The sequence below is a fragment of the Tamandua tetradactyla genome, chromosome 22 (assembly GCF_023851605.1).
Source record: "Tamandua tetradactyla isolate mTamTet1 chromosome 22, mTamTet1.pri, whole genome shotgun sequence".
NCBI classification, from domain to species: domain Eukaryota; kingdom Metazoa; phylum Chordata; class Mammalia; order Pilosa; family Myrmecophagidae; genus Tamandua; species Tamandua tetradactyla.
Genome location: NC_135348.1, coordinates 34,664,761 through 34,808,939, shown reverse-complemented (window position 1 = coordinate 34,808,939; position 144,179 = coordinate 34,664,761). Strand labels below are relative to the sequence as shown.

Here is a 144,179-nt window from a genome sequence, read left to right as displayed (position 1 = left end):
ACCTTCTTTAAACTAGTCAATGTTCTAGCCACTGCTGTAGATACATTACAAATTTTAAATTTCATACGCTTTTCTACTTTATGTAAACCTATATTTGTACAATATTTCTTTATTCCAGGGCTTCATAGTCATTGACAGAACAATTGCATACAGCATGATTCAGTTGCAAGACCCAAAGTATAATATAAAAACACACACATGCAGAAAAAAAAGTGTCCATATTAAGAACTATTTTAATAAATGATTTTCTTTATTTATAATAGTCTAAAAAATAGGTTGTTGAAGGACTGCTTCATATCTTTCCATAATTGTAAATAATTTCATAAAAAATTGAGGATGTGGTATATACAGTGAAGGAAAATTGCTAACGTAAGAAATTTGGCAGAAATCTAAAACTGAAATAAATGTCAGAATAAATAAAAGAAAAGGAAAGCCCTGTTGATTGTGCATAAAAGAGAAAAATGAGAAGTTAATGAAAATTGATTGTCAATTGCTCTGGTTCCTATGTGTTGCCTTCTGTAATGCATCTGCATGCCTTTTTATGCTTTTATGACTTTAATTTCATTTCTATGTGGTATTACTGAAGCAGAGGATATATCACTATCAATGAACTATTAGTACTCCTCTTTTGAAATATATTTTCTCATCAAACATTTTCTGAACAAGAACAAGCTCAGTGTTTTGAATATTCCAAAAGAAATCTTATAGTTACTAGGAAGCTGTACTTGTGCAGACTGTTAAAATAAAGAACGAAGTATATTTAATTTAAGAAAATGAATATCTGTTCAGTTAGGATAATTTATAAGATAAGGAACTAGCAAGGATAAATGCAACTGAAAAACATTCAGAAACCAGGCCATAAGGTTTCTGAATACATAAGAATTTTATGTATTTGGAAGAGAAGAAAATAAATTGCCTGCTAATTTATGGCAATTTATAAATATTAGAAACAAAATAAACAATAAAACTGTAAACATATCCAATTTGGATCTAATACAATATTGAAAAATAAGATCAAATCAATATTACTATAAGAGGCAATAAATAACAAATTGACAACAAATAAGAATGAAGCATATATTATCTCTTTCCCAATAGAATTTTAGCTTTAATTTCTCCTTTTAAATAACTCAGACTAAGGGCTCCACTTATTGATATAAGCATGTGCATCTTACACTTTTATTTTCTGTGTTTATATATTTAATCCACTAGAGATATTAAAAACATCATGTAACTGCATATAATAGAATATGTCATATTCATGTTTGGATTTTGGAAGACATAGAAGTGAACTGATCTGGGTTATATGTGTGCCATACATTCACCACTTTGGTGGATTCAAACTTCATGGGCTAATTTTCTTTTTACCACTCATGCACCTTGATCCTTTGTCCTAGGTTGAAGACTACTGGTTTATATTGGAAATATGATGGAGCAAAAATGGTCAACGTAGAAGTACAAATTTATTTGATCATAGGAAAGTTTTCACAAAAGATTCTATTAATGATAATTGAGATTATGTCTAAACTTTAACAAAGGTAGTATTATAAGGCACTCAAGCCGACGCACCTTGGACAGAATATTCTCTTCAATAAATGGTGCTTGGAGAACTGGATATCCACATGCAAAAGGATGAAAGAGAATCCATATCTCACATCCTATACAAAAATTCACTCAAAATGGATCAAAGATCTTAGCATAAGATCTAAGACCATAACACTTTTAGAAGAAAATGTAGGCAAATATCTTATAAAACTTGCAATAGGAGGCAGTTTCCTAGATCTTACATGCAAAACCTGATCATTGAAGAAAGAAGTAAGTAAATGGGAACTCCTCAAAATTAAACACTTTGTGCACCAAAGAACTTTGTCAAGAAAGTGAAAAGACAGCCTACAATGGGAGACAATATTCGGAAATGATATATCAGATAAGGGCATAGTGTCCAGAATACATAAAGAGATTGTTCAACTCAACAACAAAAAAGACAAACAACCTAATTATAAAATGTGCAAAAGACATGAACAGACACTTTCTGAAGAGGAAATACAAATAGCTAAAAGGCACAATAAAAGAGGCTCAACTTCCCTGGCTATTAGGGAAATGCAGATCAAAACCACAATGAAATATCATTTCACACTCACCAGAATGGCCATTACCAATAAAACAGAAAATGACAAGTGCTGGAGAAGATGTGGAGAAAGAGGCACACTTATGCACTATTGGTGGGGATGTTAAATGTTACAATTACTGTGGAAGACAGTTAGGTGGTTCCCCAGAAAGCAAAGTATAGAATTGCCATATGATCGGACAAAACCATTGCTAGGTATCTATTCAGAGGATATGAGGGCAAGGCCACAGATGGACATTTGCGCACCAATGTTTATAGCAGCATTATTGACAGTTGCCAAGAGATGGAAACAGCCCAAATGCCCATCAGCAGAAGAGTGGCTAAACATGCTGTGGTATATACATATGATGGAATATTACACAGCTGTAAGACAGAATAAAGTCATGAAGCATGTAACAATGTGGATGGATCTTGAGGACATTATGTTGAGTGACATTAGCCAGAAACAAAAAGGACAAATGCTGTATGGTCTCACTGATATGAGCTAACATTAATGAATGAACTTGGAGAATTTCAGTTACGAACAGAGGTCATCAGGAGATAGAAATCAGGTAGATATTAAGTACTTGGAGCTGAAGGGATACAGATTGTGCAACAGGACTGATTGTAAAACTTCAGAAATAGATAGCACAATACTACCTGAATGTAACACAATAATGTAAGTGCACTGAATGGAGCTGAATGTGAGAATGATAGAGGGAGAAGGGCTGGGGGCACAAATGAAACCAGGGGGAAAGATAAACGATAAAGATTGAGATGGTACAATCTAGGAATGTCTAGAGTGTGCAATGATAGTGACTAAATGTACAAATTAAAAAGATGTTTTTGCATGAGGAAGAACAAAGAAATGTCAATATCGCAGGGTGTCAAGGGGTTTTTGGTCCTTGGCTGGTGGAGCGAATGGCAGAGGCCGGTTAGAGCTGCTCCCTGTTAATTCTGCCACTAAAAATAGTCACAGCGGCATCTGGTTTCCTTCAGTGACCGGGTTTGGGTGCCTGCTGCTGCTAGGCTGCGAACCTGGCATTTTAGAGGCCTCTGAAGGTCTAAGCATGGACCTGCCTGTGGATGAGTGGAAATCATATGTACTTAAAAAGTGGTCTTTACTTCCACTCTCCATTCAGGTCACAGTTTCAACAGCAAAGTCTTTGAGTGCTATCTTTCTTCAGTGTTCTTCACATCTTCACGGCTCTCCAACCACCACCGTGCCCTCTTCCACCTTCACCGGCTCCTCCGCCACTGTCCTCGACAGCCTTGTCACCCTCACCTTTCCTCCTACAGAACAGCTACTAGGGGAGTATAAATTATACAGAACAGCTCCCGGAGCCACGACAGAGATCAAAAAGACAGTGTACCCCATCCTGGAACGGCTGACCGTCTGGGAGAACCAGCTCTGGTGAGATCGCCGAGGGGCGCGGGCTTTCCCGGGTGGGACGGCAAGCGGCCGGAGTCCCTCCCTTCCTCCTTCCCAGGCCAGCTGGTAGAATTGGGCAGGTGGTCCCCTCAAGCCGCGGCAGCTGGCACCCCCACCACGCGCGGCCCCCCGGACCAACTGAGAGAATCGGATCAGAAATCCCCATACCGCGGAGAACGGTGACTGGGGGGGTCCCTTCCAAACACACGACTCCCTGGTCCGGCTGGGAACGGTGCACTCCCTGGGCTGCGGCAGCTGGTGCCCTCCCGCCATGCTTGGCGCCCCGGGCCGACTAGGAAATTCGGACGGGTGCTCTCCCGGGCTGCAGCAGCCGGCAACCCTCCCCGCGTTCAGAACCCCGGGCTGGCTGGCACACTTCCAAGCCACTTCGGCTGGTGAACCTCCCCCACGGCAAGAGTTTTCCAAAGTTAAAGGACCCACAGCACCTCTTACTGGTGGGACCCGCAGACAAACGTCTGCCACAAGCGTCACCTACTGCGCAGGATAAGAAAAACAGAACCCAGAGATTTCACAGAAATATCTTTCAACCTGTTGGGTCCAACACCCAGGGAAATCTGACTAAATGCCCAGATGCCAGCAGAAGATAACGGATCACGTTCAGAAAATTGAAAATATGGCCCAGTCAAAGGAACAAACCAATAGTTCAAATGAGATACAGGAGCTGAGACAACTAATGCTGAATATATGAACAGACATGGAAAACCTCTTCAAAAATGAAATCAATAAACTGAGGGAGGACATGAAGAAGACATGGGCTGAACAAAAAGAAGAAATAGAAAAACTGAAAAAACAAATCACAGAGCTTATGGAAGTGAAGGATAAAGTAGAAAAGACGGAAAAAACAATGGATACCTACAATGATAGATTTAAAGAGACAGAAAATAGAATTAGTGATTTGGAGGATGGAACATCTGAATTCCAAAAAGAAACAGAAACTATCGGGAAAAGAATGGAAAAATTTGAACAGGGTATCAGGGAACTCAAGGACAATATGAACCGCACAAATATACATGTTGTGGGTGTCCCAGAAGGAGAAGAGAAGGGAAAAGGAGGAGAAAAACTAATGGAAGAAATTATCACTGAAAATTTCCCAACTCTTATGAAAGACCTAAAATTACAGATCCAAGAAGTGCAGCACACCCCAAAGAGATTAGACCCAAATAGGCGTTCCCCAAGACACTTACTAGTTAGAATGTCAGAGGTCAAAGAGAAAGAGAGGATCTTGAAAGCAGCAAGAGAAAAACAATTCATCACATACAAGGGAAACCCAATAAGACTATGTGTAGATTTCTCAGCAGAAACCATGGAAGCTAGAAGACAGTGGGATGATATATTTAAATTACTAAAAGAGAAAAACTGCCAACCAAGACTCCTACATCCAGCAAAATTGTCCTTCAAAAATTAGGGAGAAATTAAAACATTCTCAGACAAAAAGTCACTGAGAGAATTTGTGACCAGGAGACCAGCTCTGCAAGAAATACTAAAGGGAGCACTAGAGTCAGATACGAAAAGACAGAAGAGAGAGGTATGGAGAAGAGTGTAGAAAGAAGGAAAGTCAGATATGATATATATAATATGAAAGGCAAAATGTTAGAGGAAAATATTATTCAAACAGTAATAACACTAAATGTTAATGGACTGAATTCTCCAATTAAAAGACATAGACTGGCAGAATGAATTAAAAAAAACAGGATCCTTCTATATGCTGTCTACAGGAAACACATCTTAGACCCAAAGATAAACATAGGTTGAAAGTGAAAGGTTGGGAAAAGATATTTCATGCAAATAACAACCAGAAAAGAGCAGGAGTGGCTATACTAATATCCAACAAATTAGACTTCAAATGTAAAACAGTTAAAAGAGACAAAGAAGGACACTATATACTAATAAAAGGAACAATTAAACAAGAAGACATAACAATCCTAAATATTTACGCACCGAACCAGAATGCCCCAAAATATATGAGGAATACACTGCAAACACTGAAAAGGGAAATAGACACATATACCATAATAGTTGGAGACTTCAATTCACCACTCTCATCAATGGCAGAACATCTAGACAGAGGAACAATAAAAAAATAGAGAATCTGAATATTACTATAAAGGAGCTAGACTTAACAGACATTTATAGGACATTACATCCCACAGCAGCAGGATACACCTTTTTCTCAAGTGCTCATGGATCATTCTCAAAGTTAGACCATATGCTGGGCCACAAAGCAAGTCTTAACAAATTTAAAAAGATTGAAATCATACACAACAGTTTCTCAGATCATAAAGGAATGAAGTTGGAAATCAATAATAGGTGGAGTGCCAGAAAATTCACAAATACATGGAGGCTCAACAACACACTCTTAAACAACGAGTGGGTCAAGGAAGAAATTGCAAGAGAAATTAGTAAATACCTTGAGGTGAATGAAAATGAAAACACAACATATCAAAACTTATGGGATGCAGCAAAGGCAGTGCTAAGAGGGAAATTTATTGCCCTAAATGCCTATATCAGAAAAGAAGAAAAGGCAAAAATGCAGGAATTAACTGTCCACTTGGAAGAACTGGAGAAAGAACAGCAAACTAACCCAAAGGCAAGCAAAAGGAAAGAAATAACAAAGATTAGAGCAGAAATAAATGAAATTGAAAACATGAAAACAATAGAGAAAATCAATAAGACCAGAAGTTGGTTCTATGAGAAAATCAATAAGATTGATGGGCCCTTAGCAAGACTGACAAAAAGAAGAAGAGAGAGGATGCAAATAAATAAGATCAGAAATGGAAGAGGAGACATAACTACTGACCTCACAGAAATAAAGGAGGTAATAACAGGATACTATGAACAACTTTACGCTAATAAATACAACAATTTAGAGGAAATGGACGGGTTCCTGGAAAGACATGAGCAACCAACTTTGACTCAAGAAGAAATAGATGACCGCAACAAACCAATCACAAGTAAAGAAATTGAATTAGTCATTCAAAAGCTTCCTAAAAAGAAAAGTCCAGGACCAGACGGCTTCACATCTGAATTCTATCAAACATTCCAGAAAGAATTAGTACCAACTCTCCTCAAACTCTTCAAAAAAATCGAAGTGGAGGGAAAACTACCTAATTCATTCTATGAAGTCAACATCACCCTCATACCAAAACCAGGCAAAGATATTACAAAAAAAGAAAACTACAGACCAATCTCTCTAATGAATATAGATGCAAAAATCCTCAATAAAATTCTAGCAAATTGTATCCAACAACACATTAAAAGAATTATACATCATGACCAAGTAGGATTCATCCCAGCTATGCAAGGATGGTTCAACATAAGAAAATCAATTAATGTAATACACCATATCAACAAATCAAAGCAGAAAAATCACATGATCATCTCAATTAATGCAGAGAAGGCATTTGACAAGATTCAACATCCTTTCCTGTTGAAAACACTTCAAAAGATAGGAATACAAGGGAACTTCCTTAAAATGATAGAGGGAATATATGAAAAACCCACAGCTAATATCATCCTCAATGGGGAAAAATTGAAAACTTTCCCCCTAAGATCAGGAACACGACAAGGATGTCCACTATCACCACTATTATTCAACATTGTGTTGGAGGTTCTAGCCAGAGCAATTAAACAAGAAAAAGAAATACAACGCATCAAAATTGGAAAGGAAGAAGTAAAACTATCCCTGTTTGCAGACGATATGATACTACACGTTGAAAACCCAGAAAAATCCACAACAAAACTACTAGAGCTAATAAACAAGTACAGCAAAGTAGCAGGTTACAAGATCAACATTCAAAAATCTGTAGCATTTCTATACACTAGTAATGAACAAGCTGAGGGGGAAATCAAGAAATGAATCCCATTTACAATTGCAACTAAAAGAATGAAATACCTAGGAATAAATTTAACTAAAGAGACAAAAAACCTATATAAAGAAAACTACAAAAAACTATTAAAAGAAATCACAGAAGACCTAAATAGATGGAAGGGCATACTGTGTTCATGGATTGGAAGACTAAATATAGTTAAGATGTCAATCCTACCTAAATTGATCTACAGATTCAATGCAATACCAATCAAAATCCCAACAACTTATTTTTCAGAAATAGAAAAACCAATAAGCAAATTTATCTGGAAGGGCAGGGTGCCCCGAATTGCTAAAAACATCTTGAGAAAAAAAACGAAGCTGGAGGTCTCGCGCTGCCTGACTTTAATGCATATTATGAAGCCACAGTGGTCAAAACAGCATGGTATTGGCATAAAGATAGACATATCGACCAATGGAATCGAATGAGTGCTCAGATATAGACCCTCTCATCTATGGACATTTGATCTTTGATAAGGCAGTCAAGCCAACTCACCTGGGACAGAACAGTCTCTTCAATAAATGGTACCTAGAGAACTGGATATCCATATGCAAAAGAATGAAAGAAGACCCATATCTCACACCCTATACAAAAGTTAACTCAAAATGGATCAAAGATCTAAACATTATGTCTAAGACCATAAAACAGTTAGAGGAAAATGTAGGGAGATATCTTATGAAACTTACAATTGGAGGTGGTTTTATGGACCTTAAACTTAAAGCAAGAGCACTGAAGAAGGAAATAAATAAATGGGAGCTCCTCAAAATTAAACACTTTTGTGCATCAAAGAACTTCATCAAGAAAGTAGAAAGACAGCCTACACAATGGGAGACAATATTTGGAAATGACATATCAGATAAAGGTCTAGTATCCAGAATTTATAAAGAGATTGTCCAACTCAACAACAAAAAGACAGCCAACCCAATTACAAAATGGGAAAAGACTTGAACAGACCCCTCTCAGAAGAGGAAATACAAATGGCCAAAAGGCACATGAAGAGATGCTCAATGTCCCTGGCCATTAGAGAAATGCAAATCAAAACCACAATGAGATATCATCTCACACCCACCAGAATGGCCATTATCAACAAAACGGAAAATGACAAGTGCTGGAGAGGATGCAGAGAAAGAGGCACACTTATCCACTGTTGGTGGGAATGTCAAATGGTGCAAACACTGTGGAAGGCAGTTTGGTGGTTCCTCAAAAAGCTGAATATAGAATTGCCATACGACCTAGCAATACCATTGCTGGGTATCTACTCAAAGGACTTAAGGGCAAAGACACAAACGGACATTTGCACACCAATGTTTATAGCAGCGTTGTTTACAATTGCAAAGAGATGGAAACAGCCAAAATGTCCATCAATAGAAGAATGGCTAAACGAACTGTGATATATACATACGATGGAATATTATGCAGGTTTAAGACAAGATAAACTTATGAAGCGTGTAATAACATGGATGGACCGAGAGAACATTATGCTGAGTGAGTTTAGCCAAAAACTGAAGGACAAATACTGTATGGTCCCTCTGATGTGAACAGACATTCGAGAATAAACTTGGAATATGTCATTGGTAACAGAGTCCAGCAGGAGTTAGAAACAGGGTAAGATAATGAGTAATTGGAGCTGAAGGGATACAGACTGTGCAACAGGACTAGATACAAAAACTCAAAAATGGACAGCACAATAATACCTAATTGTAAAATAATCATGTTAAAACACTGAATGAAGCTGCATCTGTGCTATAGGTTTTTTTTTTTTTTTACTATTATTATTACTTTTATTTCTTTTCTCTATATTAACATTCTATATCTTTTTCTGTTGTGTTGCTAGTTCTTCTAAACCGATGCAAATGTACTAAGAAATGATGATCATGCATCTATGTGATGATGTTAAGAATTACTGATTGCATATGTAGAATGGTATGATTTCTAAATGTTGGGTTAATTTCTTTTTTTCCATTAATTAATAAGAAAAAAAAAACAGATGGTCATCCTATTTTGAAACTTCAACTTCTGTGTGAGACTAAAGTAAAAAAATGATTATTTGGTACAAAATTTATATTTTAATGAGTGCATTTCCTAATATAACTTATATGGCCAAGTTAATGAACACCATAACTGCATGGAACCTTGAATAGGGCATGAAATTTTGCAGGTTTGTCCAGTGTGATGCCCTGATAAATCCCAGAGTGATTTGAGCAGTGAATAAAGTAGCCACTTGCAAAGTTCCCTTAGGTGAATGGTAAGAAAAGGGGAAAGAAAATGAAGCATCCCCATTTGGAGAATTTTTGATATTCTTGCAGGCAGTGGGGACAACTGAATCAATAGGCTGAGTCCTCAGTCTTGATGTTTGTTTATGTGAAACATATTGCTGCAAAGGATAGGCTAAGCCTACTTAAAATTAGTTCTAAGAGTCACCCCCAGAGGACCGCTTTTATTGCTCAGATGTGGCTTATCTCTCTCTGTCAGCCAACACACGCAAGCAAACTCACTGCCCTTCCCCTCTTTATGTGGGACATGACTCTCAGGGGTGTAAACCTCCCTGGCAGCATGGGACAGAAATTCTAGAATGAGCTGGGACTCAGCATCAAGGGATTGAGAAAAGCTTCTTGATGAAAAGGGGGAAGAGAGAAATCTCTCAGTGGCTGAGAGATTTCAAACTGAGTTGAGAGGTTATTCTGGAGGTTATTCTTATGCATTATATATAATCTCCTTTTTAGTTTAAGGTGTATTAGAGAGGCTGGAGAGAAGTGCCTGAAACTGTAGGACTGTGTTCCAGTAGCCATGCTTCTTGAAGATGAACATATAATGATAGAGTTTTTACCATGTGACTATGGGATTGTGAAAACTTTGTGTCTGATGTTCCTTTTATCTACAGTATGGACAGATGAGTAAAAATTATGGATTAAAAATAAATAAACAATAGGGAGAAAATAAAAAAAAACAAAGAGGTGACATTTTGGAGAGAATTCTCTTTTGAGAATGAGGAGGGAGCCACAGAGTCCACCAGCCAGAGACCTTTGGAGATGAGAAAGGAAAACACTGCCAGGAAGCTTAAGGAAGCAAGAGGACTAGAGAGAAAGCTAGTTGATGCCACCAAGTTCACCATGCACTTTCCAGCTAAGAGAGAATTGTTGAATGTCATTGGCCTTCTTGAACCAAGGTATCCTTCCCTGGATGCCTTAGATTGGACATTTCTATAGACTTGTTTTAATTGGGATAATTTCACAGCCTTAGAACTATAAACTAGCAACTTATTAAATTCCCCTTTTTAAAAACCAAAAAAAGAAGAAGAAGAAGATAAAATTAATTTTGTCAATCTTACATATGGATTGTAATATTAAAGGCCTCCATTTCAGAACTTACAAATAAATGTAGATTTCTTACTCAGTTAGACAAGGTGTTGTAGATAGGACACAAATAACCTAAAATAATATCTTTCATCCTCCTATAAACTTTACAAATTACTCTGCAGTAGTTCATTAAATGCTCTGCCCGCATTAAAGATGTTTTTGGTAGACACTAGAGCTTTTTTTGAAATAATCTATAGCATCATCCCATGGAAGAATAACCCTCAACAACCAGGGAAGTACATCTCATATAGAATCATCCTTACACTTTGAATTTTCCTTAGGAGGAAAATGTACTTTCAGGTGCCAAATGTCCTAAATTAAAATAATTTAAAAATGCAACTTCTCTGAACTCTAGACTAAGAATTGTAGTATAATAGCTCATGGCCCGCCTATTCTTTTCAAAGCCTCTATGTAATATAACAAAACTGTGAGCCATGTTTTAGGATGCGCTATAAGTATTTTTTCCTTGCAAAACATCAGTTTTGAAAAATGCCTGGGATATTTTTGGGAAAGGTAAACAGAAAATTGAAATTCTGATTTCTAATGTTTGATATAGTTCCAGCACAGCTCCAGTTGTGGAGAGAAAGAGACATCTGGCCAAGCGGTCATTGCACTCTGGACTGCAGCCACATCCTCCTTCAATCGCCACTGACATCAACGTTGTTAGGCACTTAGAGAAGCATAACTGTCTTCTTTAGGGTTCTGCAAAAACGTGAAGAAAATGTTGCTTCCTTTAAGTTACTTAGCATAGATGAGAAATACTGGAACTTTCCAAAAATGATTTAAACATTTCAGAAGAATATGAAAGAAATACTGAATAGAGTACATTTATACATAAATTTTGACTTGCGGACTATAGATTTTGAATCACGTCTCATTCACCTTTGATTCCAGGGCCCACAATTTATTTCTGTTTCTCCTCTGGATTAAAGATTTTGCAGTCGCATCTCAAAAAGCCTGACATTTGCAGAGTCTGCACTGTGGTGGTTTGAAGCTGTACGTACTGCAGGAAAACATATTCTTAAATCAAATCCATTCCCGTGAGTGTGGATCCATTGTAATTAGCATCTTTGGAAGAGGCTACTGAAGTGAAAATGTGCCCTCCTTCAATCAGAATTAAGTCTCTTACTGGAATCCTTTATAAAAAAATGTAATTCAAAGAGAAAGCTGTTAAAGAAAGATGCTGAAAACAAGGAAACATGGAAAGAAGGGAGATACTAGCAAATGTCACCATGTGCCTTGCCATGTGGCAGAGGGTCCAAGGATTGCTGGCTGCTGGTCTTTAGGAAAAAGTGTCACCTTAATGATGCCATGATTTGGAAATTTTTCTCAACCTCAAAACTATGAGCTAATAAATTCCCATGGTCATAAACCAATCCATTTCATGGCATCTGCTTTAAAAAGCTAAGTAAACTAGACACCCAATAAATTTGCTTAAGTTTCAGTTAATATCTTCCCCCTAAAGTCAGATGTCTGGATTTTTCTTTGCATTCAGATCAATATAAACTCATCATAACACAATAATCTAGTATCTGCTTAATAAAGTGACACCCACGGAGTAATTGAGGGCTTGAAGCTTCTGAGACTGAAAATTTTAAAATATTTATTTTTGGTGTAGAATTTTACAGGGAGGACCTTTTGCTTCTTTCTTAAACCTACTCTGAGATAGGAGGATAAAAAAGTGAAACACAAATTCCAACTTCAGCAAATCAAAAAGTCATCTCTAAGCTTGAGTCATGGTGAACTAAAGTGTCAAGTTAGGGCCACGAAGAAACTGAGATTGAGCATCTAGAATTTCATATCACAGACAATGCCAGCTGGTGCTTAAAAGTTGGTACCTTTGAAAGTAAAAAAAGCAAAAAGCCTTATCTAGAGAGTGGAATTAAGTACACTTCTTGGCTACGGGCCTTTCCAGGGAAAGCATTTGACCCAGGGCCTTCAGAATAGCAAAGAAATTGTGATAAATTAAAAAAACAAAACAAGGACACACTATCTTTGTGGTAGGACAAAAGCTGCTTTTAAGCAATTCTGTAGTTGACAATCTCTGTTGACTGCAACAAATTGATCACCCTTTATGGTAGGGAACTTCAATATAAACTAAGGAATTTTCCTAATGGCCATAGAAAGAGTTCTTAGCCACACATCTGTTTGAATGACCTGTGTCCTAGTTTGCTATCTGCCGGAATGCATCACACCAGAGACAGATTAGCTTTTAATAAAAGGGGATTTCTATTGTTAGTTCCTCAGAGGAAAGGCAGCTAACTTTCAACTGAGGTTTTTTCTTAAGTGGGAAGGTTCAGGGTGATCTCTGCTGGCCTTCTCTCCAGGCCTCTGGGTTCCAACAACTTTCCCCGGGGTGATTTCTGCCTCTCCAAAGGCATGGGCTGAACTGTGAGTGCTGAGTTGAGGTATGCTGAGCTGCTTGGGCTGTGCTACATTGCACTCTCTCATTTAAGCACAAGCCAATTAAATCAAACATCATTCATTACAGCAGGCACGCCTCCTAGCCGACAGCAGATGTAATGAGCAGTAGATGAGGTCCACGTACCATTGGCTCATGTCCACAGAAACAGAACTAGGTACCTTCCCCTGGGCAAGTTGACAACTGAATCTAACTACCACAACCTGCAAATAGCAATTTCAGGAAGATCTCAGAATATTACATTACTCAGAGATTTGTAACATTTTTTTTTTAAGTATACTACTAATATAGAGATATTTTGAGCAAAAAAAAAGTTCATAGGCGAAATAAAGGAACACAAGGAAGGAAGTGGGGGACAAAGAGGAGCTAGACTGTATGAAAACTAACCTCTGGAAATAAATAAGAGAAAAACAAAATATTATGTAATGAAGGCTCTATTGGAAGCAATAAAAATAACTACAATATGATGATGATCAAAGCTACGTTTGTGGATGTTTATTATAAGTTTAACACTCTATAAGATTAACATACGTAGTTTATCACATAATAAGAAATTGGGAAGGTAGGTTAGAAAACTATAAGCAAAATATAATACAAATTAATAAAAACCTAAAAATTAGATGGTCTATGACAATTTGAAAAAAGATAAAGAAAATCCAGCACTTATGGAAGGGTTAACTCTATTGACTCAGAGCATGGAGAATTACATGTCTAACAACATTGTCCAAAGCATTTTAGGTTTTGGTGGAGAGCAATTAAGCGTGTGCTCATCACTCCATCACAAGAGTAGGAACACGCTAAAAGACAGAACACGCAGCGGTTTATAAAAGAACCAGAAGAGGGTGGGCCACGGTGGCTCAGCAGGTAAGAATGCTTGCCTGCCCTGCCAGAGGACCCAGGTTCGATTCCTGGTGCCTGCCCATGTTAGAAAAAAAGAACCAGAAGAAAGACTGCCAAAGAGACACGATCTGAGATCAGTCAACACTGGGATGTAGGCAGACTGTGAACCTCCACTAGACTGCTCCTACTTGGGAGTAATCAGAGCAGGAAATAGGGCAGAATTAAAACCATTCCCCAAGCCGCACACAGATCCATTAATAAGAACAGAAGCCTCACTGCCACTAAGAGCTTAAGAGTTTAAGCACAACCTCCAATAAACTGATTGAACAATAAATCAGATTTGGAGGGACAAATAGACAATTCAGAGATAAAAATTGGCATAAGAAATTCAGTCCTTCTACCAAGAAAAGAAAACTATTAAAAAGGCAAGAACTGTCTGAAACAACGATTTCAAAATTCTAGCATCAGGCCAAACACTGTACAGTATCCAGGGAAGAGGAGGAGGAACAGACTGGTAAGTTACAGTAAAGACAGCAAATTGTTCTCTTCATGTGGTAGTTACTGACCCCCATCCCCCACTTCAGTGACAGGCCACCAGGGGTCCAGCCCCTGGCCAGCTCATTGGTGACAGAAATGTACATAAACATGATTTTTTCCAAGACCACAGGTTTTCATGGCTGATTGCTGATCATGTCTTTTGATTAGTAACTTTGGATCACTGCTGTCCCAGGGCTAAGAGTGGCCGTTGTTCCAACCTGCCCTGGACAAAGGACATAGAGGAGACGTAATGGCACTATACTTCCTCAGTACTGCAGGGGACAGATAGATGAAAGGCTGCACTGGCTGAGCAGGACAAGAAAGCACAGCTTTTGCGAGCCATGAACTAAGCTCCTAGAGCCCTTCCTTATTTCCTCCCCCGGGAGGTTTCGAGCAAGTCTGCACCCCCTTTGTGGGTACTTAGCCTTATTTTGTCTGGAAAAGACTGACTTGGGAAATGCCTGACCCCTACCAGCATTGCCCTCCAGGAGAAAGCAGCTTGAAACAATGAAAAGTGCAAGTCCAGAATCAGAAACAGGACAGAAAAGACAAGACAGACACTGCACTTCACAGTCACATAAGGCAAATCTTCCTGCTAAGAGGATTGATACACGCTGGTTATCTCTGTCTTATTACCAGTTGGTTATGAAATAAAGAAATAGACACTTTAGAGAATAAATTGCAGAGTTAATATTCTAAAATATTAAAATGCATAGTGTGCAACAAGAATATGAGACAAACACAGAAATAATGGCCAATCAAATGGAAGTGGGTAAAAATATAGAAAATACCAATGAAGAAGAACAGAATGTGCACCCACGAAAAACTTTTTAAAAAATCGAAAAAATTTTCAAGGAGATGAAGGAAAATACAGAGAATGAATTAAGGATATCAGGAAAAGAATGAATGAGTAATATAAGAATCTTAGTAAAGAAATAGTAATTTGAAAAAGGAATCAAGCAGTATGTATATATATATATATATGCAGTATGGTAGTCCAGGCAGGAAAAAAAATATCAAAAAGGGCAGAAGGAATACTCAAAGAAATAATGACAGAGAACTTCCCAAACTTTTCCAAAGACATGAATATGCACATACAAGAAACCCAGAGAGCATGAACAATAAATATGAAGAAAAATATGCCCTATCATAAGTTGATCGTACTGCAAAAGACAAGGAGAGTGTTCTGAAAGCCATAAGAGAAAAGCAATGTATTATGTACAAAGGAGTCTGTGTTGAATAGAGTGCAAATTTCTCATCTGAAACCACAGAGGCAAGAAGGCAGTGAGTTAAAGTACTTAAAATACTGAAAGAAACAACTGACAACCATAGAATTTTATATCCTGCAAGAACATTTTTCAGAATTGAGGGAGAGGTTAAGACATTCCCAGATAAAAAAAGGTTGAGGAATTTTATCACCACTAGTGCTGCCCTATGGCCAATGCTAAGGAGGGATTTTCAGACTAAAAGGAAAGGACGTTAGACAGTAGCTCAAGTCATCTTCAAGAAAGAGAGACCACCATTAAATGTAATAATTTGGTTAATTATAAATGCCAGTAGTATTGCATTGTATTTTTTAAGTATAAAACTTCAATTTCTACTTCCTACAGGTGTTACAATGCATAGGAAATAGTAATGAATCTATGGTTTGGGACATAGAATGTACAAAGATATAAGTGGTTACAAGTACAAAAATGGTGGTGAGAATCAAGGATATAAGAAAAGTGTATGAAAAAAATAAATAAACAAGAAAAGTGTATGTGTGTACAATTGTAGTCAAGTTGACGTCAAACCAAATGTGATTGCTAAATATTTATGATATTAAATTTTAATCCCATGGTAACCACAAGAAAAATATATGAAAAATATATCCGAGGATGGATACCATGCAAGTAATAGCCAAAAGAAAGCTGGGGTAGTTGTACAAATATCAGATAAAATAAACTTTTGTATAAAAAAACAGTAACAAGAGACAAAGTCATTATATACTGATACAGGGGTGAATTAACTAAGATGTAACCATCATACACATATATGCATCCAACAATAAAGCTCCAAATCTATCCCGGGTATGTGTTTTGTTGTTGTTGAGTGGTGTTCTAAATATGGATAATAATATTAAATGCATGTTGAAAAACAAGAATGAAGTTGGAGGAGTCACAACGCAATTCAAAAACTTTGAGACTCAAAATAGTATGGTACCAGCACACACAGAAATAAAGACCAATGGAATTAAATTGAGAACTGAGAAATAAATCCTTCCATTTATGGCCAACTCATTTTTTCATAAGGAGGCAAGGACCACTTATTTGAAAAATAATAATCTCTTCAACAATCATGCTGGGAAAAACTGACTCTCCATTCACAGCAGAAACAATGAAGGTCCCTACCTCACATCTAATTCAGAAATCAACTAACAATATATCAAAAGCCTAAATATAAGAGCCAGAATTCTAGAAGAAAATGTAGGGAAATCTCTTCGTGACCTTGTGTTAATGGGTTGTGTGTAATGGATTCTTAGACTTTATAACCGAAGCATAAGCAATAAGGGAGACAATAGATAAATGGCACTTCATCAAGATTAAAAACTCTTAGTGCCTCAAAAACCTAAACATGAAAGTAAAAATATGGCATACAAAATGTGAAAAATACTTAGAAACCACATATTTGATAAGGGTTTAATTTACAAAATATATTAAAAAATCCTTTCACCTTAACATCAGAAAGACAAAAAATTAAGAAATAGGCAAAATATTTGAATACTAATCACTTTAAAGAAGATGTACAAATGGCCAAAAAGCAGATGAAAACATGCTCAATGACAGTAGCCATCAGAGCAAATTAAAAGCATAATGAGGTAACATTTCACACTATGATGGCTACGAGAGGAAATGGAAAACTTCAAGTGCTGGAGAGGAAGTGGAGAAATAGGAATGTTCACTTATTTCTGGTGTGAATGTAAAATGGTGCAGCCATTATGGAAGACATTGTGGCTATTCCTCAACAAGTTAAGTACAGGATTACCTTATGGCCTGGAAACTTCAGTACTCAGTATATATCGGAAAGAGTTGAAAGCAGGGTCTTGAATAGATATTTGCTCACTGATGTTCGGAATATAATTACTCACCATCACCAAAAGATGGAAGCCTCCCAAATGCCCATCAACTGATGGATGGAAAAACAATATGTGTTATACTCATACAATGGAAAATTATTCAATCCTACAAAGCAAAAAAGAACTTGTATATGTGATAACATGGATGAAACTTGAAGATGTCATGTTTAGTGAAATAAGCCAGACACAAAAATACAAACATTGTATGATCTTACTTAAATGTGATAATTATTATAAACTAACTCATATTCAGAATCTAGAATGCAGGTCACCAGGTAATAGGGTGGGAAGAGAGAATATGAAGTTAAACCTTAAAATTTGGTGATTTCCTACACGGAATCATGGAAATGTTTGGCTAATGTATGGTGGTGGTGGTAGTGGAGCACTAAGGACATATTTAAGAGCACTGAGATGCATACTGAATGTAGTTAAGAGAGGAAATATTAGGCTGTGTATACAGCAAGAGAAAAATAGTTTAAACAAAACATACAGCTGCACTACACAATGACCCATAAATTATTCTATGGACTACAGTTAGTAGTACAATTAGAAAAATATGCTTTCTTCAATTGTAACAAATATACCACATAATTACAAGGTTTTAATAATAGGGTGGCGGTGCACAGTGATTCAGTGGTAGGATGCCTGCTGTTCGTGCAGGAGACCCGGGTTCAATTACCATGCACCCAAATAATAATAATAATAATAACAACTACAACAACAGGGTGGTATATGTTTGATTCTTCTGTAAATCAAAAATTCTCTAAAAAAAAAGAGTTGGATACTTAAATTTTCACTTCAATAATGGCTAAAACATCTGGGAGAGACATTAATAAGAATTTTTAAGACTTAAGCAACATTATAAAACAGTTAAAACAAACAGACATGTTTAAATACCTCACCCAAGAACAACAAAATGTATATTCTTCACAGACACAACTGAGGCAGTCATGAGTTTAAGCCATATGCTAGACCATAAAATAAGCTTCAATAACTTTAAAAAGACTGAAATAATACAAAGTTTATTCCCCAGTCATCACATGGAATTAAATTAGAAGCCAACAATTGAACAGAGGGAAACTCATGAATATATAGAAATTAAACAACTGACTCCTAAGTAACTCATTGACCAAATAAGAAATCACAAGGTAAATAAGAAAATATTTTTAGATGACTGAAAATTAAATTACAACATTCTGAAATTTATGGGAAGATTTAAAGCAGTGCTCAGGGGAGTATTTGCAAGTCTGAATTTATTTAAAAGAATTAAAGCCCTCAAATAAAGAACTAACATTCCACAAAAAGCACTGGCAATTAAGAGCAAACTAAACCCTAAGAAGAGGGAAGAAATAAAGATTAAAGTGCAGATTAATCAAATGGAGAATAAAAACAATAGATAAAATCAAGAGATCTACAAAATTGACAAAACTTTAGCTAAAGTAATCAAGGAAAAAAGAGAACAAACTCAAATGACTTAAAATGGGATGGAAAAAATGAAGCATCACTACTGATCTTTCAGAAATAAAAAATGATTATAAAGGTATACTATAAACAATATATGCCAAAAAACAGATGTTAGATTAAATGAACACATTCTTATTAAAACATTAACTGTAAAAACTGACACAGGCATAAATAGAAAATTTGAATACACCTATCAAAATTAAAGACATTTTATTAGTAATCAAAACAAGCATTTATAACAAAAATAAAGGCTCAGTTGGCTACATTAGTAAATTCTATCAAAGAAAATTATTCGTAAAAACTTCCATAAAATAAAAGACAGTCTTTCTCAACTATTTCAATGAAGGTAGCATCAGTCTCATTCCAGAGTCAAAGGCAACACAGGTACTGACAATTAAAGACTAAGAGTTCTTACATGTTGTTTAAAATTTTATCAGAAAAGTACTAGCTAACCAAATACAGAAACATATTTAAAAAGGATTATACTCCAAGTATAATTCTTATTACAAATTTTGATTCATCCTAGGAATTTGAGATTGGCTTAGCATCCAAAAATCAATTAATATAATTCACCATTTCAGTGTATTAAAAAACAAAAAAAAATAATGTGGTTATATTAATAGTTCAGAAAAAGATTTTATGACAGAAATACTCAATAAATTCATAATAGAAGGCTACTCCTGAAACCTGACAAAGGGTATCTATGAGAAACTCAGAAGTGAGTTATCCAATATTCCAAGAAAAAATGTCAATTAACAAAACTCAATAGTATTTCCAAAAACTAGCAATGAACAACCTGAAAATAAAAGTAAGAAAATAATTCCAATTACAATAGCATCAAAAATAAAAAAAATACTTAAGAATAAATTTAACAAAAGGAATGGAAAACTTGTATTGTTCCAACTAGAAAACATCATTGAAAATAGTTAGAAGAAAAAATAAATAAAAAGACATCCTATGTTCACAGATTGGATGGCTTCGTTTTGTTTAGATGGCAGTACTCCCCAAACTAGCCTACATATGCTTTGTAAAAAGTCATCCATAGAAAATAGATTTTTTGTAGGCATTGTTGAGCTGTTCTTAAAATTCAAATGCAAATAAAGGAATGTAGAATAGCCAAACCAATCTTGAAGAAGGAGAATAAAGTTGGATTATTCACATTTCCTGATTTCAAAATGTATTACAAAGCTATCATAATAAAGAGAATATGATATTGGCATAAGGATAAAGTTAGAGATAAATGGAATAGCCTTGAGAGAACAACGACAAAAAAAAACTTAAAGCTAATGGTCATTTGATTTTCCACAATCTTGTCAGGAAAATTAAAAAAGAAATAATTTCTTTTTAAGAAATTATGTTGGGGTAACTGGATACTGACATGCAAATACTGAAAGTGGACTTCCTTATACCATACACAAAAATTAGCACAAAATGGATCACAGATTTCAATGTAAGCGTTAAACTGTAAAAGTGAAAAGCTAAAACATTGGAGTAAATATTGACCTTGGGTTAGGTGGTGGTTACTTATAGCACCAAAGCACATGACAAACTATAACTTGATAAATTGTACTACATCAAATCTAAAAAATGTTTGTGCTGCACATGGTGACAAATAAAATGAAAAGGCAACCTACAATTGCAGAAAATACTTTCAAATCATATATCTAATAAAGCACTTGTATCTAGAAAATATGAATATTACAGCACTACAATAAAAAGACAAATAACCCAACTAAAAACTTGGAAAATAAATATTTCTTCAAAGATATATAAATGGATAATTAGTAAATGCAATGATTCTAGACATATTTAATCATAGGGTCACACAAATAAAATCCACAATGAGATACCATTAGGATGGACATAATAAAAAAAGCAGATAATAATAAATTGGTCAAGATACACATTAAATGTAACCCTCTTTCATTGCAGCTGGTTTGGAAAATAGTTTGATAGTTCCTCAATATGGTAAACATAAAATTTCAACATCACCCAGTGATTCTATTCCTAGGTGTACGACCTAAGGAATTTAAAACGTGTTCTCTTGTAAACTTGTTCACAAATATTCATAGCAGCATTATTATTAATAGACATAAGTAGAAGCAAATGCCTATCAATTGGTGAGTGGATGAACAAAATGCGATATATGCATACAGTAGACTAATATTTGGTGCTAAAGTGGAATGATACATGGTGCAAAATAGTTGATCTTGAAAACATCATGCTAAGTGAAAGAAGCCAGGCAAAAAAGACCATATATAATGTGACTCTGTTTATACAAAATATCCAGAATAAGGAGCTCTGTAGAGACAGAAATAGATTAGTTTCTGCCTTGACATAAGTTGCAAGTGTGAGGAGAATGTGCTAATGGATACAGGGCTTCTTTTTGGGGTTATGGAGTGGTTCTAAACTTAGATTGTGCTGCTTTTTATAGAACTATGTGAATATATTAAAAAACAGTGAATTTTACACTTTTTGTTGGTGAACTTTATGATATTTGAATAATTGTTCAATAAATACGTTAAAAAAAAAACTACAGTAACCATTATCTTAGAATTTAGTGACCAGGAGAACAAAATAACTGATTCCATTTCTAATACTTGTAGTCTTCATTTAGTAATAAATTCTTGAGTTTGAGGGGGCTTGGAAATCATTTACTCTAATTCCCTCCCTTTATACGGAGCAAACTGAGGCTCAGAGGGATTGTGAAGCTTGGGGAGACTATTAAAACTCAATTTATTGGCAAAGCCTATCCCATACCACTGTTGCATATATTAAATTTGTTAAGGAAATTTGAAATCTTAAAAATGCGCTACAGTAATATAGTGTTATATCATTATTATTTATTATTTTATCAGTGTGCTGTATAACTTATTTAATGTTCTTTATATTAGAAAGCCAGGCAGAATAAATTATGACATGGGAGTTGATACCATTTATATTTGCCTTCCTCTTATCTTCTACTGTTTGACTCCCATCTCCATTCAAAATTTTATGGTTTGGAGAGTTTTTGATAATAATTTGGGAAAGGGTATTATTTGATTACTTTTTTTTTTCAACATGGGCAGGCACCAGGAGCTGAACCCGGGTCTCCAGCATGGCAGGTGAGAATTCCACCTGCTGAGCCGCCATCACACTACCCTATTTGATTATCTTTTAACTTGGATTTTTAGAAGGAAATACATTCTCTTTGGGTTTAAGACAATATTAAAAGTAAAATCTATATAGAATATAATAGTGGTATTTTGAAGTTCTCATATGAGTCAGATCATCAGAGCAGTGAATTGAGTCTGCTTTCATTAATAGGTTTCCCCCTATATTATTTAAAGTATTCAAAGAAAATTAATCCTTGTTCTGAAGAGCAAAAAAAAAAAAATAATAATAATGAATCCATTTTTTTCCTCAAAGGAGTTTTGATCTCTGACTTTTTGATTGCTAAAAATATTAAGATATCAAATTCTGTCTCTTGGGCCTATTTTTCCTTCCTTTTCAATATTTGTGTTAGACCTTGGTTTTTTGCCTGGGGCAAGAACCTAATAGAGGAACAACATTTTGAAAGCAGAAGAGTCTAATATACGTTTTTTTTTTATCTAAAACCTGTTTTTGGTTTCTAAAACAGAGATGCAACTATTGAGGAGATTTGGAGGATTGAAAATTACACAAACTCCTATACATATTTCTACATTCATAATAATTACTTTCTCTCTCCTCCAAAAGAAACCGTTTTCCTAGTTATCTTACATTCAAATATGGAAGTGCATGGTTAGTGACACATTCCTGCCCAAATCTCTTTTCTAGCAATCTTTAAATGTTAGTTTTTAAGATCACCTATCTAGTTGAGTTTTCCAAGGTAAACAAATGTCAAGTTGATAGAAACTTGGCCAAAATTATATATCCTACTTTTGGAAAGGCCATTAAGGAATTCATTTCTGTACTTTATTTGCAATAATAAATAAAAAAAGATAGTATCAATTAAATTGGGATTTTCGCTATTATTATGATTTTTCTAGATACCTGTACCAGTGTGGAAAGTTTCGAGATATTTAGAAAAGTAATGTCAGTTGATATTAAAATAGAGTTTGACAATAATTTTTAGTGAGTCTATTTTCAATACTATTACCTTTTAAGAAATATTTCTGAAGCATCATATTTTCCTAATTACTACTTCAAAAATTACATCAAATCAGTTCAGATGAAAAACATGTAATCACATTCCTTATATTTAAGATCCTATTCTTCTGTACCTCTGTTCTATGAAATACACACACTGTAAGACTGCCTTACTCAAATGTTGGGCCAGATTTTTTTAAACTGTTAATTTCTAATTTATTTGTTAAAACAATCAAAAAACAAACATGCTCTTCCATTTAGTCTTTTAAAGTCTGTAAGATCTGTAGTGATGTCCACTCTCATTTCTGATGCTGGTTAAATGTGTCTTATTTTCTTTAGTGATTGGACAAAATGTTTAATTTTATAGATTGTGTCAGTTTGTGTCTTCCTAAAGGAAAACAGCAACATATGATTTGATATTTACGGGATTTACTTATGAAAATGACTATGAAGGATGAAGAGTAAGGGAACAGGAGGGGGCAGGGAAGTTACATAGCCTATAATGCAGATCTGAAACCTGTGAAAGAAAGAGAGAAAGAAGGACTGGACAAGAAGCGCTTAAGGCTCCAGGTCAGTTCTGAGAGTGTTTTGGCCATTGTTTTAGTTTGCTAGCTGCCAAAATGCAATATACCAGAAATGGAATGGCTTTTAAAAAGGGGAATTTAATGAGTTGCTACTTTACAGTTCTAAGGCAGAGAAAATGTCCCAATTAAAACAAGTCTATAGAAATGTCCAATCAAAGGCATCCAGGGAAAGATAACTTGGTTCAAGAAGGCTGATGAAGTTCAGGGTTTCTCTCTCATTTGGAAGGGCACATGGTGAACACAGCGTCATCTGCTAGCTTCCTCTCCTGGCTTCCTGTTTCATGAAGCTCCCTCGGAGGCATTTTCCTCCTTCATCTCCAAAGGTCGCTGGCTGGTGGACTTTGCTTCTTGTGGCTGTGGTTCTGCTCTGCTCTCTCTGAATCTCTCTCATTCTCCAAAATGTTTCCTCTTTTATAGGACTTCAGAAACTAATCAAGACCCACCCAAATGGGTGAAGACATGCCTATGCCTAATCCAATTTAACAACCACTCTTGATCAAATCACATCTCCAGGAGATGACCTAATTACAGTTTTAAACATACAATGCTGAATAGGGATTAGAAGAAGCGGCTGCCTTCACAAAGTGGGATTAGGATTAAAATATAGCATTTCTAGGGTGCATACATCATTTCAAACCAGTGCAGCCAGGATGATAGATTTGCCTTTTAGAGGACTCTTGCACTAAGGTAGGGGTCAGCCAGCACTGGTAACCTAACCGTGCCCTGTCATTGGCTGGGAGAAGCCCCAGGGAACAATGACCTGAATATACACCAAAGCAATTGAGACTGTCAGTCAATATTCTTCCCCTGCAGGTTTTCTTGAGGGGGATCTGAGCAGAGCAGTTCCATGGTCTTCACAGTGCACAGTTTGTGCTGGATAGATAACACTTCCTCATACAACTTCAGGGGCCAGCTTCACTGTAAACATTGTGGGCCTCTATTCCCGAGGAGAAATAGACAAAAGTAAAGTTAGTGGAATAAATTATAGCCCCAGTGCTGCCATTAATTTTGGCTACAAGGTACTCATTCTCTTCTTACTCTCTTCTAATCTTGCCTCAACTTGGCACGTCTTCATGGCTTTCCTGATGGCATGACCAATATCTCCATCTCCATGGGGTCTTAGCCCTTGGTCATTGGATCTCTTCTCAGATTACCTGCAGCACATGTCCACTCACAGTTATAAAAGAGGCCCCAGGATAGATGGCCTGAATTCTACATATATGTCTCATTGCCCTCACTGTGTAAAACCAGTTGAAGCTTCTTCTGCTGTCAATTATGCCTTCAAATACCGTGACTCCTTTCCTACCTGAAGTTTCCTGGAGACAAGAAGTACAAAGTATCCTACAACTTTTAGCTCAATAAGAACACTTGCTGTGCTCTCTGGAAAGAGTGTTTCCCCCTTTAGGTGCACAAATCTCTGATCTGACAGAGCCCCAAGTTGTGAGACATAAAGCAAAAAGTCCTCAGGGGGTCATTGGGTGTGATGGTAAGTGGGGCCACTGTTGCTTCCATTCTCTGGTTCCTGAACTTATATATTCTTCCTGTTACTGACACAACCTCACAAAGAAGTCACTAATTTAATGTATATGCTTCAACCTGAAGTAGGACACTAGATTCTCTCAGAATATTCTAAATTATAGCTTCATCTGTGTATTAAACAAGATATTCCGGAGCTCAATGAAGCTTGTTGCTTCTGCAAGGTAAGTAAATGATATCACTAGAGCTCTTAGTCACGGGGTCACTCCCACATTTCCTATGACCTGGATCCCTAGCCAACTGCTCTGTTGTATGGGGTTCTGTTGGTGTTCACTGAAGTTCTGCAGAGTAGAAAGGAAAACCCATACCCAGAAAAGTTATGGTGGTCAACATGGCTTCAAAAAGGTGGAGGGGGACACTTCAGGGTTCTGCTCCCCACAGGACCCTTCAACAATCAGTAAGAACTGGAAGAAATATCTTCCCATAGCTGCAGAAACAATGCAGTAACGGGGTGAGCAATGGCACAAGAAAAAGACAATTTAAAAGTGCCAGTCCTGGCACCCTGATTGGACCATCTCCCCAAGCCCTTACTGGCTCAGTGCAGAACCAGTCCATGCACCCAGGCAGATCCCCGATCCTGCTTACAGAAAGAACAGAGTAACCCTCATAAACATCCTGGGAGCATGTGCATCTGGCCAGTCTTTCTGGTGGTAGCCTGAGGGACTCACTGGCCCAGAACTTGTGATTGTATAAAAGACAGTTCACAGAAAGAAAAAAAAAGTTCACAGAGCTTTCCTACAGAATGCTCTGGGAAAGCAGGGAAAGCAGACAAGTGGTGGGACCTAGGGAAAGGCATTGTCTTCTGTAGTTGTAGGTTATGTGTAGAATGCCTGGGACCATGTAAGAAACAGTTGGCTAGGAAATAGGGTATATTTAGAACCATGCAAACAGGGCAGTTCCTAGAGCCACACACACATCTCCAAGACAAAGTACATACGCAAAAAGGAACAGCAAGATCCCTATACGTTTGCCTGGAGCATTGGTCTGGAGCTATTTCCTGATCTGATTTTGTGGATAAACCCTGAAGGAGAGCACTCACATAGGTCCATCTGAAAACACTGGAAACTATTTTTTCTTTTTTCTTTTCCTGGCAATCAAGGAAAGATCAGTCATAATAGTAGCTAGATATAAGCAAAAGGAACAGTCCAAACTCCAGGGATAATTTGTTAAAATATCAGAACGTCCAGACTTCAACAAAAGGTCAAAAAACAGGCAAAGAAACAGGAAGTGATGGCTCATGCCATGGAGAAAATTCAAGCATTAGAAATCATCAATGAAGAGGATCGACCCTGGTACATATCAGATAAAGATTTTTTTAATGGCCCTAAATATGCTGAATGAGTTAAAAGAAAACAGGTATAAAGAACTAAAGGTAACTAGAAAAACAACAGATGAACACACAGAAAGAGAAGATAAATAGAGAGATGTAAATTATGAAAAGGAACCAAATAGAACTGAAGACCTCAGTAACAGAAATCAATGTTTTTCTTGAAGGGCTCAACAGCAGGTCGGAGCTGGAAGAAGAAAGAATTAGAGAAGTTGAAGATAATAAGGCAATTAAAATCACTCAGTTTGCACATTGTGAGAGACCTAGAAGGAGAAAAGGTGAAAGAGGCAGAGAGAATACTGAAAGAAAAAGTGGCTGAAAACTTCCGAAATTTAGCAAAAGTCATAAATATGTACATTCCAAATGCTCCACTAACTCAAAACAGCTTAAACACAAATGAACATATGCCACAGCATACTATAATCAAAATTCTCAATGCCAAAGAGAGAGAAATCTGAAAGCCACAAGAAAGAAGCAATGTGTCACCTCTAAGGGAGCCTTAGTAAGATTAAGAGCCAATTTCCCATCAAGAACCATGAAGGTGAAGAGGCAGTGGGATGACATATTTAAAGTGATGAAAATAAAAAATACCAACTAACAATTCTATATCTAGCAAAACTGTCTTTCAAAAAATGAGGGAGAGCCTAAGACATTCCCAGAGAAGCAAAAACTGAGGGAGTTTGTCACCATTAGACTGGCCCCATAAGAGACATTTAAGACAGTACTGCACATTGAAATAAAAGGGCAACAGGTAATAAATCAAAGCCACATGAAGAAATAATTCTCTCTGGTGAGAGTAATCAATGGGTAAATATAAATGCCAGTACAATTGTATTTATGGTGTGTAACTCCACTTTGCTCTTTCTACAGGATCTGAAAGGCAAATGCACAACATGTGCTGATAAACTAGTAGCTTTAGACTCATAATTCATAAACATATAATTTGTGACAAGAGCTACATAAAGGTGGGGAGGTGGAGGGGTATAGGAACAAAGTTTGTATACATTATTAAACTGGTATCAAAGGAAACAAGTTTGTTGCAGATTTAAGATGTTAAATTTAAGCCCCATGACAACTGCAAAGAAAATAATGCAGAATATGGAAGCTTACAGAGACAAAAATTGTATTTCAAGTTGCCAGCAGTGAGAGCAATGAGAATGCAAGTTAACGCATAATGGGTGTACGGTTTCTATTTGGAGAACTGGGGAAATTCGAGTAATGGAAGGTGATGTGCATACTGCAGTATCGTAAATATGATTAATCCCATTGAACGGGAAGCTTGGAAATGGTTGAGATGGGAAAGTTTATGTTGTATATATGTTCCCACAATAAAGAAAAAAGGGAAAGAACAACTAAAGGGATAATGATAATCAAATGCAATACATGATCCTGGATGAGATCTAGGAAGGAAAGAAAAAAGGCTAACTGGACATTATTGTAATATTTGACACAATTGGAACATAGAGCATAAACTTTATATTAATGTTAAATTTCTTTTTGTAACTGCCTTGTAAATTTGAAACGTTTTCAAATTAAAAACAATCCAACAAACTAACAACAACACGCTCACCAGTTACTATGCTTTCTTCTTTATGGCGGGGAATGCAGAATGTATCCATTTTTATTCGTTTTCCTCTGGAAAGGAACTCTCATCATGCTCCTTACCACTGTGTTCTAAAATCTTTACTGAAGTAAGAAGTCCTGATTAATGAAATGGATTATCTCTCACCCTCTATAATTCATGTATTGTACCGAGTTCTCCAATGAATTAGCCAACCCTTGCTTGTCTTAATTTCATGCAAAATATTACCTTTGTGCATTAGTTTTCCCTTATGTAACAAATTACCACAAGTTTGATGTTTTGAAAACCATACACATTATCAGTTTAATGTCTTCACATGCTTGGAGATTTGACACAGACAAAAGAGGAAAAAGGAATGTGACAACAGAGGCCAAGTCTGCGGTGATACAGCCAAGGAAACTAGCAGTTGCTAGAAGTCTGAAGAGGCAAGGAATGGATTTTTCCCAAACTCCTCTAAGGAGCTTATGGCTCTGCAGGCACTTTGAATTAAGACCAGTGATACTAATTTTGGATTTATGGCACCCAGAACTGTGAGAAAATACCTTACTGTTGTTTTAAGCCACCATGTTTATGGTGCTTTGTTACCGCTGCCGTGGAAAACTAATACAGTGATGCATGTAGCCCTGTTGTCAAACGTTCCTGATGGCCCTGGTGAAGGGTTTAGCCTATAGACCTTATTTTAGGACATACTTCTCTGGTGAATCATCTGTCCCCATGCAATATATGCATTCCAGCCTGCCAATTTTCCTCAGCCTATTTGTTCCTTCCTCCATTGCCAGCTGTGCCAGTTTGAAACTGTCATGTAGCCCAGAAAAACCTGTTCTTATATTCTTATTCAATATTGCTGGGTGAGATGTTTTTTATTGTTTTCATGGAGATGTGTCCCATCCAATTGTGGGTGGTAACTTCTGATTAGATGGTTTCCATGAAGATGTGTCTCTACCCACTCCAAGTGGGGTTGCTTACTGGAACGCTTTAAAAGGGAACCATTTGAGAAAAGCTTTAGAGCTGATAGAGCCCACAAAGCCAGAGACCTTTGGAGATATAGAAGGAAAACACTCCTGGGGAAGCCTATGAAATGGGGAGAGAAAACTAATAGCCATTGCCATGTGCCTTCCCAGCTGAGAAAACCCTGAACTTCATAGACCTTTTCTTTGGAGTTAAGGTAGCTTTTCTGGATGCCTTAATTTGAACATTTCTTTGGCCTTAGAACTGTAAATGCTCAACTTGATAAATTCCCTTTTAAAAGCTGTTCCATTTCTGTTATACTGCATTCTGGCAATGTTAGCAAACATTGCAACAGATACATTGCCATATTACTCAGGATGAACCACCATTTTCTCCAGGTTTCTAAGAGCCACCTTATAGAGAGTATACCCAGATTCTCACATCATTGGGCAGGGTGTTAGGTCCTATTACCTGAGGAAGAGCTCCAAAGTTAACAATTATTCATTATATAGTCATATATTCTGGCCATCTTTATTAAGCACCCTCATTTTCAGTCCCAGGAACCCTTGTTTCTTGCTGGTACATGAAGGCTAATTCTTGTCGCTCCTACAAGATGCAATTTATTTCCTCCATCATCAGTCTCATTGTTTCAGCTTGGCTATCTATTATTGGCAAGGCAGCCAGAAGATGAGATGGAGTCTTCTGCTCCATGAAGGTGATCTGCTGAGGATCACCTGTTGTCTTGTTAAACTTCATTACTTCATAAAACATACCAAAGGTAAGTGTGATGGTGAACCTCTGTTTAGAGTTGAGTTAAAAGACTATTTATTATTAGGTATGTTCTATTGTTTCACCTGGACAATGCAAATAGTATAATCATAGAAATGTCATGTTATCAATATTGTAGAGGGAATGGGAGGGGGATGGTAATGGGTCCTAGATGGAAGAAAGAGCCAACTTTGAAAGATATGATGGTTCAAGAGATTTAAAAGAGCCACAATCTTTGGAAACATCCACCTAGCTATCCCCAGCCTATATTTCAGAGTCTCTGATTGTCCCAACCAGGGCCCTGAACTTATAAAAGAGAGCTGCCTAAACTGAAGATTTAAATGTCTCTGGATTTCTACAGTCCTGTCACATCATCAGTTGCCTGTTCAGCTCTGCTTGCTCTCCCACTGCTGGAGGTAAGGACATCTTTAAAAACCGCTAAATAGATCATCTGGCTCTCACACTCATGCGTTGATTATTTGTATACAGCACACAATTTCTCATTATCCTTCTGCAGATCGTCGATTATTCCTACTGTACTTGTAACCATGGTTTTCCCCATGTCTTTTAAATATTTGAATCACTACCTCAGCAAGGACATTCCCTTCCATCAGAATGATTCTGCAAGTCAACAGGAGTGAAATCTTCAATAATTGAACATGATATTTCCTTGTGCTAGGAAATGTCCAAACTACACATCATTCATCATCCCTTGCCAGGCAGACAGAAAGAGACACAGTCACATAATCTCATTTCTACTGGTTTTTCATTTAATTCTCTTTCTTTCTAATTTCTTAAGCCTGACACTGATATAATTTACTTTAGATCCTTTTCCTGTCTAATATAAAAACTTAAATCCATACCTTTTCCTCTAACTTCTACTGTAGCTTCATCATATACATTTTAACATATTTTATTTTTATTATCATTTGCTTAGAAATATTTTATAATCTTATGCTTTTTTTTTGACCTATGGAATTTTTAGTGGAAGTTTTAATATTCTAATATTTGAGGTATACCTAATTATCTTATTTTTTTATTGACTTCTAATTATATTCATGGTGTTTAGACAGCATGCTACATTTTATTTGAAACTCTTATAATTTATTAAGGTAATGTATAAATACCAATATAGTCTCTCCTGATAAATGGAATGTTTTCAGTTGAGCATGCATTATGTCCTTGTTAGATACAAAGTTCTATAAATAACAGTTGAGTCAATGTACCTGACGGTATTGTTTTGATCATCTATGTCTTACTTTTTTTTTCACTAGTTGTTCTATAAATTATGTAGAGAGAGGTGTTCAGTTTCTCTCTTTAATGTTGTCAACTTTTGTTCCAAGCATTTTGAAGCCATTTTTAGGGACTGTGGTGGTTTGGAGCTATATTTCCCATGAAAACATGTTCCTGAATTTATTCCAGACCTGTGGGTGCGAACCCCTGTAAAACAAGACCTTCTGATAAGGTTACTTCACTTAAGGTGAAACCCAACCCCATTAAGATGGCTCTTAAACCTATTACTGCACTCCTTTATAAGCAGAATGAAATTCAGATGGATAAAGATGAAGCAGCCAGAGGCTGAAAGCCCATGGAACCCAGAAGAGAAGGAGGAGGCCAGGAGATGCCGTGGGGAAGCGGGGCGCAGGACCGAGGATTTGTAAGCAGCCACCCCCTGAGTGCCAGTCTTAGGGGAAAGAGAGCGTCACCTTGATGATGTCTTGATTTACACTTCTCCTAGTCTCAAAACTGTGGGCCAGTAAATTCCCATTGTTTAAGGCAGCCCTTTGCATGGCATTTGCATTAGCAACAAGGGAACTAAAACAGGAACCTACACATTCATGATTACATGATCAAATGAATTTTTAGCATTATGAATAATTCTTTCTCATATCTGGAAATATGTTTTGCTTTGTACCATTGCCACCTCAAATGTACAATAGTTTGAAGTTTACATAATGTATCATTTTTCTTTTATGTACTTTTGACCAATCTGGAGTCTACACAGAGGTTTGTTCTGTTTGCGCTTTCTTTGCTGTTACTGTTGATCTGTTCTGACCATCTCTTTCTCTCAGTTGTTGTGTTTTCCATTAATGTTTAATATTTATTCATATGACTCATCTGCTGTCTATGTTTTTATTCTTTTATTCTATTTTTTTAAATCTTTTTATTTATTTTTTTTTTTGGCATGGCCAGGTACCGGGAATAGAACCCAGGTCTCTGGCATGGCAGGCAAGAACTCTGCCTGCTGAGCTGCTGTGGCCCAGTCCTACCCTGTTTCACTTTTCTATTTTCTTTTTTATGTTTTGAATATCTCTTAGGAATTCAACTCAATTTTTCTATTGGGTTTTAATTATATTTCTTTCTATTATTTCTATAATCAATATGAAGTCAATAATGTATTATTTCATATAAATCATAGAAATATTGTAATCATATAGATTCACATAATAACCTCTAACTGTATGTCACAATTATACGCATGTCATCTACATGCAACCTGTACCCACAAGACCATATTACCAGTTTGCTTTGCTTTCCTGGTTTCCATTGTTTCTGATGAGATGTGGGTCATTGAGTGGATAATTGTTACTTTGCTTTGCTTTGCTTTTGCTGCCTTCAAAGTTTGTTGTGTTTCAAATTTGGCTTTCAACATTTTGACTGTGATGTACCTGAGAATAGGCATTTTCCATGTTTATTCAGTTTAATGTTCATTAAGGACCTATTGTCTTTCATTAAATTTGGGTGATTTTAATGGCTCATTTCTTAAAAATTTTCTTTTTCTTCTCCTTCTGGGATATCAATTATATGCATGTGAAACTCATTTTATATTATCCACAAGGTCCCTTGGTGTCTATTACTTTTTTCTTTTCAATCTTTTATGTCCTTTTTCTTCAAATTGGGTAGTTTATATCAGTCTGTCTTCTATTTCATTTATTTTTTTCTCTGTCAATTTTTATGCAGTTATTAAGTCTGGTTATTTTTTTATTTTTATTTTGGAATTTGTATTTTTCAGTTCTAGAATTTTCATTTGGTTCTTCTTTATCTTTTCTATTTCTCTATTGATAGTTCCTATTTTTTCAATCACTGTGAATATATCTTGTTTGGCTTCAATAAGTCTAGTTTTAAGAGCCCCTTAAATTCTTTATTGTTGGTACAAACATGTGGGTCATGTCCAGGTGTCATCTAATTTAGTCTTCATTTTTTTAAGAATGTGTTCTATTTTCACAATCCTCAATCAAATGAGTTTGAATTTTATATGGACACTATGAATTTTATAAATTGTGGAGATTTTAATTCTGTTATATGTTTTTTTTTTCAATGTGCTTTGTTTCTTTTGTTTTAGTGAACTATTATCTTGGCTGAACTACATCTATGAATTCTGGTTTTGGGAATTAAGCTCTGGTAGTAATTTATATATTGTGTCTTTGGGAGAGTTAATTTGATTGTTCATGTATGATTCAGGCATCAGTCATAAATATGATTAAATAAAATTTGAAGTCCTCTCTCTCACACTTTTTCCTGCATGTTTCTACTACTCTTCTTGAGCTATAGTTTTCCTTCTCTGGTTTTCTGATTCTACAAACTAGAGAGACGGCAAGGCTTTTTTCCATCTTGCTCCCGCCTCCTCTCTTACTGCTCTAATGGCACTTAGTCCTAGTTAGACTATACATAACTTGTTAGTCTACAATACTTCCTTTGTATAATTTTCCTTATTCCCTCCCTTGAATATGTACTCCACAGCTGAGACCACCTAAATATGTTCACTCTTAGCATTTACAGATAGCTACTTCTAGTATTATGCACAGAATAGATGCTTAGTTTATCATTACCAGGAGCAGAAATCAAAAAACAAATGTAATGAATCATGACAATAAACTATATCAAATATACAGAAACTAATATATAAGAAGCCAAAATATATAATATGATATATGAATCATAAGATTAAGTTTTCAAAGACATATAGATCTAAAACAGAACCAAAAATCACATCTTAAAAGCATCAGTAGAGGGTGCACAGTGGTTCAGTGGTAGAATGCTCTCCTTCCATGTGGGAGACCCATGTTCGATTCCCAGACCATGCATTTCCCACCCCCTCAAAAAAACATCAATATATTAGAAGGTTATCAATGTTTTAGCTCCATACATCTATTTGGATAAACAAATTAAAATACAAAAGCATTTCCCTTTTCAGTATATTGCAAACTATCACCACTTAAAATATGCAAGCATACACAATTCTTTTCGTGGAGGAATGCTAATTCATATAGCAGATAGCATGAGTGTGAAAATAAGAATAATCTTAAGAGAACGATCAGGTTAAGAAGTATAATTTCTTGATATTTCCAAAATATTTTAGTGGTTTACATTCCCTTTGTCAAAGCAATTAGGCATTGACTTATTTTATTGTTTTGTGGGAGACATTTCCTCTCTAGAGCACATTGATATCTAATATATATTTTAATTTGTTGTTAATTTGCATGCATTCTTACATAGTTATTCATGGTTCAAACACTTTAAAGATCTCACACAATTTATGTGTCATTCCTGTGAACTATCAAGTTTACTGTTGTAACATTTACAAATCTTATATTTTTGACCTTATAAGCTGACTTAGATTTTTGTCTAGGGGCCTATAGAATAAATGTTAAGCAGAGGTTTATGCAAATATGCACATTAGTTGGCAAGCTAAATGTTAAAACAGTGCTGCAAGGGCAGAATAAAATAAAATCAAGGAAAACAGATAAAGAATTGATCAAGCATAGTAAGTGGAACATATTTACTTTACTTTTGTTGTTATTGCATGATTAACCTGAGAATTTATTACAGGCATTTATATACCCCAGTAATACACATACACACACACACACACACACACACACACACACACACACACACACAGTTTTAATATCAGCCTGCTTCACTTGGAATAAAAGCAGATGATCAAAACAAAAAAAAATGATTTATTCTATGAGTTAGGTGGTACAGAACTCTTCTTCTGAGTTAAAAATGAGCCTAGGGCTGGCCGCGGTGGCTCAGCAGGCAGAGCTCTCACCTGCCATGCTGGAGACCTGGGTTGGATTCCTGGTGCCTGCCCATGCGAAAATAAAAAACAGAACCTAATTGTCTAGACAGGCTACCTGACAGGGAATCAGTTTTACATTAAATACGACATTAATTTGGCCTTTGAATGAAAATAATTTCCTGATTCACATTTTTTCACATGACTGTAACAAATATTCCCTTTATAATATAAAAATATTATATACAATTTGCTTTTTTATATATAATTAAATTGGGTAACAGCATATAAAGCATTTAAAGACATAGTATAATCTTTTTCTGGTTGAATGTTTGAAAGGTACTGTAACTGAATTATTTTTGAAATGTATTTAGTCTCCAGTAGAAAAAAACTTTGTAAAATATTTCTTTCTTTAAAAAAAATTATCCTAAATTATTTTCTTTCTTCAACTATGTCCTATAGTTTATTTTTACAACAGTTCTTAACTTGCAATAAAAAATAGTCAGTGTTTGAATTAAGGATACTGATGAATAGTCCCAATTTCAGTGCCAGTGAATAAATTCTTTCATGCTGAAGTGGACCCTGCAGGGCTTGAAATCTTTTCTTTTGCATGATGCATTACCGTGAGACCATGTTCACCATCTTTAAAGATTGATGATATTAATCTGAAAGACATTAATGGAGTTAGGGTTTGTCTTATGGCCAAACATTCTGATGTGACATTTGTCCAATCAAACACAGCACGCAAAGAAATAACTTAGAAATTATATACTAAAAGGACATTTCAAACTTATTACCTAAACGCTGTGATGCTACTAATACCATATGTCATGTACCGATCATAAAAAATGTAAGGCTCTACAGAAATCATAAATGTATCAAGAATATAATATTCTGATCTATGATAAACAATTAAGCTTAGGAGGGACTACCTTTCCATTTTCATGGTACAGTAACTCAAAAAAATGGTTTGTAGGAGTCACACTTAGTCAGTTTATTTGAAACTTTGTTAGATTCAGAGAGTTGCTTTATTTGAAAATATACGTTTTATAATAATGACCTAATAATACCCATTATAGCAATTTTCATTATTTTAACTTTTGAAAGACGCAATCCAGAAAAAATAAATATTACTTTAAATAATCCTTAAACATCCTATGATGCAGAAATAATTAATTCATGAAAAGCTGATATGGTATCTTACTATTGAAGTGATCACTTTCTCCAAGTTCAATATATTATTCTTCTCTACATCGTGATTAAAATGGGCAGCTTCAAATCTACTGTGCATGGGACCAGTTGAATAAGCAATGGGAGGCAATTAGATTTGATGTGATTTAATGAGTCTTTTTATAGAATTTTGTCAGCTTGTAATAATGATTAAACCTGTGCTAGCATTCAAAGACAAATGTGGACATGAGGGAAATATTTATATATGCTGGAAATTCTCAATGAAATTATGCAAGCTATGTTTCATTCTTAATATGTATTTATCTTTGGAAGAAAGTCATTAAATTTCCCAAGTTACAAATATCTGTGGCTTTCATGAAAATGGGACATTCAGTGATTTCAAATTCTGGGGCGTGTTGATATGTTCAGTGTTGGGAGACTCCTCCTGTACCCTTCTTTGAAGTAATTGCTTGACCCAAGTAGAATTTATTATATGAGTAGACAAATCATATGAGGAAGAATTACAAATATTGTGAGTATGCCAATTACTTTATTCTATGTGCCATCAAATCCTACAATTCTTTATACACATAGGTACAAAGGAAATACTTATTTAATATAAATTTTTAGATGAGTAAGTAAAAAAAAAAAATACTTGATGCCTCTTTTTCTCTTAAACAGGATGCCCAGTCCATCAACGAATTCTTCTGTTATAGTTTTAAAATATACCTCAACACAGTTGTTAGCTCTGCCTTCATCTCCAACACCAACGTAAAGTCACCATCGACCTTTGCTAGGACACTTCGGAGCTCCTCTAGCTGATGTTCTGGCTTCTGTATTACCAACCCCTTTTTTTTAAATGAAATCACGTCATCCTTCAACAGTTTTCATAGTTTTTAGAATGGCATTCAAAGTCCTTACTGTGTTCTACAAATGCCTCCATAAAATGAATCCTGGCTAATGTTCTTCCTTCTTTCTTACCAGCAAGCTTCCCTACATGCTTGATTTCTGTGCACACCGGTCTCCTCTATGTTTTCTGAACACATCTATTAGGCTCCCATGGTAGGGTCCCCACACCTATTATTCCTGTTGCCTACTTCTTTCTTCATTTAAGGTGAGACTTATAAGAGTATAAGTCAGTTTTAATAATCAAGAATAATAATATCTATTAAATTTAATTGTGGTAATTCATTGTTATTCATGCAAAATTTGTAACCCTAATTTTTTTTCTGGCACGTTCAACTCTGAATTTAAAATGTACATTCACCAATTATGGACTACTACACTTTTCAAAAAAAAAAAAAGAAAACATGGCAAACAATACATTATTATTATAACTAATAGTTTATCATCAATATTTTAAATAATTTACTCCTTCTAATCCATAATGTACAAGAATATCTTTTTCTTGTGGCTATTTAATATGTTTGCCCGCTTGAAGATGTATGCATCCCAGAAAAGTGATGTTCTTTTTCCTAGTCTAGTCTTATGGGGGCTGCCATGTTTCTTTAAATTCTAATTCAATATTGTGTGGTGGGAACTTTTTGATTGGATTGTTTCCATGGAAATGTGGCACACCCAACTGTGGGTGTAATTTGTTGATTAGATGTGGATGTGGGTATTGATTAATTTACTGGAGTCTTGAAAGGGGGAAATATTTTGGAGAAAGCTCAGAAACAATAGGAGACCCACACATGTGGAAACGCAGAAAGAAAGTGCCCCTGGGGAAACTGTTTGAAACTGGAAGTCAAAGGACCAGCTGACATCAGCCACATGACTTCCCAACTAACAGAGGTGCTCTGGACCCACTGGCCTGTCTCGAGCCAAGGTATCTATCCCTGGATGCCTTAGTTTAGATGGTTTTATGGCATTAGAAATGTAAACTTGTAATATTAAATTCTCTTTATAAAAGCCATTCCATTTCTGGTATATTGCATTCTGGCAGCTTTAACAAACCGAAACAATATGAGAGTAAGTTTGTCCTATACTTAACAATATTCTAAATACGCTGTAAGAATTTTGTGCTCTTTCTATAAAACTGTATATATAATTGCATGTAAATGAAATAAAACACCTAAAAGTTGTGCAAAAATTAAAACTTGTAATAAATAAGATAGAAATAGTATTAAAATACATTATTTAGGTAATTCGCTTTGTATACTAAACTGATCTTCTGCTCAAGTGAAGAAAAGTAAAAATAAAATTCTTACCAGTCACTAATTAAATACTCTATTTCTTTAAAGGATTTTCACATATTTTTGGACAAAAGTCCCCCCAAGATTCTTTACTTTATAAATAATTCAATATATCCCAAAAAACTAAAAGACAAAAGTTCAGTCTATTGCTCTACAACTGTATTCTTAGAAATAAAACCTTTACTACTTTGATAAAGAATTAGAATCCTGCTGCTTTACATAATGCACTGAAGAGAATCCTTCAATGCTTAGATTATGCAAGTGCTTAAAATTCCTTTAGTACTGTGAATACTGTTTTTAAAAATGAGAGTAAAATCATTTCTAATCTCTAATTAGAACTCACAACTAAACGAATATCGAAAGCTCATTTTTATACTAATTGATTCAAAACTGATCCCAAAGACAAATCTGATGTAAGCATCAGATTTTTAAAAGATCTACAGTTCTGGTAGACCACAAATTTTAAACACATTACATGGCAGAGGTTAATATCAGCCACATTTATGGAATGCTTTCTGAATACTAAACATGCTGGGGACTAAGGAAAGGAAGAAGTCATATACTCTCAAGAAAACAATATCTGTTTTATGTATGTTCTACTTTCTCTTCAAAATGCATCTATAAATTTTAAATATTATGGGAAATTAACTTTTTAACCCCTAATTTTTTTTCTTAATGTGTATCTTGTCTCAGACTCAGTGATCACATGCAGTATCATTGAAAGTATAAAATGGAATCTTCCCTTTGGCTCTGATTAAATTCATATTTTAAGCTTATAAACTTTGCAGTGAAAGTGTGTCTCTAATAATCAGGGTGTCTGCTTAGAAAACAAGACTTGCTGTTGCATATAATGCAGGTTCTCCAAAGAAACAGAACTAACAGGATGTATTATACTAAGAGATCTACAATAATTGGCTTCTATGACCTTGGGGTCTGACAGGCGGGAATTGCACAGAGCAGGCCACAGGCTGGAAACTCCCACAAAGATGATGCTGAAGTCTTTGGCTCCACAGGGGAAGCTGGCTAGCTGGAAATGCTGACTTTGAGGAAGACATTCTTCTGACTGCTAAAGTCCTCAATTTTGGCTTTCAAGATCCCAAATGATTGGATGAGGACACTCCCCACACTGCTGGGGGCAATCTCCTTTGTTGACTATTGATGCCATCAACTGTTTATAGATGCAAATCTCATCCATGCAAATGCGTCATAGTAAAAAGTGGCCAGTGTTTGACCAAGCATCTGGACATCATACTCCAGCCAATTTGACAGGGGAAACTAACCATCACAAGAAGGTTATGTTTCACTGCCATAAAACTAACTTAAAAAAATAACAACAACAAAAAAAACCTGGCATGAGATTATTAAAAATCTGTAATAATCTCAATGCTGGGCAATCATTTTAAAAGACAGTATTGAAACACTTTATTAACAAAATGATTCAACTCCCCTTAAAAATGCATGTTCTTCTTTTGGTAACTATGAATCATTCTTTTTTTTTTTTTTTTTTTAAAGGGAAACACCATATATCTGCTACATTTATGACATTCAGTGCTCACTATGCATGTCTAAACATTTAGGCTGTCTTCAGTTGTCCCACCCTGTACAGTTTCTATAAGCCTGTTTCTAAAGGTTGATATGCACCATGGCCTAAGATTATGTACTCTTGCTTGTTTAAATACATTGGCTATAGTTAGCTCAATACATTGAACATAACTTCAAATGTCTCCTTGATGTATATTATTCGCATATGATTTCATTCCATATTTAGACATATACTGTATAATGAATAAGTGTTCATTCTGAAGATGATGCTATTTAATATTTTAATATACTCCATAAATTTCTTAATATTACTGTAAATTCCAGTCATTTCTTCTGTACTGAAATGACATATGCTTTTACGTCAGAGATGATGTTTTAAGTGAGATGGTGATAGTCTTCTTGATATGTAGACAGGATTTGATTACCTCTTTAAAATTAAAACATTGAGTGTCTACTTTTATGAAACGCAACATAATTCCTGCTTGAGGAATTCAGAAATGAAGAAGACATAGTTATAGTAATCAAAATATCTTATTGTTTAATAGAGGAGATAAGCAATATAAATACAAATTCATCATGTGAACTACAAGGATTAATTTTAACAAGAAATTCAGCAGCTATTTATTAAGGGCACTGCGTGCTGTGCACTGCATATGTGTTTTTTAAATTTTTATTGTAACACTAGAACACCTGATTATAAAATAAATTCTGTGAAGAAGCTCAAGCATTACAACAATATCATCTCTTTTATTGATTTTTTAGCGATAGCTCTGATTTTCTTTGATTATGCGTCTAGAGTTTACAATGTATATCTTCCATTCATCACAAATAAGATTACACTACTTCACATATAGTACAAGAACCTGGAAACATGGTATTTGCATTTTTCTGACTTTTGCGCTATTGTAATATATTTTAAAATTAAATGTGTTATAAACCCCAAATACATTATAATATTTATTTAAACATTTGTCTTTTAAAAATTTAAAAAAAAACAGATATATCATATGTATTCACATGCTTACCATTTCTAACATTCTTCATATTTTTTGTTTCTTCAAATTTCCGTCTGGTATCATTTTCCTTCTGTCTGAAATATTTTAACTTTTCTATAATGTTGGCCTACTGGAGATAAATTATTTCAGTTTTTATATGTCTTAAAAAACTTTATTTCATCTTCATTTCTGAAAACTATTCTGCTGGCTGTTCAATGCTAGGTCTATAGCTTTTTCCCTTTTTTCTAATACTTCAAAGTTGCTATTTGGTTGTCTGTTGGTTTTAATTGTATATGAAGAGAAATATGTTATTCTTACCTTTGTTCCTCTTTACATAATGTGTTCCATTTCTTGCCTGCTTCAAAGATTTTCTGTTTGGTACTGTTTTCTGGAATTTTGATAATGGTCTACTTTAGTGTACTATTCTTCATATTTCTTCTGCTTGAGGTTTCTTGAGATTCTTGGATGGAGTTTTATAATTTCCATCAAAATAGGGTAATTTGGCTTCCAGGGTAGGTGATGGAGCAGAAAGTTCCAGGATTTGGCTTTTCCACCAAACCCCTGGTTAGCACACAGGGACTGTTTGAAACAACTGTTCTAGGCTTCCAGAAGCCAGAAGAACACTGGGCAGCAACCAGGGAGGAGTAGACGGAAAAAGCCTAGGAACTACTGTAAAGAATAGTGAACAGTCCTCTCTTTGTGGGGGCCACTCACCCCAGGCCCCACTGCAGTGGGTGGCTTCCTTAGGGTACAGACCATGACTGGCTGCAACTGTCAGAAAGAGAAATACAAATCCTTCTCCCAAAGAATAAGGGTGGGCATGGCTGAGCACTGATCAAATTTGGATCACTGGTTACCAGCTCTGAGCTACTGTTTCAAATCAACCTAAACAAAATTGGTAGCAGCCATGGGATTTAAAGTACAGTGCTTCCTTAGGGCTATGGGGAGTATTTTTCTCAAGGCACAGTCTTCCGGGCAAGCCATGGAAGAGCAGGTTTGAGAGTCATCAAGGAGACGTTGGGTGGACTTTCTGATCCCATCCCCAAACACTGTGGAGCTGGTCTGCATCCCTTGTGGGTTCCTAGGTCTGTTTCAGCTTAGCCACACTGACAGCTGACCCCCATAGAAAATCTATCAAGATAATCAGCTTCTGTATCAGCAAAAAATTATAAGCTATACTAGGAAACGGGAAGATGTGGCCCATCAAGAAAATAAGCTAAAACCTCAGATGAAACACAGTATATGAACAACTAATCAAAGATGTTCAAACCAATCTCCTAAATCAATACAAGGAGATGAAGGAAAATGTGGCTAAGGACATAAAGGATATGAAGAGAACCATGTGTGAGCGTAAGAAGAATTGGAAAGTAAAAAAAGAAACTTTATGGAAATTAGGAGAACGAAAGTCACGGTAGGAGAGGTTTAAAACACTCGAAAGACACACAACAACAATTTGAACAAGAAGAAATAAAAAGAGAACGAGAAGACAGGAGAATCTAATTCTTACAAATAGAAGAATAGATTGAGAAAAGAATGGGAAAAAATGAGAAGGGTCTCAGGGATCTAAAGGATAGTACCAAGTTCTCAAATATATATATATCATCAGTATTTTCCAGAAGAAGAGAAGTGAAAAAGGGCAGAAAGAATATTTGAAAAATAATTGCAAAAATTACCCAAATCTTATGAAAAGCATAAAATACAAGTCCAAGAAGTACAATGTACTCCAAACAGAATATATCTGAATAGACCTACTCTAAGACACATACTTATCAGAATGTTAAATGCTGAAGATAAATAGAAAATTCTGAAAGCAGTAGAATGTGATTCATCAAAATTTTGAGGTACCCAACAAACTAAGTGCCTATTTCTCATCAGGAGCTATGGTGGTGGAAAAGTAGTGATGTGATATATTCAAGATAATGAAAGAAAAAAAGGCCAGCCAAGAAACTTTATCTGGAAAAACTGTCTGTCAAAAATGAGAGAGGTATAAAATATTCACAGATAATCAGAAATTGAGAGAGTTCATTAACAAAAAAGTCTGCCCTACAATAAATACAAAAGGGATTTCTGCAAGCTGAATGGAAAAGACAGAAGAGAGAGCCTTGGGGGGTGGGGGAGTGAGGAAATGAATATTATCAGTAAGCATAACCAAATGGTTAAAAAGAGAGTCAATGAAAGATATAGCATATCAAAACCTAAGGATAAAATGGTTGAAGTAAGTACTGCCTTTACAGTTATGACATTGAATGTTAATGGTCTATATTTCCCAACCAAAAGAACAAAGACTGGCAGAAGGAATAAAACAAATATGATCCATCCATGTGTTGTCTCAGATACTTCCCTTAAACCCAAGGACAAAAGTGGGGTGAAAGCGAGAGGCTAGAAAAAGATATACACACAAGCAGTAATAAAAAAAACAAAAAAAATCTGGAGTAGCTATACAAGTTTACAAGGGCAAAATAGACCTTAAATGTGAAGCTGTTTTAAGAGACAGTGAAGAATTTTATATATTAATAAAAGGAGGAATCCATCAAGAAGAAATAGCAATCATAAATATTTGTGCACATAAGAAGGGTGTCTCAAAAAAACAAACACTGGCAAAACTGAAGGGAGAAATAGATGTCTCTAAAATAATAGTAAGAGACAACAGTACACTACCCTCATCAAAAGATAGAACATAAAGATAGAGCATCAATAAGGAAACAGAGAACTTGATATGATAAACGACCTAGACCAACAGACATATACAGAACATTGCACCCCAAAACAGCAGCCTATGCATTATTCTCAAGTGCTTATGAATCATTCTCCAGGATAGACCACATACTGGGCCATAAAACAGCTCTCAATATATTTCAAAAAATTGAAATATACAAAGCATTTTCTTTCCTTGATTGCAAAGAAATGAAGCTGACAATAACAGGCAGAGAACTGAAAAAATTCACAAATATATGGAAGATAAACAGCACTCATAAACAATTATGGGTCAAAGAAAAAATTGCAAAAGAAATCAGTAAATTTCTGGAGATGAGTGAAGATGAGAACATATCAAAACTTATGGGATGCAATGAAGTCAGTGCTGAAAAGGAAATTTATAGACTAAATGCCTACATTAAAAAAGAAGAAAGACCAAATATCACAGAACTTTCTGAAGACCTGGGAGAGCTAGAAAAAGGAGCAGAAACTAGTTTCAGAGCAGACAGAAAGAAATAAGCAGAAGGGAATAAAAAAAAAGATTAGAACAGAAATACATGAAATCGAGAATTAAAAAAACTATAGAGAGAATTAACAAAACCAAAACATCTTTGACATCTTTGATGTCAATAACATTGAGAAACCAATATCTAGACTAAGAATGAAGAAAAGAAATATGCAACTAAGTAAAAAAAGAGGGGGGTATTACTATTGACCCCAGAGAAATTAAAATGATCATAAGAGGATACTATGATAAGCATATGCCAACAAATTAGACAACTTTGATGAAATGGAAAAATTCCTAGAAACACATGTGCAACCTACACTGATTCTAGAAGAAATAGAAGACTTCAACAAGCCAATTACAAGTAAAGCGTTGGCTCACTCATCAAAAACCTGTGAGCAAGGAAAAGTCCAGGGTCAGATGGCTTTACAACTGAATTTTACCAACCATTTCAAGAAGAATTAATGCTAATTCTGCTCAAACTTTGAAAAAATTGAAGAGAAGAGAACCCCACTTAACTCAATGTATGAAGCCAACATCACCCAATACCAAAGCCAGATAAAGGTACCAAAATAAAGGAAAAATACAGACAATTTTTTCTTATGAAGATAGATGCAAAAAATCCTCAACAAAATGCTTGCAAATGGAACCCAACAACATATTAAAATAATCATATAACGTGATCAACTGGGTTTTATCCCAGATATGCAAGGATGGGTCAACACAAGGAAATCAATTTTTAATCAAAATATTGACAACATGAAGGGGAAAAAAGCACATGATCATCTCAATTGATGCAAACAAGACACCTGGTAATAACGAACATCATTTCTTGATGAAAACACTTCTAAAAGTAGGAATACAGGGAAATTTACTCAGCACGAGAAAGAGCATATCCTCAGTATTGAAAGTTTGAAAGCTTTCCCTCTAAGATACAGAACAAAGAAAAGATCCCCAGTGTTGCCACTGTCGACAACATTGTGCTAGAAGTTTGAGCCAAAGCTGCTAGTTAAGAAAAAGAAATAAAGGTATGCAGATGAGAAAGGAAGAAGTAAAACTTTCACTATTTGCAAATGACAAGATCCTATATATAAAAAGACCCAACAAATCTACAACGTTGCTAGAGCTAATAAATGAGCTCTGCCTGAAGGTGGAATAAAAGATCAACATGCAAAATCAGTAGGATTTCTACCCACTAGCAATGATGAGTCTGAAGAATTTAAGAAAAAAATCTGTTAACAATAACAACTAAAAAAATTGAATATCTTTCATTTATTTTCTTTACTTTTTTTTTGTATGCTGTATGGTGGGGTCACATTTCATTATTTTTTCGTGTGAGTGTCCTATTATTGCAGCACCATTTGTTGAATATTTATTTGCTTGCTTATTTTTTGTTTGTTTGTTTTTTCGGAAGTGCATGGAAGTAGTCAGCAAGAATTTAAGATGGAGTTGTTCAGGAAAGATTTGTGGGAAGTCTTTTGTCTGACAGGTATAATCCCAACCTACTTCATAGAACACCAGCAATACTGTTGTGGATCTGTATAAATGGAACCATTGCTGGTCTGGACTACAAAGGACAGAAAAGGGTCAAACTGATGGAAAAATACCTTCAGAGGCAGAAACATGGAAGCTAAGGGTCTGAAGGCAGGAAGCCTCGGGCCAGGAGGGTGGACCAACCCCTACATGTGGAGACGGTGAGTTTGCCCTGGAAGCAGAGAGTGAACCTTCCACTTTGTTGCTCAGGAAGAGTTGTGCCCCAGGCCTTGGAGAGGGAGGAGCACATTCCTTGGGGATTGGGGAGGGTCTGGCTGCCACCACATTGTTCTAGAGGAATTGAGTACATGCCTGGGAGATGGCAGAGGGCTAGGGTGCAGCCCCGATTCTTGGAGAGGGTGGAACAGAGAATAAAATGGTCTCCTGAATGTCCACCAAGATTGCACATGCCACACCAGCATTTGGAGAGAGCAAGACCACTGTGTAGGCCCTTGGAAAGGATGGGACTGACTCTCTCTAAAGCCCCGAGGATGAATGACTCTCAGATTTTGAAATCCAATGGAGTTTGCCTTGCAGGTTTCCAGAACTGTATGGATACGGAGAACCCTGGGTTCCTTCAGTTCCCCCCTAAGGAAATAGAAACATGTATCCTATAACTACCCCACCTTCATATGTTGCCAGCAGCTTACTTATTCTGAGTTTTCCCAGGTCCAGATCCAGAGGGGACCTTTTTACCTTAGAACAGACTATGCCTGTCACTGACTTTGATGATACCTTGTGTTGTTTTAACTTTGTATTTTTTGTATTGTCATTGAAATGATCTAAGATTTTTGTGATATTGTGATGAAGTGAATATATTTTGTATAAGGAAGAAACAGGTCTTTTTTTTAGGGTTCAGAGGGTGGAATATGTTGGCCTGCAAGTACTGTGCATCCTAGAAAAGCCATGTTTTAATCCTGATCCAAACTTGTGTGAGCAACCATTTCTTTTAATCCAGATTCAATATTGTATGTAGAATCTTTGGATTAGAATATATCCAGGGAGATGTGATTCACCCAATTGTAGGTGAGACCTCTGATTAGATGGAGATGTGACTCCACCATTCCACATGGGGCTGGATTAGCTTACTGGAATCCTTTAAAAGAGGAAACATTTTGGAGAAATGCCAGAAATGAGAGAAGCTTCAGAGCAGACAAAAACTTCATAGCAGAGCTGACACAGATGCAGACATGTGGAGAATAGAGACACAAATTTTGGAGATGCTTGGAGCCCAGCAGACATCGTCATGAGATGGCAGGCAAGCCAGAGCATGGAGAGAGCCAAGGGAAGCTGAGAGATGAAAGCCAGCCCTAAAGTGAGGGGCCATGACAGGAACAGAGGCTCAAAGTCGTGGAGCCCAGGAGCAAGGCACCAGCAGATGCCAGCCATGTGACTACTCAGCTGACAGAGGGGTTCCTGATGGAACAGCCTTGCTTCAGTGAAGGTATCCTCTTGCTGGTGCCTTAATTTGGATGCTTTTACTTCCTTAGGGCTTTAAACTTGTATCTTATTAAATTCCCCCTTTTAAAAGCTGTTCCAGTTCTGGTATATCACAAACCGGCATTTGCAAACTAGTACAAATGTATGTATTAATAGAATAAAAAGTGAAAGGTAAGATTTAGGACTACATAGCAAAGTAAACCCTAATGTAGATGATGGATTATAGTTAATAGTACCACTATAAGAATATTCTTTCATGAATTATAACAAATACATGATATTATTACAAAGTGGTGTTGATAGCATTTTATGGAGGGAAACCTAATGTAAAACCTAATCAGGACAACAGATAGAACTACTTTAATAACCATTCAGTTGTAACAAAGGTCACTACTGTTATGGTTTATTAAAAAGGTGCTATCATTGCCAGTAATGCAAGGAATTGTGGGGTGATGTACTGGAATTCTGTGCTTTGTAAACTCACAACCTCTCTAATAAAAATAAGGTTGGGATTGTCTACCATTATTTTTGAATATTTTTCTATCCCGTTCTCTTTTTCCTCTCCAATTATACAGGTGATTGCCACTTAATATTATTCTACAACCCAATGATGTTTATTTTATTCACTCTTTTATCTCTAAGTGTATTTCATTTGGATGGTTCTATTGTTGTATGTTCAAGTTCACTAATCTTTACTCATGCAGTGTCAAATATGCTATTAATCTCACATATTTGAATTTTAACACAGATATTTCATTTTTCACATGTATACATTTGTTTTGACACTATTGATATCTTTTATTTCCCTCTGCATCATTCCTGTGCTCTTCTCTCCCTTCTTGAGCATATGGACTTTATTTACAGTAACTGTTTTAGTATCTTTGTGGACTGTCTATCCTAGTATCAATTATGGATCTGTTTGTTTTGAGTGATTTTCCTAGTTGTTATGACTCCATGGCTGTATTTTCCAACTTTTTTGTACATCGGTATTTTTTATTAGATGTTGTGACTTTTTTAATTTGTTTGTTTTGGGGTCCTGGTTTGTTGTTTGTTTGTTTTTTTTTGTATCCTTTAAAATGTTTATCAGTTGTTTTGTGATGTTGCTCTGCTCCTTGGAATCTGTTTATCAGTTGTTTTGTGATGTTGCTCTGCTCCTTGGAATCAGTTTGATTCTTTTGAGGCTTGCTTTTTAAGTTTTGTTAGAGTGGTTCCAGAACCCCCTTAATCCAAGGCTAATTTTGCCCCATACTGAAGCAATAACCTGCTGAGGACTGAGCTAGATGCCCTACATGATGGGAGACCTTTTCACTTTGGGTATTGTGGCGTACCCAACTCCCATGCAGGGCTTCCTTCCATGGTGTTAGTAGTTTTCTCACAAGCATGAATTGATAAGTCCTCAGTCAAAGATTTGAGGGAAACCCTGTCCAGATTTATGGTGTGCTCTTCCTGTGCACTAATACGACACCCTACAAATTCTATCCACCTTGGCTTATTATGCTTTGAACTCAGTCTCTTCAATTTAGCTCCGTTTGGGTACCCTTTCTCTGCTGAAGCCTGGAAACTTTTTCCAAACAGTTAATTTAGGAACCTATCAGGTTTATCACATTTATTTTCCTTCTCTCAGAGACTGTCCTTTTATGCTTGTTGCCCAATACTGAGAACCATTGTTTCACATATCTTGTGTGATTTGCTGGTGTTTAAGGTAGCATGTTAAATCTGTTTTCTATTACTCAATCACGAACAGCAATGAAACTCTATAATAATTATTTTAAATTAGAGTCTGAGATACACATAGTCAAGTAACTGTGTTAATGAGAATGTGAGGTTTGAGGCTCCGTGGCCTGTAACTTTTCAGTATGCCATTTTTTTCTAAAAACTCCAGCATAGAAAAGTTAACACTGGATCACTTAGTTAGCAGTCAGAGTGCAGAAGTTCATTAAACAAGTGTGAAATCAGAGGTTTTGAAAATTTTGAGTTACCACAAATTACTAATTGCTAAAAAATGTAAATGTGAAAGTGTTGTTAATAAAGTGGCAATTCTGTGATTTATACATATTTGGATTGCCCAGGTGACAAAATAGAACAATAGGCCAAGAAGCAAATTTTCTTCTCTCAGAACTCTAAACAAAGGCTAGCCATCACACTTATCTTTGATATATTTTATACATAATAATAAAGATTAACAAGATGCATCACAGTCCAGTTGCATCCAGAAAAGATGGGACAAGTCAAGACTGCAATTAAAATATGTTATTTTCCAGGGAGGTGTATTTTTAAGTACCAAATTAATAGGGGAAAATCAGATTTTCTTTTCTTCTTAAGGAAGATTTTTCCCTTATTTACTTATTTTATTCAATGAACATCAAATTTCAAAATATTATATATGCTATTTAAAAAATATTTCCAAAATTTCTGTTAAAAATCTGGGTCAATTGCTTTACTATTTCAGATTGAACAAACATAAAAGCACAATATTCCTGCATCTGTAAAAAAGAATACGTACTTTAAAAATATCTGAAGCATCTGTTGAGATGCAGGTTCTATATCAATAATATTGCAATATTTACTCAATAAATTGAAAGATACTCAAAGTATGACATAATCAAAATATAACATATTTAAACTAAATATGTTTTAATATAACTCATTTAAACTAAATTTCGAAAGACATGACATTTTAAAAAATTATATATTGCCCCTAGCTCACTTAGACCTCTGAGGGAATACTTGTTTTTATATAATCAAATATTTGTGAGTCGCCTCTGTATCACCTAAAATCTGTCCTAGACACTATGGAGTCAAAATTCAATCAGACATAAATGGCCACTGCCCTCAGGGAGCTTTGAAATTGCTGAAAACAAAACCAAACATAAACAATATTTAAAGATTCATGGTTATAAAGATTACGAAGTGTGTGCCAGGAAACAAAATTAAGACTGTAACAGCACAATAAAAAAGCATGCTTATTATTAAGGTGAAGTCAGGGAAGCCTTTTCAATAAAGTAACATTTAATTTGAGACATAAGTAGGAATTGACCCAGATAAAGTTTTGTGAAAGTGGGAGTGGGGAGAACACCAGAGGAGGGTAAATGTGAAAGCTCTGGGAGTGGTGGTGGTGGGGTGGGTGGAGAGAGAGAGAGAGAAATTTTAAATGAATGGAAGACAGCAGGGCTGGAGTTTACGTGTGGAACAAGTTGGTGGAACAACAGTAACTTTCAGCAAAATATTTCTTTATTTCTTACACAGAAGAAGGCGTACAGAAAGAAAAAGTAATCCAGGTCACTTACACAGCACAAAGAGTTCAAAAGAGCAGGGGAGTAAGTCCCATCATAGCCAGTCTCCTGCAGTGGCTGAAAACTCTCCAGGTCGGGATCTATAGATGGCAGCTCCTAATGCCCTCCTTGAGCCAGAGAAGAGAGACCACTCTCTGCTGGTGGGGGCCCTGCCGTGAGAAGCCCTGTTCTGACAAGCCCCTGGGGCTGCTTCCCAGTTTCCAGGTTTACAGTCTGGTGCTGCCCTTTCATTAGACTTCAAGTCTCGCCCATCTTGCGGAACGGCACAAATAGAAGAAGAGATTGGGTAATAGAAAGCAGAAGTCACCTAGCATGTGTTCATGACTTCCCCAGACAAGGAATTGGGGGTAGGTGGGTTGTGGGGGTGGCTGCTTAGTGGGTGTCTGTGATTACCCTAACAGTAAGCTTTGAGATAATGGGGCTAAAGCACTAGGTAAAGAAAAAAGTTTAAAAGGATTGAATGATGTAAAGTTTGAGAGTTAAGGTTTGAGATTCTACCTTACATGAATTTATTTAGTACAGAGTTTTTAGCACAGTGATAAGACCAATGGTATGAGAAGTAAGCAGGAATGGATGGGGAGACCACGCAGGAAGCTAGAAGGCTATGGCAGGACCCAGGACAGGTGCTCCGGACTTGGACGAGGGTGTTGTTAGTGAAGGTGGAGGAAAGCAGTGTAAGTAAGGATGTGTGTGTGCGTGTGTGTATCAGTGCTTTGCTGATCATTTAACTTGGTAGCTCTATTCTGTGCTGATTGGGAGTATAAATGTGTGCACTTAAATCAGGTAAAAGAAGAAAGTAAAAAAAAAAAAAAAACAACGGTGGGTCTAAAGAGGAGTCAGGAATAAAATTAAGACAGGTGCTTTGGGTCACTGATTTGATTCTAAATTTGCATGCAGTCATCCATGAAATAAAGTAAATTAACTTATTGATTATAAAATTCACCCTATCTATGAAGTAAAGGCAAATTGCTTTTCAGATATATAAATGAGGTTATTAAGATCTGAGAACTGAAGGTAAAGATTTGATAGGAATTTCTCCTGGAATACTCAGACAGTTAAAATGGGCAGTTAGATTGAAGACTAGAACAGCAACAGAAATCAGACCTTCATGTCTGCGTACTTACAGGTTGTGTGTGTGTGTACGTGTGTGTACCTGCGTGTGTGCATGTGTACTTGCGTGTGTGCACGTTTACCTGTGCGTGTGCATGTGTACCTGCATGTGTGCGTGTGTACCTGCACGTGTGCATGTGTGTGCATGTGGCCATGGGTGAGAGAGAGAAGGAGAGAGAGGGAGGGAGGAAGAAATTGATTCTTCAAGTGCTACTGACAGATAACTTCAGAAATACAGTTTAATAATGGTAAATATTATTGAGGAATAACAAAATGGAGTTGCAATATCTTTGTTTCATCATCTGTTTGGCACACTTCAGCACAGGGAAATATTTTGTTATTGCTACCAAAATGTTACACGTAGTAATTTGATGATCTTTATATGAAGTGTTTTAATTTGATAATATCCCTTAATGACTAGTATAGAAATGTAACACAAATATTAAAAAGACTTTATAAATATGCACGAGTAGTATTTTTATTCACTGTTATGACAGATCTGAAGGTCAACAGAAGGAAATATGGTTTTGAAAGTTGTTTTGAATGTGAAATAATGTTATGTGCCTTGCAGGTACAAAGCAACGTGAATTATATTAAACATGTCACCTGTAGACTTTAAAAGATTTCCTCTTGCAAGATTAACTCAATTAACCCATCAATAAATTATAAATAGAGGTAACCAGATTATTTTTAAGGAACAAACAAGGAGATAAACATTTTACAATCAATACATGTAATCAAACCTGTTATGTTACAGTCATTAGTTTCATAGTTTAATAGATGACAGGAACTTCTATTGGATCTAAATCAAATGTGCCTGTTAGTAACAATGAGTAATAATAAAGTACAAGGCTATGTAACAGAAACAAATGAAGTGTAAAAGAAAATAATAGAAGAACATGACAAGTTAAATGCTTTCTTTGCTGTGCAATGTTCTTGGAATAGAGTATATCATAAAAAAAACTTTTCATATCTGCTAATTTCATGGACAGAAACCTAATTGAAAGGTCAAATAACCTATTTTGCTGAAGTTTTATTCAAACATCAAATTCTACATCTTCAGGTGCCATCCTATTCATATTATATGACATAATTAGGAAGACTACAAATTATCTATTTAAAAGAGAATTTTTTGTAATCTTTTTCTATATTTATTCATCCCATGTATTTGAAAGATTATGTATTTTTAACATCTCACCAAAAATAAGGAAATCTTCCCAGAAAAAAATGCCCAAGTCTTCAATTTATGAATGGTTTGTTACTGGTATATTTAAAGCAACTTTAAGTAGTTTTTTTAAAAATTTATTTTGGTTATGATTAAATGAATTGATGAAACCATTAGGGCCTGAAAAATAATCAACACATACTTGAGAGAGAGGCAATAAATGCAATGACATAATCTGATGTATAAAGAAATAAAGCAAACTGAGTAAGACATAATAAGACACTAATATAATAAATGTATGTGAATGCCATTATATCTACTGAACACAAATAGAAGCCTGAAAGAATTCATCCTTGTCATTTTAAAAATCAAAATATAATTCCAATGTAGAAATTATCAGTTTAAATGGAAAGGAGGCTTTAATTAACATCAATAAGACGATTTAAAGAAGGGTAGTGGAAAATTTAGCCTTTCTAATATTTATTGTTCTAATAGGACTTCCATTTAGAGATACAGTGAAATCAGAGATGTCATTAATCAGACAATCCAAAAATAGTTTCTGAGCGCCAACTTTTATCCAGTCATTGAATTATGCAAATAGCACAGTGATAAGGAGAGACTCCTAACCTAGAGGGAACAGACCCCAAATAATCACATAAAAATAAGCACAATTCAGGTGCATATACAACTATAAAAATTGGAAGATAAAGTAAGTAATGTGAGAGAAAATGATGGAGTTTGCGTGTGTTCTAGTTTGCTAGCTACCAGAATGCAGTGTACCAGAAACGGAATGGCTTTTTAAAAGGGGAATTTAATAAGTCGCTAGTTTACAGTTCTGCGGCCAAGAAAATGTCCCAATTAGAGCGAATCTATAGAAATGTCCAATCACAGGGAAAGATACCTTGGTTCAAGAAGACCGATGAAGTTTAAGGTTTCTCTCTAGTGAGAAGGCACATGCCGAACACAGTCACAGTTTCTCTCTTGGCTGGAAGGGCACAGGGTGAACACGATCAGGTTTCCTCTCTCAGCTGGAAGGGCACATGGCCAACACGGCGTCATCTGCCAGCTTCTTCTCCTGGCTTCTTGATTCATGAAGCTTCCCAGCAGGTACTTTTCTTCTTCATCTCCTTCATAGTGCTGCAGCGTTCTCTGCTCTCTCTGAATCACTTTCATTCTCCAAAACGTTTCCTCTTTTACAGGACTCCAGAAACTTATCAAGACCCACCCAAATGGGTGAGAGACATGTCGTCACCTAATCCAGTTTAACAATCACTCTTGATTAAATCACATCTCCAGGGAGATGATCTGATTACTGTATTTCAAACATACAGCATTGAATAGGGATTATTCTGCCTTTATGAAATGGGATTTAGATTAAAACATGGCTTTTCTAGGGGACATACATCCTTTCAAACCAGCACAGCATGGATGTTTGGAGTTACTTTAGGCAGATGGCCAAAGCTGTAAATAAGATGATACTTGAATTGAATATGGGGAAGAGATAGTCCTATGAAATCTAGAGTAGGATAAGAACAGTAATTACAATAAACTCTAAGAAAAAAATGAATAAGGGTGGTATATTTGGCAGAAATGAAGAAGAGTGGGCTGGGGGTAGGGGAGAGTTATAGAAAGGGATGAAGTCAGAAATAAAGAGCAAGGATTTCATGTGGGAAAGTTTTTTATTTGGTACAGAGTGTTAGTATTTTATTTGGGTTATAATGGAAAGCCATTGGAGAATTTCGTTGTCAGGTTTAAAAAGGATCAGATTAATGCTTACAAGAATTATTACTAGTGGGTGATTGAGTTGCAAAATGGAAAAGCAAAAAGGGAAAAGCAATTAGAATGCTGTTGAACTAGTCCAGGCAGGAGACGATAAAGGTGTATGCAAGGTCGGACGCAACTGTGCCTGTGGATTACAAGGAGCCAAGTTTCTGAAAACTGCAACATACTTAGCTGGTTCCCACTACCTGTCACCATGGAGATTAGATCCATGGAGCTGCAGTACCATTTGGGTAACCCTGTCAGATGTAACTGATCATCAGGTAAGATTAATTGTTTTAACTGGATGGACTACATTTTAGTTTGTATTTGCAAATTACCAATTTTTCTTAAGGAACATCTATAGACATTCAATCTAAATTTTACACAGCAGAAGATATATTGATGAAAATTTAAAACATACTTTTCTCATTCGATGTTTGCCCAGAAAAGCTAGAAAATATGAAGTGCAACTTAGAGTATGAAATGGGACATTTTTCAGAAGCTAAAGATCTTTAAATGGAAAAATTTTCAGCCATTTCCCAACCAACTAAAGACATTTCTTTCATTATAAAAAGTTTGAATCTATATACTTAATGAATAATTTTAGATTAATCAAACTATACATAGTTGGCTAGTGTCATATTGGTTATTAAAGTGAACAAAGAATGTCACTGGATGTAGCATAAATGTTTAATAAATTGCATTACCTTTAAATATTATTTCTGAAGAACCTGAGAGATATCTGCATTTCTTCAGAGCTCATGCATGACCAGAATCTAATTTTTCAAGTTTATTTTCTCAGGGTTGTGCTTTCTGAATTTCAAAAGCAATTATATCTCATTAAGTGTTTGCTGAATTCCACTAAATTAGAGGGGAAAAGTTTTTTAAGAATTTAACAAAGACCAAAGAATAACAGAAATTTAACTACTCAACTGACATGAACAATTTCTCTTAAGGAAGAATGTTAAAACATTAGTATAATGTGCTGCTTTACTTCAGAAATACGCAGAGTTAGTTTAGATACTATGCCATTCCATTCCTATTTCTTTCCAGATAACATTGCCGAATATGCCTCTGTTTAGAGATTAATTAGTTAAGTTGAAAAATACAGAAAAGAAGTCCAAAATACAGTTACCTAAATAACACAAAATGTATTTCATCATCCTTCATTATCCAGAAGGGAGCAGAGAGACCCGACAGAGGGACTGCCTTCCTCAATATGTGATTTCATCTTGGAAACCAATAAACCCAGGACATTTTTTCGGTTATGTATTTTTCTTATCTATTTCGTTTTTAAATGTAAATTGATTTTATCATGTGCTTATATAATTTAGTGAAGGCATTGTAGACTGAACAGGCCAGTACTAAGATGAATTAATGGCTTAGTTTTCTTCAGCTGCAATAATCTATGGTGCTATGCATTACAGTGAAATAATTCATTTTCACAAAAACATCTAAAAAATCCCCAAATATTTACTGACACTGTGTTTTTCTAATCAAAGTTAAGTGTTTGAATATTTTTGCATGCAGTATTTGGGAATGGGCAATTATATATTATATTACCCATAGATATTTCTATTAAAATAGCTATAAAGTAGTATATCCTCCTCATGAATGAATCAAATGCAGGTTTTCTATAAGTTGAGGAATAAGGTTCCAACTTGCCTAATTTCTTAACCTAGAAGTAAACGCTCTTAAAGTTTTATGTTTATATTTATATAAGCCACCCATAATTTATTTACTTTTATTTTATAAAAGTAAAAATATATTCTCACTATATAGCATTTATAGATGCAGAAGTGAATAGGGATATCCCATTTCATATGTCCTCCTTATTTCCTTAATCATTATCCCACAGAATCTTCAAGAATTAGTGCATTTAATTAATTTGGAAATATACTATAAGCTGTTGGCAAAAGACTCACCTTAAATTAAAGGATACAACTAGGTTGAAAAGTAAAAAGATGGGGAAAATATATCACCCAACTAATAAACAAAAGAAAGCTGGAGTAGTAAGAAACATTAATGCACCCCTTTCGGTAATGGATAGACTATGTAGTCAGAAGATTAATAAGAAAATACAAGACTTGAATGGTACTTTAAACTACTAGACCTTGCAAACTTTATAGAACACTTCAACCAACAAGAACAGAATATGTATTCTTCTCAAGGGCACACGGATCATTCTCCACAGTATATCAGATGTTTATGTCATAAAACAAGTCTCAAAAAATTCAAAAATATTGAAATAATATGATATATGTTCTCCAGTCACAGCAGATAACTAAAACAAATGTACATCATTAGTTACAAGGTGTTGATAATCGGATGGTATATGGGAAAATATATACCTAATGCAAATTATGGACTATACTTAACTGTGATATTTTACTATCTTTTCAACAAAAATAAATTTATAGGGACAGAAGTAGATTAGTATTTATGTAGGGCTGGGGAAGGATAGAGGGATTGATAGATGACCTCTAAGGTTTAGGACTTTTTTTTTTTTTTTTTCTTTTTTGGAGTAATGAAATGCTCTCAAATCGATTATGGTGATTAATGCACAATTCAGTGATTATACTAAAAGCCACTTATTGTGCACCCTGGGAGGGTTTCTGGTACAGTAATGTATCTCAATAAAACGGTTGGAAAAACCAGCATGGTCCTGGCAGAAGGACAGGCATATGGACCAATAGAATCAAATTGAATGTTCCGAAGACAAATGGCATTTTAACAAACATACTTGTATACAGATAGCCCTATTTTAAATGAATTTTATGTGGCTAAACTTGATTTAAGTTATTTTAAAATTTTCTGGTTTCAACATATCACAGAATTTTTAGACAGAAGATTCTAGAGATGATAAAATCTAAATCATCCTTTACAAATCAGAGAACTGGTACCAAGGCATCCGTGTGACTTTTCACTGTCACATAGAAATGTCACTACCACAATGAAAAGCATCTTTCTTTCTCCTTAACATTATTTACATGTTTTTTTTCTCTTTAATAAATGCACATTTGTTTATTGGAACATGAACCTATGACCTCTGACATTCCAACATTATGCCAAATCTTTTAGTTTGCATCATACTTGGGACAGTGACTTTGCTATGAAAATTGTTTTCCTTCTAAGTTTCCACGTTCTAAAATTGAAAATCCCCCTTCATTGCCCCATCATTAATCCTTATCCTCCCACATGGCTTGTTTTCTTGATAGCATTAATTATGTCAAGTACCTTATTTTTCTGTCAGCGCTCTATTCTCCCCTGCTAATGTAAGGTTCGTGAAGAATCTATGTTTGTCAGGTGTGCACCGCTCTAACTTCAGAATAGGGAATGAAGTCCAACTCATAGCAAGCACTCATGTAGGTTGAACAAACCTTTTTCTGCACTTTTGCTGCTACAAGAAGCATTTGCTTGCATCTACCATAAATATTATCACTCACTGTGTTATGGTATATCCATTAAATTTTTAAAAATCTTCTCAGAGCTCTCTGATTAAAGTGAACATATACTATAGAGAAATAGTTTCTCTTTTGAGTCTTTCACTTTTTTTCTGCTGGTAATTAAAGGACTGTTTCAATTTGAAAACTTTGTATTTTCAGGATTGGAATTTTTTTCATTGTCAATATGAATATTTCTCATACTATCTTTCCTACTTTTCTATTCATTTAGTTCCCAGTAAACCAATATTTTGTCTTTTGGTTATTACTCTTTTCTATTTTCTTTTCTCACATTCTCCATATCCTTCATCTTTTGTCTTTATGATCTGGGAATTTTGTTCAGTTATATTTGTTCTATTATTTTCACAGTTGTTTTTAAATTATCAATAATTTTATCTTCTGAATGTTTATTTTTATTTAACTGACATCTTATTTGATGGATACAATATCTTTTATAGTCAATCTGAGAGTACTGGATAGAATTTTTTTTCACTTTCACTATTATTACTAGAATTATTGTTTCTTCAATTTTTTCCTCTTTGTACTTTCAATCTTTTTCTTTTTTCAATTGCTTGTTGATCCTTTGTTGTCAGTTCATATTAGTGAGTGAGTAAGAATATTGATTGATACAGTTAGTTGGAATTAATTCCTTTCTTTAGAGTAGATTCATTTTTTTTTTATGGCCATGGACCCACAGTTGCCAGGATTGTCCCCACACAGTGCCCATGAGTGGTTAGGGGAGGCAGCGGCAAGGGTGCCATGAGTTTTTCCTACCCTTCTTACAGCTGTGTTTTCTTGATTCAGTAACTGCCCAACCACTGATATCTTTGAACTGTTTTCCAGAGTCTTGAAGAAGGTTGCTATGACAATTTTTGATAGTTGTTCAAAGATTTCACAAAGGATGACACTGTAGAGTGCCACCATTTTGATCTGAAACTGTCAATGTTTTCTTAAAGTGCTTGACCATGCAAATATTACTCCAAGTCAACAATCAGTTAATCATACAGATTATGCTAAAGTTTGTTGGAGGACATGAGAGTGACAGTTTGATTTCATCAGATAAATCCTGGGGCAAATGATACAGAGCTATACTAATAAGGTTCACCTGAAGGTTTTTACTCTCAGCATTTCACCATACTTGGTTTTAGCTTCTCAATCGAACAAGGAATTTAGTTCTTTTTTCTCTATTGATAAAAGATTTGGTGGGCATTTATTTTCTGAATGAATTGTCTTTTATAGTTATGGTGATTTTTTTTTTTTTTTTTGGCCAAGCTATTAGAAATTGGTGGGACTAGGTGGCAAACATTGTATTTGATGCTACATCCCAAAGTTTTATGCTTCATAAAAGCTTGAACACAAGATTTTTTAAATAACCACATCTTGCTCAAATGTATTTTTATGATCTAACGCTAACGCTCTAACTAAACTCTGAAGCTCTCTAGTACTTGGGCTCACCATCAAGAGTAGTGCTGTGTACAGCAATTCCATAATGTAATATTGCTTTTGTTATTTTATGGCAATCTGCAGGCACTCAGGAGAACTGGATTGGCAATTCATATAATTCTACCACATAATGCAAATTTCCTTGAACTACAAGGTAGCATTTGTCTTAGTAGTAGCATGAAGGTGAACACTGAGTGCTGTAGAAATGCAAGTGATTTATGATCCATGGGAAATTATTCTGCCCTACGGGCTGGTTAAGTGTGGGGCTTTAACTGCCATAAAACATAAATCTACTGTCTATGAGGCTGCTCAGTTTTATTACTATTTTTCTAACTTGAGAATTTTCCTGCTGGGGATAGAACCACCTTTCCTGGTCATTTATTACTCATGCTTAAAGCTTCCCTTGCAGTTTGAGTCTTAGCATATAGTTGCATTAGAATTTCCTTGTTGTGTGTGGGATAGCCTGGGCCAATCCTCTCAGGCTTCCTCACTCTCTGTTCTATATTTTAAGGAGGAAGATTGGTGGTGGAAAGAAGTGTTATCAGAATGTGAATCAGAACTATGAAGAGTCTAACTCTGAGAATTGGGGAAATCCTGACAAAGAAAAACTGAGTCACCTTTGGTAATGAGAAAAACCAATTAAATCTTTCAAAGGTGACAGAGGGAAAGCAAAGAGAAAGAAAGGAGTGCTAATACAACTGTTCTCAAACGTAGGAAAAGAGGGTGTAAAAGGTATAAAAGGAAAAACGACAAAGGCCTGTGAAATACTGAGTGTGAAGAACAGGCACTGAACCCGTTTCTGTATACTGTTAATGTCTTTTTATCTTTCTGTGTGTTTGTATGTCATATACATATATTACTTTTCAAATTAATATCTTCAATTTTGCTGAGTTCCAGCAGGGGGGTTATACCTTAAAGATTATTGTGTGTATCCCCACAGCAACTGTTGACTTTAAGCAGAAGCAAGCTCTCCAAATGTGTGGATCTTGAGGGAGTTTGGATGGTTAATACCAAAGAAATGAAAATTCCATTTCTAGAGGTGACTCAGAAAAGATGACTCTGAGACAAGATATTTAAGGCACTGAGGAAATGAAAGGATTAGCTCCATGTGTACACTCATAAGTTTTTAGAGCATATGAAGTGAGTTAATCCTGTACACCATTAAGCTAAGCTATCTCAGAAGGCTTAGCAGGTTTCTGAAATGTACATGGAGAAGGCAGCAGCTGGAGCAGAAAAACTTCTCTAACAAAAGTCTGGTGATCCATGTTCAACTATAGCTTCACACTTATAAGCTCTGGGAACTAGAGCAAGTCCTTTTATCATCTTAGTTCGTTTTTTTTTTTTTAATTTCAATCTGAAAAGGAGGACAAATAATGCATCCCCAAATACTACATATGGTACTCTGAGTTCAAGTGAAGTCAGTACCTGAAAACATGTGCAGAATGCTCAATAACACACAAACATAAAGAATTATCTTCAGAGTGTGGAAAAATAAATTGGATACATGCAAATAATTATATCTTTTGCAATTTTCACATTATGCATTAGAAGTTCTATTTGGTGATTATCATATGATAGGATTATATACTCTGTTGGTATTTCCACAATAATATTTCAAGGCAGACTTACTTTATAATAAGCCCTGGAATCAAATTATTTCAATATATATCACAAACAAGCACCTTGTGACAGGAAAAAAAATAGGATATATGTCACTGGTAAATAACCCAAAGAGTTAACAATTTGAGTAATAATGTATTGTGATATAAAATTTTATTTCTTACCAAGAAGAGTTATCTAATCACATTAGGGGTTTTCTTTAATAAATAACTAATACAAATATGTGTAGTATATTTATAATATACTGCATGTTTGTCTGGAAGGTTCCATCATAAAATTTTATGATCACGCACTAGAGGCAAGATTTGAATATAATTAAAAATTCAGTGAGGGCAAAATTAAATTTAAATTATATTTTATTATCATTCAGTATACATTAATCTTGTGTTTTAAAATTGTAGGGAAATAAGTTTAAAAATTTGAAGGAAAAGCACTTCTTAATAAAGTGAATTTTGTTATATGTCACATTTTAAATATTTACAAGTTTAATCAAGAAAGACTAAAACGATGGAAAATTATTCAACAATATTTTTACTTTCAATGATAAAAGAAATATCATCAATTGCTTAAAGTATGATCTATGAGGAGTATATGATCTTTAATGCTACCAATAGGTAAAATTTTCCAGAAATAATTATGAAACCTGTAAATAGACAAGCTAGAGACATTGTTTCATCATATAGGGGATTCAAATATGTGCTACAATATAAATAAGACACCCATATAATTGAGATCAGTATGAATCTCAAAATTTTTTAATTAGCTTCAATTTCATTAGTAAGATGGTATCTTGTATCTTTCAGCAAAGATCTATATTTCTCTGACCAGTTGATTAAATGGAAAAGGTTTCTTTTTTTCCCAAACCGGTCACGTGCTGAGACCTGGTAAGCAAGATGATTAGAAATAACTCTGTGTACCAGACATGCATCCTGGGGATCTGGGAACGCGTGCAGCTATCATTGAAGAATGAAAAGGTCACTTGCTTCGTTATGTGCTTAAGTGACTGGCTAACATTCAAAGTTCACACATCAGATATTGAGGTGAACTATTTATTTTCTGTGAAATAAAAATTTTTTGGAACTAAAGCCTGAAGACTAAAGTTCAGAAGCAAAACAACATCTTAGAGTACATTCTCTCCCTGGATATTACTAAACTAATCATCTCATGCAATTATGAAAACTTTGGTGAATGGCCAGGACAAAAATCTAAAACCTTTGGAAAACAATGGAAGAAACATTTTTTTCATGAAGATATATTATGCTGCAAATAAGTTTTAACATGTTGAAAGTAAACTTATCTGCTTCTGAATGGGCAGGACTTACTGATGGAATATGTTTTCACTAATATTATCTTCTTCCAAACCTCATTATTTTGGGGTGATATGTAAGTTGATCATTTTAAAAGACTATAGCTGCATGAAGTGTCAGAGAGGACAGGGTGGTGCAAGACAAGCTGGCTAAAGCTTCTATAATTCAGCACAGGAGAAAAATACTTGTTATTTGTGAAGACAGATGTGACTGCATATTGCACTGGATCCACAGGAAGTTTTAAATAATTTACAATTACATGTTGTGCTACCACTTTGAGTCTAAATTTATATCAGGTTTCAGAGAGTTGTCCAAGGATTCTTGCATAGAATAGACCTCGGTGGGGGGAATCATTGTGATTACGCCCGTGTTCAAGGAATACTGAAAGTGTTCTCCGCCATGCCAAGCATTCTCCAAGAAATGAAATGAAATTACCAAATAGAACACTTCAACATTTGCCAGTTCAGCGGTGATACCTTGTCCTGCAAATCGCATGACATATTTTAGTGTAAATGCACAGTTATCCCTCTGTATCAAATCTAGTCAATCTGAACTGAAAAGTGGAGCAGATTATTTAACAGAACTGCAGACTTCTCATGCAGTTGCCAATACTATTTATAATGTTGTTCAATATAGTTTCAAAAATGTAGTTGTAAATGCACTTGTCATTCCATTTCTTTATAATTTGTTCTAATAATTTCAGACTCACAGTGTTCTTTTCTTTTCTCCCTGGGCAATAACATTTATTTTACCAGCAGTTTTAATTAATAATCATCATTCAAATTTTAAAAATTTCATTGATTCATACTTCCCTTTAAAATCTTGGTACTGATACAGAAATTCTGATGGTTTTCATTTGTTTAAGTGCAAGATCACTTGGTGATCTTGGTTAGAGTGGTTAGGCTTTATTACTGAAGGGTTTTTATCAATAAACACTGTTTCACGTTCAATGTATTTAATGGAGTTCTTATAGCAAGAACCACTGTTCTTGGGCAGAAAACAATGATGCTGTCTTTCACTATAGAAGTGAAATACAGTTTTTGCAGTAATTGATAAGATCTATATACACAAAAGATTGTGTGGGAAAGAGTAAAACGTAACTAGAAAGAGTACTCAAAAGAGTTTCGAATGAGAGCTCACAAGAGCTCTTCAAAGCTGTGTGCTGCCGTCATTCTGGCGCCATTTCCTTGAATGTAGAGCCTCGCATGTTGCTTTGCGCTATCACCCTTCTTTGAGAGAAAATAACACGGATGGAGCATCATTCCCTACTAGAGTAGAGGAGAAATAAAGCAGCAGAACTCTGGGGAGTTTTTACTGGAGACTGATGAGATTTTGCTATGACCAAGAAGTGGAAGCAGAAACGGAATTCCAGGTAAATTGTAAGGAAACGCTTAGTTTCTAGGATTCCACCTACACATTCACGTATCTATCCATCTGGGAATCCACTCGTTTCTCCGTCTATCAAGTGGTTTCTATGACTTTCTATGACAACTTGAGTTAGCTATTGATAAACTGTAATATAACTCAGATTATGTGATCAGTTTCGTGTTCAGGAAATTAGCTTACTAGTTAAAGATAAATGAATTGACCAAAGAAAGACTTGAATATTAGCGTCCCATCGTTTCAATAGGTTGTCTTTACTGAGGGAAGAGAACTTTCAGAAACGTAACCAATGGGATGCTTTGCGCAAAATGTATTTCAACTTGATTAGATCATGGTGTCTTTGTTTGGTCAAGCAAGCACTGATCTGATTGTTACTCTAAGGGTATTTTGCAGAGGATTTAAATGATTAGTCAGCTGATGGTATCTAAGGCTGATTGTATCTACAATCAACAGACCAGCAAGGAGAGGACTCTCCTCATCCAGTCAGTCGCAGGTCTTAAAGTGAAGACTGAGGATTTCAGCACTCAGAAAGAAGAATTGCTGTCTTTTCTTCAGCCAGCCAACTTCTGGGGAATAGAATTTCACATTCACTGCAGTTTCCAGACTCTTGGCTGCCTTTCAGAATTTGGATTAGGCAGTCCCCACAGACATGTGTTTGCAAAAGGGAGGGAGAGAAAGAGAGAGAGAGAGAGAGAGAGAGAGAGAGAGAGAGAGAGAGAGAGAGAGATCTCCTATTGGTTACATTTTTCTGGGGAACCCTGACTGATATACCACCTCATGATAATATTCTATATACTATATATGCTTTCCTTCAGAAGAAAATGATTCCACTTTATCCATTCCAGTATCCTTTCTTCCAGTACTCTAGCAATCCTTAAAGATACGTTTCTTGATTCTAATCTTTTTTCTCTGGCTTTGCCTTTAGAGGAAAATGATAAAAAGTGTTACATAGATTTTCATTCTTACTGGTTGACAGCATGGCACAACTATTATAATATTCTGGCCCCTGAACAAAGCCTAAGTCAAATTCATCTCTCAGTTGGGCACAGTAAGAAATTTAAAGGGAACATTTCAAAGACTTAAACTATAGACATTTTTGAAATGCAAAACTGACAACGCAAGTTTGGGAATGTTCCTCATTCACTCAGCTATTTTAGTCCATTAGAGTAAATATTTTTGCCTGGTTCAATGTACTTTCTCTGTTATCACTTACTACTATTATAATTTACCCAGAAACCATTTGTTATTTATTAATTGTCTGCCTTTCTCATATGTACAGGTGCTGGCTCTGCTGTGTTCACTTCCTACCCCTAAGAGTAGGAGATTATCTGCAGTTTAGTACAGGCTCTTTAAGAAGTTTTGAATCATTGATTATACCTTGATCATTGGGTCTTACAGTAAGCTTATGTGTGACCTTCCAAGATAAATATACTATAGTTTTGGATTTTTAAATTATGAAATTAAAACTATTTCAATTAATTAAAACCTTATGACATTATTTTATATTTAATTCTGCATTTTAAATAGAATAAAACCTTGAATAATATATAGTTTTTAATTTTTTCTTAAAAAACTAGAACTAGTGATTTTAAGCATTTTATAATATGTTTATTGATTCTACATAGGCACACCCTTTTTTTTTTTTTTTTTTTTTTTAGGGAGGAAGGGAAGGAAAGACAGAGAAGGAAGGAAGGATGGAAGGGAAACATCTTTAAACATTTTCTTGTTTTATTATATTTTGTTTGTTTGTTTGTTTTTTACATGGGCTGGGGCCGGGAATCGAACCGGGGTCCTCCGGCATAGCAGGCAAGCACTCTTGCCCGCTGAGCCACCGCGGCCCGCCCCGGCCCTTTTTTGGTATTGATATGCTATTATTCTCTGTTCCATGCTGATGGGCTAATCCTAATTAATTTATAATTTTGCTATATGAAAAAATTAAATCTAAATGAATTAAATAAGAAAATGCAGTTGACTTTTTATTATTATTATTTCTGAGATTTCAGTTACCTTTAATTATTATTTTTAAAGTTTTTTGTTTGCTTGTTTGTTTGTTTGTTTTTTGCATGGGCAGGCTCCGGGAATCAAACCCGAGTCTTTGGCATGACAGGCAAGAATTCTGCCACTGAGCCACTGTTGCACCACCCAATATTTGTGTTTTTTTCGTTACCATTTTTTTTTTTAATTTTTTTTATTAATCAAAAAAAAAGAAAAGAAATTAACACAACGTTTAGAAATCATTCCATTCTACACATGCACTCAGTAATTCTTAGTATCATCACATAGATGTATGATCATCATTTTTTAGTACATTTGCATAGATTTAGGAAAAGAACTAGCAAAACAGCAGAAAAAGATATAGAATGTTAATATAGAGAAGAGAATTAAAATAATAATACTAATAAATATATATATATATATATATATATAAAGGAAAAAGAAAAAAAATAAAAACAAAAGATACAAACACACAAACAAACAAAAAACCATATTTCAGGTGCAGCTTCATTCAGTGTTCCAACCTAGTTACATTACACTTAGGTATTATTGTGCTGTCCATTTTTGAGTTTTTGTATCTAGTCCTGTTGCACAGTCTGTATCCCTTCAGCTCCAATTACCCATTATCTTACCCTGTTTCTAACTCCTGCTGGTCTCTGTTACCAATGACATATTCCAAGTTGATTCTCGAATGTCGGTTCAGATCAGTGGGATCATACAGTATTTGTCCTTTAGTTTTTGGCTAGACTCACTCAGCATAATGTTCTCTAGGTCCATCCATGTTATTACATGCTTCATAAGTTTAGTCTGTCTTAAAGCTGCATAATATTCCATCGTAGGTATACGCCACAGTTTGTTTAGCCACTCGTCTGTTGATGGACATTTTCACTGTTTCCATCTCTTTGCAATTGTAGATAATGCTGCTATAAACACTGGTGTGCAAATGTCCGTCTGTGTCTTTGCCCTTAAGTCCTTTGAGTAGATACCTAGCAGTGGTATTGCTGGGTCGTAATCCATTCTGCCATTCTATGTCTTTTGATTGGGAAATTCAGTCCACTAACTTTTAGTGTTATTACTGTTTGGATAATATTTTCCTCTACCATTTTGCCTTTTGTATTATATATATCATATCTGATTTTCCTTCTTTCTACACTTTACTCCATACCTCTCTCTTCTGTCTTTTCGTATCTGACTCTAGTGCTCCCTTTAGTATTTCTTGCAGAGCTGGTCTCTTGGTCACAAATTCTCTCAGTGACTTTTTGTCTATAAATGTTTTAATTTCTCCTTCATTTTTGAAGGACAATTTTGCTGGATATAGAAGTCTTGGTTGGCAGTTTTTCTCTTTTAGTGATTTAAATATATCATCCCACTGTCTTCTAGCTTCCATGGTTTCTGCTGAGAAATCTACACATAGTCTTATTGGGTTTCCCTTGTATGTGACAGATTGTTTTTCTCTTGCTGCTTTCAAGATCCTCTCTTTCTCTTTGACCTCTGACATTCTAACTAGTAAGTGTCTTGGAGAATACCTATTTGGGTCTATTCTCTTTGGGGTGCGCTGCACTTCTTGGATCTGTAAATTTAGGTCTTTCATAAGAGTTGGGAAATTTTCAGTGATAATTTCTTCCATTAGTTTTTCTCCTCCTTTTCCCTTCTCTTCTCCTTCTGGGACACCCACAACACGTATATTTGTGCGCTTCATATTGTCATTCAGTTCCCTGATCCCCTGCTCAAGTTTTTCCATTCTTTTCCCTATAGTTTCTGTTTCTTTTTGGAATTCAGATGTTCCATCCTCCAGTTCACTAATTGTAGTTTCTGTCTCTTTAGATCTACCATTGTAGGTATCCATTGTTTTTTCCATTTTTTCTTCTTTGTCCTTCACTCCCATAAGTTCTGTGATTTGTTTTTTCAGATTTTCTATTTCTTCTTTTTGTTCAGCCCATGTCTTCTTCATGTCCTCCCTCAATTTATTGATTTGGTTTTTGAAGAGTTTTTCCATTTCTGTTCATATATTCAGCATTAGTTGTCTCAGCTCCTGTATCTCATTTGAACTATTGGTTTGTTCCTTTGACTGGGCCATATCTTCAATTTTCCGAGCGTCATCCATTATTTTCTGCTGGTGTCTGGGCATTTGATCAGATTTCCCTGGGTGTGGGACCCGGCTGGTTGAAAGGTTTTTCTGTGACATCTCTGGGCTCTGTTTTTCTTTTCCTTCCCAGTAGGTGGCGCTCGTGGCGCTCGTCTGTCTGCACGGCAGTCGGCCCGGGAAACTGCGCGTGGAGGCAGGGGTCGCTGGCCGCCGCGGCTTGGGAGAGTGCCGGTCCAAATTGCCCAGCTGGCCCGAAACGCCAAGCGTGATGGGAGGGCCCCGCTATCCAACGTTCCCAGTCAGACCGGGGAGCCACGTGCGTGGAGGGGACCCCAGTCGCCAGCCGCCCCGGCTGGGAAAACGTGCGTCCCTCGGGTATCTCACCGCAGCGGATTCTCCCTGCCCGTTCAGCCGTTCCAGAATGGGGTACGCTGTCTTTTTGGTCTCTGTCGTGACTCCGGGAGCTGTTTCGTATTGTTTCTGTTTCTTTAGTTGCTTTTCTGGAGGAGGAACTAAGACCCGCGCGTCTTACTAAGCTGCCATCTTCCCAATTTTATCTCGTTACCATTTTTAAAACAGGTTTCTTTCAACCTGGAGTTTAATGATGCTCCATATATGTACTCTTAAATTATGTCCTTATGTATAATAATTTTTTAGGTAGTTGTCTAGTAATATTTCTATAATTTTCTTTGTAAACAGATTTCTTTCACATTGTAAATTTTTAAAGAAATATATAAATTCTATATTCACTTAACACGTAATTTACACGTGCTTGAATGCATTCCATTTTATCTTTAATTATTTGCCTTTGGTATATTTAATATGTTTCTCTTAATATTTAGCAATGAAATAATTATAACTTGTTTCAAGTTGGGTACTTTCTATCAAGCTGTTCAGCAGAGTTATAATGTCCCCATATAATGATACCTAAAATCAGTGGGATATACATAGATTTTTTTCATACTATTTTCTAAACAGATGGATCTATCTGATCAACAGTATGTTATGTATTAGGGTCTATCTATTATTCTGTTACGTTTTCCAGCATCTTTCAATTCTTTTCAGTTTTTTTTTTGGCATGGGCAGGCTCCAGGAATTGAACCTTAGTCTCTGGCATGGCAGGCGAGAACTCTGCCACTGAGCCACTGCTGCACAGCCCTCTATTACGGTTCTGTATTTTGTATTTTGATAATATCCAGAAAAAAAAATCTTACTGAGTCTGTGTTCAATTCTATAATTCAAGTGACCTTTTAAGTTACCCAATGTACAATCCAAGAATCAGTTATATGTGGCAATTTACTGATCAGTATTTTTCCTAACACCATATAGGTTAATGCTACTTTATTGCAATCACTCATTTTCACATTTATTTATAAAATTCTTGAAGAAAGAGAGGTGGCATGCAGTAAAAACTTCTTACTAGGCTGCACTTTTGCTGCTTCTCCCCGAATCCTTGTACTTCCCCAGGCATCTTCAATGAACCCTGATTTTTCTAACATTAGAGTTTTGAAGTGTGCCTATTTATTCCTCTTCTCTTTCTGTTTTATAGCTGCTGCTGTTAATTTTAGGATGCCAGATAAAATGTCATCACATGCTCTAAGTGTCTTATTGATGTCTTACAATAATGAGAGCTCAATAAATATTTTAAATTATCTAGTTCAGCTGTCATTTCAAATAGTATCCTTTTCCTGCACGTATCTGATTAGTTCATAAAAGAAAAGCCTATTGGTCTCATTTAAAGTAAAACCAATTGCAAGTGTTCTGAAAATAAAATATTACCAGGAGAAATTGGTGGAAGAAGAGTTGGAAAAAGCTGTGAAATGAAGAGGGATAGAACTGTTCAAAAATTTAATAGAATTGCATAATGAATGTTAGGTAAGATGGGATACAGATTAACTCAGTTTTTCTAATTACTATAAATTATATTTGCCTTTCTAATGTCTGTCTTCTGAGTCTTTAGTGCTTAATTATAGATAATATTTTCTTACTTTAGTTATATGTTCATTCATCAGAACACATTTTCAGCCTCTTACATCTGTTTGCACTGATGCTATTTTTTATGATGCTGACTTCCTTAGGGTACTATATAAGATAATTTGGATCCTTTGATAATTCTGAAGTAAACTGTAATATAATTCATTTTGATTTGATACAATACCAATTTTTATTGAAATAGTCTAATATGCCATCATTAATGATTCAGAGACCAATAATTTGGAACAGCAATGGATGATTTTTAAATTGCAAAGTATTTATCATGCCTGAAAGCTTGCTTTCTCATAATAGGTAATAACAGGATGGCAGGATGCATTGGCAAATTTTTATCCATAAGAAGTTATAATGTTTTCTTGATGTAAACATTGATTCCCAATTTAACCTTAGTCACTAGGTATACCTGAGTCAATGAATCTTGATATTGACCTTAATAGTAATCAATTTCTACTTCTTAGGTAATAAATCATAGTTATATGACATTCTGGTACTACTGTTTACTAATTTCCCACGACATCCCCAGATCAATACTAAATGAAGAAAACAGTTTATTCTGATAACTCATTTTCAGTATACAACATTTAAAAATTATTAACGTGATATTTAAATTTGTAATTCCTGAAAGGATTTGCAAGATAAAACATGATCAAAGTAACGCACGCTCCTTACTACCTTTTGAATTTTAAATACCTCTATTTATCATTGATGATTGATGCACATTTCTATTTTCAAGAGTGAAGGCTGCATAAACAAATAGGTAGTTATTTTTTCAGGGACATGCCACTTAAAGAAATATTATAAATTTAAAATACTTGAAATTGAATTAAGCAATTTAAGCTGAGCCATAAAATTAGTTGTTGGAATGCAGAGTTAGAAGATAATTGCCAGATTTCAGCATCAGTATGTAACATTCTCTAAAACTTTAGAAGTGTTATGACAGTAGTTAAAATATAAAAAGCTGCACCTAGATGAAATTAACTCATCAAAAGAAACATACAGCAAAGAGACTACAGAATGGGCCTGGAAAATTAACAAGTCCTGGTGCTCCCCCGCCTAAATCATTGTTACACACTAATTAGTGCTGTGCTCTGATTTGGGGCTTAAATATGTTTCTTTGAAGATTTTCTTAAAATCTTATTCAAAGGAAAAACTCTTCTTCAATAAAACTGTATAATCCGCAGTTCACTGGGGAAACATAGCTTCTTAGTATAATGGGGCTGAAAACCAGGAATTGACTTCTAATAGAGGTGCTAATTATTAACATTCCAGCATCAGCAGAACACTTCATTATCTAAGACTGAATAAAATAATGGTGAACAAATATTTCTCCTCCATTCCAACAAGTACTTAAAAAATTCAATAATGTTCTTTAAATACATAAATGTGAAATCTCTTGTGATTTATTATGTACTGTCTAAAAATAAAGCTGAAGGAAGGCATCAGTATATGGCATAAAAACGTATTCTGTGGTCATTACTTATAATGTAAATTTATCATTATACCAGGAAAAGAATGACTTCATATTTAAAACCATCAGACATGACTTGGTCACTCAAAATATGGATGCATTAACTTCATGTAATTCATACAGTACAATATGGGCAGGAATAATACAAAATGATGAGATGCCTTAAAATGATTTAAAAGAAAAGTCTAGTAATGGTCTTCTAGAAATGGAAGTTGGATTAAAGAAAAGAGGATATTTTACATTGCTGTCTGGAAGATAGCATAGTTAATGGGAAAATTCACACAAGCATAAGCTTCACAAAATCTGCAAAGCATCTTATTTACTATTCTCTTTCTCAACAGTTTTACAGTGACACTGAATGTAATCTAGAGTCCCTTTCTTACATAATGAAAATTATCATGTGCTAGAAAAAGAAGGACACTTGGATTAAGAGTTACATGATGAAATTGTTTAAACATTAACTTTCCGTGTGTCCTTGGGAAATTAACTTATCCCCTCCAGCACTCTGTTTCCTCATCTGGGCAATCAGAGAATTGGATAACTGATATCCAAATTTTCACAATGAATGTGATTCAAATCAAAGCAGCTTTCACCCTGAAAAGATCACAGCCACAGGGCTGGTGGGGTAATTTTGTATTGTGTCAATTTAGCTAAAGTGGAAATATATTACATTTTCCAGAATTTCCTTTATTGCATGGATTCACTTAAGCCCTGTCTCCAAGAGAAACTTGCATGAGATTTTGGAGAAGAAAGTCAAGCAAAACCCACTGCATTTTAGAAGTAGTCACTGTTAAAAGCAGCCATGGACAGGGCGGGCCGCGGTGGCTCAGCGGGCAAAGTGCTTGCCTGCTATGCCGGAGGACCTCGGTTCGATTCCCGGCCCCAGCCCATGTAACAAAAAACGGAAAAACAAAATACAATAAAACAAGAAAATGTTTAAAGATGTTTCCCTTTCTTCCTTCCTTCCTTCTCTCTGTCTTTCCTTTAAAAAAAAAGCAGCCATGGACAGACTCATAGCTGTAGTGTCCTCCTTTTTCACTCTCCAGGCCCAGCTCTCCTCCTTGGCTGCTGGTGCAGCTGACCTGCTTTGCTGTAACTCACATAGGCAGTAGCAAAGAAGAGCCAACAACTTTGCACAGCTACACTCCCTACTTTTGTGGATCTACTCCAGCATCTTCCTGCAAGCGCTGACTTTTTCATCTGTCCAGGGCTGTTTAGTAATTTTTTTTTTTCTGATCTTTCATGGTCCTTTTCTTCCTCAACTCTTCCAACGATTACCTAAAATCTCATTCTCTAAGTTCCTGATTTTTTAACAGACGTAGGGATTTTGCTTTCTTTATTACAGAAATCTCAGTGATACAGTTGAGTGTATGCATTGAATCTAACATATTTTAAAATGTTCAGAGATAATGTATATGTCACAGTTGAGAAGAAAGTAGAGAACTGCAGACCTTTGATTTTATAGATCCCAGAGAGTTATTATAAAAATACAGAATTCCTAAGCAATTAATTTTAAAGCAGGATTAAGTCCACATATTGTAGGTCTTAAATACTATTATTTTTCTAGACTTTAGCCATCCTTGCAATTTTCTTCAAATTTAACAAGTCAATGTCTTAAAGAAAAATTTTGAAATAATCTGAATTTGATATCCAAATGAGCTAACAAAAGGTGAAGACAAATTTTGCATAAAAACAAATGTAGGAAATTTTAATAGGAAAATTATTACATTTAGAGTAGTTTCATAGGGTATGTGCAATGAATCCTTCAGGGCTAGACTCTCTCTTGAAACTAAACCATAATTGATCTATTTTTTATTATGTTTAACATCCTTCCCCAAAGCATTGTTTCATATTGTCTCTCAAGGACTCTGGGGAATTCTTTCAGTGACAATTTTACTCAAAAATTCCCAGATCTTACTTCCTTTTTTCTTCCATCAAAATGTACATGTAAAAAAAAATGTATGTGTACAATTCATTCATGAGTAAATAGGGTTGGATTTATCCTATTTGGCCATTTCCTAGAAAGAGTGTTAACGGTTAAAATGTGGGGACTTGTAGAAGGTGACAGAAGCAGGTAGGATCATGTGCACAGTCCCCAGTGTACATGTTTGCCTCAACCGTCTATTTCCATTTGCACCTTTCCTATTTAAAGCCTCTGTCCTGCTTATGAGCTCTGACTTTCAGAATAATAATAGTGAGAGTAAAATTATATCCTGAAAAGTTTGGAAATTGAAACCAAAATTAAGGCCATAGATAAAGTGAGAAAGTCAAAAACTTCAAGCAGGAGGCGTCCAGCAGGAGAAATGGGAGAAGGTGAGAGAGGGGGTCTGTCTAGCTTTTCCTACCATGAATGAAATGAAAGGTATATAAAAATTTGTGATTTCCAGGAGATTAAGGAATTGTCAGCTTTATTTTTTTCTCCTAGAACAGTTATTCTTATTTTATGTTTTAAGAAGCAATAAACTACTGCCCACTCCACCCCCAAATATTCCAAATGTATGTTCTTTTGTATATTGTGGGCAACGATCCTATTCTAAAGAATAGGATAAATCGATGGAAGTTTAAATGAGAAATCTATCAATGAGTTCAACAGGCATCAAAGAAACATTCTATTTATGAATTACCCAACTCATGCTCAATCTAGCCAAGAGCTCATGGGAGGAGACTCAAGATAACAGGAGAAAATAAAGAGTCAATGGTATTGGTAACAGCAGCAGCTGTGTGGTGATGTTTGGTCTCTATAATAAAGAGTGAGAGATAAAACTCTGAATGAGATTTAATTGCAAGTGTTCAATATGCCAACAGCAGTGGTACAAGTAAGTTATAAATTTCCTTCATACATAGAAGAAATCCAAATTTCTACAACCCAGGGCTGGAAAGGTGGCTTCACAAATTCATCACCATGTTAGGCAGAATTTTTAGCATGGTCCTTAAGTTTCTCACTCCAATGTGTCCACACTCTAAATAATTTTCTCCCCTTGAGTGTGGACTGAAGCTGTGGCTTGCTTCTAACCAGTAGAATATAGCAAAGGTGAAGTGATTGGAAGATGTAATTTAGATCTCTAATCAGTTCAGTTTGAGTTAATTGAAATGGAAAAGGTGGGTCTGACTTAAGCAGGTGAGTCCCTTAAAAAAAGATCCTGGCTTTTCCTCAAATTATAAACTTGAAACATCAGAAATGCCAGCTGTTTGAGAATACCATACAGCAGGTACAACAGGTAGTCTTTAGGGGCTGAGTTTATCAGTCCTAAAACTTCTAGGAAATGAATTCTGCCAGCAGCCACATAACCTTCAGAGTCTTTGACTCAGTGTCAGAAGACTGTCTCAGGCAATACCTTAATTGCAGCCTCATGAGACCCTGAGCACTGAAGCCTCAAGAATGCCCGATGTCTTGACATACAGAAACTGTGATTTAATAAATGACTTCTATCTCATGGTCCAAAACAGCTAGCACCTTGAACTTTTGCCATCACATCTACCAAACAAAAAGTAAGATGAAGGAAAGATTAGAACAGGAGGCAGTGGAGAAGAAGGAGAAAAGGAGAGAGAGGAGGAAAAGGAGGAGAAGAAAAGGAAGTGCTTCCCTGTAAGCAAATTCTTTAAATTCACACCCAATGGTTCTGCTTATGTGTCACCCACTGGGACTTGGTCATGTGGCCAAATTTAGTTACATGGTTCCTTGTTCAGGGTAGATATTGAAGATTCCATTATGAGGAATAATGTGACAGTGGATCGTAGGGAATAACTGAAAGTCTCCACCACAAATTTGTAATAATCAAAGAGGTTAAGAGTTAAGCTGTGGGATGGATGTGCCTAACTAGAATGTCGCTAGAAGAGAACCCTGTCCCTATCAGGAGAGATCAATTTGATCATGAAATAATCATGATCAATCAAGTACGTTGAGATCACCTAAGAGCTAAATGCCACCTCTGGCATTATAGATGCAAGTCCTATAGTTGTTTTTCACTTAAAAACACACGCAAAAACTTTAAGTAATAAAATACTTCCTGTATTTGCTTCTGTCTCTGTCATATAGCCATATTTTTATTCTAAAATATTTTGTTCTCCTCATTTATGGAGTGTATCATAATTTAAGTGTGAAGTTTACAAAAATCTATGTTCAATCCCCATCTAACCTTCACACTTTCATATCCATTAACCACTCAATCTCATCACTCATTTTTAAAGACTATCAAATATTAATCAGATTAAATACATCTTATCAGCAGTCAAACATCAAATATATACAAAGGACAGCAAGTTTACAAAATGTGTAAATTGATGGGAGGATAGGAGTAATTCAAGAAATAGTGGGGGTGAGATGTGAGCAGGTAAAAGACACTACAGAGTATAGAGGCTAAAAGGTTTACACGAATTTTTGCAGCAGTGTAGGCAAGTCAAACGTGACTGTGTGTCACCTGTGGCCCTTTGGCTGCCAGAAACTAAAATCCCTTATCCAGTGAAACCGTAATTTTCAGTCTCTTACACATTGACTAGAAAGGAAATCTTAGAAACTGTGGACTGAAGCATTTGGGAATTGAGGATTTGTGTGTGGAACAGGAGAGAAGAGGTATAATTGAGCAGAAGCCTCATAAATGACAGAGGGTAGTTATTTGCGCAAATACATTTTCCCATACTGGAGCTGAGCCCTTCTTCTTTTCAGATTTTTTTAAACCATTGAGATTATTTATTTCCTTCTCATATCATCCATCTCGCCTTTCATATCCCTCTTCCCTGCCCTTATTTGTTCCTGGACATGAATCCAGTCATGTCTTGTCATGGCACTCCACATTCCTAATACAATATCTTTTATAAAGTTGATAGTTTGTAAAAGTTTTCAGAATAAATGGCATTATAATAGTCTTGCTTTATGAGGAAAATGAAATGGATCCTAAATAAAATATCTATGAAACAGTCAAAGCCAAATTAAATAGCAGCTCATATGTTAATCAAAACCTGGGCTTAATTACTTTACAGTAGAAGGGTCCAGAGGTAGACATTTTTAGTCACATCTATAGATGTAATGAATGTCATAATAAATGTAAATAGGTGGTGTTCAGACAGTCTTTTGTAAAGGGTGTCACCTATAAGATTATCATAACTGACCATAAGTAATCATTAGATTTACTCACTTGAGATTATTTTCTTCCAAATAATTACTGTAAGGACTATTTCAATTGGGAAATCATAAAAATGACCAAAATATTAGTTGGGAGAGACTATATTCACAAAATGAAATACAAAGTTTAGTTTCTGAACAGTTATCTTACAATTTTTAATAAGATGCATAATGGTAACTAAAGTGAGATCTAATAATATTCAAATGCTATATACATATGGCTACAGTGTACTTTTGTTGCTATTTCTCTTCACTAAATTAAGATTAGAAAATGAAAATAATTTCTTCTGAGAGCTATATAGCCATATAGGTTAATTCCCTGAAACTTTATAGTTTAATTGCTAATGTGAATGGTATTTATTTTTAAAATTATATTTTCTGGCTTTGCCTTTTGTAAAGAAAAAATGATACTTGTTTGTGCAAAATAGGCATCTTGGACATGCTAAAATTCATTAAGACTTTGAATTATATTTTTTCAGATGCAAAGATTGACATCTGAGATTACCATTCATTCATACTTTCCTAGCATATGTTTTTCCATTCCTTCAAGTGTCATGTGTATTTTGCTTACCACTGTATATTTGATATATCATTATGTTTTTATCTTTGCAGATTATAATTATGTTGTCCTAAAGTTAAATTAGAATTTTTCTCTTATATTAATTAAATCTGAGTATCTTCTTTTAATTGATGACTTTGTTTCACTTATATTTATTTTTAATCAATGCTGTATTTAGACCTTTTTCTAATATTTTATATCATTTTTATAATTAAATGTATTTTCCCCAGCCCAATTTCTATTGCATATTGGTTTTTAAAAAATAACTTCTATTTTTAAAGTTTACTTCCTTATGTGTATTAAATTTAACATTTTTTGGTCCTAGTTTTTCAGATATTATTCTAAAACTTGAATCCTTGAAATAATTGTTTTTCTTAAATGAAAAATAAATCACGTTTTTTTCTAAATTTGATACAAAGAATTACATTTTACATAGCATTAATTATAACTTCATAGATGAAATACATAATTTAAATGATAATACTTAAGAATCAATTTCAATCAGCCATGTTAAGGAAAAGACAGGATTCTCTTTCTATAGTAAAAGATATTGCAATATGTTTGTCATTCAAAAAAGATGGCCAAAAAATATACAGCCAAACAGTAAAAAAAAACCTCTTTTAGAAGTTCAGATAGGTAATTAAACTAAGTTGTAAATAAAATATTGCACAGTCTTAATATTTTGTGACGCTAATGGTATTTTCTCAGTCGCAATATTTCTTTCATATCTAATTTTGTATTTGAAATTCTTGGAAAGAAGGTCTCCACAATTTATAATCTTCAAGTCCTATAAAACTTGGCATTACTCTGATATTAATACCAATACTTACTTGCTCATTTCAGCATTTTTGTTTTGCTTACTTCAAATTATTTTTGGCATTGCACTAATTTTAAGTGATGTATGTTGTCCAGTTTGGTGCCTTTCTTTTTAATAGTGATTGCATTTGCTGTGTGCGTGTATGTATTTCTTATATTCTATTAAGTAATGCGCTTTGGAAAGGTCAACCCCCACCGGTATGCCTCAGATGAGATTAAGCAGAACGGATGAGGTGAACCGATGCAGGCAGCTCCAGTTAATACAGAACCTTTGTTGATTACACTTTTACTTTAATTTTCTGCCACAAGGCAACTTTTCAAAAGCTTGCATTAAAATCTGAGAAGGAAGGGATACCAGGAAGACACACATGATGACAACTAACCTTTGGGGAGCTATAGGTAAAAGGAGCAGATACGTGATATTTAGGATTCCTTGATCCAACTTGACGCTATTTCACTCAACCTTCACTCCCAGCAAGGTTGTTACGCTTCCTAGATGCTTCCCCAGAAACACCAAAGGTTAGGCTATTGCTTTCAGGTTTGTGAGGTAAATGGACAGGCAACAATTGACCCCATGCAATGCCAGGAAAATGCCAAAACAAAATTTAAAACTTTTCTTGAGCCGTCTTTTGAATGCTGCCTCTGATTCATTCTGTGCCAGGCTGCAGGCAATCTCCACAGCCACCTCAAAATACAGAGCCCAAACCAAGACAGCCTTCTACGTTCCCAGCCGTATGTCTCAGTTTTGGTGTGTCTGTGCACTTATGGCTGTTAGTTACGCAGATATAACCTTTCCTCTGATTTCTACAGTTTCTTTGGGCTAAATACAGGGAGAAGGATTGAGCGGTCTAATTTGTTGGAGGCTTATATTAGAGTAGCGCTCTTCTAGTTACTCTTTGCCAAGTATATTTTTCATTACTTAATTGTGAATCTTCCTATGTCCTTATAGTTAATATGGATTTCTTATATACACATATAGCTGGATTTTTCTGTTTAATTCAGTTGGTATAATTCCAATCTGAGACTCTCTGTATTTTTAAAAATATGGGTAATATATTTACAGTTATTTTTATTGCATCTGTATTTAAACTTATTTCTACTATTTGTGTGTGTTTAATTTTCCAACTTTTCTCTTTGCTCCACTATTACGCATGACCCTAAACTTCCCCCTTCAACCACAATCACAAGCCCAATTCAGCGCTGCAAGTTACACTCACAATAAGGTACTGTCATAACCTCCATCTAGTTCCAAACAGTTAAAATTGATGTTATTAAAAATTCTACACAAAGTAAGCATCAGCTCTTCATTTTGCACTCTTATTCTGTTCCTGGTAATCTATACTCTGTATAGGAACTCCATGAGCTTGCTCATTATAATTAGCTCATACTAGTGAGATCATAGAATATTTGACTGCGTGTAAAATATACACTTGTCTATAACTATAGTTAATAGATGTGTTGGAAACTGAATTACTTATATTTATTCTAGCCCAAAGGCTATTGTTTCCTGTAACAAGTGTGACATAGTACGTGGAGAAAAAGCAATTGGGATTAGGGAAACGGTGGGGCACAGCCCTAAAACTGAGAAAATCTCTCAGCTTTTCACCGTCCAGACAGAAATAATATGCCACAGAGACTAAGGAGGATAAAACAACTGCCATCCCTGAGGATCTTAAAGCTACCCTCTATCTACAGCCTAAAAACATACTGAAAGTGAATATTTTGACTCTGTAAGTTAAAAAGTTTCATGCACTTTGCTAGGTAGAACTTGTAGCTTCAAAATTTATGACTGGAAAGTGATTTGAAGTCTTGTAATGATGAGGGAACAGTGCTGTGCTATTTGAAGCTGTTATGTACCCCAGAAAAGGCATGTCCATTTTCTTGATCCAATCTTGTGGGGCCAGCTATGTTTCTTTTAATCCTGACTCAATATTGTAGGGTGGAAAACTTTGATTAGATTGTTTCCATGGATATTGACCCACTCAACTGTGGGAGTGGAGATGTGACATGCCCAATTGTGGGTGTGACCTTTTGATTAGATGGAGCAGTGACTCTGCACATTTAAGGTGGACCTTAATTCATTTACTTTAAAAGGGGAGACATTTTGGACAAAACACAGTTGCTTCAGAGCTGACAGAGATGCAGATATTTGAAGATACTTGAAAAGCTCATGCCTAGACAGGGACGTTTGGAGATGAAAAGCCCTGCAGACGTTGCCATATGCCTTAACATGAGATGCTAAACAAGCTAGAACCCAAAGTTTTGTCCCAGAGGACCTAAATGAAGGCCTATGAAAGCTTAGAGAAGAAACCACTGGCATCAAAAGCTGGAAGCAATGGAACCAGGTATAAGGAAGAGCAGATGCCAGCCATATGCCTACCATGTGACAGCTTTCTTGAGTCAATTTCATTCTATGGATATCTTAGTTTGGACATTTTTATGGCCTTAAAACTTAAACTTGCAGCCTAATAAACTCCTTTTTTTTAAGCTCTTCCATTTCGGGGACATTACGTTCCAGCAGCATTAGCAAACCAAAACCGGTTCCTAGGGCTATTGAATGTTCCTAAGACTACTTAGTAGAGGACCCTTTTATTTGCCTTCCACAAAGTCTGAGATTTTTCTTAGGTGGTTTGTTAATAGATCATAAGATAAAATCCCATTCTGTAAAGTTAAAAAAAATATAGAAAAGATTGTCCATTTATTGAAAAAAATAAATCATATGTGGTTTGTTATGTCATATAATATTCTATTTAGGAAGAAAAGGCAGATGTTTTATATTGAAATTTGGGAGTGACTTAAAGAAATGTTTTAATCCTCCCTTTCTTTGAAACTTCCTTTCAAACCTGACTTTATTCTACAATGATTTTTTTTTGTCCTGACACTTAAAAGTAGTATAGTGATTCTGAAACTTCATGAGGGACTTTTAGAAAAATGAAATATATTAAAAATAAAGTAATCCTTGATTTTATTTATGTGATCCTAATAAAATGACCTGTGAAGAATATCCTTTTTTTTATTATTATGACTTCTGTGTTGAGATTCTCTATATAAAAAAACAACAAATCAATAAGCTCATGCATTCCATAATGGAAAACACACACACATTTGATTCTGAAATTAGGATAGATATCACAATACTTTAAGGGCCCCTCTTTACAGTTCACATTGTATATAATTATTCTTTATATGTGTACTATGTTTTATATTCAAAATATGTTTTCTAATTCAATATATTTTTAACAATAACACTTTCATGTGATGATTATTGTAATCTCCAATTTTCAGATGAGGGAACTGAGCTCCACTGGGATTTATTTCATTTTTATGTATGCATGCATTTATTTATTCTTTTATTTATTTATTTATTTTTGGTTTTGCTGTATTTTTATTTCCATCGGGATCTAACACAGGCCACACTGCTAGTACATTGTAATAGGCATTCTAAAATTCAGCTCCACTGACTCTCCTGAGACAGCCTGCATTTTAAAGAAGTTGCTTTAGTACTCTATCATTTTACAATTGCCATGGCCTTAGTGCATTCATCTAGCACCCTATGAAAACAGCACTATTCGAGAAACTAATGAAAGAAGTTAACTCTACACTTCAAAGGTAATAATGATTTGTTTAAGTATTGTGAAAACTGCATCTATATATTTAAAAGTTCCTTACTTCATACTTCCTAAAAGAAACTATTTGATACAAAATAAATATGTAGCTGTAGAACATATGACCACAAGAAAGAAACTTCTTAATATTTTTATGATTAAAATAAACTGCTTTACTATTCTGAAGTACAAATATAATAATATACCTTCTGTTTAAAAAAATGATTGCTAGAGGTCTAGATGCTTCTATTAACAGGAAGAACATTATGAACCTGATGAGTCTGTCCCTCTCACCCCATCTATAAATAATCTGAGAAACATGAATTTAGATGTCAAATCAAAGAGATTGGTCCATCTTTCCTAAAACAAATATTAGGCGGATAAATGATTACAAAGAATAACCTGTCTTCTGGGGCCTGTGATTTGTTCGCAGCCTAACTGAATTGCTATGGAACTCCCTTCCCAAAGATTCCTGATGCAGTCTCTATATCACCATTGCATTTTATAATTTGTAATTTTGCACCATGCTCAAAGGTTAGAGCAATTGTAATTCACCTTCACACACTCAACCCTATCTCTCAAATGAGGGCATTGTGCCAAGTAATTAAACTGGGGGATTCTTCCAGGATTGCCCCTGTATTTTGCCTGAGGTTGGAAATACCCACACAGCTAAAGTGCTTAATGTGATTGCAGATCACAAATCCAGATTATAGTTTCCCTTTGGGGAAATTTTCCTTTAGTTCCCTTGACATAGTTTCATTCTTTCTAAGGGCTCTGACAAAAATTATTGTTAAAAGCAAGGAGATCAGAATTTTTATTCAATATTTTTCCAATAAAAGCCCCTAACATATGTTCACACACTCCATCCTCTTCCCATATTTCAGCATATATATCAACCGGTAAAAGTTGTGGGACAACTTTCATCAAACCATGAATGATTCTGTTACAGAAGATAATAAATATCTAGTGACTTTACATTTGTGGGAATGAGAATTCATTCAGAGATTCCAATCACAAAAACAAAAATAAGCTACATGGTAACTTGCTTAAGCAATTTCACAGCAGGGTATACTACTTTATTGCTATTAATTCGTATCTCTGTCCCCCAACTCATTCAATCTAACAATTTTTGACAAATGTAATCCCAGGCTGTGAGAACAAACTGAAATCACAAGAAATGCTTAGACAATTTAATATGTCATTGTATTTTTGTTATTTTGTTATAACATTTTTCAAAATGCAAAGCATTTTACAGAGAATACCAATATACCTACCATCTAAAGTCCATCATTTTCATTTTATGACCCCTTATTTATTACATATCTATCCATCTATTCATCCCTCTATCCATCCATCAGTCAAATTTATTCTTTTTTATTAGAATGTTTCAAAATAAATTGTAGACAAATCTCCTTAGGATTTCATGATGTATATCCCTATATTTCATTGTTTATTTCTTTTTAATTTGATGCAAAATTTACGTAAAATGGAGTGCACAATGCTTAATGCATATTCTCAGAGTTTTGACAGATGTACACAAGTGTATAACAAAACCCCATAACAAAACCCCATAGGATATTATCATCATTTTAGAAAGTTGTCATTTGTTCCTCTTGGTTTATCTCTGCCACCCCTCCAGCAAATATCTTTGAGTTATTTTCCATCATAATGCAATTAGCTTGTTCTAGAAGTTCATATTCAAAGAATGATCAAGAAATGTGTATATATTTTAATGTCTTCCAGTGTAATGCCTTTGAAAATCATCTGTGGTACTGTGTGTGTAAGCAGTTTTTATTGCAAATAATATAATAATGCCTGAATATAACAGTTTTTTAATCACTTCTTCTACTCATGTACATTGCTGCTCTTTCCAGAGCTTGTCTATTCTGAAAGAGTTATATTTTAGTTCCTTTGGCTGCTCAGCATATACCATGCAATGGGTTAGCTTAAAAAAACAGGAATTTATTAGCTCATGGTTTTGAGACTAAAGAAATTGAAATCAAGCCATCCTCAAGACAATGCTTTCTTTCTGAAAACTGACATTCTGGAACTGGCTGGCAAAGATCCTTTGTCTTGGGCTCCCCCTTCACACAGCATTATGTATGGCAGCCTCTACTGAACTCTCCCTTCTCTTCCAGGTTCTGTTGACCTTTGGTTTCCTGCTACCCCTGATTCTTCTCTGCCTGAAATTCAGTCTGTTTATAAAGACCACAGCAATCAGAGTAAGATCCATCCTGATTGAATTAGGCCATATCTTAACTGATATAACTCCATCAAAAAGTCCTGTTTACAATGGGCTCACACGCAGATGAATGAAGTTTAAGAACATGTTTTTCTGGGATACATAATTACAAACCACAACAAGCTACTATGAACATTCTTTTATAACTTTTTGCAATATTTGCTTTCCTACTCCTTGAGTAAATATAAGTAGTAGAATTGCTGAATCATAAGGTATTTTATAGGAGTAGTTTTATAAAAAATTGTCAGATTTTTTGAAAGTGTATTTGATATTTTACAATCCCAAAACAATGTTAGAAATTTTTGTTTGCTTAACAGATTTGCCAACATTTGATAATGTAAGTCTTTTTTTTTATTTTAGTCATTTTATTGGATGTTTAAAGGTGTTATTCAAATCATCCATACCTTACTGAATTTTTTGTTTAATTACTCTATATATTTATCATCCTTCTTTGTAGGATGTCATATTTTATTGATTATTTTATATAGATTAATTTGTGATTATATTCTGAACATTGTGAATGGAATTTTTGTTATTCTTAAGGTTATTTTACTCATTCATCTTTTTTTATTAGATAATAAATGGGTTTACAGAAAAATAAGGCATAAAATACAGGGTCCCCACATATAACACTATTATTAATATCTTACATTGGTGTGGTATATAGCTGTTACCTTTAGCAAAAGCATACTTTTATAATTATACTACTAAGTCCATGTTTTTAATCAGGGTTCACTGTGTAGTGCATGTCCACGGGTTAATTTTTTTCTATTACTGTATATACAACCTAACACTTCCCTTTTTAACCACATTGATATATATATATATATTTCAATGCTGGACATTGCATTCACAGTGCTGTGCCACCATCATGACCATCTTTATTGGACATTTTCATTTGTTCCATATAGGAACACAGCAATTAACATTTTAAGCCTTAAATTTCTGTTCCCTACTCTGACCCAGATCCCTGGTAATCAATATAATAGAGTCTGACTCTATGAGATTGCTTATTTTAAGTATTTCATATTAGTGCTATCATACAATATTTGTCCTTTTATATCCAACTTATTCCACAGTTAAACTGACTTCTACAATGACTGCACCATTTTTCATTCCCACAATCGATGAATGAGTGTTCTTATTTCTCCATATCCTCTCCAACACTTGTAGTTATCATTTAAAAAAGTAATCATTCTAGGGAATATGAAAGAGTATCTTATTATGGTTTGGATTGCATCTCCCTAACAGCCAGTGATATTGAGCATCTTTTCATGTGCTTTTTGACCATTTGTATATCTTCTTTGGAGAGATATCTATTCCAGTATTTTGCCCATTCTCAATTGAGTTGTTTGTCATTATGTTGCTGAATTGAAGGATTTCTTTTTGTATTCTGTACATTAAACCTTTATTGAATATGAGGTTTCCAAATATTTTCTCCCATTTGGTAGATTATCTTTTTACTTTCATGTTAAAGTCCTTCAAGGTGGTTTGTATTTTGGATGTGAAGTTCAAGAAACCATTCCCTAGTACAAGATCGTGACAATGCTTCTGTATATTTTCTTCTGGAAATTTTTTATTTCTGGTTCTTATATTTTGATGTTTGAACTATTTTGAGTTGATTTTTATACATGGTGTAAAGTTGGTGTCCACCTTCATCTTTTTGTCAATGGAAATCAAGCTTTCCCAGCACCAATTGTTGAAGAGATAATTCTTTCCCAACTGAGTAGTCTTTATTCCCTTGTCAAGTATCAGTTAGCTATAAAAGCGTGGGTTGACTTCTGAGTACTCACTTCAATGCCATTAGTGTATATGTCTGGCCTTGTGCAAGTATCTTGCCATTTTGATTATTGTGGCTTAGTAATAAGTTTTAAGATCAGGAAATGTGAGTATTCCAATATTATTATTCTTTTACAAGATGGCTTTAGCTATTCAAAACCCCTTTCTCTTCCATATAAATTTGATGCTTGGCTTTTCCATTTCTACAAAGAAAAATGTTGGGATTGCTTTGAATCCAGTAGAATTGACATCTTAACAATATTTAGTCTCCCAATCCATGAACTAGTAATGTTCTTCCAATTGCTTAGGGCTTCTTTGATTTATTTTAACAATATTTTGTAGTTTTCCATGTATAAAATCCTTTTCATCCTATTTAGACTTATGCTTAGTTATTTAGTTCTTTTAGTTGCTGTTTTATATGGAATATTTTTCTTGATTCTTCTGATTGTTTATTGCTTGCGTATAGAAAGATTGCTGATTTTTTTGTGTTGATTTTGCACTTAATCACTTGCTGAATTCATTTATTCTTTCCAGGATGGATCTGCTTTGTTGTAGATTTTTCAGGATGTTCTGTATTTAGGATTGTGTTATCTACAAATGAGGAAAGTTTAACTTCTTCCTTTATAATTTACATGCCTCTTATTTCTTTCTCTTCCCTAATTGCCTGGCTAGAACTCAGTACAATGTTAAGGAACAGTGGTAGTGGGCATCCTTGTGCTATTCCTGACCTTACAGGGAACATTTTAAATCATTCATCATTAAGCATGATGCTAATTGTGGTAGTTCATATTTGTGCTTTATCACATCAGTAACGTTTCCTTCTACTCCTAGTGTCTTTTTTTCTTTTGTTTTTTTGGTTTTTTTTTTTTTTTTTACATGGGCAGGCACTGGGAATCGAACCCGGGTCCTCGGGCATCGCAGGCAAGCACTCTCACCTGCTGAGCCATTGTGGCCTGCCCTACTCCTAGTGTCTTAAGAGCTTTTATCAAGAAGGCATGCTGGATTCTGTCAAACACTTTTTCTGCATCAATTGAGGTTACCAAGTGATTTTTTTTCTTTATTTTGTTAATATGATGTATTACCTTAATTTATTTTTCTTTTAGCAGGCATTTAACTGTGTCATCTCAAAATGCAAACTGCAAAAGCTAGTTAAGAAAACTTAAGTAACAACTGAAATCCCAGTTTAGTTCTGGAATCTGTCCCTTATGTACAAGTTTCATTGGTCAGTCAGATTCAGCAGAATTTACAGAGAATTTGGGGCAGTTTCTCTTTGGCTCACTGCTCTTGCAGGCTCTCTCTTGGCTTGAACAGTTATTGTTGCCCAAACTCTGTATTCTGAATTGTTAGGCTGGAAAAAGAAGAGTTTCTGCCACCTTTTCTTGAGCCAAGTGGTCTTCCTTAAAGCTTGAAGTCAATAAACAGGACACCTACACTACACCCTTTCCTTTTAATTTTCTACTTCTCTCCATAATTTGCCTCCATTTGGTCAAACTTAAATGGTTTTGTATTTTGTCCTGAGTTAATCTGATTTGTCTCTGTGAGGTTAGGGCTGGTAGGACTTACTCAGCTATTCCAGAAATTAATTCAAATAGATATAGATGTAGCCCATTGTATTGGAATTCTAATTGCTTGCAGAACTTCAGTTGTATTTAGAACAAGATAGAGTATATTGCAAACTTATTCTAAATTAAAATTTTTCCAGTTAGCCCCTTCGCACATCAAAACAAAATAGATTTGGCTGTTTTTTCCCTTGGGTAGGCGGGGTGTCTCCGGCATGGCTGACGAGAATTCTGCCACTGAGCCACAGCTGAACTGCCCCTAGATTTGGTTTTTAACTGAGTCTTTTATAGGCTAATTTGTTTGGTAGATTCCATTCATGTAGCTTTTGTTAAATATTTCAGCAATATTATGTACATTTGTCTAGAACAGCAATTGACGAACTATGGTCTTCAAGTTAAATCTAGTCTACTGCCTGCTTTTGGAAATAAAGTTTAATTTGAACACAGCCATAGATATTCACTTTTGTATCTTCTATGACTGTCTTGAGCTTTATCAGTTGAGTTGAGTAGCTGCAATAGAGATCATAGATCATGCAAAACCTTTTAGTTAGTTTTTCTTTAAGTTTTATGGAAAAAGTTGGGTAAATACAGCCAAGAATATAGTATAAATTTCAGGTAGTAAATTATTTTTTTGCTAATTTAAATTGTCCAGAACATGTACAAACTTTTTAAGAGGTGGTAGATAATTTTTCTCTCTAGCTGAAAAGCAACACTGTAAGACTTTATTTAGTCCTACTAGTTCCTCCACCACCTGCTGAACTGTCTGTGAATCAGAGGACTTTGATTTTACTTTTATTGTTATTTTATTTCACTGAAACCAATTTCAATTTTCATAAACTATGATGAATTATGTCTTCTTTAATTCAAAACATTACGTGTATTTCAGGTTGGTCAAAATGTAATTTTTAAGAAATTGCCCCTAATTTTCTTTATGGTTTGGAAATTGTCTACAGGTGGACTTTTTTCATTAGTCTTGTGTGTTTTTAGTTTCAGTATATCTCTAATTCCTGGTATTTCAATACAGCATATTTTAAAGCATAGTATTTACAGATATGAGGAATATAGAAGTTACACATATCTGATATTGGATGATTAATAAAGTTATAGTAATATATTTCTCAGAGCAGCTTCCACTTACAATTTTCAGTAGTCTGTGTTCTCTAATATGCTCCCTATTATTGCACTATTTTCAGAGTCCTGCTACAGCAAAATCTGTTGGGGGTTTAAGGGGCATAAAGCAAAATAAAGGAACACTTACCCTAATCTTTCATCAACATTATAGTGAGTTTTTGAAGTCAACCAGGGAAAATAAAAATAAGGATAAATCCCATAAAAAGACTTAAGATGTAGTATTTTTCTTAAGGTTAAGTTGTGAATGCAGGCTTTGTGAAAAATATGCTGTTTGAGATAGGTATTACAGTTTGTCACATATGAAACTCAGCCTAAATAATTGTTCTTTTTACTTTTTATTATTTTTCTATCCTTTTGGACAGGACATGTGAGAGTGATGTGAAAAATGATGTCTCTTGGCCTAATATTTCTACTCTTCATGCTTTATTCTAGCTTTAACTCTAATATTAAATACATGTGAATATTAGCATTGGTACAGTTACACTGTTCTCTATTTCTTCCAACCAATTTCCTTTCTGAAAACTATTCAATTACCTTTTACATGCTTAGCCTAAAAAAATCACAGGATACAATAAATGCTTTTAATCTGCCTGTGTCCACATTTGGCCTTTATCTCCTTGTTCATTTGTGGACAGAAATACCCAGAACAAAATTTTATTTTCCTGAAAGCCGAGAAACACATTCTACAGCTTTCATGTTTAACAACTCAACAATCTTTTTCTCAAGATTAAATACTTTATTGAGCTAAGGCAGTTGCATATTTATTACTCCCGAGGCAATGGTATTTGAAATAAATGGAATTGAATGACTCTGTGAAATAGTTTCTGAAATCCATATATCTTAAGTTACTCTACGTCAAAGGAAAAGAAAATATCTCAGATCCTTGCTGTGAGAAGTGCAGTCCCTATGGGACACACTGACACTGTAGAAGTGAAGGACAATCCAATATTGGTCATTGTGAGTCAGGAACTTTTTTGGCATAGTTGTGAATTCTTGGAATCACAGAAATAATTCCCCATATTTTAAAAATTTCTTAACAAGAAAAAAAGCTTTTCTTTGGATTTTCCCAAATTCGTGCATCACATTCGCAACATCCTGCAAATTTACTAGTTGTAAAGTCTTATTCTATGACTATCAATTTTTTTTTAGTGATTCTGTCTTTGGAGTCATCTACAGTGTTAGTTCCCACAAAACTCTGTCCCACACACACTTACATGACAACATAGTGTGCCAATATTAAATTTTTTCTCAAAAATACATAAATAAAATTACATTAGTAGACTTAATTTAAGGAAAAATGTGAAGGGAAAGTGTAATATGTATTCAAGTGATTGGCATTAAAATGAATAAGGTAAAAGTCAGTATTTCACTGCTCAAAAACCTAAATTTCATTGACTTAAATATTATAACTTTTTAATGATGAAGGTAATTCTAATTCTACCTTGTGATGCTAATCAATCAAACCTTTAAAATAAAGATTGACCTAAGATAGTGTTTGCCTATGCCCAATATTCTAATTTATTAAGCATTTTGACTTGTGTAGAGATATTTTATCTTTTTCCCAAACTTATTATGCCTCCAAATGATTAGTAGTATTAGAATTAAATCTTAAAAAAATATGAAAGGGCTGTTTAGAACCACTTCTTTGTAAGAGATGACCATGTTTGTGAGAACAGCAGTGTATTGTCACACACAAGAAAACATGCTTAGTGACAGTAATAGAAGTAGGACTGAGAATTACATCCTTTATCCTGGGTACAAGTGTATCCCTACAATTCTTCTAACTCTGCTCCTCTCTTCTTTTTCATTTTTATCCAAATAATTGCACCATAATATCAGTTGATGATTGTCATTATCACACACAACCAGATGGGACACCGAACTTCTACTGCCCTTTGTTGTTCTTTGTGTGTGTGTGTGTTTAATTGTTGTTTTTTGTTTGTTTTTTATTGTATTTATTTTTTAACAGATTACATGATTCCTTTGCCAAGTTCACCTCATAAAATTCATCTCACCAAATCTCAGTGATTTCTCTTAGAACATATTTCCTCTTTGTGTTTTAAGATTGGTTTCAAATTCATATTTTACTCATATTTTATAAATATTATAGATATAACATACAGATATCTTTATATTATTCTTGAATACATTTCAAGTTATTGTTATGTAAAAGTTACTTGGTCCCTACTCCCTTATGGATTTTTTTTTGGTGTTATGACTATTGCTTTCATCATGTGTGATTTTGTAGATTTCTTTATTCCATTGTTTTCCCTCTCTTTCTCAATCAAATGTAATTTTAAATTTTTCTAGATCATGTATGGAGGAATAGAATATTGGCAAAATTACTTTATTGTTTTCCGAATATTTTGAGGTCATTTCAAATATCATAACTTTTGAAGAGCTATTTAGGTCATTAATGGTGTTAACACAATCATCCCTATAGTTTAACAATATCTCATTGTGTATAGATACAACCACAGTTATGATATTATTCATGGTTGCTATAGGAGTTTATGTACCCTTACTATATGAATTTAAGTGTTTATTCCTCTGACCTCACTGTATTAAATACCCCTCCAAAAGTTCTGGCTTTCATGAATAGATGATTTTTCTTTTCCACTAGCCTGGAATTACATTGAATATATTAATACTTAGTGCATGTTGCCATCATTCTATTGAGCAAATCTGCTCAGCTCAAATTCTATTACAGATATAATACGATAACACTTATTTTTTTGTTCAAAAATTAACTTTCCATATGAATGAGAACTTAACTGCCCACAGGTGAAAAGTTGCACCTCACCAGTGAGTCATAACATACAAGTGGAGAACCATTGACATGCTAGCTGAGAAGCTCTGGTTTTTAAGTCATTTAACGCCTTTGTTAGAATCTCGGATTTGCTGTTTTATACTCGGTGCCCTTGGTCAATTCAAAATCCCCTCTAAGATTCTTTGCTCATCAATAAAATATGGATTTTTACAGTACCTCCATACTGTGGTGAAATAAATGTTAAATAAATAATATATTTAAAGTTTTATCATACTGAATATTAATAAATGCTAATTTAATGTTAGCTATTATTCTTATAATTGTAGCTATAGCTCTGAGAATCCTGTTAAACAACTTCTCTTCCATCTCCTGAAATACACTTAGACTATTAGCATAAATGTATCATTTTTGCATTATAATAGGTGTTGTAAAATAGGAAATTCAAATGTTTGCCACTAACCGCATAGATAGCTGCCCACTTTGTATAATCATCTTGCTCTTTCTAAGTCATGACCTTTACAATAAGACTGCCTGGCTCTAAGTCCTTGTCTCAGGACTTCATTCCCCAGCTTCTAGGCTGTAGTAGATATTGTATTGTTCTTCCCAGATCCTCCTTGACGAAGAAAGATTTTTATTCCCCAAAGTGCTGTGACTGTTGCTAAAGAAAAACCTGACAACTTGTCATGCCTCTTGGGGATTATCTTTTATTAAGAAAGTCACATTATCCAAAGTTCCCTCCTTCTCCGGGCATCCCGCATCTAATAACTAGTCAACATGGGTTTAAAGGGCTGGCTCTTTGCACCAGTTTAGATCAACTCTGCAGGGTCATCCCCAATGCAGAATTCCTCAGAGGGTTGGCTGAGGCTTTCATTGAGGCTCTATGACAACTCAACCTCTCTCTCTTCTATTCCCTTCCACAGCATTGATCTCAAGAGTGCTCCATAATAAACTTCCTATACAAGCATATCAGTGCTAGAGTCTGCTATCCAGGGACCTCTACCTGCCAAATTTGGCTCAGGAGTCTGAGAATATAAACAAAAGGAAGGAATTTCAGAGCTGCATCACTCCCATCCAGTAGCAATGAAGAGAGCATCACTGATGTTAGTGGGTCACAGAGAAGCCCTTTCACAAAGTAGGAGAGCAATTATTAATGTTCTCACTGGTACTGAACTGCAGTGATATTTCAGTGGGGGGGAGTGATTAGCTGATACCAGATATCTGGCACTTAAGAAATATGGTGGAAATAATACTATGAGGAAGTGGAATTGTGTTTTTGTTGCTAAATTTCATTTAAATCTAAAAAAGATAGATTTTGGCAATGAAAAATTAAGAATTAAAATCTAAGTATGATGTCCAGACTACTTCCTTGTTAGGATACAATAAGGATCCTTTCTCTAATGCTAAGATGGCAGAGAAGATTGGGGATCAAGTCTGAGATTTACTTGACAGAATAACTGAGTTCCACAGAAGTTAAATTCTCAAATTAGCAGATCAACTATACCAAGGTCAGAACTCTCTTTGGAATGGAGGCATCTATGTGTGTACTAAAACCATGAATCCTAAGGTTCCTCTGAATCTTCTGAGCCTGGTCTTCATTGTCAAAGATTAGCATTCTGCCATTACTTGAAGACAAGGTGAAGCCTTTCTCCCACCAGACAATATACATTTCCTTTGGGATATGTCCCTACCTCCCCTTCTTGCTTCTAGGTTTTGGTCATGGCATAACCGTCTAAGGCCAGACTGGACCTGAAAAATGAGGAAATGAACTTACAAAGGAGCTGTAGAAACTACCCAGCTTGTACAAACAGTCATGGAGGTTATGGAGGTTATGGGGTGTGTGCGTGAGATCAGGCCCTGGGGATTTGACCAGAAGGCATATACTTAAATAAACTCAGATGCTTAAATAAAGGAGATTTTTTCTAATTTGAGAGCAGCCTTTGGAGTACAGGATTTAACACCTTGACCTGATCCCAAGGAATGATAAGATCAATCTTCCAGGATAGTTAATAGAAACATAGAAAAAGGATGGTCTACACTAAATAAGATAGAACTTCTAGAACTTACACGTCAGACAGATTTATAAAGATTGAAAGACTGAAAGAAGTATTCTTGCTAGAATAGATATAATTAATACATCTGGGAAAGCCAATCAGGGGACTATGTTCTATAGGAGGCCAAAGGGCATACACCATCTGCCACCCAATAAGGAATATGCTAATGAGAGGGATGTTAACTACCTTCAATATCTCATGGTTCTTTTCCCTTTCTAGCCAGGATGGCAGTTGGAGATGCCTTAAAAAACTGCATTCACTAATGGTAATGGGGATGATAAGATTTCAGAACTGCAGAGGCCGGATACCAACATATAATTGGTAGAAGACAGGGACACAATGATAAGAGAGGGGTTAGGGAAGACTGACAGAGAGTTATGAAGAAGTTTATTAGAGGTAATAGGTTGAAAGAAAAAATATTAGAAATTAACAAGTCTGGAGTAGAGACATGAAGATAAACCCATGGGAGAGGGGAGAATATGTGCAGACTTTTGGTCCACTTTATTACATCCACCAGAGAGCCTGCACCAAAGAAGTTACTAAAGGACGGGGTAGATATAATGACTTGGCCAGTCAACATCAACCATTCTTGGTGCCTGAATGGTGGCAGGGGTGCATGAATCCAAGAACATGGATTTCCAATTAGCAAAGCTTATCTGAATTCCTGTTTACAATGGGTTAACATTCACATGGATATGGATGAAGATTAAGAACATGTCTAAATTCTCATATAAATTCATAATTCAGTATACCCCACTGGATTTTATTTGTATTCTTGGGACTTTTCACAACACTATGGCCTTCCCCATTCTCCTAAACAGCCAATGCTGCCTGAACTTCACTGGTATAGTGAAACACTCTGTTTGTTCTATGAGTACTCAAAGAAGACTTTTGTGATGTTGCCTTAAATTTTTTTCCTGTTCTTGCAGATTACTAATGTCTATTCTGGTCTTGAATTTGAAAAGTAGTCCATGGTCTCTGGCTCACTGAAACTTGGAGTAAGGAAAGACAACTATATGTTTACCTCACTGATACCTACCCTGGTTTTGATCCTGTTCTCCTTTCTTAGGCCCTTCCCAGCTTAGGCAGGTTTTTCTATAAAATATTTACCTTGGCCACATTCATTTCCCTCTTCAACTTTTAGTGCCTCTCTAGTGGTAAAGCACCATTTTCCTCAGAACCTTTTTCTTGTCTGTTTACCATAGAAAGCTCTAATGATCTGTTCAAAACACAAATTTGATCATTTCATAGCTTCTGTTTTAAGCACCAATAGTTCCATGCTTTGGGAAAATTCATATACATTATATATCTATATTAACCTATCAGCTTGTCTAGAAGATGTTGCATGGTCTGGCTCCTGAGGCAGCCTCAACTTATTTTCAGTACTCCAGGAACATTTTCTTGGAAATATGCTCCCCCCAGCCAAGATTATTTCATATGCTCTTCCTTCTATAAACCTCTTTTTACCTTTAGCTCTTTTTTTTTAACTTCAGTCTCAGCTCAAGCATCCTTCTCAGTGCCGCTTTAGTTGACCTCCCAATTTATGGCAGTTTGTCTTTATTACGTCCTTGCATGCAACTACCATAGGTAGAATCTTAGTCCTTTAGTTAAAGTTAACCATAACCTTCAGCCTCCCACTTATCTCATTTTTTAATGTTAAAAAAATGCAAGTGGATTATTCCATAATCAATCATTCGGTTGAGAATCGTCTTCCTTACTCAATTATAACCTTGGTTAGAACAGCAACTTTGCTAAGTAACGTATGAGTGTGTTTCACTATTGTATTTCCAAAACCTAGCATAGTGCCTGAAACACACCAGGCTCTCCACTGACCAGGTGCTTCATGTGTGGACATATGTCAAGCTCATCTCACACAGTGTTACATTACACTAAAGCCTCAGTCCACATTCACCTTACAATTCCTCTAAAATGTACATAATCTTTTCACTTTTGTATTTTATTTTTCTTTTCATCTTTTTGTCTAACTCCACCTATGTCTTCAAACCAGAGCTTAAATCTTGCTTTCTCATAGAGTTATTCTTGGGCTCCCAAAATCTGAAATGAGCTTCCTGCTATTTCACTTCACATATTATGCATTTCATTCTTATTATTAAAGGTAAATGGAAGCATTTAAAAATGTTAAAATTTATTTGAGCAACAAACGATTCAGGAATCAGGCAGCACCAAACCAAAAGGTGAGCTCCACAAGGAAGTGAAAACCGGAAGCTTATATAAAGCAAACATGGAAACAGTCAAGGGAACGATCTGATTGACAGTTAATCATCCATTTTATATGGGGCAGGTCTCACAACATGGGGCAGATTTATATATACTGATTAGTATGGTATTTTCATTCTGACAAGCTTTCTTTCCTGAACTGAAAGTGGTTTATCACCAGGTATTGCTTATCCACTCTATCTTTAGGGAGCATTCTGTGCTTCCATTTTCTCAGGAAGGCCCTGCAGGTCAATTGTTTTTGTCTTCTGGAAAACCCTTTCTCTGAGTGGGGTCCCTCCCAGCAATGCCCAATGGAGGCAGCCTGGTTTATTTTACTTAAAAATAGTAATTATGCTTGCTTAAAGTATCTGTCTCTCATTAAATTCCGAGAATTTGTAAGACACGAAGTGTTTCCAATTTTATTTACCATTGAATGATCAACACCAAATATAAAACCTGGTGGCTCATAGATGGTTTCTCCTTATCAAACCACTACTGAAGTTATGCAGATTCCTGGATTAACATATTACAGAGGGATTCTTGCAATGAGCTTTCTGAGTTGCACCATCCAAGGAATGAATTTATTGAAAACAGTTGATCTGATGATATTTCTTATTTTAAAACTAATTAAGGATATAGTTATACTGATAATTACTTTAATAATTATGAAGAATATTGCTCTGAAAAATCTGAGGAGCCATGTCCGGCAACTTTTGTCCTTTTAACCTCTAGCCATACGCTGCGTGTGTAGTATGGCCCAATCCTCTCCGTCATATATTTATTGTTCAGCTTCTGCGTAACTCTCGTTATTCAGGGCACTTTGTAAGACAAAAAGAAACATAAGGCATATTCACTGACTTGGAAAAGCTTACGGTTATGCTGATGAATCAATGCAAACCTTCTCTATAGACTTAAGGCTCCAAATTTCACAATATAAAATCAAAGAGCAAATGATGTGGTACTAAAATGCAGACATTTAAAGAACAGAGTGATCACTAGAGGTCAGAAGAGGCAAAACAAATCAAATGTCTTGAAGGGACTAGGCTTGAGCTTGTTCCTGAAAACTGAATAACATATGATAAAAAGGATAAAGAGGTTATGATTTGTGGCTGTTACCCACATAGTTATTGAAACCTTGGTAAAGCCCCTGATTAAAAAAAATAATAATAAGAGCATCGTCTCTGCTTTCTGCAGTCCCAGGTATGCAGTCATTCCCAGTGATACTAGCTTTCCTCTTGAGATCCCCAGCACCGTGTTTACCATCATGTTTCAGGTATTTCTTTTTAAAAATAAATTTGAATATATTATAAAAACAAACTTCACTGAGATTGATTTAATCCTCATGGTGTCTCCTATAGCCAGAAAAGAGCACATTATTTATTGATTTCTTGCCCACATTCTACTTTACTATTGCTAAATGAATTTTGATTTATAGAGAATGACCCATACAGTCAAATGTCATCACATACTCAATAAAGTGCTAATTCCTCTTACTAAAATGGTCTTCTTCTTATCCTAGATATGTGGTGTGTATGTTGTTTGTTATAGGATTTCAATAAAATATTGACGTACTAATACTTTTACCCACTTACAGGATAGAAGGTCAAAGGCTTTAGAAAAGTAGTCAGTTTGGAGCTTCATCCTTAAAGCTCTTTGCAAATGCAGGGTCTCGGGTTGGAAGAAAGAAGAATGTCCCGGTGTCACACACTCCATGGATTTTGCTGTAGCAAGGTTTGTGCCAGGTGACAGCGCTACATGGGGCTCTGTGAAGAGGGCGCTGGAAGTAAAATTTGTTACATTTCATTAAACAGGACACAGTGAAATATTTTAATAGGATTATCAGTTTTTCCATATTCTATCATTTTTCTTTACTTTGTTTAGGACTTTATATTTTCATGACTATATCACTAAGAGTATAAAACCAATTTTTAGATAGCAGTTACTATTTAGCTGGTTTAACCTATGAGAAAAACCTGTATTAGTAGAATCAGACAGAATCCCTTCACCTAAATATGCATGTGTAGCATTGGCAGAAAGTTGTAAAATTTTATGAAAACTCCAAAATAATTTATTAAAAATATTTGTACTCACTATTTGAATTGAGAAAGATGTGCATATTTCTAAAAATATCTTTAAAAATTACAGTGACATGTAGTAGTTTATGGTACCGTGCTCCAATTTTCCTCCCTAAGGTTCTGGAGTAATTATTCAAATATATTATTTTCTGATTTGTTTGTGATGCTTTATTTCACGATTGTGGGGATACTTTTGTGACGATTCAAGTTCTTGTTCTTTACCATCTGGGCTGGGTGTTTGTTTCAGGGGTCTTAGCTCTTACTTAGGCACTGGGTCAAAGCACAGTGTGGAAAACTAGTCATTATCAGTTGTTTTCTACAGATAGGTTTGCTTCCTTCTACTATAATCTGAAAAATGATAGCTTGCTTTTTTACAAAGGAAGTAAAAAAAAAGGTGAGTTGATGGTGAATGTTAGCCTCTCTCTCTCTCACCTGAATATTCTGAATCTCTGTAATTGAATTCTATCTGATGGTTGCATTCTTACTTCCACAACTAGCTTTCTGCCTTTTATGGAAATGAGAGCAATATCTTTAGTTCGTTTAGCTGGAGGCAAGTTTTTATTTAGCTGTAAGACTTGAAAATAATAACTCCATTCTTACCTAGCTCTATGGCACATCTTTTCCATTAAGTTAAATAAAGTTTCATATAATGATGGTTCTGGACTCTATAAAATCATTTCATAACCAATATTATGGAAACCACTTTTTCACAAATATTATTGTTCTTGATCATCATCTGATGTGCTAGAAAAAGGAAAAAAAAATGCATACATACACACATACCCCAATGTATTTCTTTTTAGCTTGTTGCTTCTGGTCCCTACAAAACTGCATTTTCAAGCTAAGATGTTCTGCAACTATCGCCTTAGAATGAGAATGATATAGCCAGATACAGAGAACAGAGACAAATCATACACTTCTAAGTATGGAAATACCCTTTAAAAGCAGGGTTTTGGTTTGCAAGAACAAATCTCTGGAGAAAGTAAAGGCTTGGAATTCAGAAAGCTTGTTTTTTGCATATCAAAAGCAAAGCCACAAAGGGTTTCTGTCATGTGGGAAAAAAAATACATATGTATACAAATATGAGGAGGAGCTGGTACCCTTCCCCTTCCCTTACCAAGCAAAACTAGAAGATCATTTTATGTTCAGAGGAGGGAAGACTGATGATATGATATGCTAGAATGAGCTTCAGAAAATGGGCTAGGTATGCAATCACCCTCTCCTTAGGCAGGCAGGGTTCAGCTTGATTATAGTTGAAAGAACTTCCTGAAAGGGAGTGAGCCTTATAGAAAAATTTCCTGGGGCAGCACTATGTGGGAGCAGTAGAGAATGTAGGGTGTCAGGAAAGGTTTAGAAAGAGAGGACCTCAGAAAGCTCCCGTTCATTATGTTTCTAAGGAGTTGAAGGAAATTCTTCACGCATGAAGTTGGCCTTATCACTAGCAACAAAGTTGGGAAACTTTTGAGTATGAAAGTGTGCGTGGCTAATTAATAGTCTGTACAAACCAGCCAGTCCAAGGCAAACGGTGACATAAAGTCACCTTACAGAGAAGCTCAAATGTTCTAATAGAGAGCCAAACGACCTAGTATTAAGTCACAGAGTGCAAAAAATAAGCATCATATTTGATTCTGGAACTATGGGTTTGTCATTTCAAGTCAGAGGGAACAGATAATAGTAAGAAAAAAGCATGGAGAAAACATAGGCATCTTAGCAGAGACTACCATTGGCCATAAGATTGTGCACGTCCAGGAATGCCTAAATCTTAGCTAAGTTCAGAACATGTAACACATAAGACAAGAGTAGGTAGAATTAAATAATTATAAAAATATTTTTAAAAATACTATTCACTATTACTAAGTTTTGACACAACAGTTGCATAAGGACTTGTAATAGAATTTGTTATAGAAAAATAACACTTTTTCACTTTTATTATATTTTTATTAAAGTGTATTTGACTTGAGAAAAAAATTATGAGCTTATAACCATGAGCTAAACAAAAATGGAGCACTGCATATGTTCTTCAGATGAAGAAATTGAAACTCTTTAATATTGGCTGACCAGCCTACACCAGTGTGGGTCCCCAGAAAAACAGAACGCATACATGCATTATATATATAAATGGTTCTTGTATTTGTGAGGCTGGCAAATTCAAAACCTGCAAAATTTAGTAAAGTAGACATTCAGATTGGAAATTCAGGAGGTATTTTTATGCTGTAGCTTTGAGGCAGAATTTCTTCCTCTCCAGGAAACCCCAGTTTTGGCTCTTAAGGCCTTCAACCCTGGGATGAGTCCTACTCACATGATTGAGGATAATGCTCCTTACTTAAAATCAACTGATTGCAGGTGTTAATCATTTCCACAAAATACCTCCACAGCGACACCTAGACTAAAGTTTGATCGTGTAACAGGGCACTATCACATACCCAAATTGACATGTAAAATTAGCAACCCCAAATCTCAAAGCTCATAAGGTGCTGCCCTAGGTCAAGAACCCATATACTTGCACAAATGTTTTATTTTCTTTTTCTGCTTTAGCTAATGTAGAGGTATCCTCTAGTTCATAGTTCCCTGAATGAAATACCATTTTATCTTGAGATTAGGAACAAGGTTTGAGGATTGGGTTAAGGTGCTGGGCTGTTTTCAGAGTAGTACACATGTATTTTGGCTTCTATTTTTTCTAGCTAACAGATGTGTCTATTGAGAGGTCCTGCTTCATGTTTGTCAAGGTTTCTTCATAGCCCTATCACTGTCTATCAAAATCAATTTCTATGTGCATTTATTATCCAGGTTTTCCTCATTGTTTTAGTTTGTAAAGCTGCTGGAATGCAATATACCAGAAATGGAACAGCTTTTAAAAAGGAAATTTATTACAAGTTTACAGTTCTAAGACCAGAAAAATGTCCAAAGTAAGGCACCCAGAAAAGATACTTTGACTCAAGAAGGGCTGATACCTGTCACACAGGAAGACACGTATCTAGTGTCTGCTAATCCTTGTTCCAGGTCTGTTGCTTCCAGCTTCTGATGCCAGTGGTTCTTTGCTAAGTGCCTGTGGGCCTACACTTAGCTCCTCTGGGACACAACTCTGGGGTCTGGCTGCTTCCATGAGAGCGAAGGACCTAATGAAGTCCGCTGGTTCCAAATGTCCCTGTCTAAGCATCTGCTCTCTCTGTCAGCACTCCAAGCATCTCCAAGCATCTCTGTCATCTCTGAATCAGCCATTTTCCAAGAATCTGCGGGCTCTGAAGCAACTGTTTTCCAAGTGTCTCTGTCAGCTCTGAACTTTCTCCAAAATGTTTCCCCTTTTAAAGGACGCCAGTAAACTAATCAAGGCCCACCTTGAATGGGCAGAGTCACGTCTCCATCTAATCAAAAAAAGGGCACACCTGCATTTTGTGGATTATATCTCCATGGAAACAACATAAACAGAATTCCACTGTTAAAATATTGAATAAAGTTTTACAGAACATGGCTTTTCTGGGGGTACATAATATTTTCAAATCAGGACATTACACCCTCTGAACCCTTAAAATACGGGTTCTTTCTATATACAAAATACATTCATCCCATCACAATATTACAAAAGCCTCAAAAAACAATTCTTTAACAATACGAATGCAGTATAAAGTAAAAAACAGTACAAAATCTCATCAAAGTCAGTTACAGGCATGGTCTGTCCTAAGGCAAAAAAGTGTTTGGCTGTTGACCTGTGAAACTCAGAACAAATTTTCTGCTGCCAATATAGAAAGAGGGACAGTCATACTATATGTGTTCCTATTACCGTGGGGTGAAATTGAAAGGAAAACAGGGTTCCCTGAACTCAAACATTCCCAAAAACATGCAGGGCAAATTCCATTGTATTTCAAAGTCTGAGAGTCATTTATCACTGGGGCTTTAGAAAGCAGCAGTCCCACCCTTTCCAAGGGCCTAAGCAATGTTCATACTCTCTGCAAAGGCTCATCGAGAGGACCACCTTTTTTCTAGGCTCCACCTTCCCCAAACATTAGGGCCACATTGGGGACCTCTGTTAAATCTGGGGCATATGTCCAACACCTCCAGAACAATTGGGTGACATTCAGGCTACCCACCCCCATTTCCAGTTTATGTGTTCCACCCTATCCAAGGCCTAAGGTGGCAAAACTCTTCCTGAGCAATGAAACAGAAGGCCCACTTTCTGCTTCCAGGGCAAATTCACCCTCTGCCCACATATGGGTGAGTTTGCCCTCCAGGGCAGAGATTTCCTGGCTCCAGACCTTAGTTCAGCCTCTAAGTCATTTTTCCTTCAATTTGTCCCTTTTTTTTTTCTCTCTTTTAATCCAGAGTTGCAGTGGTTCCGTTCACACACATTTTGTAAAAAATATATTGATTTTCCCTGTAGCTCACAGGAACTCCATTTCCATTGGAATTTTTTCCTGAAATGGCTTACTGCTTCCATGTTCATTAAATCCTCACTCGCCAAACAAAAAATATAGACTGATAAAATGGATAGAAAAACAGGACCCATTTATATGCTATATGCTGGAGACTCACTTTAAACCCAAGGACAAAAATTGGATGCAAGTGAAAGGATGAAAAAAAATATTTCATGCAAATAACAACCAGTAAAAAAGCAGAGGTATCTATACCAACATCAGACAAACTAGACTTGAAATCTAAAACAATTAAAAGAGATAAAAAGGATACTGTGTGTTAATAAAAGGGGCAATTATCAACAAAAATAATAATCATAAATATTTATGCACCAAGCCAGAGTACCTTAAAATGTAAATACTAATAGCACTGAAGAAGAAGTAGACAGCTCTACAATAATACTTGGAAACTTCACTTTCCCACTTTCATCAGTGGATAGAACATCTAGACAGAGGACCAATAAGGAAACAAAAATCTTGAATAATATCATAAATGAAATATATTTACAAATATTTACAGAACCTTGAATCCAACAACAGCAGGATGTATATTTTTCTCAAATGTTTATGGTTCATTCTCCAGAACAGACCACATGTTGGGTCATAAAGCAGGTATCAATAATTACAATAATTAAAATGATACAAAACAAGGTCTGAAGACCATTATGGAATGAGGTTGGAAATCAACAGATGGAAGGCTGGAAATTTACAAATATATGGAAGCTAAATAACACAATCTTCAACAACTAGTGGGTCAAGGAAGAAATTATAAGAGAAATAAGTAAATATCTCAAGGTGAATAAAAATGATAACACAACATATCAAAACTGATGGGATGCAGTAAAGGCAGTTACAAGAAGGAAATTTATTGTCTTAAGCACATATATTAAGAAAGAAGAAAGAGGAAAAGTTGAGGATTTAACTGATCACCTGGGGAAACTAGAGAAAGAACGGTAAATAAACCAAACAAGACAGAAGGAATGGAGTAACAGAGATTAGAGCAAAACTAAGTGAAGCTGAGAACATCAAAACTATAGAGAATTGACAAAAATGAGAAGTTGGTTCTTTGAGAAAGTCAATAAATATGATGGACCTTTAGCTAAGCTGACAAAGGAAAAAAAGAGGGAGGATGCAAATAAAATCAGATACGGGAGGAAAGACATAACTATTGACCCTAGAGAAATAAGGAGATAATGAGAGGATACTATGAGCAACTATACACTAGCAAACTGGACAACTTAGACGAAATGAACAACTTCCTAGAAAAGCATGAAAAGCCAACATTGATTCAAGAAGAAATAGAAGACCTCAACAAATTAATCACAAGTAAAAGATTGAATCAGAAACCTTCAGAAAGAAAAGTCCAGGACCTGATGGCTTAACATGTGAATTCTTTCAAGCATTCTAGAAAGAATTAGTACAAATCTGCTCAAACTTCTCAAAAAAACTGAAGAAGAGGGAAAGCTACCTAATTCATTCTATGAAGCCAACATAATCCTAATGCCAAAGCCAGACAAGATACAACATAGAAAGAAAAGTATAGACCAATATCCTTAATGAATATAGATGCAAAAATCCTAAACAAAATACTTGCAAATCAAATCCAGTAGCATATTGAATTACATAGCAGGACCAAGTGTGCTTTATTCTAGATACACAAGGGTGCTTCAACACAAGAAAATCAATTATTGTAATGCACCACATCAATAAATCAAAAGGGAAGATCACGTGATTATTTTGATTGATGCAGAAAAGGCATTTGACAAAATTCAGCATCCTTTCTTGGTGAAAATATTTCAAAAAATAGGATCAGTAGGAAACTTCCTCAATATGATAAAGGGCACATATGAAAAGACCACAGCTACCATCATATTCAGTGGGGAATGTTTGTAAGGTTTCTCTCTAAGATTGGGAACAACACAAGAATGCCCACTTGCCGCTGATAGCTTCAGCCGGGCCGCGCGACCGGTACACTGGGTGGGTTTGGGGCGAGCTCGCGGGAATTAACCTAGGTAAGCTGAAGCCGGCGCTTTCCCCAGCCGGCGGTCGCGAGAAGTCTTCACTGAGGCCAGATTCGGGTTTTAAGCTTTTATTGTTACACTCCGGGATGGGCCACCCGGGAACCCGAGGAGTGAGACGTCTGGGGTCCGAAGACCCCGGGGCTCGGACGACCCAGAGCGGGGGGGCTTAAGTACTCTCGGGGAGGGGTGGAGTCTTGGGCGCACACGTCAGGGGGAGACAGCCAATCACACAAGGCAGGAGACAGTTGCTAGGCTGAGGGCTTAGGTTAGGTATAGAGGAGTGAAGAGAATAACAGGAAGGCTTGCGGTTTAGTGGTGAGCTACGGAAATGGGCGGTCTACAACAAGAGGGGGAAGGGGGGAACAGAGAGGGGGGTTACAAGTACGGAGGGCAGAGAGTGAATGTAGAGAAGGAGAGAAGGATTAAAACATTTTAAGCATGGCTAGGCTCCAGTCCCTGAGAAATATGCCACAATTCCTCTCCTTTTTCTTTTAAAAGCTCACCTGTGTGACAGGTGGTGGGCATTAACCTTTGCTGGGAGGGGTAGGGATGAGATTCCCCTTGCACTTGAGGCTCAGAATTTCAGGGGAAGGGTATGTGCTGAGCCGACCCTTATGCAAATCTCATGTGCCCCAGAAGAGCCAGAGGAGGTCTGTTAGAGAGACCCTCTTCTGCGACTACTTTGTGTCGCACCCAGCGGTACCCATCTGGTAGCCTTTCGGCGGCCCCAGATGCACGCTCTCTGGTAACGTGCAGCCCCCGTAGGGGAATGGAGAGAGGCAGGGAGTGGCACAGGCATAGGCAGGCAAGGCCAGAGCCGCAGCAGCGCAGTGCCGACTGCACAAGATGGCCAGTCTTGAGAGCGACACCAACCTCAGGGTGATCAGTCCTGGGGGTGAGCAACACTAGCGAGCCATACCTGAGCCTGGCGACGGTTGTCCACGTTGGAGAAGGGATTTTGGAGCTCTAGCGCGGCAAGAGCTAAGAGTTTCGTATTTCGTTTGTGACGAGAGATTTTTGAAAAGAGACACTTAAGTAAGAAAAGGATAACAATTAAAATTAGTAGGAGGACACCATAGAAGATAAGGCTGGAAGGTTGGAAAAGGGAAGAGAATTTATGGAGGAGGTCCGAAAGGAGAGAGCTAGAGAGTTTAGGTACAGATAAATTTTCTATAGCTAGGATTTGAGTTTGAAGGCTATGAGTATAGTTCCAGAATGAGATATTATAAGCAGAAAACATCCAATCGCGCAGGGTGAGGCGAGGACGAGAGGTGTTGACAAGTACAGGGGTGACACAGAGACGAGAGAAAGGGTAGTGTCCATAAGGCTAGCAAGTTAATTTGCTGTTGCAGGTTAAACAGGGCTTGGTGGGTTAGGGAATTGAGTCTTGCCTGTAAGGACAGGGTCGAGGCGGTGGAACTGGTAAGGTTATTTATGACAGAAGCGGAGGTGGAGGTCTGGGTGAGCGCGACGGCTGCCGTGACCGAAGCTGCAACAGAGGCGATGATGGCTACAGAGATGGCGGTGGTGATCCCGAAGTCTCGCTTTGCGCGTGAGCTGAGCTGAGTGACGGAGCTGTCCATGGGCAGTGCAGGAGCGACCCACCTGGTCGCGTTGAGCGGGATCCACAGGAGTCTAGGTTGAAGTACTATGAAAACTACTGAGAAAGAGGTAGTTAAGTAGGTGACATGTGTCAGGGTGACTATAGTTTGAGCAGGAAAGGAAGTAGAACGGAGGGCTTAAGAAGACCGTGGAGGTGAGGTTTTCGGTGCCTAGAATATTAAACGCGTAAGAGCTCATACCGATAACTTTATTACCCTGAGTAATGGGCTGCTGGGTGCTGTGGTAGGTGACCAGGCGCCATTGGGATTGGGTTGTTCCGAGGAGGTTTAGGCAGCTGAGGTTTCCACAGAGAGAGAGATGCGTGAAGCCGCTGGTACCATAAAGAAAGGGGGGATTATAGGGAACGAAGAAGTTATATTTGGAAGAGTTGAAAGTTCGAGGGGGAGAATGACACGGGAGCCACGGGATTTCTGCAAAGGAAGTTGAGGGTGCCGTATGGCTGTCAGGTGAGCAGAGGGGAACTGGGGGCTGCACCGGCGGGTGTGGGCGAGTTTGGTTATATCCGGGTGCAGTTCCTCTAGCTGGCCAGGTTCCTGTGAAAAGGAGGGCTTTTGGCTTTTTCGTGCTGAGTACTCCGGCGCTTATGGTTCGGGAGTAGATAAGGTGAATGCAATTAGGCCATCGAGGAGTTACAGGGAGGAGTCGCTAGGTGGGAATTCCGGAGGGGCGTGCTAGGGAGAACATTTTTACTGAAAATAATAAGCAGGTTAGCACCTAGAGGAAGAAAATGAGCAGGTTAAAATACGCGATGATGCACAGGAAAATTATGACAAGTAGGGTTCTTTCGAAGAGGCTCCAATCCTTTGGAGCAACTGTTGCTGGGTAGCGTGGGGACCGGTAAGCCCATCCTCTTTGACTGCTTTGCGTAGCTGCTTTATATCTTCCTCACTGTGGGGAACCCACGGGAATGGGCGCTGCGGGGATGGGGTGAGATTAATGGGGAAGAGCGCTGCCTGTGTCGGCGGCAGCGGTTGGACCGGGGGCCAGAGCTGTTTAGGTCCCGGGGAGGGGTTATTGTTAGTGGGATTGTAGTAGGGCGGCCGGGGTGGGCAAGATGGCGGTTGCCCCGGGCACGGCCCTGCGTAAGATGGCGGTGGGGGAACATAAGGTGGTGGCTGCGCCTCCGGGACAAAAGGGTTAGTGCAGCTAAAGGAAGAAGGGGGGGTAGCGGAGGGAGGGGCTGAAGGGGCGGGGGAGGGCTTAGGATGTTTTGCCTCCGCGCTCTTAGGGAGGGCGGGGTAAAGGTTGTGGCTGTCTTCCGGTTTGGGTAGTGGAGAAGGCGGAAGGGTGGAATTTGTCTGTCTGCCATTAGTATGTTTGCCATGGTCCCGCAAGGGCGGGTGCCTCTCGAGTCGCTCCTCTAACTGTTATGCAAGAGTGTGGCTAGGGCGCGCACCTGGGGGACCTGGCTTTTAGAGAGAGATTGACCCATACTAGAATTTAGAGGGGACTACTCACTGCTTGTAGAACCTAGGACTGCGTTTATTTAGCAGGAGAGTCTAGTAGGCTTACCTTGGTTCAGAAGAGAGGTCCTAGGATCTCCAGTGTCCAGTCAGCGATAGAAGTGTAGAGGGTCCCTGTTCGGGCGCCACTTGCCGCTGATAGCTTCAGCCGGGCCGTTCGACCGGTACACTGGGTGGGTTTGGGGCGAGCTCGCGGGAATTAACCTGGGTAAGCTGAAGCCGGCGCTTTCCCCAGCCGGCGGTCGCGAGAAGTCTTCACTGAGGCCAGATTCGGGTTTTAAGCTTTTATTGTTACACTCCGGGATGGGCCACCCGGGAACCCGAGGAGTGAGACGTCTGGGGTCCGAAGACCCCGGGGCTCGGACGACCCAGAGCGGGGTAAGCGTGGGGCTTAAGTACTCTCGGGGAGGGGTGGAGTCTTGGGCGCACACGTCAGGAAGGGACAGCCAATCACACAAGGCAGGAGGCAGTTGCTAGGCTGAGGGCTTAGGTTAGGTATAGAGGAGTGAAGAGAATAACAGGAAGGCTTGCGGTTTAGTGGTGAGCTACGGAAATGGGCGGTCTACAACAAGAGGGGGAAGGGGGGAACAGAGAGGGGGGTTACAAGTACGGAGGGCAGAGAGTGAATGTAGAGAAGGAGAGAAGGATTAAAACATTTTAAGCATGGCTAGGCTCCAGTCCCTGAGAAATATGCCACACCCACTGTCACCACTATCATTCAACATTGTGCTGGAACTTCTAGCTAGAGAAATTAGGTAAGAAAAAGAAATAAAAAGCATCCAAAATGGGAAAGGAAGAAGTAAAACTTTCACTGTTTGTAGACAGCATGATCCTATATTTAGAAAATCCAAAATCTACAGCAAAGAGATTAGAGCTAATAAATGGGTACAGCAAAGAAGTAGGTTAGAATATCAAAATGCAAAAAAATCAGTCGTGTTTCTATACACTATTACTGATCAATCTGAGGAGGAAGTCAAGAAAAGAATTCTATTTAAAGTAAGCAATTAAAGAATCAAATATTTAGTACTAAATTTAACCAAGGGCATAAAAGATCTATACACAAAAAACTACAAAATATTGCTAAAAGAAATTTTAAAAGACCTACATGAATGGAAGTACATACCATGTTCATGGATTGGAAGACTAAATATCATTAAGATAAGATGTCAATTCTACCCAAATTGATTTATAGATTCAATGTAAAGCCACTTAAAATCCCAACAACTTACTTTGAAAGGGCAAGGTTCCCCAAATAGCTAAAAGTATCTTGAGAAAAAAAACAAAGTTAGAGTTTTCATACTATTTATCTTTAAAGTACATTATAAACCTACAGTGGTCAAAAAAGCGTAGTAATGGCATAGAGAGAGATATGCTGACAAACGGAGTAGAATAGAGTGTTCAGTAATAGACCCTCTCATCTACAGACAACTGATTTTTGATGAGGCAGCCAAGTCCACTCAACTGAGAGAGAGAAAGCAGTCACTTTAACAAATGGTACTTGGAGAACAAAAGAATGAAAGAGAGCATTTATCTCACATCTTAAGCAAAAGTTAACTCAAAATGGATCAAAGACCTAAACATTAGAGCTAATACTATGAAACTTTGAGAAGAAAGTGTAGGGAAATATCTTAAAGATCTTGTTTAGGAGGTGTTTTCCTAGAACTTATACTCAAAGCACAAGTAGTGAAAGAAGAAAATAAATAAATGGGATGTCTTCAAAATTGAATATTTTTTGTGTAAAAGGACATTCTTCAGTAAAGTCAAAAGGCAATCTACTCAATGGTAGATGATAGGAAGCCACCTATCAGATAAGGCTTTAATATCCAGAATATAAAAAAGAGATCTTACAACTCAACATCAAAAAGATAAAAAACCCAAACAAAAATGGGCAAAAGGCATGGATAGACACTTTTCTGAAGAAGAAATACAAATGGTTCAATAGCTTATGAAAAGATGCTCAACTTCACTAACTATTAGGGAAATGCAAATCAAAACAACAATGAAATATCATCTCAGACCTACTAGAACGGACATTATCAGAGAAGCAGAAAACTGTAAATATTGGAGATGATGTGGAGAAATATGTACACTTATCACTGTGGTGGAATGTAGAATGGTGCAGCCACACTGGAAGTCAGTTTGGTGGTTCTTCAGGAAGCTAAGTATAGAATTGCCATATGATCCAGCAATCCTATCATTAGGTATTTACTCAGAACAACAGAAACCAAGTACACGAACAGACATTAGTACACTGATGTTTACAGCAGCATTATTCACGACTGCCAAGAGATGGAAATAGCTGAAATGTCCAAGTGATCAGTAGTTAAACAAACTGTATCCATTTACATATAATGGAATAGCATATAGCTCTAAGACAGAATAAATTCATGAAGCATGCAACAACATGGATGAACCTTGAGGACATTATGTTGAATGAAATTAGCCAGAAACAAAAGTACAAATAATGCAAGTTTTCACTAATATGAACTAACTATAATGAGAAAACTCTGAGAGCTACAGTTGAGAATACAGATTATCAGGAGATTGAGGGTAGAGATTGGGCATTTGATGTTTAAGGATATAGAATGTTTAACAAGATTGATTGTGAAGCATAATATTATAATTTTAGTGAAAAAATCTGAGTGTGAGTATGATTGAAAGAAGAAGGCTGGAGGCATGTATGATACCAGGAGGAAAGGTAGAGGATAAAAACTTGGCTTATATAACTTCACAAAACCTTGAGTGGACAATGATGGTGATTAAATACACAAATATAAGAAAATTTTTACATGAGTGAGGACAAATGAATGCTACCACTGCAAGGTGTTAAAAATGGGATGTTATATGGAAAAAAAAACCCTAGTCAATCCAAACTAGGATCTAGAGTTAATAGCAACAATGTAATATTCTCTCTTTAAGTGTGACAAAAGCAATATAACAAAGCTAAATGTCTGTAAGAGGGGGATATAAGGAAGGGGTATGGGGTCTTTGTTGTTGTTTCTCCTTTTTTTTTCTTTTTGTCTTCTTTCTTTGTGGAAGAAATGGGGCATTTCTCATGCAGATAGTGATGGTGAACGCATAGCCATGTGATTATACCAGAAGCCATTGTTTGTTTACTTAGGCCTCTGTGGCATGTGAATAAAAAATAAACAGAAAGATAAACGTGTGGAGAAAATGCAGAGAGAGATATGTACCTATTCACTCTTGGCTGGAAAGTAAAATGGTGCAGTTCTCTCTGGAGCAGCATGGTGTTTCCACAGGAGTCTAAGTATAGGGCTGCCATAAGATCCTGCAAACCTGTTAGGTATTTAATTGGAGGAACTAAATGCAGGTACACAAATAGACATTTGCACACTTGTCTTTATGGTGGTATTATTGACAATTGCAAATGATGGAGGCAGTCTAAGAATACACTGATGCACAGAAAGACAAACTGTGGTGTATACATACAATGGAATATTAAGTGGCTAAAGAAAGAATGATGTTATGAGGCATGCAACTCAATGAATGAATGAAAGTCATTGAGGATATTACATTGAAATAAGTCAGAAGCGAAAGGACAAATATTGTATGGTCTCACTAGTATAAGCTAATTATAATGAAGAAACTTTGAGAAGTAAATTTGAGAGCATAGGTGATCTGGAGATAGGAAGTGGGTAGGAATCAGGCAATCGATGATTAAGGAGTACAGAATGTTCAATAAGGTGCATTGTAAAGGTTCTAATGTTGTAAGCTCCTACAGAAGTCAGATCTATTCCTGGGCTTTCATGATCATTTCTAAATTCTGAGATGCTGTGCTCTTTGTGTATAACCTGTTATTTCCCTGAAACTTTTGTATTTATGTGACATCTGAGACTGAGAGTTAGAATTCTGCAGCTCTGAAAGTCAGCATTACTCCATACAGTAACTGTTAAAGAAGCTGAAAAAGAGATCAGACTTCAATAAGAGAGATGAATGAAGCAGATCTGGTTAGGATTAAGGTAAATTAGAATAAGAGTAAAGGATGATTTTATCTGTATTTTAAAACTCCAACTTTTGTGTGAGACCAAAGGAAGACATGTCTGTTTTGTCTAAAATTAAAGTTTTCTGCAGCAAACTACCTAATGCAACTTCTCTGGTCAGTGTATTTAAACAACCTAGCAATGTGGAACCAAGAATAAGGAATGAGCTCTTATTACTCTGTACAGATTAATGTCATAATTCATAATGTAATATAATACTCATTCTTGAGCATTTAGGACAGAATAAAAAAAGTATTTGCAAGGTCCAATTGAGAGGCTGGGGAAAAAATGTGAAGCTATTAAACTTCCCCATAAGGAAAATTCCTGATATTCTCTTAAACACCAAGGACTCCCAATTTAATAAGCCAGGCCCATGAGGCTTGCCCATGGGGAATTTATTCCTCAATGGTGAAGCTTAACCTACTTATATTTATGCCTGAGCCACCCCCAGAGAACCTCTTTTGTTTTACTCATGGTCTCTCTCTTTTATCCAAACTCTGCACATAAACTCACTACCCTGCCATCTACATAGGACATGACTCCAGGGATGATCCTGGTCCCGGCATCGTGGGGTTGATGACACCTTCTTGACCAAAAGAGGGAAAAGAAATGAAAAACAAAATCGTTTCAGTACCTGAAAGATTTCAGATCGAGCAGAAAGGTCATTCTGGAGGTTCCTCCTATGCAAGCTTCAGCCAGATAGTGCAAATTGCCACAGCATTCCGAGCCCCAACTGACGGTGTTCCTGAAAACCCTAACGAATGCCCTGGCCTCTATAAAATTTCATATGACTCTATAAAATATTTACCTATTAAGTTTATTTTAAAAGAAACTTGAGATGGCTCGTACACCAGATAAGTCCTTAGACTGTAAGAACATCAACCAGTTTCATCCCGATACCTCATAAAGTTGGGACACCTTTCCAGTAAGAAGAAGCTAAAATGGCCATTGCCCAGATACCTGATGATTGAGAGAATGGTCAAATAAAGAGGAGGATTAATTGAGAAATTAGGATTTAACAAATGATTTTGACTACTGAATCATTATATGGATATTTCTTCTTAGTTTCATATCAGAGTGAACAGAAGGTAATACCTGAAATTATAGAACTGTAATCCAATAGCCTTGATCTTTGATAATAACTGGATAACAATGTAGCTATGATCATGTGACCACGTGATTGTAAAAACCATGTGACTGACACTCTTTTATCCAGTGTATGGGTGAATAAGTAATAAATAAAAACATGCATAAAAATGAAATATTTAATTGCTAACCACCCAGAATGCCCTCACACTACATAGACATTATTACTAACCTGATTTTTCACACTATTTAATTCAATTTTGCAGTTCTTGAACTTTATAGTATAGTGGTGTGTGTATGTGCATATGTGTGGCTTCTTTCACTGAACGTTATGTTTGTGGAATTCATCCATATTGTTTCATGCAACTGCAATGTTTTCATTTTCATTGATATATAATTTCCATTATATGATACATGACAATTTATTTGTTCATTCTATCAGTGAAGGACATTTGAGTTATTTGTGATCTTCATTTTTTTATAGTCTGTCTTATCCCTAAATTGTAATCTCAATGAGAATAAGGATCTTTAACTGCATCACTAACACCAAAAACTTAGAACGATGACTACTAAATGGTAAATAAATCAATAAATATTTGTTGCATTGAAATGAGTTGTCTTAAAAATAGAACTGAGATTCCACTGAACTATTTTGAAGTGAAATATTGAAAAAAACAACAAAAATCACTGTTTTGTTACTTCTAAAATTTTTCCTAATCTATCACTATTACGTTCGTGGTATTTATAGGCACCTGAGAGATAAAATCAGGATGTGGCATTTATGTGAAATACTCTATCACTATGGAGTAGCAATTAGAGAACTAAAGCTCAAACTAATTTTGATTACGTACATGTATCACACATAATTGATAGATTTGGCAATAATTATCAAAAAAGTCTGAAGTTAAACCCATATAAATAAGATTAAAGTATTAAATGTTAATAATTCTCATATAATGTTTTGAGTTTCAAAATATCTAGGCAGCATCATACTCCAACATTCAAATGACAAAAACATTCTCTTTGTCTAGCTATGGAAAACAAATGTCATATTCATGAAACATTTAAATTTGTGAATTTAACTTCTCTTGGATCTTTTCCTATTGAAAGGATTTGATAGCATCCAATTGAGGTGAATTTTCAAATTATTAACAGTTTGCATGACACACATTTAATTAACTGAACTAATAATGAATAGCAGCATTTACAAGGGCTACCCAATTCATTTACTATGTAATAATATTCTGGTTAACACTTAAAAGTGGTCAGTCATTATCAATGTACCATTGGGTATTGTGTTAACATTAATTGGATCAAATTAATGCAATGTTACTTTTATCTTAATCATGCATTAATGAATGCTTAATTATTTCAAAATATTGCCATGACATGTTATCAAAATATCAACTGCTGACTTTATGTTTAGCATAAAAAGCTTCATTTGATACCATGTTAATAAGAACTTAATTTTTTTATTACAAATATAGTCAGAGTCTGATATTAAAAAACCTTTTTAAGATTATTTAAATGTGTAACAGGACCACCTTTAAAGTTGTACTTGTGAGGAATAATAATATACTTAAAGCTATGGAAATTCTTTTTTCACACTCCACTATTAGCCAGTAGATCAATTCATTTCTATTAAGAGACAGAAATACGACTTCATATTAATGATGGAATCAAAACAGATGGAGCTATCTAATGGTTCAGGCAGGAAATTGGAGTAGGAATTATGGCATCTTACCCTTATATCTACCACTGATTCACTGAATGACCTTGGGCAAATTACTTAAGCTGCCAGGTCAAATTTTCTAAGTGTATGTCTTCTATTTTTATGTCCAGAGTTCATATTAACAGAAAAGGAAGCTCTAGAGAGATAGAAAAAGGAAATGATATAATATAGAGTAGAGGAAAAAGCCTTTGGCATGAAAGAGATTAAGTGGCTTACCTAAAGTCTCACTGTTAGCATGCAGACTCCCTGGGATTCAAATTCAAGTACATGTATCACTGGGCCTCAGTTTCCAAGCCTATAATATCAATATAACAGTATGACACTCAATATTCATGATGACAGTATGAGCTTAGAATTTCCATGGCAAATTTCAGGTACCTACACAACATACCTTTTCAATCTCTTTTTTAATATCAAGTACTTTAAATAGTTCTTAGATTTATGTGCTCATTTGATCTAGGCTCTACTGTTAGAATTCTAGTGCTTAATAATTCCTCATTTAGGAGCTCTTATTAATATAAAATGGTTTTCACTGACTCCATTGTTTTCCCTCATCTATTTCATCCTTCATGCTTTCTAGTACATACAGATATCTAAGACAATAGAAATGGCAGCAAAGTGGGTAGAAAACAAGGGGGCTATGACAGAGCTTTTATCAACCTTAATTTTTACCAGTCACATAAGAGAAGAGTTCGAAAAGGAGAGCAAACCATCCCATCCTTCTCATCTATTCTCTTTGAGACCCAATTCAATAAATTAACACAGTACACTGACTTGACCAATTAAATATTATTTGAATATATCCACAAGTTTCCATCATCCAAAATGACATTTCTCTAATTCAGGCTTGTATTATTCCCAGGGGACTTTTGACTAGTCCCCCTGTGTTGAATGTTTCCTCCTCAACTTTATTCTCCATAGCATCTATATGTAATGCCTCTTAATGTCTTAAGCCAGGGCCTTTTAACATCACTTTTCATCTAGTTTATTAATTTCAAACACGTCTGAATTCCTAATCTCCTGACCACATGTAGTATTCAGAGATCTGTGCTTACATTGTCTCTGTGGTGCAATGACCACCCCTTTCCATGGCTAATATTCCCCCTGTAAAACTGGACTTGGGCTTCCCCTCCAGAAAGGCTTTCTTTGTGCTCTGTTCATTCTCCCCTCCTCCCCCATCATTAGTGAGCCACTTCAGTGTCCGCATGGCACACTGTATAATCACTGTCATTATATGAATCACATTTTATATTCATGAGTTTATCCTCTATTGCCTCTGTCAAATTTTGTTCCTTTGGGGACGATGCTTTATATAACTTGTTGAGATTTATCTTCACACATACTATGATACATTGAGCACTAAATTCTCTTTACTCTTGTGTCTTACAAAGCCTGAAAAGGCATTCTGGCAGAGACATTTTCTTTAAAATTTCACTATTTTTGTGATTAATTAAACATGCACTTGGGCATCAGATGCTAAGCGGAATATGTATATTTTTCCTTGCTTTAGGTGCTGGCGAGTTTCTTCTTTATTTTCCCTTACATCTTTCTTTCTGCCCTGTCTATAAGCTCTGGCTCTTAACTGCCCTTATTTCTGAATAAATCCAGAGAGGACCAATAACTTTTCATGTGACAAGCCTGTACTTGATTCCATCCTTGATGGTCAGCAGCAACCCTTACTTTATCCTAAGTAGATCCTCTTAATAGGGTCTTAAAAGGGTCTTAAAAGACACTTTTGTGCTAATGTTAATCACCATTCAATATTATATTAAGCACATACACACATGCACAAAAACACGTATACACAGGAATATATTCATGAATACACTGTGTATAGCAGAGGTTAAGCTAGGAAGAGGTGGAGGGGGGAAGGAGGAAAGTGATTACACTGTTCTGTCACATAAATTAATGCTGACTACATGAATAACTACATATTGATATTCAACTATTTCATACATGCCTACTAGCTCAGTTTGTAAGCATTATATACAACATATAACTTTTCATACAAATATATGGCTTTTCAAATATTATGGCATTTCAATGCCAAAATTTCTAATCTTTCTAAAAAATTTCATTTAGAGAACAGAACAACTGCATGTCTCTTCTAAATTGCTTCCATGTAACTAATAAAAGTGCTGCCAGTGTTAGTTCCAAACTCAAAGAATTATTCCTTTGTGGAATAGTAGTACAGCATAAAATATATAAATATGCATACACATTTCAATTCCAACATACTTATTTTATGTAAAAACTCCAGTTCTAAAAAGTATATAGGAAACTTTCAGTTTCAACATCTGTATATTAGAACTTAGAAGTTCTCATCTCCCATGCTCAAAACAACAAAAAGCTGAACAAACTGAAGATCAACAACTTTTCTTGGATCCATAGGAGAACTTGAGACAAACTTGAGTTTGTCTTGAGACTAAACTGCTATCCTGAAGTTTGGAGAGACAGGAGAATACAGGGAGTCACAATTAAAGTCTGCTTACCTGGAACAAAAGCTGCTAAAGTCATAAACTTATAGGAACAAACAATGATAATTTTGATGAATTCCTGGGAGCCAAGTATGGAATGGTATAAGAGTGAAAAACTCTTGGGGGCCACAGATTTGGGAGGGTGCGCACTTTTGTAAATTTACCTGGGGAACTCCAACAGTTTCTTACATGAAGATTAAAAAAGATCCTTCCTGGTTGTAGCAGTGGGAGGGGAAGAGTAAATTCCAATGCCTTCACCATAACAAAGGTCTACTCTCCAGAGGAAAAGGAGCCTCATCCCTCTTTAGAAAGAGCATTTCTCCCATTGCAGCCCCTTTTGACTTTCCTGCCTCACTTAACAGTCCACTAAATGACTGTAACTTAATCATAATAGTAGAGCACACTTCTACTCCCTCAACCCTTAGCACGACACCAACGGTGAATTATGACCAAAAGACCTGCCACGTCCTCTGAGGAAGAGTCCTTACTGAAACCCAAAGTCAACAGGAGAAGGAAGGAGAAAGACACTAGAGGAATTCAAAGCTTCACTTACCTACAGCTTTACTAAACACAGTCCAAATTCTTGCCAAACTCAGCATAAAATTTCACACTAAAGGCCCATTTATCACGTTTTCCATAATCTGAGATGGAAAATTCCAAGGCTGCCTAAAAGACGAGAATAAAGAGCATCTGACAAGGCAAAGCACCTATCAGAAGCAGACTCAGACACTGGGTAAAGCATTTAAAGGAACTGAGAATGTCTATGATCAATTTAAGAATTTAAGAGATAAAGCAAGAGTGCTGAATAAATGACAAATAGCAGACTAGGAAGAGCTATAGTTATCCCATTTTTAAAATAGTTTGAGAATCTACTCTGTTTCTCCCTTCCTACTCAAATTATTCCCACATAATTTTTGTGAAACAGTATTTTCCAAAGTATTTATTAACTGCCTTTTAGTTATGAGAAGAGCAGATGAGATAAATAGCTAATATTGAGTTGTTGTCTTCCATGTTAAATTGTAGAGGTATAGTATTTTCCAGGTTTTTGTCTGTTTCAAAATTATTTCTATTTAAATGTAAAAAGAGATGAGGACACAGCTGTTGAATGTTTTGCTCAAAGTCTTACAGCTTGGAATAGAAAACTTAGGACTTAAACCATAGCCTGAATGAAGGCAGCACCCATTCTTTTTCTACCACAATACAAAATCAGATCACGAAAAATGAATTGAGACCATTTTTTTTTTCACAGTAAGTGGCCTTTGATGAGTTATTTCATCTCACTTAGTTCTTTGCTGTAAAACATGTTTCTAGTGTGGATGAGTTTTAAGAGGAGTCTTCAAAGAGATCAAAGACCTGTATTTGGCTCATAGCTATACATGTTCCCAACATTTAAAGAACATTTTGAAACCTAGTGTGATTCCTCTATTCTGCCAGATGTTATCCAATCTGAAGGCAACAGCAAATTAACTGACTAAACATTCTCTAAAATAATACTCATTAAAATATCAAATAGTATTATTCTCAGCATGAAATTAAGATTGTTTATTTCTTCGGTAAGTACTACAATGTTGCATACTTGTGCATTATTTTATATATTAAAATTGTTGATAAGTCAAAAACATACTAAAATAGACACCCATTATATTTTCCAATATGTTATACTTATTTTAACAAAGAAATTTCTATCGTTTGAATGGTGCCTTGGATTTATTGTGGTGAGTGAACTGTACAAGGAGATGAGGTACAATGTTGTGGTGTACTAGAGAGGTGAGCAATCAAGCTCAAACTTGTCTTCTTTTTAGGATTATTGTGCCGTCTGCTAAATGGCCAGCAGAAGAGAAGCCCAGGTCTTCATTCACCTATTGTCTTCAAGAGGAGGGGTGCTAGGTCCAGATACGCTGTGCGAGTTTGCATTCCACATGTGTGACACTTCTCCCTTTTCTTATATTTTATAGGGCAAAATTGAAAGAAACCTTGGTAGTGGGGAATAAACCATCATACTTTAGATGTTAAGCAGCGTGTATTACAATGTCAACTGTTTATAGGATTAGTCTGAGAATACCAACCAACCAACTCCTGAGTTCTTAGCAGCCTGTGGAGAATTAGCTGGGTAGACTTACTCCTTCCTCAAGAAGAGGGGAGCCTCTGGCCCCCAAGCGGTCTCCTTGTACAATCAACCCAGAGTGACTTCTGAAGGGCATCATTGGGCTGCTTTGTATGTTGCACGCCAGGGGAGCATTACTAAAATACATAGAAATTTCTCTGCCAAAGTTGAACCACAAAAGAGCAATCTTGCCAGAAGCATATGGAATTCCATGTTCCCAACCCACTTGCACATGCAATGTACTTAAGTTGCACCCATGCACACACATTCATAAACACATACTTATTAAGGAAGAACACATGCAAAAGTAAAATTCTCATCCTAATTTAGAAAAAGAAAAACAATATAATCCAAATAAAGTAAAGAAGATATAATTAATAAAATAACTGAAATTAATAAAGTAGGAAATAAAAAAATAGCAGAGATAAAAAAATTAAATGCAGAAGCATGTTCTTTAAAAAAGAATGAAGGGACTTCCTGGAAGATGGCGGCTTAGTAAGACGTGCGGATCTTAGTTTCTTCTCCAGGACACCTACTAGGGGAGTAGAAACGATACAGAAAGCGCCCAAAGTGACAACAGAGATAAAAAAGACAGCGTACCCCATCCTGGAACGGCTGGCTGGCTGAGAGAAGCAGCTCGGGTGAGATCGCCGAGGCGCGTGGGCCTTACCGGGCGGGGTGGCAAGCGGCCGGAGTTACTCCCTTCCCCCTTCCCGGGCCGGCTGGGAGAATTGGAGAGGCGGTCCCCTGAAACAAAGACGGCTGGTGCCCACACCACGCGCAGCCCCCGGACCAACTGAGAGAATTGGATCGGAAACCCCCAGGCCGCGGAGAACGGTGACGGGTGGGGGAGGCCCCTTCCAAACCCGTGACTCCGGGGAACGTGCACTCTCTCGGGCGGGCCACTGCCGCTGGCGCCCTCCCGCCACGCTTGTTGCCCAGGGCCGACTAGGAAATTCGGACAGGCTCTTTCCCTGGCTGCGGCGACCAGCAACCCTCCCTGCGTTCGGACCGCGGGCCGGCTCAAGCCGCTTCGGCTAGCGAACCCCCAGGACGGCGAAAATTTTCCAAAGTTTAAGGTCCCACAGCACCTTTTACTGGTGGGACCCGCAGACAAACGTGTGCCATGAGCGCCACCTACTGGGCAGGATAAGAAAAACAGAACCCAGAGATTTCACAGAAAAATCTTCCAAACTTTTGGATCCAATACCCAGGGAAATCTGTCTAAATGCGCAGACGCCAACAGAAGATAACGGATCATGCTCAAATAATTGAAAATATGGCCCAGTCAAAAGAACAAACCAATAGTTCAAATGAGATACAGGAGCTGAGACAACAAATACTAAATATACGAACAGAAATGGAAAACCTCTTCAAAAACGAAATCGATAAATTGAGGGAGGACATGAAGAAGACATGGGCTGAACATAAAGAAGAAATAGAAAAACTGAAAAAGCAAATCACAGAACTTATGGAAGTGAAGGACAAAGTAGAAAAGATAGAAAAAACAATGGATACCTACAATGATAGATTCAAAGAGACAGAAGATAGAATTAGTGATTTGGAGGATGGAACATCTGAATTCCAAAAAGAAACAGAAACTATTGGGAAAAGAATGGAAAAATTTGAACAGGGTATCAGGGAACTCAAGGACAATATGAACCGCACAAATATACGTGTTGTGGGTGTCCCAGAAGGAGAAGAGAAGGGAAAAGGAGGAGAAAAACTAATGGAAGAAATTTTCACTGAAAATTTCCCAACTCTTATGAAAGACCTAAAATTACAGATCCAAGAAGTGCAGCGCACCCCAAAGAGATTAGACCCAAATAGGCGTTCTCCAAGACACTTACTAGTTAGAATGTCAGAGGTCAAAGAGAAAGAGAGGATCTTGAAAGCAGCAAGAGAAAAACAATCCATCACATACAAGGGAAACCCAATAAGACTATGTGTAGATTTCTCAGCAGAAACCATGGAAGCTAGAAGACAGTGGGATGATATATTTAAATTACTAAAAGAGAAAAACTGCCAACCAAGACTCCTATATCCAGCAAAATTGTCCTTCAAAAATGAGGGAGAAATTAAAACATTCTCAGACAAAAAGTCACTGAGAGAATTTGTGACCAAGAGACCAGCTCTGCAAGAAATACTAAAGGGAGCACTAGAGTCAGGACCAAAAAGACAGAAGAGAGAGATATGGAGAAGAGAGTAGAAAGAAGGAAAGTCAGATATGATATATATATATAATACAAAAGGCAAAATGGCAGAGGAAAATATTATCCAAACAGTAATAACACTAAATGTTAATGGACTGAATTCCCCAATCAAAAGACATAGATTGGCAGAATGGATTAAAAAACAGGATCCTTCTATATGCTGTCTACAGGAAACACATCTTAGACCCAAAGATAAACATAGGTTGAAAGTGAAAGCTTGGGAAAAGATATTTCATGCAAATAACAACCAGAAAAAAGCAGGAGTGGCTATACTAATATCCAACAAGTTAGACTTCAAATGTAAAACAGTTAAAAGAGACAAAGAAGGACACTATATACTAATAAAAGGAACAATTAAACAAGAAGACATAACAATCATAAATATTTATGCACCGAACCAGAATGCCCCAAAATACGTGAGGAATACACTGCAAACACTGAAAAGGGAAATAGACACAAATACCATAATAGTTGGAGACTTCAATTCCCCACTCTCATCAATGGACAGAACATCTAGACAGAGGATCAATAAAGAAATAGAGAATCTGAATATTACTATAAATGAGCTAGACTTAACAGACATTTATAGGACATTACATCCCACAACAGCAGGATACACCTTTTTCTCAAGTGCTCATGGATCATTCTCAAAGATAGACCATATGCTGGGTCACAAAGCAAGTCTTAACAAATTTAAAAAGATTGAAATCATACACAACACTTTCTCGGATCATAAAGGAATGAAGTTGGAAATCAATAATAGGCAGAATGCCAGAAAATTCACAAATACCTGGAGGCTCAACAACACACTCTTAAACAACGAGTGGGTCAAGGAAGAAATTGCAAGAGAAATTAGTAAATACCTCGAGGCAAATGAAAATGAAAACACAACATATCAAAACTTATGGGATGCAGCAAAGGCAGTGCTAAGAGGGAAATTTATTGCCCTAAATGCCTATATCAGAAAAGAAGAAAAGGCAAAAATGCAGGAATTAACTGTTCAATTGGAAGAACTGGAGAAAGAACAGGAAACTAATTCCAAAGCAAGCAAAAGGAAAGAAATAACAAAGATCAGAGCAGAAATAAATGAAATTGAAAATATGAAAACAGTAGAGAAAATCAATAAGACCAGAAGTTGGTTCTATGAGAAAATCAATAAGATTGATGGGCCCTTAGCAAGATTGACAAAAAGAAAAAGAGAGAGGATGCAAATAAATAAGATCAGAAATGGAGGAGGAGACATAACTACTGACCTCACAGAAATAAAGGAGGTAATAACAGGATACTATGAACAACTTTACGCTAATAAATACAACAATTTAGAGGAAATGGACGGGTTCCTGGAAAGACATGAACAACCAACTTTGACTCAAGAAGACATAGATGACCTCAACAAACCAATCACAAGTAAAGAAATTGAATTAGTCATTCAAAAGCTTCCTAAAAAGAAAAGTCCAGGACCAGATGGCTTCACATGTGAATTCTACCAAACGTTCCAGAAAGAATTAGTACCAATTCTCTTCAAACTCTTCAAAAAAATCGAAGTGGAGGGAAAACTACCTAATTCATTCTATGAAGCCAACATCACCCTCATACCAAAACCAGGCAAAGATATTACAAAAAAAGAAAACTACAGACCAATCTCTCTAATGAATACAGATGCAAAAATCCTCAATAAAATTCTAGCAAATCGTATCCAACAACACATTAAAGGAATTATACATCATGACCAAGTAGGATTCATCCCAGGTATGCAAGGATGGTTCAACATAAGAAAATCAATTAATGTAATACACCATATCAACAAATCAAAGCAGAAAAATCACATGATCATCTCAATTGATGCAGAGAAGGCATTTGACAAGATTCAACATCCTTTCCTGTTGAAAACACTTCAAAAGATAGGAATACAAGGGAACTTCCTTAAAATGATAGAGGGAATATATGAAAAACCCACAGCTAATATCATCCTCAATGGGGAAAAATTGAAAACTTTCCCCCTAAGATCAGGAACAAGACAAGGATGTCCACTATCACCACTATTATTCAACATTGTGTTGGAGGTTCTAGCCAGAGCAATTAGACAAGAAAAAGAAATACAAGGCATCAAAATTGGAAAGGAAGAAGTAAAACTATCACTGTTTGCAGACGATATGATACTATACGTCGAAAACCCGGAAAAATCCACAACAAAACTACTAGAGCTAATAAATGAGTACAGCAAAGTAGCAGGTTACAAGATCAACATTCAAAAATCTGTAGCATTTCTATACACTAGTAATGAACAAGCTGAGGGGGAAATCAAGAAACGAATCCCATTTACAATTGCAACTAAAAGAATAAAATACCTAGGAATAAATTTAACTAAAGAGACAAAAAACCTATATAAAGAAAACTACAAAAAACTGCTAAAAGAAATCACAGAAGACCTAAATAGATGGAAGGGCATACTGTGTTCATGGATTGGAAGACTAAATATAGTTAAGATGTCAATCCTACCTAAATTGATTTACAGATTCAATGCAATACCAATCAAAATCCCAACAACTTATTTTTCAGAAATAGAAAAACCAATAAGCAAATTTATCTGGAAGGGCAGGGTGCCCCAAATTGCTAAAAACATCTTGAGGAAAAAAAACGAAGCTGGAGGTCTCGCGCTGCCTGACTTTAAGGCATATTATGAAGCCACAGTGGTCAAAACAGCATGGTATTGGCATAAAGATAGATATATCGACCAATGGAATCGAATAGAGTGCTCAGATATAGACCCTCTCATCTATGGACATTTGATCTTTGATAAGGCAGTCAAGCCAACTCACCTGGGACAGAGCAGTCTCTTCAATAAATGGTGCCTAGAGAACTGGATATCCATATGCAAAAGAATGAAAGAAGACCCATCTCTCACACCCTATACAAAAGTTAACTCAAAATGGATCAAAGATCTAAACATTAGGTCTAAGACCATAAAACAGTTAGAGGAAAATGTTGGGAGATACCTTATGGATCTTACAACTGGAGGCGGTTTTATGGACCTCAAACCTAAAGCAAGAGCACTGAAGAAGGAAATAAATAAATGGGAACTCCTCAAAATTAAACACTTTTGTGCATCAAAGAACTTCATCAAGAAAGTAGAAAGACAGCCTTCACAATGGGAGACAATATTTGGAAATGATATATCAGATAAAGGTCTAGTATCCAGAATTTATAAAGAGATTGTTCATCTCAACAACAAAAAGACAGCCAACCCAATTACAAAATGGGAAAAAGACTTGAACAGACACCTCTCAGAAGAGGAAATACGGATGGCCAAGAGGCACATGAAGAGATGCTCAATGTCCCTGGCCATTAGAGAAATGCAAATCAAAACCACAATGAGATATCATCTCACACCCACCAGAATGGCCATTATCAACAAAACAGATAATGACAAGTGCTGGAGAGGATGCGGAGAAAGAGGCACACTTATCCACTGTTGGTGGGAATGTCAAAGGGTGCAACCACTGTGGAAGGCAGTTTGGCGGTTCCTCAAAAAGCTGAATATAGAATTGCCATACAACCCAGCAATACCATTGCTAGGTATCTACTCAAAGGACTTAAGGGCAAAGACACAAACGGACATTTGCACACCAATGTTTATAGCAGCATTATTTACAATTGCAAAGAGATGGAAACAGCCAAAATCTCCATCAACAGAAGAGTGGCTAAACAAACTGTGGTATATACATACGATGGAATATTATGCAGCTTTAAGACAAGATAAACTTATGAACCATGTAATAACATGGATGGACCTAGAGAATATTATGCTGAGTGAATCCAGCCAAAAACTAAAGGACAAATACTGTATGGTCCCACTGATGTGAACGGACATTCGAGAATAAACTTGAAATATGTCATTGGTAACAGAGTTCAGCAGGAGTTAGAAACAGGGTAAGACAATGGGTAATTGAAGCTGAAGGGATACAGACTGTGCAACAGGACTAGATACAAAAACTCAAAAATGGACAGCACAATAATACCTAATTGTAAAGTAATCATGTTAAAACACTGAATGAAGCTGCATCTGAGCTATAGGTTTTTGTTTTGTTTTGTTTTGTTTTGATTTTACTATTATTACTTTTATTTTTTTCTCTATATTAACATTCTATATCTTTTTCGGTTATGTTGCTAGTTCTTCTAAACCAATGCAAATGTACTAAGAAATGATGATCATGCATCTATGTGATGATGTTAAGAATTAATGATTGCATATGTAGAATGGTATGATCTCTAAATGTTGGGTTAATTTCTTTTTTTCCGTTAATTAAAAAAAAAAAAAAAGAGAGAAGGGATAATTGGAGATGAAGGGATACAGACTGTACAACGGGACTGGATATAAAAACTCAGAAATGGACAGCACAATACTACCCAATTGTAATGCAATTATGTTAAAACACTGAATGAAGCTGCATGTGAGGTATAGGTTTTTTGTTTTTTTTTGTTGTTGTTTTTTTTTCTTTCTATTATTGTTTTAATTCTTATTCTGTTGTCTTTTTATTTCTTTTTCTAAATCGATGCAAATGTACTAAGAAATGATGAATATGCAACTATGTGATGTTATTAAGAATTACTGATTGTACATGTAGATTGGAATGATTTCTAATTGTTTTGTTAATTCTTTTTTTAATTAATAAAAAAAAAAGAATGAAAATAGATAAATCTTTCATTAAATGGAAAAAAGAGGCTGAAATTGAGAATATTAGAAAAGAAAACAATAGGGTAAACTAAAATTAGGAGAAATTAAAGAAATGTAAAATAAAAATAAACAAAAAAAAAAAGAAAAGAAAGAAAGAAAACCTATAGAAATGAATAGTTTTCTATCCAAATACAAATTGTGAATTTGTCCTTAAGAAATGGAAAATCATATTAGAATTGTCACAGAAAATATTGGTAAGGTGGCCGAAGTTAAAAAACATAACAAACTTGTTCACAGCTAAATTCTATCTACCTTTTTAAGAACATCATACTTTAATACTATCTAAATTTTATTTAAAATATATAGTCATATATATATATATATATATGCTTGGAAAATTTCCCAATTTATTATATGAAGCCAACATAACATGCAATTATTTCAGGAGACTAAACAGTCATTTAAAAAATTCAAATGTCATTTTTAATAAAATTTTAATAAAAGATCTGAACTAGCACATATGTTAAGCTTTCTAAATGTAAGAAATACTTTTTAACAAAACTGAACAGTGAATACCATCTTAAATAGAGAAGCACTAAGATAATTTTAATTAAAAAAAATTTTTAAAAAACCTGTATGTCTCATCACCATTGTTATTACTTATAGCCAATGCTATAAGTAAAGCAAAGAAATAACTGGAACAAACACTGGAAAAGATAAAGAACCGTCTTTATTTGCTAAATATATAAATTTTATGCCTTGAAAGGCCAAAGATACCACTTTTAAAATAGTAAAGGTAATAATAGAATTTTTTAACATTCAGTACCCAGAAATACAAATGGTAGACAATATCCCACCAAGATAGAAAAAAAAAATTACATACATTACTAGGCACAATCTTTTTTAAAAAGCACATCTATATGAAGAAAACTGTATTTTGAATACTTAAAAACATGATATTAGCCAAATAAATGTCAGATAAAGAAAATATTAAAATATAAACTCAAATATTATCTATCTTTCAAAAATCTGAAAGATACAAATGATCAATATAGAGATATAAAATAAAGGGTTGACATATTTGATTATATAACAAATTATAAATGGTAATAATACCAATTACAGGCTGGAATGAAAGGCAAAGGGCATTCTTATATATTACTGGTGAGAATGACCATTGTTATGGGCTTCTGGAAAAATATCTTTCAATGTATGTTTAAAAGTAATTGTTCATATGCCCTTCAACTTAGAGATTCATTTCTGGAGTTAAAAATCACCCACTGGTGAAAGTCATAAGTTTAAGAGTGCTTATTTATGAAAACAAAGCAAACAATTGGAACCAAGTATATTTAGAGGGAAATGGTTGAATAAATTATGGTTTATCTAGCCCATGGACTATTATACTAGTCATTAAAATATACCACTAGAGTGGTATTACTTTTCTTGGTGAGATATCTATTCGATGTTATGGATTAAGGAAAGAAAGATGCAGATAAATCAGAATAATGCAATCTCTTTTTTGTAAAACAGTGACAAAACTTCTCTCCCCATCGCCAACAAATATGGATGTGAATGTGTGTGTGTGTGTGTGTGTAACTATAATGTTGGAGAAAGGGGAACCCAAAAAAAGGAAACAAAACTGCCTTCTCCCCCTGAAAAGCTAGTTTTCTGAAATATGCTCTCCATACACGCATGTAAAATAGGCATACAGCGTGTTTCTGGAGCATATGTATGTGTGCGTGTGCTTGGTTTGTATTACCAATATCCTCTTATAACTTTTGAGATTATATATTGTCTTTATTTTATATTCCCAATCTGTGTCCTTCTTGCCTTCTTGTGGAAAATGCTTTCTATGTATTGTTCCTGTCACAGTGGTTGTACTCTATGCAGGTATCTAATTTTCTTGACCTCGGGACTCCATTTTCCCTGAAAGCGGTAGTGGTCATATCTGCTAATGTGCATTTTGAGAGAGGCCAAAATCTGGGTCCTGCCTGTGGCCCTCTTGGTGACTTAAAGGAGAAATGAGCCTTGACACCGAGGAGAAGCAGGCATCCTGGAGCTCCTGATACATATCCAGGATGCTGCCCCCCCACCGGGCAACTTCTCTCTTCAGAGTTATTTAAAACTCTCTGAAAGGAACAACGTTGGTGGGAGAAAATGACTTTTAGTAGTAATCCACCATCTCTGAGGGGTTGAGGAGAACGTTCAGAGGGGAGCATGTGCCGAGCAGCTCAACCTGCATTTTCTTTCATCATCTCATTCCAGCAGGATTTAAGATGCCGTAGTATCACCTCATGGATACCTGGTGGGTTCCTGGGAATAGTGACCCTTCGAGGGCCACAACATGACACAAGGACAGAACATAAAATCTCTCCCTCAGCCTTATTTTCCACGGCTGTATCCTTCTCCCCCCCCCACCCCCGCCCCGTCCCCCTTATGTACAAACCAGTTTCTGACAACCTGGAGTTTTCACAGGAGTTGGTCAGGTTTTTGTTTTGTTTTGTTTGATACTTCCCTTGAACCTTGCTTCCTCCCCTGTGGTGGTATTTTATTTCCTGAAGTTGCCTTTGTTTCTTTTTTAAATGGAAAATGCTGTGAAACACTTCTGATTATGAACCTCCATTATTTTAATAACCAGCCTTAAGTGTTTAGAATAATGATATAATTTGGGAATATAGAATATGTCATGGTATTTATTTTAAAAAAATCAAACATAAATATCCACAATCAATTTTACTTGTGGATGTGGATGTTCGAGTGTGGGAGGTTATTTTGGCATTTTCCACAAGGGTATAGCAATATTGATAGGTTGTTATTTGAAGTGGCTTTTGTTTTACTTTTCTTGGGGTTTTGCATTTCTAGCATTTTCCGTTGGCTTGTCCCATGCTGATGCTTTTCATTGTAGCTAGCTCCAGCTTTTTACTCTGAACTGCCCAACTGATGTGCTTCCTGCTGATATTACTCTATTGTTAGAAATCTGGCATTAGCTCTCCTACCCACTGGAGAACTGGCCTTTGGCTACACTGTCTGTAGGAAGGCGGAGCGCCTGCCTTCTGCATTTGGGTGTGATGGAGTCCATTAGACTCAAGCCTTTATGAAACCCTCTGAGGTTGGTGGAATGTTGCAGTCAGACTTTAAATAAAACAAATTTATTGACTTAGTGGAGAGCTTTATTGCCTGAATCATTGTTGGACTGCCCTTGAACACTTTCATTTGTTAATGCGTTTATTCACTTTTACCCTTTACATGCTGTTGATTCCAGAACATTTTATTGTCTGTGAATATTATATTTGATTACCTAATCTTCTCACTTGTGAGACTTCCTATATATTGTATTCAATTGAAATGGTGCTTGCTGAGTGTTGTGTATATGTGTGTGTAAGGCGTGCATGTGTGTGTAAAGGTATGGATGCTTTTCTGCTTTATATGCAGTTTAGAAACTCACCTGAGATTTTTTTAAATGACAAAAGAACTTCCATTTGAAATTTTCTGGAAAACATTTAAAATATTTTGCTTCAATGTAGAATCATATATATTTAAAAATATTTAGAAATTTTTACAATAAAGGCAGAGAAGCAATAAGAACACGGTAATTATCTATATTATTTAGCTAGAGGCTTCTAAATTTCAGACATGAATACTTGAAGGGGAGAAATGTAAAAATTGTAAATTGGTACGCCACATGACTGCATTGATTTAATAATGTTTATACAATAATTTGGGGATGGTGGTGGAATTGGTCTTTGGAAACATGATTTTACAGACTTTTATTAAAATTATTCATTGTGAGTCTCTAAAAGTTTTCACGTCTGCAATTTCATTATCTCTTGATGCAACCATATGTTCAAATCTGTATTTATTTACATGTGTCATGTATTTTCTATGTGCATAGAGACAAATTTTATTTCTATGTAGATGGTGACTTTTAGGAACATTAAATACAGATTTCAAGGATCTTCTAAGATAACGGTTGTTTTCTATATCACAATCAAAACATACACTCCAGGAGAGAAAATAAAATAAAATAAACCTAGTTGTACAGAAAAATTCAATGTGCTGCATGTAAACTGTTTCTGTATAGGTAGGAAAAGGTTATGTGCCAGCAGACCCAACTCTGATCCCATAAAGAGTCAGGTAGAGACTGCACGGAAAAGAGAAAGTTATCAGAACTCTTTGGGTGTTTAGAAAGAAAGAGTTTCACCTTACATGGGAAATACTGAGAATAGATCTAAGACCTGATGGATTTGAACCTTGGATACTGACTGGAGAATTCAACAAAGGAGATAGAGATGGTTTTGAGCATGCAGACGCTTGTATACATAGTAATTCAATTAATTATAACATTGTCACAAAAAAGTTCTTTCTATGTTGAGTCGTATCATTCACTAATTTTGTCCTTAAATTTTCACATAATTGTGTATAATTCAATTTCATAAAATAAGAAGTGGAGGTTAAAGACAGTCAGACAATAACAGAACATTATTTTCCTAGTTTATGAAGAGGTTTCCATTTCATTCTTTATCATTTTTTTCACTTCTATTTGTATTCTCTCCTCTATTATACTTGCTTATCATCATTTTTATTGTCTATAGTAACAGCAGAGTTTTCATTAATAAATAGAAACTCAAGCAAAGTATTTAAAGTGCAGAGCAAAAGGAGAAAGTTATTTTTTTCTTATTCTGAATTCTCTGAATAAAAAGTAATGAATTATTTTCAAGGGAATGAAAAGTGGTCATGAGAATTTAGGGATATAAATTCCTGAGGACTGACTATTAGTTAAATAAAATGTATGTTTTCAATTTCAAAATGTCTTCCTCTTACTTTTCAGGAAATTGATTACTTTCCTGTTAGAAATCAGTTGCCATGTAACATAGTAGCTTATAAGAATTATCTTTTCAGCCACCTTTTTTCTTTTAAGCTAAAATATTACCACTTTTCTATGAATATTTTCATATTTCTTTTTCCTCATTTGTTTAAACGTGTTTTGAGAGGAAGAACACCTGATTGGGAATTCTGGGGTCAAGCTCTTAGTTCTGGATCTAAAACATATTACTAATTACTGGAGAGTAAGGCATTTCATTTCTTTGGTCTTGTTTATATCAGACAGAATCTGACAGGAGAAAATTGCTGAAATGGTATGTAGTGTGATAAGTGGGGTTCTAGTAAAAATAATTCAATGATTTCAAAGGAATTTTATTTTAATTTAATGAAAATGATTTAACTAATCTTTTGAACTGCTAAATATCAAGTGTTTGAATAAAATTTGTTAAGGGAAAACTTTCTTTTGTTTATTTCTCTGTGTATTTTGCAGTTCATTCATACCTGAAAATTTAAACTAGTCTTGAAAACTGACCATAACGGGTTTTGGGAATGAAAGGCATTATTTATTATTAATATTTTGAAAAAAGACAAAATATATAATGAATAATCAGTTGTATCAATAACAGAAAAATTTTACCTTTAATATACTACAATTATTGAGCTATGAAATTTATTCAGTTCATTTTCTTATACATTTAATTTATTGGGATAATATAAAATAAAAATAAATCCATATCTTTTTTAGTTTAGGAATTACTGAAATGAAACTTTCTGCCATTTAATTATATCTTTCAAAGGACTATAATCTCTTAATCGTGCTGAGCTTCCCTTTTATCCTAGTAATTGGCATTCATGCACATTGCATTTATATTACACTTTTCATGTCAGAAATTAAGGCTGACTACGAAATTCGAGCCTTTTCAAAAGGAAAGCTTCTGCTCTTTTGGTTTATGATATATGAATCACATTGAATATCCCATCAAATATCACCCTTTGATGAGAATCTACATACTAATGGTTTCTCTATTTTTTTGTATGGTATCTTGGCCTTTTCATTTATTTTGAATACGTTGTGCTTGTCCATTTTATGCTGCTTAAAAAGAAGCTTTGCAAGTCAGTGAAGAGGGCATCATACTCTTCAATGACAGAGAAACTACCTCTATACAGCTTATGTTGACGTGTTATTAATATATTCAAATTAGATTACAAACCTTCTCTGAAAAGGAGTTTGTCTGTAATAGAAAGATTTATGGATATTATAGACAGAACATGCTGGAAAATGGGGCATGGGTAGGTACTTTGTATAAAACTACCTCATGAAAACCCATAAATTCTGTTATATTTTAAAATTCTGAGGAGGAAATAAGCTCAGGGATTTTAGGTAGTTTGTCTAACTGCTATTCTACATGACAAATATAATTTTATACCCATTCTATTGAAGCTTCAAGGATTGTACAAAAATCCCTTCACAGCTGCACAGATACAGAGAAGATAATTAAGATACAAAGTAACAGATAGAAGGGCTGAGTCATCAGGAAGGGGCCTTCCACCTGAAAGCATACAGTGTAATAGAGACGCTGTTGAAAGGAAATGGGGCACAAGAAAATAAATAAATGCAGTCACAGAGCACTTCAAGAATTCAGAAGCTCAAAGCATCTTTTTATCTTAGAAATAAAGGATCCAGACTATAAAATAGAAATACCCAATGTATTTGCTATTTCTATCTAACTTTACTCTCTCAGAGGAACTAATTTCAAACTTCTTACATATCTCACTTTCCTCATCTGTAAAATGAGGATAATAAATGCCTACATATTAACTTTTGTTGCCTGTGAAGATTAAATGAGATGATGCATATTAGGTACCTAACTCAGTTACTGGGAAAAGGAATATAGTCAAAATTATCATGGTCAAGATACCTTTGAGGATAGCTACAAGCTTATTGTCAAGCCAAGTATTCAGATATTGACATTGCTGCTTAAATTTCCCTCCTTTCTATGTTCAGGATTTACCAAGCTAAAATTGAATAAAGTTATAAAGCACTGGGGCTTATTTGTCAAAATAAAATTCACATAAAAAGCAATATTTCATTGTTTGGTCTTAACAAAATTTCAAGTGAGTGTGTATCTAATTCATTCTACACAAAATTAGAATCACCAATCAATTCCAAATCTTTGGAATAACGCAATCCTTTTTTTAATAATTAAAATTTTATTTCATTTTTAAAAGTATTTTCATTTGAAAAAGTACTGTAATTAACAATATTTTCCTTGTGATAAATTAAATTATATGAACCAAGGCTGAATCCCATTTCATTTTTCTCCTTTTCCTTTCCTCAGGGGGTATCCACCATTAACCAAGTGGAATGCTTCCTTCTAGTATGTTTGCTGTGCATTTAAGTGTTATATGTATGTGGTTGGGTTTCTCTACATAAAGGATATAATGCTGTTTGAAGTATTCTGCTATTTGTTCACTTAATAACATGCTTCAGGAATATGTTTTTGTATATACAGATCTGCCTTCCTTGAAATTGCTCCAAAATGCCTAACACACAATATATCTTTGATGTGTAGACTAAGTGTGATAGGACTTTCCAGCTGATCCCAAAATGTGAGATCCAATTTAAAGTTATAGCCAAAATGTAGGCATGCATTTTTAATGTGTGTGTTTGGGCTTTGATAAATCAGTCTCAGATATCCTCTCCTGTCCTTGAGTATTTCTCCATAAACTGAGATTTGGAAGCTTGGGGTCCCGGAAAGGGTGTGGCGCTTGTGAAAGCAAAAGATAGGGAAGAATTAGATTCTCTGGGCAGAACTTGATGTGCTTCCTCTGGTCTCTGGAGCACTACCCGGATGTTCTTATCCCTGGAGATATTCATCACTGAAATCTGAGGAATGGATAAATAGTAATTGCTTTCTCTCTCCTTTATCAAAATCTATGTCCACTCGTCAGTGAAACCCTAGGTGTCTGCCCTTTTGTTTTAGTTTGTTAATGCTGCTGAAGTATAGTATACCAGAAATTGGTTGGCTTTTATAAAGGGGATTTAATAAGTGACAAATGTACACTTCTAAGGCCATAAAAATGTCCACACTAAGACATCCAGAGAAAGATACCTTGACTCAAAAAAGGCCAATATCTGTCACATAGGAAGGTACATGGCTGGCGTCTGCATTCTCCCTCAAGTTCTGGTTTCAAATGGCTCATTCAGTCCCCGTGGACCTTTCTGGCTTCTGGCTTGCTGAGCATCTCATGGGAAGGCACATGGCAATGTCTGCTGGGCTCTGCATCTCCCAATGTGTGTGTCTCAGTGTCCGTGCTCTCTATTGACACTCCAACCATCTCCACATGTCTGTGTCTGTGTTGGCTCTGGTTCCTGTGTAACTTCTCTTAGCTTTCTCAGCTTCTGCATTTCCAAAGGTCTATGCCTCTGTCAGCTCTGAAGCAACTGTCTTTTCCAAAATGTTTCCCTTTTTTAAAGAACTCTGGTAAACTAATCAAGTCCAACCTTGAACGTGTGGAGCCACATTCGCATCAAATCAAAAGGTCACACCCACAATTGGGCATACTGCATCTTCATGGAAAGTAATCTGAACAAAAGTTCCCACCCGTAGTTGAATGTGTCATATCTCCATGGAAACAACTTAATCTAAGTTTCTGCCCTAAAATATTGAATGAGGATCAGAAGAACATCGCTTTTCTGGGGTACATAACAATTTCAAACTAGCAAATCCTTCATCCAGCCAGCTATTGGCACACTATTTCTCTCTTTTGCAAGTTCCTCTTTCTAGCCATAACAGGCCCATGACATGTCCATTTACTCTAGTTTAATGTCCAAGATACAAACAGACTGAGGGTAACTTAAGAGAACAAAATCTAAGGACTGCTCTCTGTCAGACTATACTGTCTAGGCAAGTGAATGTAGTTCATTAAGTACATGACTCAAAAAGTGCAATACCTTAAATAAATGAGATATGGGATGTATAATGGTGGAGAATTTTAGCAAGATTTTATTAATAACTTACTCAAATTTTCCGTTCCATTTTCAGCCAAAACCCTGAGAAAGAAGGTCTGTTTATAGACCTCTCACCATTTTACTTTTCTTCTTCATTCTCCTCATCTTTTACCCTCAAATTCTGTTGTCCAGAAAAGCAACATATATCCTTGTGCTTCTAAGTTAAAAGACTAATAATAACTTAGAATGGCTTAAGTGACATGTGTGGAAGGAGTTGAGTCTCCATACTACAGGAGAATGTACTGTGCAGGGTTCTCAAAACCTTTAACTCACTATGTGGAGGCAACAAAGAACTTGGGAAGAGCTATTAACTGACAGATAATCGCATTTTATATATCAAAGCTATTAATATTTTCACATAGCTCTCTTCAAACAGATGGAAGCGTTGGGGAAATTCATGTAAAGAGGTTGGGGAAAAGAAGGAAAAACAGAATTTTCAAAACAGCATTTACTTTTACCCATTCTCTTAATAATAAAAAATGTCGACCATTTCTATTTTTCTTATGAAAACATTAGAATGAATATTGTTATATATAGACCTGCAATTTAAGTTTGATAACTTCCTTAAAGTAGATAAGGACTAATAGGATTGCTTGACCTGAAGTTCAGTTTTAATTTTTGTACATACACATAAATTGCCTTCCAAAGTGGCTGCACCAGTCTACAGTCCAATGAACAAACTTGGGAACATCATTTTCCTCACAACTTTACCAAGACCCAACCTATCAAGAAAAAAAAAATCAATTTTTATTAACACATCTGCAATGGTTTGAAAGGATTTATGTACGCTAGAAAAGCCAAATTTTAATCCTAATCAATCTTGTGGGAGCAACTGTTTCTTCTACTCCCTGTTTAGTACTATAGGTTGGAAACTTGATTAGGTTATCTCCATGAAGATGTTATGCACCCAGTTGTGGGTATTAACTTTTAAATAGAGGGAGTTGTGACTCCACCTATTCCAGGTGGGTCTTGATTACTTCACTGTAAGCCTTTAAAAGAGGAAGCATTTTGGAGAAAGCTTGAGAATGACAAGAGCAGCAGAGACGTGAGAACTATGGAGCCCACCAACCAGCAGCCCTTGAAGATGAAGGAGAATGTGCCTCGGGGAGCTTCATGAAGCAAGAGGCCTGGAGAGGAAGCTACTTGATGTCATCATGTTCACCACATGCCTTTCCAGTTGAGAGAGAAACCCTGAACTTCATTGGCCTTTCTTGAGTGAAGGTAAACTCTTGTTGGTGCCTTAATTTGGACATTTTCTTTCTTTTAAAACTGTCAACTAGAAACTTATTAAATTCCCCCTTTCAAAAGCCATTCCATTTCTGGTATATTGCATCCTGGCAGCTAGCAACCTGGAACATGTGATCTGATATGTTTTTCTGTTTTATATCAGTTATAGTGTTGTTGTTTTTTTAATTCAAGTAACATTATTAACTCAATCACTGAAATAGAAAGGAAATGTTTCACATAGTGAAAAGCTGCAAAACTATGGTGGCCTCAAGCATGGTAGAACCAATGCTTGGGCTCCACTTTCTGCATTTCTTTCAGTTCTTCCTGACTCCCTGTATTTGCCTTGTTCTCATGTTAGTCATTTAATGGCACAGCAAATTCATATCTCACATCCAAACAAACATTGTACAGAGGGATAAAAGAGATCATTTCTCCCTCATGTACTTGTCAAGGCATTGTATTAGTTTGTTAAGCTGCTGGAATGCAATATACCAGGAATGGAATGGCTTTTTTTTTTTTTTTTGGTATGGGCAGGCACCAAGAATCAAACCTGGGTCTCTGGCAGAACAAGTGAAAACTCTGCCTGCTGAGTGGAATGGCTTTTTAAAAGGGAATTTAATAAGTTACAAGTTTATAGTTCTAGTGCTGAGAAAATATCCAACTTAATGCAATAAGAGGTTGCCTTCACTCAAGAAAGACTGATGCCATCCAGAACACCTCTGTCATCTGGGAAGGCATGTGGCTGGCATCTGCTGGTCCCTTGCTCCTGAGCTTCATTGCTTTCAGCCAGTTTCCTGCGGGGGTTCCTCACTTGACATCTGTGAATCTGTCTTTAGCTCCTCTGGGTTCTGGCTTGCTTAACATCTCCAAAAATCTGGGTCTCATGTTGGCTCTGTCAGCTCTAAAGCAACTGTGCTCCAAGCCTCTGCATCTGCATTTTCTCCAAAATGCTTTTAATAAACTAATCAAGACAGTCCCCTCAATGGGTGGAGTCACACCTCCTTCTAATCAAAAAGTCACACCCACAATTGGGTAGGTCACATCTCCATGGAGATAACTTAATCAAAAGTTTCCACCCTATGGCATCAAATCAGGATTAAAAGAAACAGCTGTCTACACAAGACTGGATCAGGATTAAAATACAGAATTTCTGGGGTACATAATCATTTCAACCTGGCACAGGTATAAAAGGAAAAAAAATTCCAGAAACCACCACACACTGCCCCTCAAACAATCTCACTATAAATACTGACAACAGTATTGACAAGCAATTAGTTTATACCATGTAGATAATAGATTGGTTTCTATCCAAGGGGAGCCAACTCCTTAGGTTGGGGAACTGGTGAGTCTTACTTGTAGGACTAACAAGGAACTTTGCTAAGGAAAAGAAGGAAAAGTTTCAGGATTCTGGGTTGAATGCCATTTAGACAAACACCAGTTCCTATGAAATTTTTCCAAGAAGAAAAAGGAAAATAACCTCTCTTTCCAAAATGAAGATTAAAATTATTCCACCATTAGGAAATTGGTGTAATAAATGTATAAAGAGAAGGACATACACCTGAAGATTGAGTTCAGGGAGTTTCCTGATGCGAGTTCAGTTTATAAAATATTAGTATGTTTTTTAAATGCAAAGTTACTTGATCACTAATACATTTTATGAGAATGTCCAAGTAATAAAGGTTGCTAATTTTAATGCTTCAAAATATAATAACAGAGATTGAAATTAAAACATCACGTTTACAAGCCAATTACTAAACAAAATATTTGTTTCACTAAGATAGGAAAATTAGAACACTAATATTGTCAGGATCAATGTCTGGCTGCTGATAACAAAATGGCTCATTCAGTGAACTTAATCCTATTCTTCTGTGCTTGTTTTTTTTTTTTTTTTCCTGCCATTTTTTTATTGAAGAAGCTATGGGCTTACAGAGCAATCATGCATAAATTACAGGATTCCCATACACCACCGCACCAACAGCACTTACGTTGGGATGGAAAAATGTGTTACAACTGATGATTACACTTTTTTTTTTGTAATTCTATTTTTAATGCCAGTTACATTTGCTAGAATTGATGAAAGACTATTAAAATATTACTATAACTACTGTCCATAGTTTATGTAGGGATATTTTTCTCCATAATCCTACCGTATTTTTTTCATGCATGTCGTTGTTCTATTACTCATCTACTCATACACTGGATAAAGGGAGTATCCATAACAAGGTTTTTACAATCACATGGTCACATAATAAAAGCTATATAGTTATGTAATCATTATCAAAGATCAAGGCTACTGATTTACAGTTCAACAATTTCAGATATCTACTTCTGGCTATTACGATACACTATAAACCAAAAAGAAACATCCATATAATGATTCAGTAATCATAATCATTTGCTAAATCCTAATTTCTCCATTACACTTCCTTCCTCTCATTTGATCTTCTTTCAATTTTCAGAGATATCTGGATAATGGCCACTTTCAATTCTTCATGCTGGGAAGGGGGTTTGACCTTAAGGGGAAAGCAATGAATGTGGTTGATATTCTTGGAGAGCTGATACCTCTGGGTTTCAGGAATTATAGAGCATAGGAGCAATCTGGAGTCTTTAAGTTTCAGACAAAATAAACTTACTGAGTAAAAAATCTAAAGAGTCTCAGATAATATCCAGGGTATTCCTTACAGTTTTCAGGAATACTGCTGGTTGGGGCTTGGCATACTGTGGCAATTTGCAATATCTAGGTGAAATTTGCATAAGAATAACCTCCAGAATGATCTATAGACTGTATTTGAAATCTCTTATCTATTGAAACTTTATTTTGCTTCATTTCTCCTCCTCCTATTGGTCAAGAAGACTTTGCCAATCCCATGATGACAGGGCTAGGTTTATCACTGAGAGTCATGTCCCACATTGCCAAGGAGACACACCCCTAGAAGTCAAGTCCTGTGTACTGGGGAGAGTAGTCAGTTTATTCACAGAGTTTTGGCTAAAGAGAAAGGCCACATATGCGCAACAGAAGAGGTTCTCTGGGCATGACACTTCGGCATAATTATAAGTAGGTTTAACTTCACCATTACCTTTTATTTATTTTTTTGTATGCTTTATGGTGGGGTCACATTTCATTATTTTCCCATGTGAGTATCCCATTATTGGAGCACCATGTGTTGAATTTTTGTTTGTTTGTTTTCTGTTTTTTTGCTTGTTTGATTTTTGAGAGGTTGCATGGACTCACCATTACATTTTAAATATTTGATTTTTTAATCTGCAGGTTTTTTTTGAGATATATTCATATACCATATATTCTACTCAAGTATACAATCAATAGCACGTAATATCCTCACTTAGTTCTACAATGATCATCACAATCAATTTTAGACAATTTTCATTGCCCCAATGAGAACAATAACAGATAGACACACACACGAAAACCCAGAACATCCCATATCCCTGATACCCCCAATTATTTACTCCCGGTATTGGTATGGTATGCATATTACTGTTGATGAAAAAATATTAAGGTATTACTGTTAGATATCATTCATAGCATGCCATAGATAATTTTATGCATATACCACTCTATTATTAACTGTTTGTATAAGTGTCAAACATTTTTAGTAGGTCATGCAAGAACTTACGTATATTTGTAGTGTTAATCAGTGACATGCATAACTTTAAACAACCCCTTTAATATAAATTTACTTAAAATGTGTCACTGCTACTTATAATCCCAATAAAAAAATACCTTCATCCCAATGCATTTCCAAATAATTAAATTCAACATTGTTAACAACTCTGTGCATTTTAGGTAACCACTTCCCCTTCTCTATCCTCTGTCTCTAGGTCTCCTATATTATACATTTTAAGACTCTGGGTTTGCAGTTTCTAGGTAGTTCAAACTAGTGAGATCACACAATAGCTTATTGTGTGTGTGTGTGTCTGGTTTATTTTACTCAGTATTATGTCCTCAGGTTCTATCCATTTTGCCACATGCTTCAGGACCTCATTTCTTCTTACTGCAGCCCAGTACTTGTATATATCCTGTTTTGCTTATTCACTGATCCATTAATGGACACTTAGATTGTGCCCATCTTTTGGCAATTGTGAATAATCTGCTATGAATATTGGTGTACAAATGTCTGTTTGTGTCATTGCTTTCAGATCTTCTGGATGTATACCGAGTACCAGAAATGCCAGGTGGTAGGGCAACTCAGTATTTAGTTTTTTGAGAAAATGCCAGAGTCTTCCACAGTGGCCATACCATTTTACATTGCCACCAGCACTGAATAAGTTTTACTTTTCTCCACATCTTCTCCAACATTTGTAGTTTCCTGTTTGTTTAATAACGGCCATTCTTTAGGTGTAAGATGATATCTAATTGTAGTTTTGATTTACATTTCTCTAACACCTAATGAAGATAATCATCTTTTCATGTGTTTTTTAGCCATTCTTATTTTCTCTTTGTAAAAAATGTCTATTCATATATTTTACCCATTTTATAATTGGACTGTTTGTTCTTCTGTCCTCGAGTTGTATGATTTTTTTATATTTACTGAATATCAAGCCCTTATCAGATATATGGTTTCAAAATATTATTTCCCATTGAGTATGTTCTGGATGAGTTCCCATTTTTCTGTTTTTTCTTTTGTGGCTTGTGTTTTGGATGTAAGGTCTAAGATACTATCTCCTATCACTAGGTCTTGAAGATGTTTCCCTATATTTTCTTCTAGGAATTTTATGGTACTGGCTCTTATATTTAGGTCTCTGATCCACTTTGAGCTAATTTCTAAATAGGGTGTGTGGTAGGGGTCCTCTTTTAGTTCTTTGGATGTGGATATCCAGTTTTTCCAGCCCCATTTATGGAAGAGACCTTTCTGTCCATGTTCAATGGATTTGGGGCTGTTCTAGTTTGCTAGCTGCTGGAATGTAATATATCAGAAATAGAATGGCTTTTAAAAAGAGGAATTTAGTAAGTTGCTATTTTATAGTTCTAAGGCCATGAAAATTTCCAAATTAAAGCAAGACTATGAAAATGTCCAATCTGAGGCATCCAGGGAAAGATACCTTGGTTCAAGAAGGCCGATGACATTCAGAATTTCTCTCTCAGCAGGAAGGGCACATGGTAAGATCTGCTAGCTTTCTCTTCAGCAGTTTCCCCGGGGCTCTGTCTGTTCTGTTGGCTCTGTTGATTCTGGTGGCTCTGGTGGCTCTAAAGCTTTTTCCAAAATGGTTCCTTCTTAAAGATCTCCAGTAAGCTACCCTACCTTGAATCGGTGGTGACTCATCTCTGTGGAAACCACCTAATCAAAAGTTACCACCCCAAATTGGGTGGGCCACACCTCTATGGAAGCAATAAAAAAGATCTTTCCCAGCAATGTTGAATGAGGATTAAAGGACATGATTTTTCTGGGGTGCACAATAGCTTCAAACTAGCACAGGAGATTTGTCAAAAATCAATTGAGCATAGATCTGAGGGTCTATTTCCAAGCTCCTAATTCAATTCCATTGATAAATATGTCTATGTTTGTGCTGATTCCATGGTGTTTTGACCACTGTGGCTTTATATTAAGCTCCAAAGTCAGGAAGTGAAAGCCCTCCCATTTCATTCTTCTTTATTTTTTTTTTTTCAACTTGGGGAAGTTGAATTTGATTCAACATCCCTTTTGATTTTTTAATGTGTTGTGATACATTGATTGATGTTTTTGTGTTGAACCACCCTTGCATGTATGGAAGAAACCACCCTTAGTCATGGTGTGTGATTCTTCTACTTTACCATTGGATTTGATTTGCAACTATCTTGTTAAAATTTTTTGCATCTATATTCATTAAGTATTTTGGCCTGTAGTTTTCCTTTATGGTAGTATCTTTATCAGGTTTTAGTATTGGAATGGTGTTAGCTTCAGAGAATGAGTTAGGTAATGTTCCTTTTTATTCAGTTTTCTTTGAAGAGTTTGAGCAAGAATGGTTTTAGTCCTTTTTGGAATTTTTGTAAAATTACCCCATGAAGCCACCTGGCCCTAGGCTTTTCTTTGTAGGAAAGTTTTCGATTACTGATTGAATCTCTTTATGTGTGATTGATTGATTGAAGTTCTTATTTCTTATTGAGTCAGAATAAGTTGCTCATATGACCTGGGAAATTGCCCATTTCATCTAAGTTGCCTAGTTTTTTTGGCAAACAGTTGTTCATAGTATCTTATAATACTTTTTTTTATTTCTTTGGGGTCCGTTGTAATGATTCCGCTCTCATTTCTGATTTTGTTTTTTGTTTTTTGTTTTTTTTGTGTCTTCTCTCTTTGACTTTGTCATTCTGCTTAAGTGTTTGTCAATCTTGCTAATCTTCTCAAAGAACCAATTTTGGGTTTTATTGATTCTCTCTATTGTTTTTTGTTCTCCAATTCATTTATTTCCACTTTAATCTTTGTTACTTCTTTTCTTCTGCTTGTTTGAAGATAAGTTTGCTGCTCTTCTTCTAGTTTCTTCAGCTGTTCAGTTCAGTCTTTGGTTTTAGCTCTTTCTTCCTTCCAATGTAAACATTTAGAGCTATACATTTCTCTCTCAGCACCACCTTCAGCTGCATCCCACAGGTTTTGTTATGTTGCATTCTTGTTTTCACTCATCTCCAGATATTTATTAATTTCTCTTGCAATTTCTTCTTTAACCCAATTAAACACAATCTTAAACCAATTGTTTAAGAGTGTGTTGTTTAACCTCCCTGTAATTGTGACAGTTCCAGTTCTTTGGTAGTTATTGATTTCCAGCTTCATTCCATTATGGTCAGAGAAAGTACTTTGAATAATTTCAAATTTTACAAATTGCTGAGGCCTGTTTTGTGCCCCAGCGTATGATCTATCCTGGAGACTGTTCCATGAGAACTTGAGAAAAATATATATCTTGGGTTTTTTGGGGATGTAATGACCTATATATGTCTGCTAAGTTTAATTCATTTATCATATTGGTTAGATTCTCTATTTCCTTCTTGATTCTCTGTCTGGTTGCTGAATATATAGAAGAGACTGTTGTATTGAAGTCTCCTACTATTTATGGTAGAAATGTCTATTGCTCCCTTCAGTTTCTTTCTCTTTTTTTTTTTGCATGGGTAGGCAGCGGGAATTGAACCTGGGTCTCCAGCATGGCAAATGAGGACTGCCTGCTGAGCCACCATGGCCTGCCCCTTCCTTCAGTTTTGCCAATGCTTGCCTCATGTATTTTGGGATTACTTGATTGGGTGCATAAACATTTATGATTGTTATTTATTTTTAGTGAATTGTTCCTCTTATTAATATAGAGTGTCTTTTCTTGTCTCTTATGACATCTTTGCATTATAAGTCCATTTTATGTGGTATTAATATACCTATCCCTGATTTCTTTTCATTACAACTTGCAATGAATATATTTTCCATCCTCTCACTTTTGATCCATTTTTATCCTTGAATCTAAGATGAGTCTCTTGTAAACAGCATATAAATGGATCATATTTGTTAATCCACTCTACCCATATGTATCATTTAATTGGGGAGTTTTATCTGTTAACATCCAAAGTTTGTACTGGAAAGGTAGTTCTTGATTCAATCATCTTTGTTTTTCTATTTGTCAGATCTATTTTTTGCTGTCTCTTCTGGCCTTTTGAATTACTCTTACTAATACTCTTCAGTTCTGTGTCTTTGTCTAGACTTCTCTCTATTGTCTTTTTTTTTCAGCCAACAGAACTCCTTTTAATATTTCTTACAGAGCAGGTGTTTGGTTAACACGTTTCTCAGCTTTGTTTATCTGTGAAAATTTTAAACTCTGCCTCGCATTTGAAGGACACCTTTTCTGGACAAACAATTGTTATCTGGCATTTTTTTTTCTCTTTCAGATCTTAAATATGGCATACCACTGTCTTCTCAGCTCCATGGTGCCCAGTGAGTAGTCAGTGCTTAGTCTTATGTGGCTCCCTCGAATGTAGTGATTTGCTTTTCTCTATCTTTTCTCAGGACTCTTTCCTTCTCTTCAGCATTTGACAGTCTGATTTCTATGTGTCTTGGAATGGGTCTATTTGGATTCGTTCTATTTGGACTTCATTGGACTTCTTCAATATGCATATTTATGTATTTTATAAGGGTTTGGGAAGTTTTCCTCAATTATCTCCTCAAATAACTTTCCTGAACCTTTACTCTTTTCCATCTCAGACACCAGTGATTCTTATATTTGCGTGCTTCTTATTGTCAATCAATCCCTTGAGATCCAAAGCAAATGGCTCCATGTTTTTTCACCATTTGTTCTTTTGTGCATTCAAAATCAGTTTCTCTGTCCTCTAGTTTGTTCATTCTTTCTTCTGCCTGTTCAAATCTTCTGTTGTGTGTTTCTAGCATATTTTAAATTTTATCTTCAGTATCTTTCATTTCTGTAGGACCTGCTTTTTAAAATTTAGTCTTTCACATTCTTCTTTATGCTCTTCTAAAGTCTTCTTGATATCCTTTATGCCTTTAGCCATTCCTTTGAATTTAATTAGGAGATTTGTTTGAACATCTTTGATTAGTATTTCCAAATTCTGTGTCTCCTTCAGCTTTTTAATTTGGTCATTTGGTTTGGCTATATCTTCTTGTATCTTCATGTGCTTTGTGATTTTTTTTATTGGTTTTTTACGGTTTGATTATCTTGATAAGGTTATTTTGAAAGGTGATTTCCCTCACTTGTCTATGATTTTGTTGTTGCTTGGTTTGCTTTGAAGGTTTCCTTCAACACTTGATATGTCAGTAGTTCCAGCCAAAGAAGGGCTGTGACCTTACACAGGTGGTGCAGCTCTCCTAGGAAGCTCATTAGGGACTCGGCAGAAAAGCAGTTTGTCAGACTACACTTCTCCTGTCTTCCCAGCAGATGACTTTCTTGGGCCACCTCTTCCCCACAAATCCACCTCTCCCAACTGCAGCAGCTCCCTGGGCCATGACCCAACCAGGCAACAATCTGTTCAAGGTCACAATCCATTCCGGTGTGCAGGAAACCAACAACTCTGGGGTAGAGGGTAGGCATTGTGCACTTTGACTGAAACCCCACCAAGGGGCACAATGTATCTGGTGAGTCCCAGGCTCCTGTGTGGAAAGGCCTTGGGCTGCAGGACTGAGAAGTCCAACTTCCACAGCTGGCAGTTATACCAGGACTACTCTGTTTTTTGCTATCCAGCAAGACCTGGGGTTATTTTAGGGCATTGCTGTGACTATTGGTTCATTCATATTTTTCAGCC

General features: G+C 35.9%; 1 long non-coding RNA gene across 2 annotated transcripts; it reads right to left on the bottom strand.

Annotated features, from left to right (window-relative positions):
* Positions 1 to 35,523: 35,523 nt before the first annotated feature.
* Positions 35,524 to 111,345, bottom strand: LOC143666100 (uncharacterized). 2 transcript variants are annotated; one of them, XR_013167393.1, is made up of 3 exons: positions 111,250 to 111,345; positions 96,619 to 96,803; positions 35,524 to 35,703 (listed from the first exon to the last, which is right to left on the bottom strand). It is a non-coding gene; the product is annotated as an uncharacterized LOC143666100 (long non-coding RNA). The 2 variants fall into 2 exon arrangements; XR_013167392.1 differs by lacking the exon at positions 35,524 to 35,703 and adding an exon at positions 95,671 to 95,844.
* Positions 111,346 to 144,179: the final 32,834 nt, after the last annotated feature.